Below are 144,179 nucleotides of genomic sequence, written 5' to 3' on the forward strand. Positions count from 1 at the left end.
GGTGGTATCTTCATAAGTGATGGGAAACACTAAAAGGAACATGATGGTTGAATGTGACAAGTTCCTTTGTAATTTATTATTTCTTAAATTCCCACTATGTGCCACGTACTTTCAAATCCATAATCCCACTGACTACTTACCCCTAGGGAAGGTTCAGGTCTTCTGGTCTTAATTGTACAGGTGGCCAAATAGGCCCAAAGAAAATGAAACTTGCTAGAGATCGAGTTAGTAAGTGTCTAAGCAAAACCTGAAAACCAGATTTTTCTTACTCCAAGGTCAGTTTTGTTTTGTTTTAATTTTGACACTAGGTCCTAAATTTGGAGGCTTTGAATTCTAGTCCTGGCTCTGCCACTGACTGGCTATCTAAATGAGAAGAAATTCTATACTTTCTAGAGGAGCCTCAGTCTCCCCCTCTGGATCATCAAGGGAATGAGGTTAGGTTGTCTTAAAGAATCCTTTTGAGATTCCATGACAATGTTTTCAGTTATTTGATGCCTTGAAGTTTTAGCCAGTTACCAAAGATGAGAAAAAAAAAAAAACATAATGAACTGAGGTGCCTGCCTCTTACTAAAGGAATTCAAGTAGATATGGATGGCATTTTTTTATTGGGCAACAGACATTTGGGAATAAGATGACTTTTGAATTTCCATCTAACTGTAAGATTGTACAATACTGAACACTGTTTTACAGGATGTGCATTTACATATGAGATCATGAACTTCTTGTTATAACAGTTGCACCTTTTCCCCACTATCCTGCCACCTATCTTTTCCTTATACAGCCTGAAAAATAAAAGTCAAGCAATATTTTGGCATCAATATCTCATCCTGTACAGACAGGCTTCACTCTATGGACTGATTCTCCCATTCATATTGTGAGGATAAGCAGCCCTGAGCTATGCTTGCAAATGCTTATCAGTTTGAATGTCTGTTTCCTTAGGATATTGCTGGCCTGTGAGGAAGAGATAATGCATATGATAGAATTTAGATTGCTTTGTGAGAAAAAGTACTGTTCTTATTGACATCTTCAGAGAGATACAGCTATTCCAGATAGTCTGGTAAATTGGACAGGGTGGAGAGAATATGGGGCAAGACCAAAGAACATTAATAAAAATCAGAAATGAGAGCACTTGAATGAGTTTTATCGAGTTCTTAACCCTGTAAAAGAAATCATACCACAAATCCAGTTTTCAGCTGGGAGAACTCAGTCAAGAGTATATCCTCCTTGGGAAGTCACCTAGTACTGCTGGTGATGTGTGTGTGTCCGTGCGCACCTGTGTGCATGCTCAATCAATTCAGTTGTGTCTGATTCTTTGTGACCCTATGGACTGTAGCCTGCTAGGCTTCTCTGTTCATGGTGATTCTCCAGGTAAGAATACTGGAGTGGGTTGCCACACCCTCCTCCAGGGGATCTTCCTGACCCAGGAAGCAAACCCACGTCTCTTAAGTCTCCTGCATTGGCAGATGGGTTTGTTTGTTTGTTTGTTTGTTTGTTTTATCACTAACACCACCTGAGAAGCCTACTGCTGGTGATGTAAGTAGCTTTTAATGATATCAGAATTTCATGGTATCTTGTGTTGGTCAGTACATGAATGTGACTCACTTTGGCTAGGGACACTGAGAAACAAAAGCAGTGGTTTGGAGTATTGGTTGGTTGTCTGGCCTGTGGCCTCTCTTCAATGCCCTTTGCTCCCAAACTCTGGGTGGAATAGAAACAACACTCATAGCAACCCCTCATATGTGTAGCACAGTTTGGAGTTTCCAGAGCACTTTCACATACATTATCTCATTTATCCCTTGAACATCATCCAGGGTAGTTTTTGTACCCTTGCTCATACTTGGGAAAACTGTTTCAGCAATCATTAATGTTTTCCTACTGGAGAAGGAAATGGCAACCCACTCCAGTACTCTTGCCTGGAAAATCCCATGGATGGAGAAGCCTGGTAAACTACAGTCCAATGTTTTCCTAATATGCTGGGAAAGATTGAGGGCAGGAGGAGAAGGGGATGACGGAGGATGAGATGGTTGGGTGGTATCACTGACTCAATGGACATGAGTTTGGGTAAACTCTGGGAGTTGGTGATGGACAGGGAGGCCTGGCATGCTGCGGTTCATGGGCTCACAAAGCGTCAGACATGACTGAGCAACTGAACTGAACTGAACTGGATATGTTTTCATAATCAGCCCAAAGATGGCTGGTTTTAATTATATCACCATATTCTTAGCTACACTGTTCTCTTCCCCACTCCCTTTAACAATTTTTTCAGCAGTTTCCAGACACTAACCATATATTTATATACTTTTTAGCATTCCCCCCTCCTCAATTTAGAGTCTTTTAAGTTATGTTTGTCTTTTTTATATTTGAGCTTTTTTTATTGTGTATGTGTGTGTTTTCACATGTTTTGAAGGAGAAAGATGTTAACCCACATGGTTAACATTTGCTTTTGGCTGAATTAAAATTGCCCCATGGGATATTAATTCTATCTGTACAGTGACAATTGTTTTTAATAAAATTTTCTTTTATTTTTCTACCCCAACACCTTTATTCTTGCTGAGTCATTATCTGTTGCTCTGTACACTGGAATAAAAAAACAAGGTAAATAAATGTGACATCTTTAACTTTGCTAGCTCTCTTTATTCTCCTCTGTTGATATACTGATCAACAGTACTGGACCAAACATTGCTATCACTAACAGTTGAAATACTTCAACCACTTTGGAAATGAAAAGAGAAGCTTGATAAAAACTGTAACAACCACCTGTGGTTTCTGAATTATTTCTATTCCATGCACATATTGTGATATATTTGAATATTAAAAAACAATATACTTTTGTCACATACCAACAAGATAATGCATTTCCAGTCCTGATGCTCCTTCACCTACCTGTACCAACAGCTGACACTATTGCTTATCTTTTACTTCTTAAAACTTTGTCCTGTACTATCCCATCCAGGTTCTAGTCTTTCTTCCCTGGATTCCCCTTCTTGGTTGCTGCTGACTATTCTTCTTCTTCCAGCTTCAAATATGGATGCCCATTAGTGTTTCATTCTTAACATTTTTCTTAACTCATCTAAGCCTCTGTCGTGCTTTACTTAGGCCAATGTTGCTTAGCCTTCCAAAAGTTTTTTTTTTAATTGATCTAAGGTTTAAGTATGTTTTAAAAGTGAAAGTGTTAGTTGCTCAGTTGTGTCCGACTCTTTGTGACTCATGGACTGTTGTCTGCCAGGTTCCTCTGTCTGTGGAATTCTCCAGGTAAGAACACTAAAGTGGATAGCCATTCCCTTCTCCAGGGAATCTTCCTGACCCAGGGCTCAAACCTAGGTCTCCTGCATGGCAGGCAGACTCTTTACGATCTGAGCCAACAGGGAAGCCCTATGTTTTAAAGTACCCCAGATAATTCTGATGTGCATTCATGGACTGAGCTGGTATTTTTATGCGTTCGACTGATTTCTAGCCCTCACCTATGTTCTACATATTTTAATTGCCTGTTGGGCACCACCACTGACATGCTCCTTTTTTCACTCCAACTTTCCAAACTTAAAACAATTTAAAACTGAGAATGTTGTCTTTTTTTTTTTTTTTTAAATAAAAGGAGCTCCACTTTCATACTATTTGCGGTCCTGAGGTTATCCGGTCTTCCTAGGCAGAAACCCTTAGAATCTTCTCTGACATGTCTTTCGGTTCTCACGCCCATGTAATTGTAGGGTCCTACGGACTTTCCTTGTAAGATCTGTATCTCTCATCATCACTTCCTTTCTGCTTCTATTGCTCCCATCATTATCCTGGCCGTTATCTCCTAGGACTTGAGCAGAAAACCTATCTAGCCATTCTTTAAAGCCCACACTGAGCAACTACTTTGATTTTTGCCAGTCCCCTGCATGTGGGTGACTGGGTAGGCTCACAAGGAGAGGAATGGGCAGGGCATGGACCACCTGCTGCCTTCCTCATCCTCTTTAATCTCACATCTCCTGCACTGCCCAGGCAAGGCAAATATCTTCCATGAAGTCCCGAGTTCTTAATTTAGACCTGTCATCCTGTTTTGCCCACCCGTCCTAGATAGAGAAAGCACGTTTCATCCCACAGGCATGTGCAAGTTGAGAAGAACAGCAGTCGCAAGCTGTGGCCAGAGGCAGCTGCACTGGCAGTAGTTTAAGTACCTAATATCAGCAGAAACTTGGCAACATCAATTTTTCAGGGCGCCATGAGCTCATGTGGGAATTACTATTAATGTCAGCTTCATTGCTTATCTTTTTCCCTGTCAACTTGTATTCTTATTTTTCTAGGTTATTTTTTTCAAAGGGGACAGGATCAGGACAAGAGGATAGACAGGGTGAACAGTCACATGACAGAGACAGACAAAATAAGGAGATACTCTAGTCATCTTGCCACTTGTCAGCACCTCTGGTTAAACCCAGTCAATAACCCAAACAGCACTTAATAGATAAATTTGAGTTAAAAAAAATCATTTGGAGGCATATATAAGAATATTCATAATACCTTTTTTTTCATTTATTTTTATTAGTTGGAGGCTAATTAGTTTACAATATTATAGTGGTTTTTGTCAGACAGTGACATGAATCAGCCATGTCATTTGAATCAGTTCTAACGAGATAGATGAAACTGGAGCCCATTATACAGAGTAAAGTAAGCCAGAAAGATAAAGACTATTCATAATACCTTTTTAAAAATTTTTTTTCTTCATTTATTTTTATTAGTTGGAGGCTAATTACTTTACAATATTGTAGTGGTTTTTGTCATGCATTGACATGAATCAGCCATGGATTTACATGTACTCCCCATCCCGATCCCCCCTCCCACCTCCCTCTCCACCCGATTCCTCTGGGTCTTCCCAGTGTACCAGGCCCAAGCACTTGTCTCATGCATCCAGCCTGGGCTGGTTATCTGTTTCACCCTAGATAATATACATGTTTCGATGCTGTTCTCTTGAAACACCCCACCCTCGCCTTCTCCCACAGTCCAAAATTCTGTTCTGTACATCTGTGTCTCTTTTTCTGTTTTGCATATAGGGTTATCGTTACCATCTTTCTAAATCCATATATATGCGTTAGTATACTGTATTGGTCTTTATCTTTCTGGCTTACTTCATACTGTATGATGGGCTCCACTTTCATCCATCTCGTTAGAACTGATTCAAATGAATTATTTTTAATGGCTGAATAATATTCCGTGGTGTATATGTACCACAGCTTTCTTATCCATTCGTCTGCGGATGGGCATCTAGGTTGCTTCCATGTCCTGGCTATTATAAACAGTGCTGTGGTGAACATTGGGGTGCATGTGTCTCTTTCAGATCTGGTTTCCTCAGTGTATATGCCCAGAAGTGGGATTGCTGGGTCATATGGCAGTTCTATTTCCAGCTTTTTAAGGAATCTCCACACTGTTCTCCATAGTGGCTGTACTAGTTTGCATTCCCACCAACAGTGTAAGAGGGTTCCCTTTTCTCCACACCCTCTCCAGCATTTATTGCTTGTAGACTTTTGGATAGCAGCCATCCTGACTGGCGTGTAATGGTACCTCATTGTGGTTTTGATTTGCATTTCTCTGATAATGAGTGATGTTGAGCATCTTTTCATGTGTTTGTTAGCCATCTGTATGTCTTCTTTGGAGAAATGTCTGTTTAGTTCTTTGGCCCATTTTTTGATTGGGTCATTTATTTTTCTGGAATTGAGCTGCAGGAGTTGCTTGTATATTTTTGAGATTAATCCTTTGTCTGTTGCTTCGTTTTGGAAATACAAAAAACCTCGAATAGCCAAAGTAATCTTGAGAAAGAAGAATGGAACTGGAGGAATCAACCTGCCTGACTTCAGACTATACTACAAAGCCACAGTCATCAAGACAGTATGGTACTGGCACAAAGACAGAAATATAGATCAATGGAACAGAATAGAAAGTCCAGAGATAAATCCACGAACCTATGGACACCTTATCTTCGACAAAGGAGGCAAGAATATACAATGGAAAAAAGACAACCTCTTTAACAAGTGGTGCTGGGAAAACTGGTCAACCACCTGTAAAAGAATGAAACTAGAACACTTTCTAACACCATACACAAAAATAAGCTCAAAATGGATTAAAGATCTAAATGTAAGACCAGAAACTATAAAACTCCTAGAGGAGAATATAGGCAAAACACTCGCTGACATAAATCACAGCAGGATCCTCTATGACCCACCTCCCAGAATATTGGAAATAAAATAAAAAATAAACAAATGGGACCTAATTAAACCTTTTTTTAAATTTTAATTTGAGGAATAACAAGCATTGTCTAATAGAATGATATAGGGTAGTTCAAGGTATTAAAGAAAATGCTGAAGAACTAGGTTTTTTATGAAATATAATTCTCATATCATAAATTTCACTTTTCTAAAGTGTACAGTTCACTGTTTTTTTTTAACATGTTCACCAAATCACACAACCATCACTACTATCTAGTTCCAGACAGTACCCATTAAGTAGTTATTTCACATTTTCTCCTTCCCTCAGTCCCTGGCAACTACTAGCCTACTTTCTGCCTCTATGAATTGTCTATTCTGGATATTTCATATAAATGGAATCGTGCATTTTTCCTTTTGTGTAGCTTCTTTCACTTAGCATTATGTTTTCAAGGTCCATCCATGTTGTAGTCCTTATTGAGTATTTCACTCCTTTTTCTGGCTAAATAATATTTAATTGTATTGATAGACTACACTTTGTTTATCCACTTATCAGTTGATTTATATTTGAGTTGTTTCTATGATTTTGGCTATTATGAATAGTGCTGCTAAGAACATTCATGTCCAGATTTTTGTGTGAATATATATTCTCATTTATTTTGGTTATATAACAAAGATAAGAACTGTTGGATCACATGGTAACTTTATGTTTAATATTTTCAGGAACTGCAAAACCATTTTTCAAAGAGAGTACACCACTTTACATATACCAGCAATATATGAAGTTGCAATTTATCCACATCCTTCCCAACATTTAATCATCCCCCCCCCCTTTTTTTTATTATGGCCACTTTAGTGGGCAACCCACTCCAGTGTTCTTGCCTGGAGAATGCCAGAGATGGAAGAGCCTGGTGGGCTGCCATCTATGGGGTCGCACAGAGTCGGGCGTGACTGAAGTGACTTAGCAGCAGCAGCAGCAGTGGGTGTGAAATAGTATTCATGGTGATTTTGATCGGCATTCCCCTAGTTGCTAATGATGTTAAAGCATCTTTGAGCAGTGTATATTCAAATATTTAATTAGATTATTTGCCCTTTTATTGTTGAGTCATAAGATTTCCATGTTGTATATGTATGCATGCATGTGTGCTAAGTCATTTCAGTCATGTCTGACTCTGTGCAACTCTGTGCAACTCTATGGTCCTCTGTCCATGTGATTCTCCAGATAAGAATACTGGAGTGTGTTGTCATGCCCTCCTCCAGGGGATCTTCCTGACCCAGAGATTGAGCCTGCATCTCCTATGTCTCCTGCATTGACAGGCAGGTTCTTTACCACTGCTTCCCTGGTGGCTCAGAGGGTAAAGCATCTGCCTGCAAAGCAGGAGACCTGGGTTTGATCCCTGGGTCAGGACGATCCCCTGGAGAAGGGAATGGCAACCCACTCCAGTATTCTTGCCTGGAGAATCCCATGGCTGGAGGAGCCTGGTAGGCTACAGTCCATGGGGTCACAAAGAGTTGGACACGACTGAGCAACTTCCCTTTCCCTTTCTTTACCATTGTTGCCACCTGGGAAGCCCATTATATATTTGTGGGTGTATATATGTGTGTGTGTGTATATTACAATATATACATTATATAATATATATTATATTACAATATATACATTATACATATGCATTATATATGTATATACACACATACATTGATATATAGTTTGTGTGTTCATGCTTAGTCACTCAGTCATGTCTGACTCTTTGCGACCCCGTGGATTGTAGCCTGCAACCTCTGTCCGTGGAATTCTCCAGGTAAGAATACTAAAGTGGGCTGCCATTCCCTTCTCCAACCTGGGTGTCCTGAATTGCAGGCGGATACTTTGCTACCTGAGCCACCAGGGAAGCCCTACACATGGCTTGTCAGTTCTCTATAACTTGCAGTTTTGTTTTGTTTTTTTCTCCTGTTATGTAGGTTGTCTTTTTATTTTCTTGATAGTGACCTTGAAACTCAAAAGTTTTAAATTTTGGTTAAAGTAAAATTTATGCATTTTTTTCTGTTTTGTTGTGTTCCTTCTGGTGCTCTGATCTAAGAAACCATTGCCTAATTAAAGGTCACAAAGATTTATACCTATATTTTCCTATAAGAAAAAAATTTAATTATAAATATTTGTGTTTTCTTAAAAAACTCCATTAAGAGTTATATAGGTTTATATCTTTCATTTAGAGGTTTGGTCCATTTTAAGTTAATTTTATATATAGTGTGAGATAATGGGCCAATTTGATTCTTTTTCATGTGACTATGCAGGTGTCACAATACGATTTTTTGAAAAGCTTATTCTGTTCCCATTGAATTGTCTTCGCACTCTCTTTGAAAATCATTTGACTGTAGTGTAGCAACTTTATGCTATTTTTTGGTATGTAAATCATATTTCAAAGTTAATTTTTATTTTTTATTTCTTTTTACTCTATTCTTTAAATTTTTATTTTTATTATTATTTTTTTTTTACTTTACAATATTGTATTGGTTTTGCCACACATTGACATGAATCCGCCATGGGTGTACATGGGTTCCCCATCCTGCACTCCCCCCACCTCCCTCCCCATCCCATCCCTCTGGGTCATCCCAATGCACCAGCCCCGAGCACCCTGTATCATGCATCGAACCTGGACTGGAGATTTGTTTCACATATGATAATTTACATGTTTCAATGCCATTCTCACATATCATCCTGCCCTCGCCCTCTCCCACAGAGTCCAAAAGACTGTTCTATACATCTGTGTCTCTTTTGCTGTCTCACATATAGGGTTACTGTTACTATCTTTCTAAATTCCATATACCTGCATTAGTATACTGTATTGGTGTTTTTCTTTCTGGCTTACTTCACTCTGTATAATAGATGCCAGTTTCATCCACCTCATTAGAACTGGTTAAAATATATTCTTTGTCATGGCTGAGTAATATTACTTTGTGTATATGTACCACAGCTTTCTTATCCATTCGTCTACTGATGGACATCTAGGTTGCTTCCATGTCCTGGCTATTATAAACAGTGCTGCGGTGAACATTGGGCTACACGTGTCTCTTTCAATTCTGGTTTCCTCAGTGTGTATGCCTAGCAGTGGGATTGCTGGGTCATATGGCAGTTCTATTTCCAGTTTTTTAAGGAATCCCACACTGTTCTCCATAGTGGCTGTACTAGTTTGCATTCCCACCAACAGTGTAAAAGGGTTCCCTTTTCTCCACACCCTCTCCAGCATTTATTGCTTGTAGACTTTTGGATAGCAGCCATTCTGACTGGCGTGAAATGGTACCTCATTGTGGTTTTGATTTGCATTTCTCTGATAATGAGTGACGTTGAGCATCTTTTCATGTATTTGTTAGCCATCTGTATGTCTTCTTTGGAGAACTGTCTGTTGAGTTCTTTGGCCCACTCTTTGATTGGGTCTTTTATTTTTCTGGAATTTAGCTGCAGGTGTTGCTTGCATGTTTTTTAGATAAATTCCTTGTCCGTTGCTCTGATTGTTATTATTTTCTCTCATTCTGAAGGCTGTCTTTTCACCTTACTTATAGTTTCCTTTGTTGTGCAGAAGCTTTTAACTTTAATTAGGTCCTATTTGTTTATTCTTGCTTTTATTTCCAATATTCTGGGAGGTGGGTCATAGAGGACCTGCTGTGATTTATGTCAGAGAGTGTTTTGCCTATGTTTGCCTCTAGGAGTTTTATAATTTCTGGTCTTACATTTAGATCTTTAATCCATTTTGAGTTTATTTTTGTGTATGGTGTTAGAAAGCGTTCTAGTTTCATTCTTTTACAAGTGGTTGACCAATTTTCCCAGCACCACTTGTTAAAGAGATTGTCTTTCTCCATTGTGTATCCTTGCCTCCTTTGTCAAAGATAAGGTGTCCATAGGTGTGTGGATTTATCTCTGAGCTTTCTATTTTGACCATTGATCTATATTTCTGTCTATGTTACAGTACCATACTGTCTTGATGACTGTGGCGTTGTAGTAGAGCCTGAATCAGGCAGGTTGATTCCTCCAATTCCATTCATCTTTCTCAAGATTGCTTTAGCTATTTGAGGTTTTTTTGTATTTCCATACAAATTGTGAAATTATTTGTTCTAGTTCTGTGAAAAATGCCGTTGGTATCTTGATAGGGATTGCCTTGAATCTATAGATTGCTTTGGGTAGTATACTCATTTTCACTGTATTGATTCTTCCGATCCATGAACAGGGTATTTGTGTCCTCTTTGATTTCTTTCACCAGTGTTTTATAGTTTTCTATACATAGGCCTTTTGTTTCTTTAGGTAGATATATTCCCAAATATTTTATTCTTTTTGTTGTAGTAATGAATGGAATTGTTTCCTTAATTTCTCTTTCTGTTTTCTCATTGTTAGTGTATAGGAATGCAAGGGATTTCTGTGTGCTAATTTTGTATCCTGCACTTTACTATATTTGTTGATTAGCTCTAGTAATTTTCTGGTGGAGTTTTTAGGGTTTTCTATGTAGAGGATCTTGTCATCTGCAATCAGTGAGTGTTTTACTTCTTCTTTTCCAATCTAGACTCCTTTTATTTCTTTTTCTGCTCTTATTGCTGTGGCTAAAACTTCCAAAATTATGTTGAATAGTAGTGGTGAGAATGGGCACCCTTGTCTTGTTCCTGTCTTTAGGGGAAATGCTTTCAATTTTTCACCATTGAGGATAATATTTGCTGTGGCTTTGTCATATATAGCTTTTATTATGTTGAGGTATGTTCCTTCTATGCCTGCTTTCTGGAGGGTTTTTGTCATAAATGGATGTTGAATTTTTCAAAGGCTTTCTCTGCATCTATTGAGATAATCATATGGTTTTTATTTTTCAATTTGTTAATGTGTATTATATTGATTAATTTGCAGATATTGAAGAATCCTTGCATACCTGGGATCAAGCCCATTTGCTCATGATGTATGATCTTTTTAATATGTTGTTGGATTCTGTTTGCTAGGATTTTGTTAAGGATTTTTGCATCTATGTCCATCAGTGACATTGGCCTGTAGTTTTCTTTTTTTGTGGCATCTTTGTCAGGTTTTGGTATTCGGGTGATGGTGGCCTCATAGAATGTGTCTGGAAGTTTACCTTCTTCTGCAATTTTCTGGAAGAGTTTGCATAGGATAGGTGTTAGCTCTTGTCTAAATTTTTGGTAGAATTCAGTTGTGAAGCCATCTGGTCCTGGGATTTTGTTTGCTAGAATATTTCTGATTACAGTTTCAATTTCCATACTTGTGATGGATCTTGTGTGTTAAGATTTTCCATTTCTTCCTGACTCAGTTTTGGCAAGTCGTACTTTTCTAAGAATTTGTAAAATGCCTCAACATTCAAATCATAGGAGTCCTAGAAGAAGAAAACAAGGAGAAAGACCATGAGAAAATACTTGAGGAGATAATAGTTGAAAACTTCCCTAAAATGGGGAAAGAAACAATCACCCAAGTCCAAGAAACCCAGAGAGTCCCAAACAGGATAAGCCCAAGGTGAAACACCCCAAGACACATATTAATCAAATTAACAAAGATCAAACACAAGGAACAAATATTAAAATCAGCAAGGGAAAAACAAGTAACACACAAGGGGATTCCCATAAGGATAACAGCTGATCTTTCAATAGAAACTCTTCAGGCCAGAAGGGAATGGCAGGATATACTTAAAGTGATGAAAGAAAATAACCTACAGCCCAGATTTCTGTACCCAGAAAGGGTCTCATTCAAATATGAAGGAGAAATAAAAAGCTTTACAGACAAGCAAAAGCTGAGAGAATTCAGCACCACCAAACCAACTCTCCAACAAATACTAAAGGATCTTCTCTAGACAGGAAACACAGAATGGATGTATAAACTCAAACCCAAAACAATAAAGTAAATGGCAATGAGATCATACTTATCAATAATTACCTTAAATGTGAATGGGTTGAATGCCCCAACCAAAAGACAAAGACTGGCTGAATGCATACAAAAACAAGACCCCTATATATGTTGTCTACCAGAGACCCACCTCAAAACAAGGGACACATACAGACTGAAAGTGAAGGGCTGGAAAAAGATATTCCATGCAAACAGAGACCAAAAGAAAGCAGGAGTAGCAATACTCATATCAGATAAAATAGACTTTGAAACAAAGGCTGTGAAAAGAGACAAAGATGGACACTACCTAATGATCAAAGGATCAATCCAAGAAGAAGATATAACAATTATAAATATATATGCACCCAACATAGGAGCACCACAATATGTAAGGCAAATGCTAACAAGTATGAGAGGGGAAATTAACAATAACACAATAATAGTGGGAGACTTTAATACCCCACTCACACCTATGGACAGAACAACTAAACAGAAAATTAACAGGGAAACACAAACTTTAAATGATACAATGGACCAGTTAGACCTAATTGATATCTATAGGACATTTCACCCCAAAACAATGAATTTCACCTTTTTCTCTAGTGCACAAGGAACCTTCTCCAGGATTGATCACATCGTGGGCCATAAATCTAGCCTTGGTAAATTCAAAAAAAATGAAATCATTCCAAGCATCTTCTCTGACCACAATGCAGTAAGATTAGATGTCAATTACAGGAGAAAAACTATTAAAAATTCCAACATATGGAGGCTGAACAACACACTGCTGAATAACCAACAAATCACAGAAGAAATCAAAACAGAAATCAAAATATGCATAGAAAGGAATGAAAATTAAAACACAACAACCCAAAACCTATGGGACACTGTAAAAGCAGTGCTAAGGAGAAGGTTCATAGCAATACAGGCTTACCTCAAGAAAGAAGAAAAAAGTCAAATAAATAACCTAACTCTACACCTAAAGCAACTAGCAAAGGAAGAAATGAAGAACCCCATGGTTGGTAGAAGGAAAGAAATCTTAAAAATTAGGATAACTTTATTCTAAATGGCCACAAATTAGAAACAGCCCAATGCCCATCAACCAAAAAAAAAAGAAAAAACAACAACAACAACAAAAAAAACACACACACATAAAATAAATTGTGGCATATCCAAACAATGGGATACTACACAGCAATAGTAAGGAATAAATGTTACTATACACAATGTCATGGGTAAATCTCACAGATGTTGTATTGAGCAAAGAAAGCCAGAAACAAAAGAGGGCTCTCATATGAATCAAATTTATATGACATTTAGGACAGGTTAAACTAATAATGGTGATAGAAGTCAGAATAGAAGTTACTTCAGAGAAGGGAATGGCATTGACTGGGAAGGGGGATGTGAGAGTCTGCTGAGGTAATGAAAAGGTTTTGTATCTTTATCTGGAAGCATTTATATGAGTATATTCTCTGGTGACTCAATGGTAAAGAATCTGCCTGCAATTTAGGAGAAACAGGAGCTGTGGTTTATACTCCTGGTTTGTGATGATCCCCTGAAGGAGGGCATGGCAACCCACTTCAGTATTCTTGTCTGGAGAATGCCAGAGACAGAGGAGCCTGGTGGGCTATAGTCCATGGGGTTGCAAAGAGTCAGTGACGACTGAAGTGACTTAGCATGCATCCATACATATGTTGAAATTTTATAGGTCCATCTATGTTGCTGACTTATACAGCAGTTTGGAGGATTCAGATATATCTTCTGGGATACCTTGGAAGAGTGTCTAGCTGCAGTTATAGGGCACCTCACAGTAGCTCTGATTTTCTCAAAACTTAATTATTCTCTCTCACCTTCTCTTAAAATAAAAAGGCAGTACGTCTACAACAGGACACTGCTGACCACAGGGAAGAATTTGACATAAGGCCTGAGTTTGTCCCTTGGTAATAATTTAACCATTATTAGACAATTTTACTCATGGCCATGGCTTCTTCAGAACAGATCAGAGCCATTGTGGCTTTCTTATCTTTAAAAAAAAAAAAAAAGGTAATTGATTAAACTTATTGTGAAAGACAGTTTAATTTGCTTGCTTGGGATAAACAGTTTGACAAAATGGGGGGAAAAAGGCCTATGTTTGTTCCCTGGAGCCTGATATGGGGATTTGGCCATACACCTAACTTGCCTACTCACAGGTCTCAAAGCCAAGGTTAGAGGGACATGTTAAGATTCATGCCACATGACATTTATTAGATGGAAGGGGCTCTGGATACCAAATAGAATAGAGTGTCTCAGATACCCAAAGGGCAGAAACAGCTGCTTTGGAGATTTCAGATGCCTATATTGGGAGCTTATCTTAAGGGCATGACTGCTTTTTGGCTCCTGCCAATGATTTTCTGTTTTTGTGGGCAAGAAGAGGATACAGGGGAGTTACCCAGATGAGTATTCTGGCCCTGTGCCCATGACACTTAATTCTCTTGTCATGAGAGCTGTGAGACCACTGATAGTTCTTGTTCTTAATGACACGATGTGGGGTAGGGAGGGGAGTGTGCCTACTGAGGCTGACAATATGGGTCAATAATCAAAACAACATAGACGGGGGCATCTTAAGCTTATGTAAAAAATGGGTTTCGTAGCCTACTTTCTTCTGAATGAAGAAATGGGAAAAAATGGCCCAGTTGATCGTGGGCAAAGGTACATTCAAGCAAGAATGCCAGACAGGAAAACTTACTCCATTGCTACTGGGGACTTTTGAAGGGAGGAATGGTGGTATCTAGCACAGGGTATACATACATACTCTCCTCTCTTCTGTCTGAAAGAACACATTGAAGATTTTATATACTTTGAGAAACCACCTGCAGTTCACCATGGTATGAGGTTAAGGAGTGAACAAAAGAATCTCACCCCACCTTTCTCTTTGAGTAATGCAAGCCGCATGTATCAGTTACTGACATTAAAATTCATCTTTGTAGAAAACTACCTCTCTATATACTCAACTCTGTCTTATTTTGTATAACTTCTCAAATCCTTCAGAATGCTTCAATGGACCTTTGTTCATTTAATCATTCCAAGGGCTATATAAGGTAGGTAAGGAAAATACCGACCCCTTTCTTCAGATTAAGTAACTGAAGCCAGAAAAAATAAGTGACTCATACAGAATCATAGATTAAAAGAAGAGCCAAGTAAGTTGACCGACCATCCCAGTTTATCTGAGACTGTCCTAGTTTCAACACTGGAAGTCCCATATCCTGAGAAAACTTATTAGTCCTAAGCAAACCTGTATCCAGGATAGAACCCATACCTCCCAACTCTTTGACTAATGCTAGTGCCAGTGCCCTATACCATTTGTATTTTGAGAACTGTTATCTGAGTAATGTTTCCTTTTCTCTGCACTTTAATGTACCAGGACATTTCTTCATGCTGGATCATTCTCCTCTCCCACACTTCCAAGGACAGAAGCAATGACAGCTAGTTGTCCTCAAAGGTACCTGAGACAGTTTTGGCAAAAGAAAACCATGTTTCAGCTTTCTCATCCACAAAAGGATAATAATCTCTACTGCTTACAACATGGATTTTGTATGGATCAAATATAATGAGTATGAAAGTGCTTTCAAAACTGTTAATAGCTGGTAACATGTGAGAGATTGTGGCTATACTCTAGTTCCTAGACAGATACGAGCTCCTTGTCTTATCATTTTCTTTCCAGTTCAGCAAGTGTTACAGCCACTAACTGTATGAACATTGGTGAATTCCTTGGCCTTTATGCCTCATTCTTCACACATTCAAAATTAGACTAATAATAGTTTATGATATGGTTGTTTCAAAGCTTGAATAATTACATGTAAACCACTTAAGACTTCTTGGCACATAGTTAGTGCTGTATAGGCATTAGCTGTTTTGAGTTGGCTTCCTCAAACCTTCTAACCCAGGTCCAGAGGCTAGACTAAGAGGTCCATAAACCAACTGAGATGGAAGCCACTACTTGCCTTGAGATCCTTTTCCATTTGTTCCCTAATTGTATTCTGTGCCCATAGCCTTCCCACAATGGATTGCCAAGAAAATGAGTACTGGGACCAATGGGGACGGTGTGTCACTTGCCAACTGTGTGGACCTGGACAAGAGCTCTCCAAGGTAAGTACCCCTGGTCAGGATACTTATTTCTGTTACATCCTAGAAAAGCAGACTGGCAACCAAGAAAGTCCAAGATTAGGAGAGTCCACCCCATCTGTGGCTAATAGGTTTAGTAAATAAAACATATGAAATCCAAAGATTATGACAATAGCAGTCACAGTTTCATTAGGAATTCAACCTGGCAGCATTAGAGGCAGGGGAGGATTCCATGAGATAATGGAGTATCTCAAGAGGAGATATATAATGCAAAGGCTTAGGAAGGCTGTTAAGTATTAGGGACATATGTCAACTAAAGCAAGAGCCACTCGTCTGGGGTCCAGGAGCCAGCTATCAAGTCTTAGGAATGGAAAAGAGAGAACTGAGTAGGCTGAAATGTGGCCTCTGTATAGAGGAACTGGACCACTGAGGAAACTGCAAGAGAGGATTCATTGATGGGGAACTAGGAAGGGTCTAGAATCCCAGTTGGTAACAAAACAACCCACAAGGCAGGAATTATATACTCAACCCTGATTTGTAGAGCTGCATAATTGTTTCTGCTTCAGGTCCCTGTTGGTCCCAGAAACTGAGGGTGGTATTAAATTGAGACTGCAGTTGGGGACACAAAGTTTGGGAGCAGACAGTCAGCAGATTTTTTTTCACACTCACATATTTTATGCAGTTGTCTATTAATTCAGCAATCACTTACTGGTTTTGTTCATTGTTATTCAGTCGCTAGGTCATGCCCTACTCTTTGTGACTCCATGGACTACAGCACACCAGGCTTCCCTATCCCTATCCTTCACTATCTCCTGAGTTTGCTCAAACTCATATCCATTGAGTCAATGATGCCATCCAAACATCTCATCCTCTGTCACCGCATTCTCCTCCTACCCTAAATCTTTCCCAGTATCAGGGTCTTTTGCAATGAGTTGGCTCTTCACATCAGTTGGCCAAAGTATTGGAGCTTCAGCATCAGTCCTTCCAGTGAATATTCAGGGTTGGTTCCCTTTAAGGATGACTGGTTTGATCTCCTTGCTGTCCAAGGGACTGTCACGAGTCTTTGCCAATACCACAGTATTGATGCACAGAAGCATCAAGTCTTCAGTGCTCAGGTTTCTTTATGGTCCAACTCTCACATCCATGCATGACTACTGGAAAAAAAAACATAGCTTTGACTGTATGAACCTAGTCAGCAAAGTGGTATCTCTGCCTTTTAATATGCTGGGTAGGTTTGTCATAGCTTTTCTTCCAAGGAGCAAACGTCTTTTAATTTCTGCAGCCACTGTCCACAGGGATTTTGGAACCCAAGAAAATAAAGTATGTCACTGTTTTCATTGTTTCCACATCTATTTGACATGAAGTAATAGGACTGGGTGGTATGATCTTAGTTTTTTGAATGTTGAGTTTTAAGCCAGCGTTTTCACTGTCCTCTTTCACCTTCATCAAGAGGCTGTTTAGTTCCTCTCTGCTTTCTGCCATTAGGGTTGTGTCATCTGCGTATCTGAGGTTATTTGTATTTCTCTTGGTAATCTTGATTCCAGCTTGAGCTTCATCCAGCCCAACATTTCACATGATGTACTCTGTATATCTGTACACGTGATGTACTTTGGCCACCTAATAGGAAGGACTGACTCATTGACAAAGACTGTGATGCTTGGAAAGATTGAAGGCAGGAGGAGAAGGGGACAACAGAGGATGAGATGGTTGGATGGCATCACTGATTCAATGGACATGAGTTTGAGCAGGCTCTGGGAGCTGGTGATGGACAGGGAACCCTGACATGCTGCAGTCCATGAGGTTGCAAAGAGTTGGACATGACTGAGTGACTGAACTGAACTGACTGTATATAAGTTAAATAACCTGGGTGACAATATACAGCCTTGACGTAGTCCTTTCCCTATTTGGAACCAGTTCATTGTTCCATGTCTGGTTCTAGCTGTTGCTTTTTGGTCTGCATACAGGTTTTCCAAAAGGCAGGTAAGGTAGGTGGTGGGGTCCTCTCATCTCTAAGAATTTCCCACGGTTTGTCGTGATCCACACAGTCAAAGGCTTTGGTATAGTCAGTGAAGCAGAAGTAGGTGTTTTTCTAGATTCCCTTGCTCATTCTATGATCCAACAGATGTTGGCAATTTGGTCTCTAGTTCCTCTGCCTTTTCTAAATCCATCTTGTACATTTGGAAGTTCTCAGTTGATGTACTGTTGGGGCCTAGCTTGAATTATTTTGAGTATTACCATGCTAACTTGTGAAAGCAATGTGCAATTGTGTGGTAGTTTGAACATTATTTCACATTGCCCTTCTTTGTGATTGGAATGAAAACTGACCTTTTCCAGTCCAGTGGCCAGTGCTGGGTTTTCCCAAGTTGCTGGCATATTGAGTACAGCACTTTAATGGCATAATCTTTCAGGATTTGAAATAGCTCCACTGGAATTCCATCACCTCCACTAGATTTGTTTCTACTAATGCTTCCTGAGGCCTACTTGTCTTCACACTCTAGGATGTCTGGCTGTAGGTGAGTGGTCACACCATTGTGGTTATCCAGGTCATTAAGACCTTTTTTGTATAGTTCTTCTGTGTTTTCTTGCCACCTCTTCTTAATCTCTTCTGCTGCTGGTCCATACCATTTCTGTCCTTTATTGTGTCCATCTTTGGAGAAGGGAATGGCAACCCACTCCAGTATTCTTGCCTGGAGAATCTCATGGACAGAAGAACCTGGTAGGCTACAGTCCATGGGGTCGCAAACAGTCAGACATGACTGAGTGACTAACACTTGCATTAAATATTCCCTTGGTATCTCTAATTTTCTTGAAGAGATCTCTAGTCTTTCCAATTCTATTGTTTTCTCTCGATTTCTTTGCATTGTTCACTTAAAAAGTCTTTTTTTATCTCTCCTTGCCATTCTCTGAAACTCTGCATTCAGTTGGGTATATCTTTCTCTTTCTTCTTTGCTTTGTGCTTCTCTTCCTTTCTCGGTGTTTGTAAGGTCTCCTCAAACAACCATTTTGCCTGTTTGCATTTCTTTTTCTTGGGAATGGTTTAAACACCTACAAACTGGCAGGCATGGTTTTAGGCACTGTGGATGTGGCAAAACAGACAAATATTTTTGCCTTCACCAACCTTACCTTTTTTTTCTAAATTGATTTATTTTTTATTGAAGGATAATTGCTTTACAGAATTTTGCTGTTTTCTGTCAAACCTCAACATGAATCAGTCATAGGTCAATTAGTGAAACAGTGAACAAGATACATACATAGATATGGAAGTATGACAAGAATTAAATTACAGTGATCTTATACAGAGTGACTGGTTAGCTCCTATCATGTAGTATGGGAATGCCTTTTTAAGGAGGTGCCTTCTGGGAAGAGGATAGAACCAGTGCAGAGTTCCAAGGTGAGAATGAACTAGGAATGTTCAAGGAAGAGGAAAAATGTAAGTACAGCTGATGATTTTTGGGTGAGAGACAGAGTAGTACATAATGAGGTCTCAGAGAGAGATATTGGCCAAATCATGGGGACTCTTCAAGTTTATGATGAGAAAAAAAATTTTTAAGTGCACCAGGAATCCTTTGGAGAGTTTTAGATTTGGGCTTCCCTGGTAGCTCAGACGGTATATAATCTGCCGGCAATGCAGGAGGCCCAGGTTTGATCCTTGGATCAGGAAGATCCCATGGAGAAAGGAATGGCAACCCACTCTAGTAATCTTGCCTGGAGAATTCCGTGGACAAGGAGCCTGGCAGACTACAGTCCAAGAGTCACAAAGAGTAGGACACAACTGAGCAACTATCACTTCACTTCACAGGTTAGAGAGTGACATGATCCCCTGACTGAAACAAAATGTAGTGATTATTTAGCCTGCCTCTTTTCTACCTATTTTGCAAATAGAGACTAAGGCCCAGGGATATCAAGAAACAAGCACTAATTCTAATTTTAACTCCTCTACACATAACATTCTATACCACAGTGGGGTACCCACATTGTTTATAAGGGATCCCAAGACCAAGGGATGATCACCAAGATTTCGGTCATGCTGGACATTATGATGGACCCAATGGAATAAGCTACTTGGCTTGACAAAATCTATTTTAAATATCACATTGATCTTCATGATCAGAAGTCTCAGCACTTTTATAAGAACAAGGTATTAGATGCATCCCTGTTATGTACATGGCCATTACCTTTAAAGTCACCCATATTTACAAACCTGAACTTTTCTAAGGGGAAAAAACAGGTCTTTCTGTCAAACTGTTGTTTGTTACCAAACTCTCAAAAAGTGGCCCATAATGAAATGTATATTTGTCTAAGCATCTCTTTGGTTGTAATTTATTTTAGTACTACTATAAACCTCAGAAAAAAATGAAGTAACTGCAATACTGTGTTTTTGCAACAACTTTACATATAAACAGCTTGTGCTTGTATAGCAGTCTGTGCTTTGTAAAGAGCTTTCATGTGCATTATCTAATTTGGCTGTCATTCTCACCAAGAAAGTATTATAAGCCCCATTTTAGATGATGAAACTAAGACTCAAAGAGGATATGTGTCTTGTTTAAAGTCACAATGGTTCAGTAAAAATAAACATGAGGCAGATGCACATGGATTTGAGTCCCAGCTTTGCTGTGGGCAAATTAATCTTTTATTCAGTTCGGATGTACTAAGTTAAAAATAACATAAAACTTAACAGACTTGAACCATAAACACATTTATTTATGTAATGAAATTTGGAAGCAAGAAACCTTGATGTTGGTTGGGCAGAATGTTGTCAACATCCTGGGCACCTTGCTATTTTTTCCTCATGCTTGTGGTCTTTTGGTTACCATAACTGAAAGCATTACATCCTTACATCATAGTCAAAGTTAGGAAGAAGGGGCAGGGGAAAAAAGCAGCTTAATATTGTTAGGGGAGAAGGTGGTGCTAGTGGTAAAGAACCTGCCTGCCTAATGCAGGAGACAGAAGAGACACGGGTTTGATACCTGGGTTGAGAAAATCCCCTGGAGAAGGGCATGGCAACCCAGTCCAGTATTCTTGCCTGGAGAACTCCATGTACAGAGAGGAGCCTGGTGGGCTATTGTCCATAGGATCACAAAGAGTTGGACACAACTGAAGCGACCTAGCACACACACACATTTTCCTAGAAGCTCCCCAACAGATTTCCTTTTGAATCTTTTGTATCATATTAACCAGAGCTGGGCATTATAAGTATCTCAAAATTGCACTGGATGCTAGGACATGAGTACTTGGCAAACAAAAATGGGATTGCCATAACAGAATAAGACCAATTAAGAATCAGTTCTTGAGACTGGTCACTTTACCACCCAGAATGAAATCAATGTTATATTAATAAGGAAGAAAATGAGCAATGAATTTTTGATAAGAAGCTAACAGCATCTGACACAATCTTATTTTTATTATTTATTTTATTTCGTTTTTAAGTTCACTCATATGAACTGTAAAGTGTTAGTCACTCAGTCGTATCCAGTTCTTTGTGATCCCATGGACTGTTACCCACCAAGCTCCTCTGTGTCCATGGAATTCTCCAGGTAAGAATACTAGAGTGAGTTATCATTTCCTTCTCCAGGATGAACTGTAAACATCACTGTAAATAAATCTTTAGAGAAGAGCAACACTCTTCCAGCAGGACATTTTTAGAAGTAAAATGATCAAGCTAAAGAATGCATTCAGTTTTAAGATTCCTGTAATATATTAGCAGATAACACTTGCTTTTATTTCTTTATTTTACTAATTTCCACTATAATTACAATTGTTTTCAATAGTGCATGGAGTTCTTATATCCCAGAAACCTAACCAAGCATAAATAATGTATGTGTCTATCATCTATTTTATGTCTTCCTTTGTCACATTAAATTACTAACATGTAAGGAGTTTGTTTGTTTTTTTTCTCTTTTTTTATTCTATAGGGGAAAATATCACCTTTTGGTGTTTGTTTATTTGCAGTGTTGTGAACTGTTTCTGAATTTTTGTTTTCCTGTTCTACTCACTGTTTCTCATTCATTCTTCACTCATGTAGGGCACCTGACTAGAAATACATATAACAGAATGTAGAGTAGCTTAAAAATCTTTTATATAATGTATAATTTTTTAAAAATTAGAAATGGTTTTTAATTTTATTTCATTTTGTCATTATCTCTTGACTATTTAATGAATGTATCATTGATATATTAATTTGATAACTTATGTTAATAAATTCCAAAATTAAAAAATCTTCCATACCCAGGACAAGGCATTTTTTATTGTGATTTTGGGTTAAATAACCTCTTATGTTTTATAAGTTAATATTTTATTTAGAATAAATAAGTACTCTTATTTATAAATACATATAATAAATAAGTACACTATTGGCGTCAAAATTTATATCAGAATTATGCTGAAAGTGAAGTAAAAGTGTTAGTCGCTCAGTCGTGTGTGACTCTTTGTGACCCCATGGATGGTAGCCTGCCAGGCTCCACTGTCCATGGAATTCTCCAGGTAAGAATACTGGAGTGGTTAGCTATTCTTTTCTCCAGGGGATCTTCCCGACCCAGGGATCGAACCCAGGACTCCTGCATTGCAGGCAGATTCTTTATAGTCTGAGGCACCAGGGAAGCCCTTGGTGCTATCAGCATCAAAATTTATATCAGAACTGTGCTAGCTTGGTAAAATTAATTAAGAAGATCAATGTTTTATTGTTGTAAAACTAATTAGCAGGAAAAGAATTTGGGGGGACATGATCATTTGAACATGTTTTCTTTGTTTCCCCATTAGGAAATAAAATTTTCAATATAAATTTTTCATGATACTTTCTTCCTTTTTAATTTCTTAAGAAATGAAACTTCTATTTAAGAAATTCCTTTTTAAATTAATTAATTTAATTGTAGGATAATTAATTTACAATGTTGTAATGGCCTCTGTCATACATCAACATGAATTGGCCATAGGCATACATGTATTGTTGCCCTCCTGAACCCCCCCCTCCAACTTCTTCCCTTCCCGCCCCCTTCAGGTTGTTACAGAGCACCAGCTTTAGATTCCCTGAATCATAGATGAAACTCCCCCTGGCTATCTATTTCACATTTGGTAATGTGTATATTTCAGTGCTATTTCCTCAAATCACCCCACCTTGCCTCTCATTGTGTCCAAAAGTCTCATCTTTATGTCTATGTCTCCTTTGTTGCCCTACACATAGGATTGTCAGTACCATCTTTCAAGATTTCATATATGTGCATTAATATATGATATTTGTCTTTCTGACTTACTTCACTCCGTATAGTAGTCTCTATGTTCATCCACCTCATTAGAACTGACTCAAATGTGTTCTTTTTTTATAGTTGATTAATATTCCATTGTGTGTATGCACCATAACTTCCTTATCCATTCGTCTGACAATGGACATCTAGGTTGCTTCCATATCCTAGCAATTGTAAATAATGCTGCAGTGAACATTGGAGTACATGTGTCTTTTTCAGTTATGGTTTCCTCAGGGTATATGCCAAGTATTGGGATTGCTGGGGCATATGGTAGTTTTATTCCTAGTTTTTCAAGGAATCTCCATACTATACTCCATAGTGGTTGTATCAATTTTCATTGCCACCTACAGTGTAAGAGGGTTCCCTTTTCTCCACACCCTCTCAGCATTTATTGTTTGTAGACTTTCTGATGGTGGCATTCTGCCTGGTATGAGATGATGTTGTTGTTTGTTGTTAAGTCGTGTCCGACTCTGTGATCCCATGAATTGCAGCACGCCAGGCTTCCCTGCTTTCAACTCCCAGACTATGCTCAAACTCAAGTCCATTGAGTCGGTGGTGCTATCCAACCATCTCATTCTCTGTCACCCCCTTTTCCTCCTGCCCTCAGGCTTTCCAGCATCAGGGTCTTTTCCAATGAGTTGGCTCTTAGCATCAGGTGGCCAAAATTTTGGCGCTTCAGCTTTAGCATCACTCCTTCCAATGAATATTCTGAGTTGATTTCCTTTAGGTTTGACTGGTTTGATCCCCTTGCTGTCCAAGTGACTTTCAAGAATCTTCTCAAGCCCCACAGTTTGAAAGCATCAATTTTTCAGAGCTCAACCTTCTTTATGGTCCAGTTCTCATATACATACATGATTACTGAAAAAAAAAAAAAAAACGAACATAGTTTAACTATAGGGACCTCTGTTGGCATTTGGGAAATGATAACTCATTGTAGTTTTGATTTGCATTTCTTTAATAATGAGTGCTGTTGAGCATCTTTTCATGTGTATGTCTTCTTTGGAGACATGTCCGTTTAGATCCTCTGCCCTCTTTTTTACTGGATTGTTTGTTTTTCTGGTATTGATGTACTTGAGCTGTTTGTACATTTTGGAGATTAACTCTTTGTCACTTGTTTCATTTGCTATTATTTTCTCCCATTCTGAGGGTTGTCTTCTCACTGTGCTTACAGTTTCATTCATTTTGTAAAAACTTTTAATTAGGTCCCATTTGTTTATTTTTGTTTTTATTTCCATTACTCTAAGAGGTAGGTCATATAGGATCTTCTGTTGATTTATGTCAGAGAGTGTTCTGCCTGTTTTCTTCTAAGAGTTTTCATTTTCTGATCTTACATTTAGATCTTCAATCCATTTTGAGTTTATTTTTGTGTATGATGTTAGGAAATGTTCTAATTTCATTCTTTTACACATAGTTGACCGGTTTTCCCAGCAACACTTGTTGAAGACACTATTTTCTCCAGTGTATTTTTTTGCCTTGTTTTTCAAAGATAAGGTTATATAGGTGTATAGATATAGGTGTATAGATACATCTTCGGGTTTTCTATCTTGTTCCATTGGTGCATATTTCTGGTTTTTTGCCAGTACTATACTATCTTGATGATTGTAGCCTTGTAGTATAGTCTGGAGTCAGGAAGGTTAATTCCTCCAGCTCGATTCTTCTTCCTCATATTGCTTTGGCTATTTAAGGTGTTTTGTGTTTCCATACAAATTGTGAAATTATTTGTTCTAGTTCTGTGAGAAATACAGTTCATAGTTTGATAGGGGTTGCATTGAATCTATAGATTGCTTTAGGTAGTATAGTCATTTTCATTATATTGATTCTTCCCGTCCAAGAATATGGTGTGTGTCTCTCTATTTGTGTCGTCTTTGATTTCTTTTATCAGTGTCTTATAGTTTTCTGCATACAGGTGTTCTCTTTAGGTAAATTTATTCCTAAGTATTTTATTCATTTTGTTGCAATGGTGAATGAGATTGTTTCTTTAATTTCTCTTTCTGATTTTTCATTGTTAGTGTATAGGAATGCAAGTGATTTCTGTGTATTAATTTTATATCATATGACTTTACTATGTTCATTGATTAGCTCTAGCAATTGTCTGGTGTTGTTGTTAAGGGTTTCTATGTAGAGAATCATGTCATCTGCAAACAGTGAAAGTTTTGCTTCTTTTCCAATCTGAATTCCTTTTATCTCCTTAATTCTCTGACTGCTGTGGCTAAGGCTTCCAAAACTATGTTGAATAGTCATGGTGAGAGTGGTTCCCCCATCTTTATTTTAGAGGAAATGCTTTCAGTCTTTCACCATTGAGGATAATGTTTGCTATGGGTTTGTTGTATATGGTCTCTATTATGTTGAGGTATGTTTCTTCTGTGCCCACTTTCTGGAGAGTTTTTATCATAATGGGTATTGAATTTTGTCAAAGACTTCCTCTGCATCTACTGAGATGATCATCTGGTTTTTATCATTCAATTTGTTAGCATGGCATATCACAGTGTTTGGTTTGCATATATAGAAGAATACATGCATCCCTACAGTAAAGCCCACCTGATCATGATGTATGATCTTTTTAATATGTTGTTGAATTATGTTTGCTAGAATTTAGTTGATGATTTTTTCATCTACGTTCAACAGTGATATTAGCCTGTAATTTTTTTTTTTTTTTTTTTTGCGTTTGTGTCATCTTTGTCTGGTTTTGGTATCAGGGTGATAGTGGCCTCATAGAATGAGTTTGGCAGTTTTCCTTACCCTGAAACTTTCTGGAAGAGTTTGAGTAGGATAAATCTTAGCTCTTCTCTAAATTTTTGGTAGAAATTAACTGTGAAGCCATCTAGTCCTGGGCTTTTGTTTGTTAGGAAGATTTTTGTTTACAGTGTTGAGTTCCATGCTTGTGATTGATCTGTTCATATTTTCTATTTCTTCCTAGTTCAGTTTTGGAGGGCTATATTTTTCTAAGAATTTTCCCATTTCTTCCAAGTTGTCCATTTTATTGGCATATAGTTGCTTGTAGCAGTCTTTTATGATCCTCTGTGTTTCTGGTTTGTTTGCTGTAACTTCTCTGTTTTCATTTCTAATTTTATTGATTTGAGTCTTCTCCCTGTTTTTTTCTTGATGAATTTGGCTAATGGTTTGTCCATTTTGTTTATCTTCTTAAAGAACCAGCTTTTAGTTTTATTGTTCTTTGCTACAGTCACCTTCATTTATTTTTCAGTTATTTCTGCTCTGATCTTTCTGATTTCTTTCATTCTAGTAACTTTGGGTTTTTTTTGTTTGTTTGTTTTTCTTTTTCTAGTTGCTTTAGGTGTAATGTTAGGTTGTTTATTTGATGTATCTCTTGTTTCTTGAGATAAGCTTGTATTCCTAAGAACTTCCTTGTTAGCACTGCTTTTACTGCATCTTGTAGGTTTTGAGTAGTCATGTTTTCATTTTCACTTTTTTCTATGAATATTTTGATTTACTTTCTCACATCTTCAGTAATCTGTTGGTTATTCAGAACTGTGTTGTTTATATTCCATATGTTTGTGGTTTTTATAGTTTTTTTTCCTGTAGTTGATATCTAATCTTACTGCATAATGATCAGAAAAGACGTTTGAAATTATTTGTGTTTTTTTTTAATTAACAGGGCTTAGTTTGTGGTCCAGGATGTGATCTATCCTGAAGAATGTTCCATGTGTACTTGAGAAAAGTGAAATCTATTGGTTTTGGATTAAATGCCCTGTAGATATGTTAGGTCCAGCTGCTCCAATGTGTCATTTAAAGCTTGTATTTCCTTATTAATTTTCTGTCTAGATGATCTGTCCATTGATGTGGGTGGAGTATTTATTAAAGGCTTCCATTATTACTGTGTTGCTGTCAGTTTCCCCTTTAATAGTTGTTATCATTTGCCTTATGGATTGAAGTGCCCCTACATCGGGTGCATATATATTTATAATTGTCTTCTTCTTGGATTGATATCTTGATCATTATGTAATGTCCCTCTTTATCTCTTAAAACAGTTTTTATTTTAAAGTCTATGTTATCTGATATGAGTATTGCTACTTCTGCTTCCTTTTGGTCTCCTTTTGTATAGAATATCTTTCTCCAGCCCCTCACTTTCAGCCTATATGTGTCCCTAGGTTTGAGGTTAATCTCCTGTAGACAGCATATGTGGGAGTCTTGTTTTTGTATCCATATAGCCAATCTATGTCTTTTGCTTGGAGCATTTAGCCCATTTACATTTAAGGTAGTTATTGATAAGTGTGACACCATTACCACTTACTTTATTGTTTTGAGTTTAATATTATGTTTATTTTTTGTTATTTTGTTTTGGATTTGTTTTTATAGGCCTTTTCTGTGTTTTCTATCTAGAGAAGTTCCTTTATCATTTGTTGAAGCACTGGTTTGGTGGTACTGAATTCTCTTAGCTTTTGTTTGTATGTAAAGCTTTTGATTTCTCCTTCCCATCTGAATGAGATCCTTGCTGAATAGAGTAATCCTGGCTGTAGATTTTTCCCTTTCATCACTTTAAGTATTCCTGCCATTCCTTCCTGGCCTGCAGAGTTGAAATTCAGTCATTCACCTTATGGTGATCCCCTTGTGTGTTATTTGTTGCTGTTCCCTGACTGCTTTTTTTTTTTTTAATTTTTAAAAAATTTTTCCCTCACTGCTTTTAATATTTGTGTTTAATTTTTGTTAGTTTGATTAATATGTGTCTTGATATGTTTCTCCTTGACCTTATCCTGCCTGGGACTCTCTGGGCTTTGGGATGGTCATTTCCTTCCCTATTTTAGGGAAGTTTTCAGCTATAATCTCATATATTTTCTCATGCCCTTTCCTTTTTTCTTCTTCTTCTGGGATGCCTATGATTCAAAAGTTGGGGTGCTTAATGGTGTTTCAGTGATCTCTTATGCTATCTTCATTTCTTTTTATTATTTTTTCTTTATTCCTCTCTGCTTCATTTATTTGCACCATTCTGTCTTCCAGTTCTCTTATCCATTCTTCTGCCTCAGTTACTCTACTGTTGGTTCCCTCCACTGTATTTTTAAACTTAGTTATTGCATTGTTGACTGTTTATTCATTAATTCTTCTAGGTCCTTGTTAAACATTTCTTGTATCTTCTCAATCCATGCCTCCAATCTATTTATCCATGCCTCTATTTTGTTGTCAAGATTTTGTATCATCTTTCCTATCATTATTCTGAATTATTTTTCAGATAGATTCCTTATCTCCTCCTCATTTGTTTGATCTTTTGAGTGTTTACCGTGTTCCTTCATCTGCTGTGTATTTCTCTGTCTTTTCATTTTGTTTAGTCTGCTGTGTTTAGGGTCTCCTTTCTGCAGGCTGGAGGGTGGTAGTTCCTCCTAATTGTGGAGTCTGCTGCCCATGGGTGGGGTTGGACCAGTGCCTTGTGAAAGTTTCATGGGTGTGGGGACTTGTGCCAGTGTTTTGTTGGATAGAACTGGATCTCTTCTCTCTGGAGGGCTTTGCTGTGTCCAGTAGTGAGTTTTGGGGTGTCTATGGGTTTGCTATGGCTTTGGGCACCCTGTCTGCTAATATTTAGGATTGTGTTCCTGTTTTGCTGGAGGATTGGCATGGGGCATGCTGCACTGGGAGCTTGCTGGCTCTTGGTGGAGTTTGGTCACAGTGTAGGTATGGAGGCCTTTGGGTGGGCTCTCATCTATTAATGTTCCATGGCTTTGGGAGTTCTCTGATGGTTCAAAGAACTGGAGTTGAGTCTACTGCCTCTGGGGTTCAGACCCAACCTCTTACAGTAGCATCAAGACTTCTCAGGCTACACAGCACAGAAGACATAACCCCTCATTCTGAGGAGATTGTTTTGCTGTTCTAGACATCTGGGGTCCTCTGCCAGTGTTCAGAAGTTGTTTGGTGGAATTGTTCCACATGGAGATTATCTTTTGATGTGGGAGAGGTGATCTTTTGTAGGGGAGAAGGTGCTCTCCACATTCTATTCCTCCACCATCTTGAAGCCATCCCTGAAATTCTTACTGAGGGCAATTTGATAGCGTTTATTTTATACACTGTGCCAATCTCAGCTCGTAATTGGTGTACTAATTTTTTTAATATTTACAGTAACTGTTGATATGTTAGACCCTAAGTCTGCCATTTTATCCTTTTTTTTTCTGTTTCTTGTTCTTCCATGTGTCATTCCTTGCCTCCCTGTGGATTACTTGAACAAATTTTTAGGATTCCATATTTATTTATTTGTAATAATTTTGTATAGCTTTCCTCAACATCATTCTGGGTATGCTAAGTCCCCTACATATGAACCTTCAAGTTGTGAATTTTCAAAGATGCAAGTATGTGTTCCATCAGTGTCAGATGTGAGTGACATGGCAGCTTTCCCTCCATCTCCTACTGCTGACAATCCTTTATCTCTACCATCTCCCACCTCCTCTCCCTCTCCAGTCATTAAGTCTTGCCCATTCAATAGATGTCAACCCCTGTGTGCCAGCTGTTGTACTGTACTGTTGTACTTTTCAAGGTGCTATTCAGTAAGATTTAAAATGTTTTCTTTATTTTTTGTTTTCATGTATTATTTGTGTGAAAAGTATTATAAACCTATGACAGTACAGTACTTTATAGCCAACTGGGTACCTATGCTAACTTTGTTGGGCTTACAAACAAATTGGACTTACAAACGAATTGGACTTAATAAATATGCTCTCAGAATGGAACTCATTTGTATATAGTGGACTTAGAGTGGATTTACTGTATTATACACATGTGAATTAACACTCTCCACTGGTATCAACATTTTATCATTTTTTAGTACAGTATGGAAGCATTAATTCTACTTAGGTTCCTTTACTTTCTCACTTACAAATATCATTGCTATGAGTATCAGATAATTTTAAGATTTTTCTTTTAATAAATAAACACAATTTATAAAACTCATGAGGACAGTTGATTGTATATACCCACATTTTTGCTCTTTCAATATTCTTTTTTTCTTCTTGATGCTCCAGAATTTCTTCTTCTATAATTTAATCATTTATTTTCTGTTTGAATTTTTACTTCTGTTTGAAGAACTCCATTTATCCATTCTTTAAGGATAGACCTACTAGCAACACATTCTTTTAATTTTCCTTTGCCTCAGAATATCTTTATTTCCTCTTAGTTCCTGAAGGGTACTTTCACTGAATATAGAATTTGCACTTATGACAGTTTTTTTTTTCTTTCAGCACTTGAAAAACATTGACCTCTTCATTCCAGCCTGCATAATTTCAAGTAGAAAACCCATGTCATTTCTATTAGTATTGTCTTTAGTTAGTGTCATTTATTTCTAGCTACTTCTAAGATTTTTTCTTTGTCTTTAGTTTTTAGAAATTTCATTACAATATGTTTTGGTTTGCATTTCTTTAAACTTGCTCTATTTAGGAATTTCTCATCCTCTTGAATCAGTAGCTGTTTTGCCAAATTTGTGAAGTATTAACATTTATTTCTTTGAAAATATTTTCAGACACATATTTTCCTTTTATTTTCATGAAACTCTGAGAATATAATTGTTTGATTTTTCATTGTTGTTCCACAGGTCCATGATTGCATACATTCTGTTTTTCTGTCCTCAAGTTCAGTGATTCTATTATCTGCCATCTCCTCACTACTATTGAGTTCATACAGTGAGATTTATTTCTGTTTTTATTTTTATAGTTTCTATGTAAAATTGCATATTTTTATAATTCATATTTCTTTGCTGTGATTTTCTAATTTTTCTTTTGTCTCAATATAATTTGTGATTTCTTGATGATGCCTGCCTTAAAATCCTTGTCAGGTTATTCCAACATCAGTTTCATCTAAGTATTGGTGTCAGTTGATTGCCATTTCTTATTCACGTTGCATTTCCCTGATTCTTGTTTTGACAGGAGATTTTTCCTTCACATTTTGGACATTTTGTCAATTATATTAGGAGATTCTGGGTTCTATTTAAATCTTTTATTTTAGCAGACAGTCACCTGTTTGTGTTTATCACACAGATCCTAGTCTACTTTTGTAAGTCTGGTTCTAATAATTTAAATTTCAGGGTCTTTGTGGTGTGATTTTGGTCTGTGTGATTTACCTAGTTCTTCTCTGGCTCTCAGTACTCTCAGCTGATCCTGCCTAGGGCATGTAAGAGATTGAGCCAGGTCTCTGATGCATCTAGATTAGAGGAAAGAAGTCTCCGAGTTGTGGAAGAAAGGAAAGGACACTTCCCAGGCCAGTGCACTTTTTGTGGTAGGATACCATCACAAAGCACCAATACACCATTGCCACCTGTCTCTAGAAGTTTCAGACTCACAGGACAGAGAGTCTTTTTGGATTGGACACATGTTGCTTTGGAATCCCCCTTGCATCCCAGGTGGCATTAGTGGTAAAGAATTCACCTGCCAATGCAGGAGAGGTGGGTTTTATCCTTGGATCGGGAAGATGCCCTGGAGAAGGAAATGGCAACCCACTCCAGTATTCTTGCCTGGGAAATCCCATGGATAGAGGATCCTGGCAGGCTACAGTCCATGGGGCCACAAAGAGTTGGACACGACTGAACAACTGACCGTGTTGCACCCACTGCAGCCTCGTATCTCTGATTATGGAAGAGTTTTCCCAGGATGGGTCACTTGTTGTGATACACCACTGTACCTCAAACCTGCTTATTTGTGAAACATAGATGAGAATGTACAACTTGGGATTGTTATACAGGAATTTGTCTGATTGATTCAGTTTAGTCACAACATCTAGAATAGTGTCATTATAGAGAGTAGTTGCTCATTAAATATTTTTTGAATTTATGAATAGAATAAAGAGGCATGACTGACACATGGTTGATTCCCAATAAATACTAGCTAGCTAGATCTCATCATTCCCTTGACTAGCAAGTGAACAAGGGAGGGGTGAAGTCCAGATTTTTTTATTCCAGTGCTCACAATTAAGAAATGCCTCCTATAAGAACAATATCTACTGTATATTAAAGACTTAGTATGTTCCAGGCATGATGACAGCATTATGCACACACACATCCTCCTTCCTCTCCCTTCCTCTTTTCTCCCCTTTCTCTTTCTTCTCCTCCTCCCCTCACCTTTCTTCTTCTCCTTCAGTTTCTTCTTCATCATCTTCTTCTTCCCCTCTCTCTTTCTCTTTCATTTTAGGTTGATTTGTTTCATTTAAATATTAAAGAATTGGTTTATTTTCAATTTAATCTTGTTGTATCATTATGTAAGTTATTTGCATTCTTTCATAGCCTAATCTATAAAACAAAGCTTATTCCCAAATTCTCAGTTCCATACTTGTCCCATCCAACTTATTCCTTCCTTCTTCTTTTAGGTATGTCCCCTCCTCCCCATTATTGTTTTAATTTTTGTTTTATGGTTTATCCTTCTATTGTTTCTTTTTGTAATATAAGCAGATATGTATGTGTATGTACTTGGACCAACCTTACTCTTTCATATTTAGATAAATGATAGCTTGCTTTTCTCGACCTTGATTTTCTTTTTCACTTGACAATATGTCTAGGAAATCATTCCATTGCACTCTATATAGATTATCCTCATTCCTTTCTATACCTGCAACGTACTCTATTGTTTATCTTCCATAGTTTATTCAACCCGTCTCCTCCTGATGAAATTTTTTTCTATTACAAATAGTATTATAATGAGTAGCCTCACACATGAACCATTTTTTCCATTTTTTACAAATGTCATTGTATCTGTGAAATAGGTTTCTAAATGCGTGACTGCTAGGATAAATTAAATGCTTATGTAATTTTGTTAGATATTGCCAAGTTCCCCTCCATAGAGACTGCACCATTTTGCATCATCACCAACAGTATACCTGTTTCCCTACAGCCTTACCAATGGACCATGTTGCCAAACTTTTGGAATTTTGTCAATCTAATTAGTTTAAAAATGGTACTTCAATATAGTTTTATATTTAATTTCCCTTATTATTATGAGTGGAGTGGAGCATCTTTCATTGAAATAAGAACCATTTATATTTCTTTTTCTGTGACATGTATGTTTACTTTTCTATAGGGTTGTTGCTGTTTTTTTTTAATCTTTCCTAGCTCTATATATTAAGGCTCTCTCTCCTTCTGTGTGTGTGTGTGTGTGTGTGTGTGTGTGTGTGTGTGTGTACATATGTTTACAATTATACCAAAGAAATTCATGCACTGTTAAGAAAGTTCTAGTACCCACAACAGATTTCTCAACCTGGGAATCTGAGAGAGGGACTGAGAACCCCCAGTCCCTCTGAAGGCTAGTAGGATTTGTTTATAGAACTTCCACAGGACTGGAGAAATAGACTTTTTAAAAGAAGGTGCCAATACCTTCAATAACCTTACCATAGTTTGACCTCAGGCCAAAAACATGGAGAGAACACAGCCCCGCCCACCAATAGAATATTTGATTAAAGATTTCCTGAGCATGGCCCCAACCATCAGAACAAGGCCCAGTTTCCCCCCACAGTCAGTCTCTCCCATCAGGAAACTCCTATAAGCCTCTTATCCTTATCCATCAGAGGGCAGACAGAATGAAAACCACAGTCAGGCAAAACTAACCAAAATGATCACATGGAGCACACCCTTGTCTAACTCAATGAAACTATGAGCCATGCTGTGTAGGGCCACCCAAGATGGATGGGTTATGGTGGAGAGTTCTGATAAAACATGATCCACTGGAGAAGGGACTGGCAAACCATTTCAGTATCCCTGCCTTGAGAACCCGATGAACACTATGAAAAGGCAAAAGATATGGCACTGAAAGATGAAGTCCCCAGATCACTAGATGCCCAATATGCTACTGGAGAAGAGTGGAGAAATAGCTCCAGAAAGAATGAAGAGACATAGCCAAAGTGAAAACAACACACAGTTGTGGATGTGACTGGTGATGGAAGTAAAGTTCAATGCTGTAAAGAACAACATTGCATAGGAACATGGAATAGTAGGTCCATGAATCAAGGTAAATTGGAAGTGGTCAAACAGGAGATGGCAAGAGTGAACATTGACATTTTAGGAATCAGTGAACTAAAATGGACTGGAACGGGAGAATTTAATTCAGATGACCATTTTATCTACTACTGTGGGCAAGAATGCCTTAGAAGAAATGGAGCAGCCCTCATAGTCAAGAAGAGTCCAAAATGCAGCACTTGTGTGCAGTCTCAAAAATGACAGAATGATCTCTGTTCGTTTCCAAGGCAAACCATTCAATATCACAGTTATCTGGGTCTATGCTCCAACCAGTAATGCTGAAGAAACTGAAGCTGAACAGTTCTATGAAAACCTACAAGACCTTCTAGAACTAACACCAAAAAAGCTGTCCTTTTCATCGTAAGGGACTAGAATGCAGAAATAGGAAGTCAACAGATACCTGGAGTAACAGGCAAGTTTGGCCTTGGAGTACAGAATGAAGCAGGGCAAGGGCTAACAGAGTTTTGCCAAGAGAAAGCACTGGTCATAGAAAACACCCTTTTGCAACACACAAGAGATGACTCTACACATGGATATCACCAGATGGTCAATACTGAAATCAGATTAATTATATCCTTTGCAACCAAAGATGGAGAAGCTCTATACTGTCAGCAAAGGCAAGACTGGGAGGGGAATGTGGCTCAGATCATGAACTCCTTATTGCCAAATTCAGACTTAAATTGAAGAAAGTAAGGAAAATCACTAGACCATTCAGTTCAGTTCAGTCACTCAGTTGTGTCCGACTCATTGCGATCCCAAGGACTGTGGCACACCAGGCTTCCCTGCCCACCATCAACTCCCAGAGCTTACCCAAATGCATGCCCACTGAGTCAGTGATACCATGCAACCATCTCATCCTCTGTCTTCCCCTTCTCGTCCCGCCTTCAATCTTTCCCAGCATCAGGGTCTTTCCTAGTAAGTCAGTTCTTCACATCAGGTGGTCAAAATATTGGAGCATCAGCTTCAGCATTAGTCCTTCCAATGAATATTCAGGGCTGATTTCCTTCAGGATAGACTGGTTGGATCTCCTTGCAGTCCAATGGATTGTCAAGCGTCTTCTGCAACACCACAGCTCAAAAGCATCAGTTCTTCGGTGCTCATCTTTCTCTATAGTCCAACTCTCACATCCATACATGGAAAAGCTATGGAAAACCCATAGCTTTGACTAGACGGACCTTTGTTGGCAAAGTAATGTCTCTGCTTTTTAATATGCTGTCTAGGTTGGCCATAACTTTTCTTCCAAGAGCAAGTATCTTTTAATTTCATGGCTTCACTCACCATTTGCAGTGATTTGGGAACCTGAAAAAATAAAGTCTCTCAGTTTCCATTGTTTCCCCATCTATTTGCCATGAAGTGATGGGACCAGATGCCATGATCTTAGTTTTCTGAATGTTGAGTTTTAAACCAACTTTTTCACTCTCCTTTTTCACTTTCATCAGGAGGCTCTTTATGTCTTCTTCACTTTCTGCCATAAGAGTGGTGTCATCTGCATATCTAAGGTTCTTGATATTTCTCCCAGAAATCTTGATTCCAGCTGTGCTTCATCGAGCCTGGCATTTTCACATGGTGTACTCTGCATATAAGTTAAATAAGCAGGGTGAAAATAAACAGCTTGATGTACTCCTTTCCCAATTTGGAAACAGTCTGTTGTTCCATGTCCAGTTCTAACTGTTGCTTCTTGACCTGCATACAGATTTCTCAGGAGGCAGGTAAGGCGGTCTGGTATTCCCATCTCTTGAAGAATTTTCCACAGTTTATTGTGATCCACACAGTCAAAGCCTTTGGCATAGTCAATAAAGCAGAAGTCGATTTTTTTCTGAAACTCTCTTGCTTTTTTGATGATCCAGTGGATGTTGGCAATTTGATCTCTGGTTCCTCTGCCTTTTTTTTTTTTTAATCCAGCTTGAATACATTCAGGTATGACCTAAATCAAATCCCTTACAATTATACAGTGGAAGTGACAAATAGATTCAAGGGAGTCGATTTGATAGACAGATTGCCTGAATAACTGTGGATGGAAGTTCATGACATTGTACAGGAGGCAGTGATCAATATCATCCCCAAGAAAAATAAACTCAAAAAGGCAAAATGGTTGTCTGAGGAGGCCTTACAAATAGCTGAGAAAAGAAGAGACGCTAAAGGCAGAGGAGTAAAGGAAAGATATACCCATCTGAATGCAGAGTTCCAAACAATAGCAAGGAGAGACAAGAATATGTTTCTCAGTGATCAGTGCAAAGAAATATAGGAAAAAAATAGAATTGGCAAGACTAGAGGTCTCTTTAAGAAAATCACAGATACAAAGGGACCATTCATGCAAAGATGGCCACAATAAATGACAGAAATGGTATGGACCTGACAGAAGCAGAAGATATTAAGAAGAGGTGGTAATAATACACAGAAGAACTATCCAAAAAAAGATTTTTAATGACCCGGATAACCACAATTGTGTGATCACTCATCTAGAGCCAGATATCCTGTAGTGTGAAGTCAAGTGAGCCTTGGGAAGCATTATTATGAACAAAGCTAGTGAGGGTGATGGAATTCCAGTGGCGCTATTTCAAATCCTAAAAGATGTTGTTAAAGTGTTGCAGTCACTATGCCAGCAAACTTGAAAACTCAGCAGTGGCCACAGGACTGGAAAAAATGTTGTTTTTAATTCCAATCCCAAAGAAAGACAATGCCAAGGAATGTTCAAACTACCACACAGTTGCATTAATCTCACATGCTAGTAAAGTAATGCTCAAAATTCCCCAAGTGAGGCCTCAACAGTATGTAAACCGAGAACTTCCAGATGTTCAAGCTGGATTTAGAAAAGGCAGAGGAACCAGAGATCACATTGCCAACATCGATTGGATCATTGAATAAGCACAAGAGTTCCAGAAAACCATCTACTTCTGCTTTATTGACTACACTAAAGCTTTGACTTTGTTGATCATGACAAACTGTGGAAAATTCTTCAAGAGATGGGAATACTATACCACCTAACCTGCTTCCTGCGAATTCTGTATGCAAGTCAAGAAGCAACAGTCAGAACCAGACATGGACCAACAAACTAGTTCCAAATTGGGAAAGGAGTACCTCAAGGCTGTATATTGTCACCCTGTGTATTTAACTTCTATGCACATTACATCGTGCCAAATGCCAGGCTCAATGAATCGCAAGCTGGAATCAAGATTGCTGGGAGAAATATCAATAACCTCAGATATGCAGATGACACCACCTTTATGGGAGAAAGTGAAGAGGAACTGAAGAGCCTCTTGATGAAAGTGAAAGAGGAGAGTGGAAAAGTTGGCTTAAAGCTCAACATTCAGAAAACTAAGATCATGGCATCTGGTTCCATCACTGCATGGCAAATAGATGAGAAAAAAATGGAAACTGTGAGAGACTTTATTATCTTGGGTTCCAAAATCACTGCAAATGGTGACTGCAACCATGAAATTAAAAGATGCTCCTTTGAAGAAAAGCTATGACCAATCTAGACAGCATATTAAAAAGTAGAGACATTACTTTGCCAACAAAGGTCCATCTAGTCAAAGCTATGGTTTTTCCAGTAGTCATGTATGGATGTGAGACTTGGACCATAAAGAAAGCTGAGCACCAAGGAATTGATGCTTTTGAACTGTGGTGTTAGAGAAGATGCTTGAGAGTCCCTTGGACTGCAAGTAGATCAAACCAGTCAATCCTAAAGGAAATCAGTCCTGAATCTTCATTGGAAGGAATGATGCTGAAACTGAAGCTCCAGTACTTTGGCCACCTGATTGAAGAACTGACTCTCTGAAAAAGACCCTGATGCTGGGAAAGATTGAAGGCAAGAGCAGAAATGTACAACAGAGCATTAGATGGTTGGATGGCATCACCGACTCATTGGACATAAGTTTGAGCAAGCTCTGGGATTTGGTGAGAGACAGGAAATATTGGCTTGCTACAGTCCATGGGGTCACAAAGAGTTGGACAAGACTGAGAAACTAAGCGCACATATTAAGGATATTAATATTCAGTGTGTTATGTAAGCTTTTTGTTATGTAATATAGTTATGTTAATGAAATATATTTAATTTAATTAAAATATAAAAGTAATTATGTAATATTTTTCCTAGTTTTTCACTTTTTAAAATTTTGGTTATGAATCTTTTGTCCTGAAAAACACTTTAAAATTTTATGTAGGTAAATTGAATTTTTCTCTCTTTCCATTATTGCTTCTGGACTTTGAACTATAGTTAAGAAATAGTACTCTATTCCTAGATTAAAGAGGGAAAGAGTGGGTGAGGTGTATGGAAAAAGTAACATGGAAACTTACATTACCATATGTAAAATAGATAGTCAATGAGAATTTGCTATATGGCTCAGGAAAGTAAAACAGGGGCTCTTTATCAACCTAGAGAAGTGGGATGGGGAGGGAGATGGGAGGGAGGTTCAAAAGGAAGGGGATATATTTATACCTATGGCTGATTCATGTTGAGGTTTGATAGAAAACAACAAAGTTCTGTAAAGCAGTTATCCTTCAATAAAAAATAAATTTAAAAAGCGAGGAATTCATTCATATTTTGTTTCAATACTTGCAAGTTTTCATCCTTATATTTAAAATCAATGATCCATTTTGAATTTATTCTGGTATATAGTGTGAGATATGGATCAAATTTTATCATATGGCTATCCAGTTATTCGACATGACAAATTAAAAAGACCAATTTTTACTCAGTGATTTGAGCTGCTTTCATTCTTTATTTGCTCAACTCATTTAATATTAATAAACTTATGAGGTGTAGGTAGCATTAGCTCTGACTTAGTTGACAAGACCATTCAGGCCCAGAGATTTTGTTGTTGTTACATGATTTGGTCATTGGTATAGACAGACATTAAAGCTCATCTTGACTCTGGAAACAGGGCATTATATCATTGCATGTATGTTGTACTGCTTTGACCCTTAGTTCACCCTGTCAAACAGATGTGACATCATCACTATTCCAATGCTTCATATAAAGTAACAGAATTTCTATTAATAAGAAGCCCCTTGCCTTCCCCTTAATTCCAGATTGTAAATAAAATGACGAGCAGTGATAACAGATGTTCCCTCCATGCAGCCTATCAGATTCCTGGTATCCAGCAGGGAGCTGGATTTGGTGAAATGGATTTTTCCAAGTTAGTCTATAAGGCATTAGCTAAAGTCTGTTAACCTAAAACAATAAAAAAAAAAAAAAAAACAGCCTGTTATTTTTACAAGAAAAGTTGGTTTATTTAGGAACAGCAAAAAACAATCAATTCAGATATGCATGCTATGGTGGGTCGACCACAGGCAAGCCTGGAGAATAAAAGAAAGTGATATTCTTTCATAGAGGAGAAAGGCCAGTTAGGAGGGGCTGATTTAAACAAAATGTCCATTGGAGAAAACTGGAAGTTCAAAATGTAGTGACTTTTCATTGCCTGAGTTGTGACAGTCTCTCATTAGCTAGGCTGATGTCAGGCAAAGTGAAATTATTCCTTCTTCCTTCTAGTTAACAAAGTAATAACCTTTTTCCTACTTAAGTTGCAAACATATATCTCTTCCTGTTGGGCCTGCAATTCACATTGAACAGTAGGGCATAAGAACTCTCCTTTCTGGCCTCCCAACTCTATTTTAAATGAGATTTCTGCTTACTAATTTTCATTTTCTCCTTTTGATTAAGAAATTTCAAAAGGTGCTTAACATTACTAATTATCATGGAAATTAAAATTACAATGAGGTATCACCTCACACTGGTCAGAATGATCATCATCAAAATGTCTACAAACAGTAAATGCTGGAGATTGTGTGGAGAAAAGGGAACCCTCCTACACTATTGGTGGGTATGTAAATTGGTACAGCCACTATGGAGAACAGTGTGAAGTTCTTTAAAATACTAAAGATAGACCTACCATATGATCCAGCAATCCCACTCCTGTGCATATAATCTGGAAAAAGCGATAATTTGAAAAGAAACATGTACCCCAATGTTCACTGCATAACTATTTGCAATAGCTGAAACAAAAGCAGCCTAAATGTTCATCAACAGAGTAATGGATAAAGCAGATGTGGTGCATAGATACAGTGGGATATTACTTAGCCATAAAAAGAATTAAATGTAAGTCAGAGAAAGACAAATATCATATTATCACTCATATGTGGAATCTAATTTTAGTATGATACAAATTAACTTATGTATAAAAGAGAAACAGACTCACAGATTTCAAAAACAAATTTATGGCTGCCAAAGGGGAAACATGGGTAGGAGGGATAAATTAGGAGCTTGGGATTTAACATACACACACTAATACATATAAAATAGGTAAGTAACAAAACCCACTATATAACACAGAGAACTCTACTCAGCAATCTGTAGTAACCTATATGGGTAAAGAATCTGAAAATTAATATATGTATAACTAAATCACCTTTCTATACACTTGAAACTAACCCAACACTGTAAATCAACTATACTCCAAAAACTATTTTAAAAAGAGAAATTTCTCTGAAAGCATCACTAACCAGGAGTCAGAGATTTTTTTATTTGTTTGTGTTGCTGGATTCAGTGACATTTTGTCCCTTGATATCAGGAAGGACCTTTCCTGGATGTCATGTCCCATATTAGAGGAAAAGTACACAGATTGGAAACCTATTGAGGTCACGCTCAATTAACAAGGAGGGGGAGGAGGGAGATTTGCAGATGTTTTCAATCTAAGGTCTGTATTTTAGAATATTCAATACAGCAAGAGCACATTCAACACTGAATTAAACAAGCACTTTGGGAAGACACAGTCCAGGAATAAATATGAAGCAATCGCTGATGAACTTTTGGCAACTTTAGACAATATTGTTATCTCAAAATGACTGTTTGTAACCAAATGTTTTGTCAATAATACAGCCTCTAGGTTGCAAATTTTGAGATCATGAATTTGGATAACAATCCAGAATCGGTTAGTAGTCCAGATGAAAGAAGGAGACTTATGGGAATTCTAAATCTTCTAATAGGCTTAGTCCAGGCATCTTGGGATAGCTGTCTCATCAGGTGTCATCTGCTTCAATTCTGGGAAATGCTTACCTTCAGGTTACCAGATGATGTGCAGGTTTGATGCTTTCTTTAGTTGTGGCATGTGAATTCCCTGGATTTTGGCAGCACAGGGGTTTGTTAGCAGTACCTGACAGGGGACCTCTAGTGGGATTGGAAAGGTTCTTTTGAAGGTGCTTTTTTCCAATAGATGACATCTCCAGGTTGCAAGGTATGATTCTTAAGAATAACATTGTAAAAAGATTGCTGTACCAGGGCATGGTTATTTTTAATAAGAGCAATTAAGCCTTTATAATATTGAAGTATGTCTCCTTTTATCAAGATCAAAAGAGATGGGGACCAGGTGCTTTGAGTGTCCTGTGACTATTTCAAAGGATGAGTTTATGAGTTCCAAGTTGGATAGATCTGAGATTTAGAAAGATCAATGTCAATTCTTTATGCTTGGAGAACCTCTACCAATTTTGCCGAATGAATCTTAAAAAAAAAAAAGTGTTGAAATGTAGTTGATTTTCAATGTTGTGTTAGTCTCAGATGCAAATCAAAGTGATTCAGTTTTAAATATAATATACATATATATTATTTTCACCATTCTTTTCCATTATAGGTCATTACAAGATATTGAGTATAGTTCCCTGTGCTATACAGTAGGTCCGTGTTGATTATTTTATATATAGTAGTGTGTATATTTTCATCCCAGATTCCCACTAATTTATCCCTCCCTTTCTCCTTTTGTAACCATAAGTTTGTTTTAATAGCACCATCAGTGCATTTGACTAACCCTGAGAACTGAACATGGTAAGCACCATGAAAATGTAAAACTGGCCAAGTAACACAGATTTGTTGAAGCATCTGACCAGTAAGATGGACTTTATGGTCACTGTAAAAAGTGAGAGGGGTTCTCCAAGTAGGGATAATCTTGACTAACAAAATTTTATCCACAGAAGAAGCAGTGGCCTATCTACAAGGGAAAGCTCCAGCCAGTGAGAAAACATATAGCCCATAGCTAAAACATTGATATACATGAGATGAGGGTGGCTGTGTTAAGTCCATTTACCAAATCTCAAATGGCCCATTAAGCAACTCAAAATGTCCAGGAACAGTGTGAACATATTTTCCTGGATTGCATGTTTTGAACAGGTGGGTCAAGCAAAGCAGGTACTTTTTGTGGCATTATTAATATTTCCCCAACAGTATCGGCTCAGGAATGCTGTTATTTTGTCAGTGGACCTATGATTTAATGCACATACAATGGTAAGGAGTGGGAATCTTAGAATTTCTGCTAGGGCTGATTTGTTATTTGGCTGAAACCAGAGTCCTGTCTTTATTGAGCCAACAGTTACTAGATGCCCATTTTTTCCCCCTTTTTGAAGGCCAGTGGTTGGGAAATTCTAGTCATTTTTTTTCTAGACTGTCATCCCGGGGAGCATGCCTTTGGACCATGACAGAGATTAGGCCATTAGTTCCTTAGATAGTAATGTTTTGGTGGAAATATCACTTAGATGGTTTCTTTAAGCCTCTAGGGAGTCAAGTTTGGAGTGCCCAGGGATGGTAATAATAGCCAAGGCAGCTGGCAAAAGTATGGCATCCAATAGGTTTTGCATGTAAGAGACATTTTTAATTGTTTATGCATTAGAGATAAGAAAATCCCAGTGTTTCCACACCACCCCAAAGGCATATCAGCTAGCAGTATAAATATTTGCAGTTTTGCCCTTGACTTGATTACAAGCCCAAGGAGAGTGTAAAATTCAGCCTAATGGGCTAAAGTAGCCACCAAAGGCAAAGGTGCTGCCTCAACAACTTCAAGAGGAGTTGTAATAGCATACTCAACATGATGTTGACTTTTTTCATCTTTTAAATTGGAACCATCAGTAAACCATGAAAAATGTACATTGAATAGAGGAGTCTCCTGTAAATCATTACAAGGAGTCAAAAGGTTATCTGTCAGTGATAAGCAGTCCTAAAGGGTTTTGTCAGTGAAGAATCAGAGACAAATAGTAGGTTTGGAGTTATGACAATGTGAAAGAGTTGTGTGAAGAGTTCACTTGCAGGATTTTGCGAATTCTTTTGCAGTTAATTTCATAAGAAGTGAGGTGACTGAAAAGTATTGAATGTGATGAGAATTCAGGAGGGTGTCTATGCATGGAGCACCACGATTATTTTTTCAGCAGATTTAACTAAAAGGGCAATGGCTGGAATGGCTGTGAGGCAAGGGGGGTATCCCATGCCACAGGGTCCAGCTGTTTTCTATGATACAGTAGGAGCCAATGAAAGTCTCTGTTTTTGGATGAATATGCCAATGGCATTGCATTCTTTCTTGCAAAGAAGTAAAGGGGAAGCTGACAGGGTGTCCAAGTGCAGGTAGTGTCATAAAGCTTTTCTTTAAGGTTCCAAAAGCTGTGTCATCTTCATTGCCCCAAGTAATGTGGTCAGGCTCACTGTTATTCATAAAGCAAATATGGGCTGGGAGATAAGAAACAAATTTGGAATCCAATTATGTCAGTAGCCAGCTAGCCCAGTAAAACCTCATAAAATGTGTAGTTGCTCAGTCGTGTCCAACTCCTTGCAACCCCATGGAACGTAGCCCACCAGACTCTTATGTCCATGGAATTCTCCAGGCAAGAATACTGGAGTCGGTTGCCATTTCCTTCCCCAGGGGAACTTCCAGACCCAGGGACTGAAGCCGGGCCTACAACATCATAAGCAGATTCTTTAACGTCCGAGCCACCATAAATTGACACTTAGTTTTAGGTTTGGAGAAGCTCAGAATTCCATGAAGCCTACATAGATCCAAATGTAGTCCCTTGTTCAGAGATCAAGTGCCCTAAATACCCAACGTAAGTTTGAGCAAACAGCAATTTTTCTTTGGAGACTTTGTGGTCCTTTAAGGCCAAAAGTTTTAACAGATGGATGTTGTCTTTGTGTGAAGAGGTTTGATCAAGAGAGCATAGAAACAAATTATGTGTATATTGTAACAACTTTGAACCAGTAGAAAACTTCAAATTGTTCAAATCAGCTTTCAAGATTTGTGAAAATTCCATATCATAGCTATTGTAAATACTGTTGCTGTGAACACTGGGGTAAATGTGTCTTTTTGAATTATGGTTTTCTCTTGTGGCTCAGATGGTAAAGCATCTACCAACAATGCAGGAGACCTGGGTTCGATCCCTGGGTTGGGAAGATCCCCTGGAGAAGGAAATGGCAGCCCACTCCAGTACTCTTGCCTGGAAAATCCCATGAATGGAGAATCCATGGGGTCGCAAAGAGTCGGACAAAACTAAGCAACTTCACTCACTCACTTTCTCAGGGTATATGCCCAGTAGTGGGATTGTTCAACAGATGAATGGATAAAAAGTGTGGTACATATATACAATAGAATATTACTCAGCCATAAAAAGAAACAAATTTGAGTCAGTTGAAGTGAGATGGATGAACCTAGATTCTGTTATACAGTGAAGTAAATCAGGAAGAGAAAAACAAATATCACTTATATATGGAATCTAGAAAATGGCACTGCTGAACCTATTTTCCTGGCAGGAATATAGATGGAGATGTAGAGAACAGAGTTGTGGACACAGCGGGAGTAGGAGAGGATTGGATGAATTAGCATTCATCCAATGAGATTAGCATTGACATATATACACTACCATGTGTAAAATAGAAAGCTAGTGGGAAGCTTCTATAAAGCACAGGAAGCTCATCTTGGTGCTCTGTGATGACCTAGAGAGGTGGGATGGGGGCAGGTGGGAGGGAGGCTCAAGTGGGAAGGGGTATGTGTATACTTATTGATGATTCTTATTGTTGTACAGCAGAAATCCAGCACAACATTGTAAAGAAATTATCCTCCAATTAAAAAAAAAAAAAAAGATTTGTGAAAGTTAAGAGGGGCTTTCTGGAAATTCCATGATGATCCAATGGTTAGAACTGCACTTTTACTGCAGAGGTTCTATCCCTGGTCAGAGGACTGAGATCTCACAAGCTGTGTGGCACAGCCCCCCCTCCAAAAAAAAGAGGGGTTTTCTGAGAAACACTGCAGCACTACTGTCTTGATGTATTGTCTCCCTTTCCAGGTGAAAGCATCAACTGGAATACTGAAGAATGTACTGCATAGATCAGTTATTGTGAAAAATTAGCTTTCTATAGGAATGGATGTTAGTAATGTATGGGGATACGAACAACAGGGTGTTGAGAGAAAACAATACTGTTTATTGCTCAGAGATCCTGGACACACCTCCTTGAGATTTTCTCAAAGGTAAAATGGGAATATTACAGATACTAGTGCAAGGGATAATGAGACCCTGAGCCTTGCAATCTTCTTTTATGGGGTTTATACCTTGAAGGGCTTCTTTACTTTTAGGGCATTGGTTAATTCTGGGGAGAGGATTTGAGGGATCTGTTTGAGTATTGATGGGAGGTGCACTGTGAATTTTGGCAATATCAGTTGGAGATTTTTCCCATAAGAAAGGTGGGAGTTGGCTCAATAGGGACAAATTGTCAGTGTCTCCAGAATCAGCTCAAGTACCATCAGAGATAAGGAAAGATGTTGAAGCATCATTTATTTAATCTGGTTAGCTATTTGCATTGATGCTGTCAAATTCTAAAATTATCCCCACCTTCTGGAAGAAAGAAATTCCAGCATGATACTTTTCCAAGAAGTCTTAGCCTAATAAGTGGATAGGGGTAGAGGAAATAAGAAGAAAAGAGTGGGTATTTCTCAGGCCTAATCAAGATGGAATAGGTTCAGAGACAGGAACATTTTATAGTTCGATAGAAATCTCCATTATTTGAACTATTTTAGGATCCTGAGACAGGAGTTGCTTTATAACAGTGGAGTTGAACACTGACAGTGTGATTCCAGTGTCAGTAAGGACAGTAAGATATTCATTACCAACATGGAGTTATTTATCTGAGCTGATTAAGAAGAAGAATTGGGAGGAGTCCCTATAGATCCTTGGAGCCCCAGTTTTTGAGAAATGGGAGGGAATTGGAAAGTCTGATTAGAGGGTTGAAGGCACCTAAAGTGCTTAAGTTTGTGTAGTTTTGTTTGTTTGTTTGTTTGTTTGTTTTTGCCAGTGTCTTGGCTCTTTGCAATAATAGCTGAAACTAAGAGGTTGTTTTGTTTAGGGACCTCCAGTTTTCAGAGTTGAAAATTAAGAATTTTAACATTTTTCTCTTTGGTGACTAATTGTAGGGTGCAGGCAAGCTGATTTGCCAAATTAACTAAATCCAGGGTGGACATAGTTTACCATTCCATCTGGGTCCTTTTAACTAAAAGAGAAATATCCTGTTTCAGCCCATTCATAAACACAGAGTTAAAGGCTACCCAGTTGTATTTAACATCTGAAGGAAACCCAGAATTCCCTTTGAAAATAGTTTTAAGTAAACCTTGGTGACACAGATGATAAAGAATCTGCCTGCAATACGGGAGACCCAGGTTTGATCCCTGAATTTGGAAGATCCCCTGGAAAAGGGAATCTTCTCCACTCCAGTATTCTTGCCTGGAGAATTTCATGGGCAGGGGAGCCTGGCGGGATACAGTCCATGAGGTCACAAAGAGTCAGACATAAATGAGCAACTAACAAACACACAACTTATAATAGTCATTAATAGGCTCATTAGATTTTGTGTGCAACCCTGAATTTTGTTTCAATCAATAGGCTTAGGGAAAGCTACTATATTGCTCACTGGAGTTCTCCAGCAAGTGTTTTAGCCTCTTGCCAAAAGTTAGCATTTGTTTTTCTAAATCTCTTTCAAGATTTTCCCACTGGGTAACTTTATCCTGTGTTTCACTTGACCCTCACCAACAAGCATGTGGACTAACTGATACAGATCTGAAAACCCAGGTTAATAAGTTTGAATAACTATGTTCAATTCATCAGCAAACCTGGGTGGCTGGTCCTTAGTTACTTTATAAAATTCTTCAACTATGGCTCACAACTTGTCCTTAGCCCAGGGAACAAAATGAACTTGGGAATTTGTTTGGATGCTCAGAAGACTTAACTTTAAAGAAGCAGGTTCTAAAAGGTTCAGAGGAAGGAGCAGGGAGAGATTTAACAAAAATGGGAAGTTCAATGCGAGAATTAGAAAGGAGAATCTGAGGCATAGAGGTAGTCCATAAGGAAAGGAGGAAGATAGCACTAGAGGCACAGCTTAACATTAACATGGCTGATGCACATCCAGGGATGGAAGATGGAGATGGGGAAAGGCCTCAGGAGCCATTTTGTCTTTTTTTCAATAGTTTGTTTCAGTTATTTTAAAAGTTGTATTTTACAGTGAGGCAATTTTAGACTTGTGTGATCACATTTGGAACTTGCAAAATACCAATTATAATAGGTGTGTTATTCAGTTTTGAAAATTTTAGAGTCATGGCTGTTCAATTCTGTTTTAAGAAAAGTATGTTTGGGGAGTTCAAAAATTCCCCATAATGGCCACTGGTATTCTAAATTAAGTTGGTCCATTTAGTTTAAAAGGAATGTGAGGAGGAACTGCAGTTTTGAAACATTAAGCTGGCCAGAATCCCTGAAGTAGGGGCATACTCAGAGCATTTATATAATTGGGATCCCATTTCCTAGAGATATTTTTCTCTGGAGTAAAGGGGGGAAAGTCCTAAACAACACAATTCTAATAGGAACAGTCCAGTTCCAAAAGGAATTAGAGCAAAGGCTAGCACATTTCCAGTAGGGACAGCCTGATTTCAGAGTCAGGCCGAAGTGCCCAACAAGTACTAACAGAAAGGTCAAAGTCCTTAACAGACAAATCAAAGCTTTCAAGAAATATTTTTGTATATTAATTTTGTATCCTGCCACTTACTGAATTTGTTGATAGCTCTAGTAGTCTTTTGGTGGCATATTTACAATTTTTGTTCTATGTATATTATCACGTCATTTGTATACAGTGACATTTTTACTTCTTCCTTCCTAGTTTGGATACTTTTTATTTATTTTTTTTTCTTTTCTAATTGCTGTGTATAGGACTTCCAAAACTATGTTGGATAAAAGGAGAGAGAGTGAACATCTTTGTGTTGTTCCTGCTCTTAGTAGAAAATTTTTCCATTTTCACCATTGAGTATGCTGTTAGCTGTGGGCTTATCATATATCACCTTAATTGTGTTGAGATATGATCCCTCTCTACCCATCTTACTGAGTTTTTTCTATTTAATTTGTCAAAAGTTTTTTTATGCATCTGTTGAGACATTCATATGATCTATATCCTTCAATTTATTACATTGCTGTACCACATTGATTGATTTATGGATACTGAACAACCTTTGCATCCTGGAACAAATCCCACTTTATCATGGTGTATGATCTCTTGAATGTATTATTGGATTCAGCTTGCTAATATTTTGTTGTTGATTTTTGTATCTATGTTCATTAGTGATGTTGACTTGTAACTTCCCTTTTTGTGTGTGATATCTTTGTCAGGTTTTTGTATCAGGGTGAGTTTGGCAGCATTCCTTTCTCTGCAGTTAATTCGCATTGTTGTAGAGCAGAAACTAACACAAAATTTTAAAGCAATTACCCTCCAATTAAAAAATGGAAAAAAAGAAAGATATGTGTTAACTCTAAATGTTTGGTAGAATTTACCTGTGAAGGCTTCTGGTTCTGTACTTTTGATTGTTGGGATTTTTCCCTTTTACTTTTGATTAAATTTCATTACTGGTAAGTGCTCTGCTCATATTTTCTATTTCTTTCTGATGCATTCTTGGGAAATTATAAATTTCCAAGAGTTTTTCCATTCTAAGCCATCCATTTTACTGAGATATAGTTCTTCATAGTAGTCTCTTATGAGTCTTTACATTTCTATAGTGTCTGTTGGAACTTCTTTTTCATTTCTGATTTTTTTATTTGGGTCCATTCTGTTTTATTCTTGATGAGTCTGGCTAAAGGCTTATCAGTTTTATTTATCTTTTCAAATAACTATATCTTAGTTTCATTGATCTTGTCTATTTTTTGGTCTCTACATTTTTTATTTCTGCTCTGATCTTTATGATTTTTTCTACTAACATTAGGTTTTGTTTGTTCTTTTTCTAGTTCCTTTAAGTATAAGATTAGATTGTTTACTTGAGATGTTTCTTGTTTGCTGAAACAAACTTTTATCACTATGAATTTTAGATTTTGGATCATGTTTTTGTTTATATTTGTCTCCAAGTATTTTTTATTTCCTCTGATTTCTTCAGTGACTCATTGGTTTTATAGTTGCATATTGTTTAGCCTCCATGTGTTTATGGTTTTTGCAGAATTTTTTCCTTGCAGTTGATTTCTAGTCTCATAGTTATAGTTGAAAAGGATGCTTGATATGATTTTAATTTTCTTAAATTTCCAAGGCTTGTTTACTGGCCTAGCATGTGATCAATCCTGGAGAATGTTCCATGTACACTTCAAACGAATGCATATTCTGCTGCTTTTGGATGGAATGTCCTATATGTATCTATTACATTCATTTGGTGCAATGTGTCATTTAGGGCCAGTGTATCCTATTGATTTTCTATCTGGATGATAAGTCTATATATATATATATATATCTGTTGGGTGTTAACATGCCCTACTCTTACTGTGTTACTGTCAATTTCCCTCTGTTATTGTGTATGTATCTATTGTAGTTTTTTGGTTTGCAACTACCATGAGATTTTGATATAGCAGACTATATATGGAAGATTGTTTTAAGTTGTTGGTCTTTTGATTTCAAATGCATTTCCAATATCCTGCATTTGTGCTCTCTTCACAATTGCTGGTTTTGATATCATATTTGTGTGCAGATGATTTGCTACATTTATTGTATGTTTTTTCTTAATTGGTGAGTTTTTCTATTTATAATTTTCTTGTTTTTAACATGTCCTTTCCTTTTTCCACCCATAGAAATTCCTTTGGCATGGGTTGCAAAGCTAGACTGGTGATGCTGAATTCTCTTAGCTTTAGCTTGTCTGTAAACCTTTTGAGTCTCTTGAGTCTCAAGATTCTTGAGAGTCCTTTAGACTGCAAGGAGATAAAAACCAGTCAATCCTAAAGGAAATCAATCCTGAATATTGATTGGAGGGAATGATGCTAAGGCTGAAGCTCCAATACTTTGGCCACCTGATGCGAAAAGTTGACTCATTGGAAAATATCCTCATGCTGTGAAAGACTGAAGGCAGGAGGAGAAGGGGATGAGAGGACAAATGGTTGAATGGCATCACCAACTCAATGGACATGAGTTTGAGCAAGCTCCAAGAGATGGTGAAGGACAGGGAAGCCTGGTGTGCTGCAGTCCATTGGGTTGCAAGAGTTGGACACAACTGAGTGACTGAATGGATTTTTCCATTGATTCTGAATGAGAGCCTTGCTGAGTATTCTTGGTTGTAGGTTCTTCCTTTCATCACTTTAATATATCATGCCACTCCCTTCTGGCCTGCAGAGTTTTTGCTGAGAAATCAACTGATAACCTTATGAGAGTTCCCAATTATGTTATCTGTCCTTTTTTACATTGTTGATTTTAATATTTTTTCTTTAATTTTTGTCAATTTGATAATTTGATAACTATGTGTCTCAGTATGTTCCTTGTTGGGTTTATCCTTCCTAGGACTGTCTGCCCTTCCTGGACTTGGGTGACTATTTCCTTTCCCATGTTAGGGAAGTTTTCTGCTATTAATACTATCTCTTCAAATATTTTCTTAGGTCCCTTCTCTTTTTCTCTTCTCCTTCTGAAACCTTTATAATGTGGATGTTGGTGTGTTTAATGTTGTCCCAGAGATCTCTTTAACTGACCTCACTTTTTTCATTCTTTTTTCTTTGTTCTGTTCCATGGCAGTGATTTCCACCTTCTGCCTCAGTTATTCTGCTATTGATTCCTTCTAGTATATTTTCTATTTCAGTTATTGCATTATTCTTCTCTGTTTGTTTGTTCTTTACTTCTTCTAGATCTTTCTTAAATAGTTTTTGCATCTTCTCAATCCTTGCCTACATTCTTTTTCCAAGGTCTTGGATCATCTTTACTAACATTTTTCTAAATTATTTTTTCTGGCAGGTTGTCTATTTCCACTTCACTTCATTGTTCTTCTGGGGTTTATCTAGTTACTTCATCTAGAACATATTGCTCTGCCATTTCATTTTGTCTAACTTTCTGTGATTGTAGTTTCTGTTCTGCAGGCTGCAAGATTGTAGTTCTTCTTGCTTTTGCTATCTGTCCTCTGATGGATGAGGATGTCTAAGAGGCTTGTGCATGCTTCATGATGGAAGGGCTCCACAGGTAGGTGGACCAGGATCTTGTCCCTCTGGTGGGCAGGGCCATGCTCAGAAAACCTTTAAGCATCTTATGCTGGTGGATGCAGCTGTCTTCCCCCTTTGTTGGTTGTTTGGCAAAAGACATCCCAGCTCTGGAGCCAACAGAATGTTGGATGTGGTTAATAGCAGCATCTGGGAGGGCTCATGTTAATGAGTACTCCCCAGAGCTGCTACCACCATTGTCTTTGTCTCTACAGTAAGCCACAGCCACCCTGGCTCTACAGAAGACTCTCCAGTACTAGCAGGTAGGTCTGTCTCAGTTTCTTATGGATTCACTGCCTTTTTCTCCTTAGATCTGGTGCATACTGGACTTTGTTGCACCCTCCAAGTGTAGAGTCTCTGTTTCCTCCAGTCCATGGATTTCCTGTGATCAAACACCATTGGCTTTAAAGCCAGATTCTTTGTGGGCTCCTCCTCCCATTGCCAGAACCCCAACTGGGAAGCCTGACATGGGCTCAGGGCTTTCATTCCTGTGGGAGGGCCTCTGTGGTACAATTGCTCTCTAGTCTGTTGGTCACACTCCCAGCAGGTATGGAATTTGATCTTATCAGTTTCACCCCTCCTACTATCTCATTGTGGCTTCTTCTTTGTCTTTGACTTTTAGGGTAATTTTTTTGGCAGGTTCCAGCATTTATCTGTCAATGACTGTTCAGCAGTTAGTTGTGATTTTGGTGTTTCTGTAGAAAGGGTTAAGCCCACGTCCTTCAAATCTGCCATCTTGAACTTATGTTTCTCTCCTCATTTTTTATGTATTTTTTTTTTCTTTTTTCTGTTCCACTTCAGTGATTTCCAACTTTGTTTTTCAAGTCACTGATCTGGTCCTCTGTATCATTGTCATATATTCTACTATTGACTCCTTTTATTGTATGTTTCATTTTGCTTATGTCATTTTCTATCTCTTTTATTGTTCTTTATAGTTTCTAATTCTTTATTTAAAACTTTAAACGTTTTGCTCTGTTTATATCATCTTCTCATGAGTTCTTTGAGCATCTTTATGAAAATAACTTCAAACTCTTTATCAGGTAGGTTGTCTATCTCCACTTCACTAGTTCTTCTGTAGTTTTATCTTATTCCTTCATTTGGAACATATTCATTTTGTCTAACTATCTTTTCATTTCTGTGCATTTGGTATATTGGTTACATTGTATAAGTGGCCTTTTGGGGGAAATGTCCTATCCACCTCAGCATTGCACTCCTTTTTGGTCATCAGAGATAGGGTTATCCCCCATGTGAGTTGTGTGGGTCCTTCTGTAGTGGCAGGCTGACTATTGTGTGTGGTCTGGAGGTTGTCTCTCACTCCCAGTCAAGTTGGTTGCTAGGCCCTTCCTTGTGAAGAGGCTACCTGCCACAGATTGGTAGGACCAGATGACAAGGTAGCTGGCTGCAGAACCCCATGTTTTCCCAGGGCTAGTCCTGGCCCTCTGGTGAGGGGAGCCAGGTTCTGCATTGGGTGGCTGAGGGTTGGTATTCCCAGATCTGTTTTTGTTCTGCTGCTGAGCTAGGTCATTTCCTGGGTCTAGGGCATCCCAAATAAATGCTGGCCTTTTGGTGAATGGATCTACATCATGGGTCACTTGGCTAGGGTCCAAGTTATCTCTGGGCAGTTGTCCACCCACTGGTGGGTGAAACCATGTCCTGGGGCTAGTGCTGGCATACTGGTAGACAGAACCATATCCTGAGGCCTCTGGCTGCAGGGCCTGGTCATCCCAGAGCTTGTATTGGCCCACTGGAGGGTAGGACTGAGGCCTAGGATTTCTCAAGGCTAGTACCAGATCATTGGTGGCAGAACCAGGTCATGGGACCATGGGGATCCTAGTGTTGGTGTTTAAGGTCCCTAGTGAGCAGAATTGAACTCACTGGGACCTGGGGACAGTTTCTTTCAACTGGTGGGTGAAGCTGATCTCAGAGCTAATGCTGGTCCAGTAGTGAACATAGTCAGATTTCAGCATCTGTGGCTTCAAGGCCCTTGTGTTCCCAGGTCTAGTGCTGGTGAACTGGTTTGTTGCAGGCCAAAGTTTCAGGCCCTCTGGTTGACTGAGTTGTGTTCCTGGTTGGCTGTAGGCTCAAGGGATCTTAAGGCAGCCTTCCTCCTCATCAGTGGGTCTTCATCCCTGCCTGGTGACTAGTTGTTTGGCTGTAGGTGTCCCAATACTGTTGCTGACAGGCTGGCAGGCAGGGCTGGGTCCCTGCACTAATAAACTAGAAGGGTGATTACAAAATGGCAGTTAACAGCACCAGCATCTTCATGGTAGAACAAGCTCACAAAAAAATTGCTGCAATAAGTACCTATGTCCCTAGGGTGAACTGTCTCCAGTTGCATTTTGTCTCTCCAGGAGGCGATCCAAGACCAACAGGTGGGTCTGACCCAGCATCCTATAAGATTACTGTTTCTGATCTGGGTCCTAGAGGGTGTGAGATTTTGTTTGGTACAATTGCTCTCTAGTCTCTCCATCCTCTAAGAATGGAGTCTCTATGGGACTTCCCTGGTGTTCCAGTGGCTAAGATTCCACACTCCCAATGCAGGGGTCCTGGGCTTTGATCCCTGGTCAGAGAACTAGACCCAGCATGCCACAACTAAGAGTTCACATGGTGTAACTAGAGGATTTTACATGACAAAACTAAGACTTGTGCAGCCAAATAAATTTATTAATTAAAAAAAATAAGAATGGAGTCTCTGTTTCCCACAACTCTCTGGCTGTCTGTAAGTAAACCCAAATGGCCTTCAGAGCCAAATGTCCTGGGGACTTGTGTTCCCAGTTCAGGACTCCTGGACTATAGACCCTAATGTGGGTCTCTGCCCCCTTACTCCTTAGGGGAGAACTTTTGCAGTTGTAGTTGTCCTCCTAATTATGAATCACCCACATTGGGATGTAGGTCTTGAATATATCATACTTTTGTCCTTCCTACGTTTTTGATGTAAATCTTTCTTTACCTTGAGCTGTGGAAGATCTTTTTTTTTTTTTTTTTCTAATCTTCCAAGCTTTGTCATCAATAGGTCCTCTGTAAATAATTGCAATTGTATCCTGATGGCAGAGGATTAGTTCAGAATATTCCTATCGTGCCATTTTGGGCACTCCTCTCTTCAGTTAAATTTACTTCCAAATATTTTATGTATTTAGATATCATGAAGTGTAACTGCTTTTTAATTTCCTCTTTGGATTGCTTCTTGTGGGGTATTGAAATACACCAGATATTTGTGTGTTTATCTTACATATTGCTACTTTTCTGAGTTCATATATGTATTACTTTGCTAGGGCTACTATAACTGTAGAACTATAACTATATATGTATCTGGAATCCATGTATATATAATTTCTTAAATGAACAATGCAAAGAAATAGAGGAAAACAATAGAATGGGAAAGACTAGAGACCTCTTCAAGAAAATTAGAGATACCAAGGAGAAATTTCATGCAAAGATAGGCACAATAAGGACAAAAATGGCAAGGACCTAACAGAAGCAAAAGAGATTAAGAAGACGTGGCAAGAATATACAGAACTGCACAAAAAAAAGGTCTTAGTGACCCAGATAACCATGATGGTATGTTCATTCGCCTAGAGACAGATCTTAGTGGGAAATCAAGTGGGCTTTCAGTTCAGTTCAGTTCAGTCGCTCAGTCGTGTCCGACTCTTTGCGACCCCATGAATTGCAGCATGCCAGGCCTCCCTGTCCATCACCAACTCCCGGAGTTTACTCAAACTCATGCCCACCGAGTCGGTGATGCCATCCAGCCATCTCATCCTCTGTCGTCCTCTTCTCCTCCTGCCCCAAATCCCTCCCAGCATCAGGGTCTTTTCCAATTAGTCAACTCTTCGCATGAGGTGGCCAAAGTATTGGAGTTTCAGCTTCAGCATCAGTCCTTCCAATGAACACCCAGGACTGATCTCCTTTAGCATTAGAAAGTATTACTAAAATCAAAGCTAGTGTGGACAATGGAATTCTAGCTGAGCCATTTAAAATCCTAAAAGATAATACTATTAAAGTTCTGCACTCAATCTGCCAACAAACATGGAAAACTCAGCAGTGACCACAGGACTGGAAAAGGTCGGTTTTCATTCCAATCCCAAGGAAGGGCAATGTCTAAGACTGTTCAAACTACTATACAATGGTCTGCATTTCACATAATAGCAAGGTAATGCTCAAAATTCTTCAAGCTAGGCTTCAACAGCACATGAACTGAGAACTTCAAGATGTACAAGCTGGACTTAGAAAAAGCAGAGGAACCAGAGATCAAATTGCCAACAATTGTGGATCATAGAAACTTCAAGAGAAGTCCAGAAAAGCATCTACTTCTGTTTCATTGACTATTCTAAAGCCTTTGTCTATGTGTATCACAACAAACTGGAAAACAATTAAAGAGATGGGAATACCAGAGGACCTTATCTGCCTCCTGAGAAACCTGTATGCAGGATAAGAAGCAACAGTTATAACCGTACATGGAACAATGGGCTGGTTGAAAATTGTGAAAGGAGTATGTGAAGGCTGAATAGTTTCACCCTGCTCATTTAAATTTTATGCAGAGTACATCATGGGAAATGCTGGGCTTCATGAATCACAAGCTGGAATCAAGATTGCCAGGAGAAATATCAATAACTTCAGATATGCAGACAACACCACCCTAATGACAGAAAGTGAGGAGAAACTAAAGAGTCTCTTGATGAAGATAAATGAGGAGAGTGAAAAATTTGGCTTAAAACTCAACATTCAAAAAACTAAGATGCCAACTAAAGATGGTATCTGGTCCCATTATTTCAAGGCTAATAGATGGGAAAAACATGGAAACAGTGACAGACATTATTTTCTTGAGCTCCAAAATCACTGCAGATGGTGACTGCAGCCATGAAACTGAAAGTTTCTTGATACTTGGAAGAAAAGCTATAACAAGCCTAGACAGCAAAAATGCAGAGACATCACTTTACTGACAAAGGTCCATTGGTAAAAAAAAAAAAAAAAAAAAAAAACATTTTTCCAGTTGTCATGTATCAATGTGAGAGTTGGGCCTTAAAGAAGGCTGAGCCCTTTTGAATTGTGCTGCTGGAGAAGACTCTTGAGAGTCTTGGACTGCCAGGAGATCAAACCAGTCAATCAGAAGGGAAATCAACCCTGAATATTCATTGAAAAGACTGACGTTGAATCTGAAGCTCTAATACTTTGGCCACCTAATGCAAAGAACTGATTCACTGGAAAAGACCCTGACACTAGGAAAGATTGAGGGCAGGAGAAGTGGGCAACAGAAGATGAGATGGATGGAGGGTGTCACCAACTCAATGAACATGAGTTTGAGCAGACTCCAGGAGATGGTGAAGGACAAGGAAGTCTGGTGTGCTGCAGTCCATGGGGTCGCAAAGAGTCAGACGAGCCTTAGTGACCAAACAACATCAACAGTTGTTATAAATATGTGTGTATGTATGTATATATGTATAACTCAGTGAAACTAAACCATGCCGTGTGGAGCCACCCGAGATGGCTGGGACATGGTGGAGAGATCTGACAGAATGTGATCCACTGGAGAAGGGAATGGCAAACCACTTCATTATTCTTGCCTTGAGAATCCTATGAACAGTATGAAAAGGCAAAAAGGTAAGACAGTGAAAGATGAACTCCCCAGTTCGGTAGATGCCCAATATGCTACTGGAGATCAGTGGAGAAATAACTCCAGAAAGAATGAAGGGATGGAGCCAAAGCAAAAACAACACCCGCTTGTGGAGATGGTTGGATGGCATCACTGACTCAATGGACATGAATTTGGGTAAACTCTGGGAGCTGGTGATGGACAGGGAAGCCTGGCCTGCTGCGGTTCATGGGGTCACAAAGAGTCAAACACGACTGAGTGACTGAACTGAACTGAACTGATTATGTGTGTGTGTGTGTGTGTGTGTGTGTGTGTGTGTATACAAACATATATGCAGTGAAGTTTTACTTCTCATAGTTCTTGAGGTTAGAATGCTGAAATCAAAGTGTAGACTAGCTTTTGTTCATTCTGAGGCCCTCCTTGCTTGCATCTCTCTTTTTGTTCTTTGTTTTCACGATTTTCTCTCTATGCATGTATATGTGTGAATCTGGTATCTCCCTTTCTCTATGCCCTAATCTCTTTCTTATTTTTAATTAATTTATCTATTTATTTGGAGGATAATTACTTTACAATATTGTAACAGCTTTTCCATACATCAGTATGAGTCAGCCATAAGCATACATGTGTCCCCTCTTTTTCCTGAATCCCCTCCCACATCCCACCCCACCGTATTTCTCCAGGTTGTCACAGAGCACCTGTTTTGGGTGCCCTGCTTCATAAATCAAACTCGCACTGGTTATCTCTTTTACATGTGGTAATGTATAAATTTCAATGCTAATATCTCAAATCATTCCACCCTTCCTCCTCCCACTGAGTCCAAAATATGTTCTTTATGTCTGTGTCTCCTTTGTTGCCCTGTACATAGGATCACTGATACCATCTTTCTAGATTTCATATATATGTGTTAATATATGGTATTTGTCTTTCTCTTTCTAACATACTTCATTCTGTATAATAGGCTCTAGATTCCTCCACCTCATTAGAACTGACTCAGATTCATTCCTTTTTATAGCTGAGTAATATTCCATTGTGTATATATACTATAACTTCCTTATCCATTTATCTATAAATGGAAATCTAGGTTGCTTCCAAGCCCTAGCAATTGTAAACAGTGCTATAATGAATACTGGGGTACATGTGTCTTTTTCAATGCCCAGTAGTGGTATTACTGGGTTGTATGATAGTTTTATTCCTAGTTGTTTTTGTTTAAGGAATCTCCATATTGTTTTCCATACTACTTGTATCAGTTTGCATTCACATGAACAGTATAAGAGGATTCCCTTTTCTCCACACCCTCTCCAGCATTTATTGTTTGTAGACTTTTTGTCGATGTCCATACTGATCTATGTGAGATGATACCTCATTGTAGTTTTGATTAGCATTTCTATAATATGAGTGATGCTGAGCATCTGTTTATTAGCCATCTGTATGTATTCTTTGGAGAAATGTCTGTTTAGGTTTTCAGCTCACTTTTTGATTGGGTTGTCTGTTTTTATGGCATTGAGCTGCATGAGTTGCTTGTATTTTTTGGAGATTAATTCTTTGTGAGTTGTTTCATTTGTTACAGTTTTCTCCCATTCTGAGGGTTGTCTTTTCACCTGCTTATACTTTCCTTCATTGTGCAAAAGATTTTAAGTTTAATTAAGCTCTATCTGTTTATTTTTGGTTTTATTTCTATAACTTTGGGAGGTGGGTGATAGAAAATCTTACTGTGATTTATGTCGAGAGCGTGCTCTTCCTGTGTGTTCCTCTAAGAGTTTTATGGTTTCTGGTCTTACACTTAGGCATTTACTCCATTTTGAGTTTATTTTTGTGTATGGTGTTAGAAAGTGTTGTAGTTTCATTCTTTTACATATAATTGACCAGTTTTCCCAACACCACTTGTTGAAGAGACTGTCTTTACTCTCTTGCATATTTTTGCCTCCTTGGTCAAAGATAGGGTTTCAATAGGTGTTTGGATTTATATCTGGGATTTCTATATTGTTCCATTGATCTATATTTCTGTTTCTGTGGCAGTACCATACTCTCTTGATGACTGTAGCTTTGTACTATAGTCTGAAGTCAGGAAGGTAGATATGTCCATTTCCATTCTCTCAAGGCTGCTTTGGGCATTCAAGATCTTTTATGTTCCCATACAAATTGTGAAATGATATGTTCTAGTTCTGTGAAGAGTACCAGTGGTAGTTTGATAGGAATTGCATTTAATTTATAGATTGCTTTGGGTAATATAGTCATTTTCACTATATTGATTCTTCCAATTCAAGAACATGATATATTTCTCCTATTTGTCTCATCTTTGACTTCATTCATCAGCATTTTGTAGTTTTCTGTATGCAGGTCTTTTCTCTCTTTATCTAAATTTATTTGTAAGTATTTTATTCTTTTTGTTGTAGTGGTGAATTAGATTCTTTCCTTAATTTCTCTTTCTGATTTTTAATTATTAGTGTATAGGAATGCAGAGGATTTCTGGGTATTAATTTTATATCCTGTGATTTAGTATACTCACTGATTACCTCTAGTGATTTTCTGGTGACATCTTTAGGGTTTTCTATGTAGAGAATCATGTCACCTGGTAACAGTGAGAATTTTATTTCTTCTTTTCCAACCTGAATTATTTTTATTTCTTTTTCTACTCTAATTGCTATGGCTAGGACTTTCAAAACTATGGTGAATTGCAGTGATGAGAGGAAGCACCCTTGTCTTGTTCTTGATTTTAGAGGAAATGCTTTCAATTTTTTACCATTAAGGATAATGTTTGCTGTGGGTTTGAGTATATGGCTTTTACTATATTGAGGTTTGTTCCTTCAGTGCCTACTTTCCTGAGAGTTTTTTTTTTTTTATCATGAATGGACTTTAAATTTTATCAAAGACTTTCTCTGCATCTATTGAAATAATTGTATGGTTTTTATCTTTCAATTTGTTAGTATGGTATATAACATTGATTGATTTGCATATATTGAAGAATCCTTTCATCCCTTGGATGAAGCCCACTTGATCATTATGTTTGAACTTTTTAATATGGTGTTGGTTTCTGTTTGCTGGGATTTGGTTGATGATTTTTGCACCTGTGTTCATCAGTAATATTGGCCTGTAATTTTCTCTTTCTTTGTTGGGTTTTGGTATCAGGGTGATGGTGGCTTTCTAAAAATGATTTTTTGAGTTTTCCTTCCTCTGTAATTTTCTGGAAAAGTTTGAGCAGGATAGGTGTTAGCTCTTCTCTAAATTTTTGGTAGAACTCTCCTGTAAGGCCATGTGGTCATGGGCTTTTGTTTAACTTATGATCATAGTTTTAACTTCCATGCTTGTGATTGACCTGTTCATATTTTCTATTTCTTCCTGGTTCAGTTTTGAAAGGTTATACTTTTCTAAGGATTTTTCCATTTCTTCCAAGTTGTCCATTTTTGGCATATCATTGCTCATAGTAGTCCCTTATGATTCTATTTCTGTGTTGTCTGTTGTCATTTCTTTTTCATTTGTAATTTTATTGATTTTAGTCTTCTCCCTTCTTTATTGATGAGTCAGCCTAATGTTTTTTTCTATTTTATCTTCTCAAAGAACCATTTTTTTTTCTTGTATTGATTTTCGCTATATTCTCCTTCATTTCCTTTTCATTTATTTCTGCTCTGATCTTTATTATTTCTTTCCTTCTACTAACTTTAGTGGGTTTTTTCCTTCTTTTTCTAGTCACTTTATGTATAATGTCAGGTTGTTTATTTGATGTTTTTCTTGTTTCTTGAGGTAGACTGTGTTGCTATAAACTTCCCTCTTGTCACTGCTTTTACTGATCCCATAGGTTTGACTTGTCTTTTTTTTTCATTTTCATTTGTTTCTATGCAGATATTTATTTCCTTTTTGATTTCTTCAGTGATCTGTTGGTTATTCAGAAGGGTGGTTTTTCTGAACAATGAACACAATTCCATGTGTTTGTTATTTTTTATTGTTGATATCTAATCTTATAGCATTGTGATCATAAAAGATGTTTGAAAATATTTCAGTTTTTTTTTTAATTTACTAAGACTTGATTTTTGGCCCAGGATTTGATTGATCCTGGAGAATATTCCATGTGCACTTTATAAACAGGTGAAATCCATCATTTTTGTGTGAAATGCCCTATAGATATCAATTATATCCAACTGTTCCAATGTATCATTTAAAGCTTGTGTTTTCTTATTAATTTTCTGTCTGGATGATATGTTCATTGTGTGACTAGAGTGTTAAAGTCCCCCCTATTATTGTGTTAGTGTCAATTTCCCCTTTATTTTTGTTGTTGTTCAGTCACTCGGTTGTGCCTGATTCTTTTTAACCCCATGGACTGCAGCACGCCAAGCTTGTCTGTCCTTCACCATCTCCCAGAGCTTGCTCAAACTCATGTCTATTGAGTCAATGATGCCATCCAACCATCTGGTCCTCTGTCGTCCTCTCCCCCTTCTGCCTTCTATCTTTCCCAGCATCAGGGTCTTTTCCAATGGGTCAACTCTTTGCATCATACTGGCATAAGTCCTTTGGAGGAGGTCACCATTACCCCTACCATAATTTGGCCTTAGGCCAAACTATAGGGAGTGAACACAGCCCCACCCATCAGCAGAAAATTGTATTAAATATTTACTAAGCATAGCCTTGCCCACTAGAGCAAGACCCAGTTCTCCCCACAGGCAGTCCCTCCCATCAGGAAGCTTTCACAAGCCTCTTAGCCTTATCAATCAGAGGGGAGACAGAATGAAAACCACAATCACAGGAAACTAACCAAACTGATCACATGGATCACAGCCTTGTCTAACTCAATGAAGCTCTGAGCCATGCCATGTAGGGCCACCCAGGACGGACTGGTCATGATGGAGAGTTCAGACAAAACGCGGCCCACTGGAGAAGGGAATGGCAAATCACTTCAGCATTCTTTCCTTGAGAACCCCATGAACAGTATGAAAAGGCAAAAAGATATGATACTGAAAGATGAACTCCCCTTTGATAGTTCTTAGCATTTACCTTATGTATTTTGGTTCTACAATGTTGGGTGCATATATAATAATAATTGTTGTGTCTTCTTCTTGGAATGGTCCCTGCATTATGTAGTGCCCTTCATTGTCTCTTATAACAGTCTTTATTTTAAAGTCTATTTTATTTGATATGAGCATTGCTACTCCCAATTTCCTTTGGTCTCCGTTTGCATGAAATAGTGTTTTCAAGCCCCTCACTTTCAGTCTGTATGTATCCCTACGTTTGAAGTGAGTCTCTTGTAGACAGCAAATATAGAGTCTTATTTTTTATATCAGCCAATTTGTGTCTTTTGGTTGGAGCACTTAATACATTTACATTTAATGTAATTAGTGAGAAGTATGATCCCATTACCTTATATTTCATTGTTTTGGATTCCTTTTTATTGACCTTGTCTATGGTTCCCTTTAGCATTTGTTGAAGAGCCAGCTTTGAGGTGCTGAATGATCTTTGTTTTTGCTTATCTGTAAAGTTTTTTATTTCTCCTTCACATCTGAATGAGATCCTTGCTGGATAGAATAATCTTGCTTGTAGGTTTTTCCCTTTCATCACTTTAAGTATACCCTGCCATTTCCTTCTGGCCTGCAGAGTTTCTGTTGAAAAGTTCAGCAGTTAGCCTTTGGGGGATCACCTTGTATGTTTTTTGTTGCTTTTTCCTTGCTGCGTTTAATATTTGCTCTTCGTGGTTAATTTTTGTTAGTTTGATTAATATGTATCTTGGTGTGTTTCTCCTTGGAATGATCCTGTATGGGACTCTCTGAGCTTCTTGGAGTTGGGTGGCTATGCCCTTCCCCATTTTAGGGAAGTTTTTGACTATTATCTCTAAAGTATTTTCTCATGCCCTTTCCTTTTGTCTTCTTCTGGGACAACTATGATTCAAAAGCTGGGGTGCTTAACATTGTCACAGAGATCTCTGAGGCTGTCCTCATTTCTTTTTCTTCTTTTTTCTTTATTCTACTCTGCTTCATTTATTTCCACCATCTGCTTTTAACTCACTTATCCATTCTTCCACCACAGTTACTCTACTTTTGGTTTCCTCTAGAGTGTTCTTAATCTCAGTTATTGTGTTGTTTATTGTTGATTGGCTGTCCTTTAATTCTTCTAGGTCCTTGTTAAACATTTCTTGCAACTTCTCAATCTGTGTCTCTAGTCTAGTTATCTGCATCTCCCTTTTGTTTTCAAAATTTTGAATTATCTTTGCTATCATTATTCTGAATTCTTTTTCAGGTAGACTCCCTATCTCCTCTTTTGTTTGCTTTGGTAGGTTTTTATCCTGTTCCTTCACCTGCTGGATATTTCTCTATCTTTTCATTTTGTTTAGTTTTCTGTGTTTGGGGTCTCCTTTCTGCAAACGGAAAGTTTGCTCCCTCTGGGTTGGGTTGGACCAGTGCCTTGTGATGGTTTCCTGGATGGGGAAATTTCTGTCAGTGTTCTGGTGGATGGAGCTGGATCTTGTCTCTCTGAAGGGCAGTACAGTGTCCAGTAGTGAGTTTTGGGGTGTCTCTGGGTTTGGCATGGCTTTGGGCAGCCTATCTGTTAATGTTCAGGATTATTTTCCTGTTTTGCTGGAGGATAAGCATGGGGAGTCTTGCACTGGAACTTTGGCTCTTGGGTGGTGCTTGGTTTCAGTAGAGGTGTAGAGGCTTTTGGGCGGACTCTCATCTATTAATGTTCCCTGGGGTCAGGATTTCTATGATGGCCCAAAGTTCTGGAGTTGAACCTCTTGCCTCAGGTTTTCACTTCTCAGTCCACACAGCACAGAAGACAAAACCCACAGATTAATGCTGAAACAACTCTCCACAGCCAGGAACATCCTAGGAGAATCGCGGAGTTATATAGAGAAGAGAAGAGGAAGGAGGGGGAAAGAGGTGACAAGGAGGAGAAAAAGGGAGGGTCAAAAGGGAAGAAAGCAATCAATCCAATAATAAAATCCCTAAGTGAAAATGAATACTAAAAAATTAGAATTTTAAGACACAAAATAACAAAAGATCAAAATGTGAAAATTAAAACCTAGAATAAAAATTAGACTCTCAAAAGTGCAATATAAAAGACAAAATCAAACACAACCTTTTAAAACTTATTGAATTTATTTTATTTTCCATTTATTTTTATTCATTGGAGGCTAATTACTTTACAATATTGTAGTGGTTTTTGCCATACATTGACATGAATCAGCCATGGATTTACATGTGTTCCCCATCCAGATCCCCCCTCCCGCCTCCCTCTCCATCCCATCCCTCTGGGTCTTCCCAGTGCACCAGCCCTGAGCACCCGTCTCATGCATCCAACCTGGGCTGGTGATCTGTTTCACCCTTGATAGTATACTTGTTTCAATGCTGTTCTCTCTGAACATCCTACCCTCGCCTTCTCCCACAGAGTCTAAAAGTCTGTTCTGTACATCTGTGTCTCTTTTTCTGTTTTGCATATAGGGTTATCATTATCATCTTTTTAAATTCCATATATATGTGTTAGTATACTGTATTGGTCTTGATCTTTCTGGCTTACTTCACTCTGTATAATGGGCTCCAGTTTCATCTATCTCATTAGAACTAATTCAAATGAATTCTTTTTTATGGCTGAGTAATATTCCATGGTGTATATGTACCACAGCTTCCTTATCCATTCGTCTGCTGATGGGCATCTAGGTTGCTTCCATGTCCTGGCTATTATAAACAATGCTGCGATGAACATTGGGGTATATGTGTCTCTTTCAGATCTGGTTTCCTTGGTGGAATTTATTTTAAAATAAGTTTTTTTATAAAGATAAAAGTAGAGTAAAAAACGGAAGTTAAAAGAGTAATAAAGAAGCATATAGGACAGTATGAGGGAAAAAAGAAAAAAGGGGGTCAAAGAAAGGGGGAAAATGGGGAAAAAAGAAAAAAGAAATGTTTAAAATAATAAAATTAAAAATTAAAATAATAATTATAATAAAAATTTATAGGAGGCAGAAAGTATGTATCCAGTGGTACTTAGGTGAACGTTCTCTTTCCCTGCTCCAGCTGAGTTGCTCACTCAGAAGGCCTTCTGATATATCTAGGAAGGCCTGCAGGATTTTAATCTGTTGCACCTGCCATTTCTGGGATGGTTCCCCCTTCTTTCTTTACTCTCGCTGGCTGCTCCTGCTTGCAAGTCTATCTTCAGTGTCTTATCTCCACCCTGACATGAGGGGGCAACAATGGCCACTTATTCGGGCTCACTTGCTCAGTTGTGCTGTGGAGAGGGAGGGATACTGCTGGCGTGTATGAGTGGATGGACCACATAGGGATTGCCACAGCTCATGGTGGGTGTGCACCTCCCAGGGCCAATCCATTTGGGCTCCCAGGTGCATTGTGAGGTCACAGTCCCAGGTGGACCATGGGTCTCCTCAGGGGAGCTGATCTCAAGCTGTGACGCTCCCAGCAGATCTGAGCTGTCCAGGATCCCAGGAAGACGTGGGTAGTGGCTGGCAGTCTGCTCACATCTTGGCAGCAGATGTGGTCTCTGGGGTTGAGATTGCAGCGGCCCTTTGCCTTCTGCCTCTGGCTGGTGCACACCTGCCTCTCTGCTTCCTGGGCTATAAATGGCAGCAAGCTCACCCCACTGTGATATTCACTAGGGCAAGCTCACCCCACTTTGGTATTCTGATTCTATGAGCACACCAGGAATCAAAATGAGGCGTTAGAGCTGCCCCTTGGGAACGGTCCTTTGTTTCTCTGGCAATCCCACGTTTTCCCCATTCTGTCTGTGCTTTGTCACATTAGCCCCCTCAGAGTATCCTCACAGCATTCAACCCAGGTCCTTTCCCTGAGAACCAATGACACAGCCCATGCCTCTGCACCCAGCTCCCACTCGCTGTAGGTGGATGCAAGCATGTGAGCCTCTTCTCAGCACTATTTCTGTGGTGAAGTTTTCTCGGTCTTCTCTCTGAGTTTCCTAAGCTCCCATTGACCCTGCCTTTGAGAAGGTTTCCTATTGTGTGTGAACTTCTTCTCCTTCATGACTCCCTCCCCAAGAAGAGTCCCTGTCCCAAAACCCTTTGTCTCTCTTTTCATCCCTATCATCGTTCTGAGATTTGTTTGCATTTCTGGGCATTTGGTGTCCTTCATCAGTGTTCAGAAGTTGTTCTGTGGGAGTTGCTCCACATGCAGATGATCTTTTGTTGTATTTTGGGGGGAGAAAGTGAACTTCCTATCCTATTCCTCCTTCATCTTGGGACTGCCCCCCAAAATCTCTTCTTGTAAGGATATTAGTCATATTGCATTAGGGTACACCCTACCATCCCATTTTAATTAAATTATCTTTGTAAATGTTCCAACTTGGAAATACAGTCACATTCTGAGGTACAAGAGTTATGGCTTCAACGTATGATTTGAGGGGTGGGACATAATTCTGTGGTCTTCTCTGGTAGCTCAGCTGGTAAAGAATCCACCTGCAATGCAGGAGACCCTGGTTCAATTCCTGAGTTGGGAAAATCCACTGGAGAAGGGATAGGCTACCCACTCCAGTATTCTTGGGCTCCCCTGGTGGCTCAACTGATAAGAGAATCCACCTGCAATGCGGGAGACCTGGGTTTGATTCCTGGATTGGGAAGATACCCCGGAGAAGAGGAAAGCTATCCACTCTAGTATTCTTGCCTGGAGAATTCCATGGACAGAGGAGACTGGCAGGCTACAGTACATAGGGTCACAAAGAGTTGGACATGACTGAGTGAATAAGCACAGCACATAATTTAGCCCATAAAATTTACTAGTAGGCATTTGTGTGGAATAATTGGGTTTTTCTACACATAGGATCTTGTGATCTACAAGTATAGTTTTACTTTTTTTCTTGGCCATGCTGCACAGGACGTGGGATCTTAACTCTCCAATCAGGGATCAAATCTTCACCCCCTACATTGGAAGTGCAGAGTCTTAACCACTGGACCACCAGGGGAGTCCCTAGCGGTCCAGGGACTTCTTTATTTCCAATTTGTATTCATTTTATATATTTTCCTTCTATAATAACTCTGGCTAGAACTTCTATTAAGATGCTGACTTGTAGTAGTAAAAGTGGCCATTCTTTTTGTTTCTTTCTAATCATAGGGAGAAGGTGTCAGTATTTTGCCATTGAGTTTGATATAAACGTTGGATTTTTCATGTATGTTTTTTACCATAATGGGGACGTTCCCTTTTATTTCTACTTTAATTTGGCAATTGAGATGATCATGTCTTTTTTTTCTCTTTATTCTATTAGTGAATGATGTTAACACTTATTTTATTACGTTAAATCATCCATGCATGCTTATGATAAACTTCTCTTGGTGTGTAATCCTTTTAATATGCTATAGGATTCATTACACTTATATTTTTGAAATTTTTAAGTGAATATACGTGAGCAATATTGGTGTATAATTTTCTTTTCTTGTGGTGTGTTTTTATCTGGTATTTTATCAGGTTATTGCTGGCCTCATAACATGAGTTAGGTATTAAACTTCATTTAATTTTTTGGTAAATTTTGAAAAAGATTAGGAGTAATTCTTTTAATGTTTGTTAGAGTCAGTAGAGAAGCTATCTCTTCCTGGATTTTTCTACATTGAGAGATTTATGATTACTGATTCACACTCTTTCCTTGTTATAACTCTGTTGATATTATCTATTTCTTATTGACTCAGCTTAGGTAATTTGTGGATTTCTAGGAGCTTACCCCCTTCATCTAGATTATCTAATTTGTTAGTATATAATTATTTAAATATTCTTTGCTAATTTTATTTAATTTCTGTAAGCTTGTAATTAATAATAATATATCCAGATTCATTTATTTTTATTAATATTTATTTTATATGTATACTTGATTTACAATGTTGTGTTTGTTTCAGATATACAGAAAAGTGATTTAGTTATACATGTGTACATAATATATTATTTTTCAGATCCTTTTTCCATATAGGTTATTAGAGAATACTGAGATGAGTTCTCTGTGCTGTACAGTAGGTCCTTGTTGATTATCTATTTTATATATAATAATGTGTATATGTTAAAACCAACCTCCTAATTTATCCCTCCGCTCAACGTTTCATTTGTTAACTATAAGTTTATTTTCTAAATCTGTGAGTCCCTTTCTGTTTTTTGAATAAGTTTATTTGTATCACTTTTTAGATTCCACATATGAATGATATCATATTTGTTTTTTTTCTGTCTGACTTACTTCACTTAGTATGATAATCTATAGTTCCATTTGTGTTGTGGCAAAGGGCATTATTTCAGTTTTTATGACTAAATAATATTCCATTATACAAATGTACCACATCTCTTTAACCTTTCACTGTAGATGTACATTTAGATTATTTCCATACCTTGACTATTGTAAATAGTGCTCAATGAATATTTGAGTTCAAGTATCTTTCTGAAGTATGGTTTTTGCCATATATATGCCCAGGGAGTGGGATTGCTGGATCTTCTGGTAACTCTATTTTTAGTTTTCTGAAGAACCTCCATACTGTTCTCTATAGTAGCTTTATCAATTTACATTCCCATCAACAATGCAAGAGGGTTCCCTTCTCGCCACATCCTCTCCAGCATTTATTGTCTATAGATTTTTTGAAGATGGTCATTCTGACCAGTGTGAGGTGATATTACATTGCAGTTTTGATTTGTATTTCTCTAATAATTAGTGATTATTAATTCCAAAAATGCTCAGAAACTCAGTCATGTCCAGCTGTTTGTGACCCCATGGACTGTAGCCCACCAGGCTGCTCTATCCACGGGATTTTCCAGACAAGAACACTGGAGTGGGTTGCCATTCCCTTCTCCAGGGGATCTACTCGACCCAGGGTTTGAACCTCCATCTCCTGCATTGGCAGGTGGATTCTTTATGGCTGGTGCCACCTGGAAAGCCCAATAATGAGTGATGTTGAGCATCTTTTCACGTGTTTTTTGGCCATCCATTATTCCTCTTTGAAGAAAGATCTATTTAGATCATTTCCCCATTTTTTTTATAAGGTTCTTTGCCTTTTTAAAAAAATATTAAGCTGTTTGTATATTTTGGAGATTAATCTTTTGTCAATTGCATTATTTGGAAATATTTTATCCAATTCTGTGGATTGCCTTTTTGATTTGTTTATTGTTTCTACTGCCATGAAAACCCTTTTAAGTTTAATTAGGTCCTATTTGTTTACATTTATCTTTATTATCATTACTCTGGAGGTGAATACAAAAAGATATGTCTGTACTTTATATCATAGACTGTTCTGCTTATGTTTTCCTCTATGAGTTTTATAGCATGCAGTCTTATTTTAAGTCCTTAATCCATTTTGAGTTTATTTTTTGTGTATGGTGTTTGAGAATGTTCTTTTTTTTTATTTATTTATTTTAATTGGAGGCTAACTACTTTACAATATTGTAGTGGTTTTTGCCACACATTGACATGAATCACTCATGGGTGTACATGTGTTCCCCCCATCCTGACCCCCTTCCCACCTCCCTCCCCATCCCATCCCTCAGGGTCATCCCGGGGCACCAGCCCTGAGCACCCAATCTAGGCATCGAACTTGGGCTGGCAATGTTTCACATATGAAAATATACATGTTTCAATGCAATTCTCTCAAATCATCCCACCCTTGCCTTCTCCCATAGAGTCCAAAAGAATGTTCTATACATCTGTGTCTCTTTTGCTGTCTCACATATAGGGCCATCATTATAATCTTTCTAAATTCCATATATATGCATTAGTATACTGTATTGGTGTTTTTCTTTCTGACTTACTTCACTCCATATAATAGGCTCCAGTTTCATCCACCTCATTAGAACTGATTCAAATGTATTCTTCTTAATGGCTGAGTAATATTATATTGTATATATGTACCACAGATTTCGTATCCATTCATCTGCCGATGGACATCTAGGTTGCTTCTATGTCCTGGCTATTATAAACAGTGCTACAATGAACATTGGGGTACACGTGTCTCTTTCAATTCTGGTTTCCTTGGTGTCTATGCTCAGCAGTGGATTACTGGGTCATATAGCAGTTCTACTTCCAGTTTTTGAAGGAATCTCCACACTGTTCTCCATAGTGGCTGTACTAGTTTGCATACCCACCAACAGTGTAGGAGGGCTCCCTTTTCTCCACACCCTCTCCAGCATTTATTGTTTGTAGACTTTTGAATAGCAGCCACTCTGACGGGTGTGAGATGGTACCTCATTATGGTTTTGAATTACATTTCTCTGAGAATGAGTGATGTTGAGCATCTCTTCATGTATCTGTTAGCCATCTGTATGTTTTCTTTGGAGAAATGTCTGTTTAGTTCTTGAGCCCATTTTTTGATTGGGTTTTTTATTTATTTATTTATTTATTTTTGGTATAGAACTGCATGGACTGCCTGTATATTTTTGAGATTAATTCATTGTCAGTTGCTTCATTTGCTATTATTTTCTCCCATTCTGAAGGCTGTCTCTTCACCTTGCTTATAGTTTTCTTCATTGTGCAAAAGATTTTAAGTTTAATTAGGTCCCATTTGTTTGTTTTTGCTTTTATTTCCATTACTCTGGGAAGTGGATTATAGAGGATCTTGCTGTGATTTATATCAGAAAGTGTTTTGCCTATGTTTTCCTCTAGGAGTGTTATCATTTCTGGTCTTACATTTAGATCTTTAATCCATTTTGAGTTTATTTTTGTGTATGGTGTTAGAAAGTGTTCTAGTTTCATTCTTTTACAAGTGGTTGACCAGTTTTCCCAGCACCACTTGTTAAAGAGATTGTCTTTTCTCCATTGCATATTTTTGCCTCTTTTGTCAAAGATAAGGTGTCCATAGGTGCGTGGATTTATCTCTGGGCTTTCTATTTTGTTCCATTGATCTATATTTCTGTCTTTGTGTCAGTAACATACTGTCTTGATATCTGTAACTTTGTAGAAGCTCTTAAAAAAATGCCATTGGTAAATTGATAGAGGTTGCATTGAATCTGTAGATTACCTTGTGTGGTATAGTCATTTTGACACAATTTTTCCAATCCAAAATCATGCTATATCTTTCCATTTGTTTGAGTCATATTTGATTTCTTTCATTATCATCTTAGTTTTCAGAGTAGAGGTCTTTTGTCTCTTTATATTTTTTTTTGTTTTATTTTTTATTTTTTTATTTTTTTTTCCAGTGGGTTTTGTCATACATTGATATGAATCAGCCATGGATTTACATGTATTCCCAATCCCGATCCCCCCTCCCACCTCCCTCTCCACCCGATTCCTCTGGGTCTTCCCAGTGCACCATGCTGGAGCACTTGTCTCATGCATCCCACCTGGGCTGGTGATCTGTTTCACCATAGATAGTATACATGCTGTTCTTTTGAAATATCCGACCCTCGCATTCTCCCACAGAGTTCAAAAGTCTGTTCTGTATTTCTGTGTCTCTTTTTCTGTTTTGCATATAGGGTTATCGTTATCACCTTTCTAAATTCCATATATATGTGTTAGTATGCTGTAATGTTCTTTATCTTTCTGGCTTACTTCACTCTGTATAAGGGGCTCCAGCTTCATCCATCTCATTAGGACTGGTTCAAATGAATTCTTTTTAATGGCTGAGTAATATTCCATGGTGTATATGTACCACAGCTTCCTTATCCATTCATCTGCTGATGGGCATCTAGGTTGCTTCCATGTCCTGGCTATTATAAACAGTGCTGCGATGAACATTGGGGTGCACCTGTCTCTTTCATATCTGGTTTCCTCAGTGTGTATGCCCAGAAGTGGGATTGCTGGGTCATATGGCAGTTCTATTTCCAGTTTTTTAAGAAATCTCCACACTGTTTTCCATAGCGGCTGTACTAGTTTGCATTCCCACCAACAGTGTAAGAGGGTTCCCTTTTCTCCACACCCTCTCCAGCATTTATTGCTTGTAGACTTTTGGATAGCAGCCATCCTGACTGGCGTGTAATGGTACCTCGTTGTGGTTTTGATTTGCATTTCTCTGAGAATGAGTGATGTTGAGCATCTTTTCATGTGTTTGTTAGCCATCTGTATGTCTTCTTTGGAGAAATGTCTGTTTAGTTCTTTGGCCCATTTTTTGATTGGGTCATTTATTTTTCTGGAATTTAGCTTCAAGAGTTGCTTGTATATTTTTGAGATTAATCCTTTGTCTGTTTCTTCATTTGCTATTATTTTCTCCCAATCTGAGGGCTGTCTTTTCACCTTACTTATAGTTTCCTTTGTAGTGCAAAAGCTTTTAAGTTTCATTAGGTCCCATTTGTTTAGTTTTGCTTTTATTTCCAATATTCTGGGAGGTGAGTCATAGAGGATCCTGCTGTGATTTATGTCAGAGAGTGTTTTGCCTATGTTCTCCTCTAGGAGTTTTATAGTTTCTGGTCTTACATTTAGATCTTTAATCCATTTTGAGTTTATTTTTGTGTATGGTGTTAGAAAGTGTTCTAGTTTCATTCTTTTACAAGTGGTTGACCAGCTTTCCCAGCACCACTTGTTAAAGAGGTTGTCTTTTTTCCATTGTATATCCTTGCCTCCTTTGTCAAAGATAAGGTGTCCATAGGTTCGTGGATTTATCTCTGGGCTTTCTATTCTGTTCCATTGATCTATATTTCTGTCTTTGTGCCAGTACCATACTGTCTTGATGACTGTGGCTTTGTAGTAGAGTCTGAAGTCAGGCAGGTTGATTCCTCCAGTTCCATTCTTCTTTCTCAAGATTACTTTGGCTATTCGAGGTTTTTTGTATTTCCATACAAATTGTGAAATTATTTGTTCTAGTTCTGTGAAAAATACCGTTGGTAGCTTGATAGGGATTGCATTGAATCTATAGACTGCTTTGGGTAGAATAGCCATTTTGACAATATTGATTCTTCCAATCCATGAACACGGTATGTTTCTCCATCTGTTTGTGTCCTCTTTGATTTCTTTCATCAGTGTTTTATAGTTTTCTGTGTATAGGTCTTTTGTTTCTTTAGGTAGATATACTCCTAAGTATTTTATTCTTTTTGTTGCAATGGTGAATGGTATTGTTTCCTTAATTTCTCTTTTTTTTTTTCATTGTTAGTATATAGGAATGCAAGGGATTTCTGTGTGTTAATTTTATATCCTTCAACTTTACTATATTCATTGATTAGCTCTAGTAATTTTCTGGTAGAGTCTTTAGGGTTTTCTATATAGAGGATCATGTCATCTGAAAACAGTGAGAGTTTTACTTCTTCTTTTCATATCTGGATTCCTTTTACTTCTTTTTCTGCTCTGATTGCTGTGGCCAGAACTTCCAACACTATGATGAATAGTAGTGGTGAGAGTGGGCACCCTTGTCTTGTTCCTGATTTCAGGGGAAATACCTTCAATTTTTCACCATTGAGGGTGATGCTTGCTGTGGGTTTGTCATATATAGCTTTTATTATGTTGAGGTATGTTCCTTCTATTCCTGCTTTCTGGAGAGTTTTAATCATAAATGAGTGTTGAATTTTGTCAAAGGCTTTCTCTGCATCTATTGAGATAATCATATGGTTTTTACCTTTCAATTTGTCAATGGACCAGCTAGACCTAATTGATATCTATAGGACATTTCACCCCAAAACAATCAACTTCACCTTTTTCTCAAGTGCACACGGAACATTCTCCAGAATAGATCACATCCTGGGCCATAAATCTGGTCTTGGAAAATTCAAAAAAATTGAAATCATTCCAGTCATCTTTTCTGACCACAGTGCAGTAAGACTAGATCTAATTTACAGGAAAAAAATTGTTAAAACTTCAAACATATGGAGGCTAAATAACACGCTTCTGAATAACCAACAAATCATAGAAGAAATCAAAAAAGAAATCAAAATATGTATAGAAATGAATGAAAATGAAAACACAACAACCCAAAACCTATGGGACACTGTAAAAGCAGTGCTAAGGGGGATGTTCATAGCATTACAGGCTTACATCAAGAAACAAGAAAAAAACCAAATAAATAACCTAACTCTACACCTAAAGCAATTAGAGAAGGAAGAAATGAAGAACCCCAGAGTTAGCAGAAGGAAAGAAATCTTAAAAATCAGGGCAGAAATAAATGCAAAAGAAACTAAAGAGACCATAGCAAAAATCAACAAAGCTAAAAGCTGGTTTTTTGAAAAAATAAACAAAATTGACAAACCATTAGCAAGACTCATTAAGAAGCAAAGAGAGAAAAACCAAATTAACAAAATTAGAAATGAAAATGGAGAGATCACAACAGACAACACTGAAATACAAAGGCTCATAAGAGACTACTACCAGCAGCTCTATGCCAATAAAATGGACAACTTGGATGAAATTGACAAATTCTTAGAAAAGTATAACTTTCCAAAACTGAACCAGGAAGAAATAGAAGATCTTAACAGACCCATCACAAGCAAGGAAATCGAAACTGTAATCAAAAATCTTCCAGCAAACAAAAGCCCAGGACCAGATGGCTTCACAGCTGAATGCTACCAAAAATTTAGAGAAGAGCTAACACCTATCTTACTCAAACTCTTCCAGAAAATTGCAGATGAAGGTAAGCTTCCAAACTCATTCTATGAGGCCACCATCACCCTAATTCCAAAACCAGACAAAGATGCCACAAAAAAAGAAAACTACAGGCCAATATCACTGAAGAACATAGATGCAAAAATCCTTAACAAAATCCTAGCAAACAGAATCCAACAACATATTAAAAAAATCATACACCATGACCAAGTGGGCTTTATCCCAGGAATGCAAGGATTCTTTAATATCCGCAAATCAATCAATGTAATACACCACTTTTGTCTCTTTAAATAGCCTTATTCTTAGGTATTTTATTCTTTTGATGTGATAGTATCAGGGTGATGATTACCTCACAAAATAAACTCCTAAATGTTCCTACCTCTGCACTTTTTTAGAAGAGTTTCAGGAGGGAAGGTACTTAGAAGGATGTTGACTCACCTATGAAGCTACTAGGTCCTTGACTTTTTTTTTTTTAATCACAGTTTCAATTACAGTACTTCTGATTAGTCTCTTCATGTTTTCTATTTTTTCCTGGTTTAGTCTTGGGAGATTGTAACTTTCTAAGAATTTGTCCATTCTAGGTTGTACATTTTGGGGGGATATAGTTGATTGTAGTTGTCTCATTATCCTTTGTAGTTCTATGCTGTCAATTGTGATTTCTCTTTTTTAATTTCTAATTTTATTGATTTGACCCTCTCTCTTTTTATTTTGATGGATCTAGGTAAAGATTTATCAATTTTGCTTATGTCTTCAAAGAACCAGCTTGTATCTTCATTGACCATTTCTATTTTTTTAAGTCCCTTTCATTTACCACTATTCTAAATTTTATGACATCTTTCCTCCTGAAACTTTGGATTTTGTTTGTTCTTTCTCTAGTTGCTTTATGTATACGGTTAGGTTGTATATTTGTGATTTTTCATGTTTCTTGAGGTAATAATGTATTGCTATAATAAACTTGCCTATTAGAACTGCATTTGCTGTGTCCCATCATTTTTGGATCATTATGTTTCCATTTTCTTTTGTCTCTAGGTTTTTCCTTTAATTTGCTCATTGATTTATCCAGTGATCTTGTTTGTTAGTTGCATATTATTTAGCCTCCATGTGTTCGTGGGTGTTTTCTACAATTTTCTTCTTAAAGTTGTTTTCCAATCTAATAGCACTGTGGTTGGAAAAGATGCTTGATATGATTTCAGTTTTCTGAAATTTATCAAGGTTTTCTTTATGGCTCAGAATGTAATATACCCTGTAGATTATTCTAACTGTGCTTGAGAAGAATGTGTATTCTGCTGCTTTTGGTTGGAATGATGTATAAATATTAAATCCATCTGGTCTATTGTGTCATTTAAGGCCTGCATTTCCTTATTAATTTTCTGTCTGAATATTTATTGATGTAATTGGGGTGTTACTGTCCCCACTATTATTATGTTACCTAGCTCTTCTTTTATAACTGTTAGTGTATGCCTTATATATGGGGGTACTTTTATGTTGGATGCATATATATTTGCAACTGTTATCTTCTTTGGATTGATAACTTGATTATTATGTAGTATCCTTGTTTGTCTCTTTATTTTAAATATATTTTGCAAAAGGTTTTAAGTTTAATTACACCCAATTGCTTACTTTTGCTTTTAGTCCAGTTAGTCTAAGAGGTAATGTTTTTTATTTTCCTGGGCTCCAAAATCACTGCAGATGATGACTGCAGCCATGAAATTGAAAGATGCTTGCTCCTTGGAAGAAAAGCTATAACAAACCTAGACAGTATATTAAAAAGCAAAGACACTACTTTGTTGAAAAATGTCCATATAGTCAAAGCTATGGTTTTTCCAGTAGTCATGTATAGACGTGAGAGTTGGACCATAAAGGCTGAGTACTGAAGAATCAATGTTTTTGAACTGTGATGTTGGAGAAGACTCTTGAGAGCCCCTTGGACTGAAGAAAAATCAAAACAATCAATCCTAAAGGAAACCAGTCCTGAATATTCATTGAAGGGACTGATGCTGAGACTGAAGCTCCAATATTTTGGCCACCTGATGTGCAGAGCCAGTTCATTGGAAAAGTCCCTGATGCTAGGAAAGATAAAAGGCAGGAGGAGAAGGGGACAACAGAGGATGAGATGGTTGGATGGCATCACCAACTCAATGGACATGAGTTATCCATTTTGAGTTTATATTTATGTATTGGGATAGGAAGTGTTCTATGTTCACTCTTCCATGTAGGTATCCAGTTTTCCCAGCCCCACTTATTGAAGAGGCTATCTTTTCTCCACTGTATATTCTTACCTCCTCTGTCAAAGATAAGGTTCCCATAGGTGCATGAGTTTATCTCTGGGCATTCAGTCTTGTTCTATTGATCTTTATTTCTGTTTTTGTCCCAGTACTGCACTGTCTTGATGACTGTAGCTTTGTAGTATAGTTTGAAGACAATAAAGTTGATTCCTCCTGCTCCATTTCTCTTCCTAAGGACTGCTTTGCATATTCAAGGTCTTTTGTGTTTCCAAAAAATTGTGAATTTTTTGTTCTAGTTCTGCAAAAAATACTATTGGTGATTTGCTGCAGATTGCATTGAATCTGTAGATTGCTTGGGGTATTATAGTCATTTTCACAGTATTGATTTTTTTGAAAAGCTTTTGTACAGAAAAGGAAACAATAAACAAATTAAAAGACAATCCTCAGAATGGGAGAACATTATTGCAAATCAAACAAAAAATTTGTTTTTGTTGTTTTTCAGTCTCTGAGTCATATCTGACTCTTTGTGACCCCATGTACCGCAGCACACAGTACTCCCCTATCCTTCACTATCTCCCAGAGTTTTTTCAAATTCATGTTCATTGAATTGGTGGTACAATCTAACCATCTCATCCTGTACTATCACCTTCTCATTTTGCCCTCAATCTTTCCCAGCATCAAGGACTTTTCCAATGAGTTGGCTATTCGCAGGATCAGTCCTTCCAATGAATGTTCAGGGTTGATTTCCTTTCTGATTGACTGGTTTGATCTCCTCATAGTCCAACGATCTCTTAAGAGTATTTTCCAGCACCACAATTCAAAAGCATCAATTCTTCCATGCTCAGCCTTCTTTATGGTCCAAATTTCACATCAGTACATGACTACTGGGAAAACAATAGCTTTGACCACATGGACCTTTTTGTGCAAAGTGATGTCTACTTTTTAATTCACTGTCCAGGTTTGTCATAGCTTTCCTTCCAAGGAGCAGGCATCTTTTAATTTCATGGCTGGAGTCACCATCTTCAGTCATTTTAGAGCTCAAGAAAATAAAATCTGTCACTGCTTCCACTTTTTCCCCTTCTATTTGCCATGATGTGATAGATCTAGATGCCATGATCTTAATTTTTGGAATGTTGAATTTTAAGCCAGATTTTTCACTCTCATCTTTCACCCTCATCAAGAGGTTCCTTTGTGCATCTTCACTTTCAACCATTAGAGTGGTATCATCTGCATATCCGAGATTGTTGATGTTTCTCCCAGCAATCCTGATTCCTGTTTGTGATTCATCCAACCAAGCATTTCATATGATGTACTCTGCATATAAAATAAATAAGCTATTGTCTTTCTCCTTTCCCAATTTTGAACCAGTCAGTTGCTCCATGTCTCGTTTTGTTACTTCTTGATGCACATACCAAATTCTCAGTAGAAGGTAAGGTGCTCTGGTATTCTCATCTCTTTAAGAATTTTCCACAGCTTGTTGTGATCCACAATCAAATATTTAACATAGTCAATGAATCATAATTAAAATGATTTTTTTCTGGAATTCTCTTGCCTTCTCTGTGATCCAGTGAATGTTGGCAATTTGGTTTCTGGTTCCAATGTCTTTTCTAAAGCCAGCTTGTACATGTGAAAGTCCTCAGTTCACATACTGCTGAAGCCTAGCCTGAAGTATTTTGAACATAAATTTCCTACCATGTGAAATGAGTACAATTGTACAATAGTTTGAACATTCTTTGGCATTTCCCTCCTTTGGGATTGGAATGAAAATTGACCTTTTCCAGTCCTGTGGTCAGTGTCAAGTTTTCCACATTTTATAACTTATTGAGTGGAGCACTTTAACAGCATCTTTTTTTCTTTTTTTTTAGAATTTTAAATAGCTCCACTGGAATTCCATCACCTCCACTAGCTTTGTTTGTAGTAATGCTTCCTAATGTCCCTTGACTTCACACTCCAGAATGTCTGGCTCTTAGTGAGTGATCAAATCATTGTGATTATGCGGGTCATTATTACCTTTTTGGTATAGTTCTTCTGTGTATTCTTGCCACCTTTTCTTAAACTCTTCTGCTTCTCTTAGGTCCTTACCATTACTGTCCTTTATCATGCCAATCCTTGCATGAAATATTCCCTTGACATCTCCAGTTTACTTGAAGAAATCTCTAGCTTTCCCTTTCTATTGTTTTCCTTTCTTATTTCTATTGTTCGTTTAGGAAGGCCTTCTTATCTCTCTGTGCTTTTCTGTGAAACTCTGCACTCAGTTGGGTGTATCTTTCTCTTTTTCCCTTGACTTTTGCTTCTCTTCTCCTCTCAGCTCTTTTTTCTCTTCTCTCCTCAGCTCTCCTCAGACAACCATTTTGCCTTTTTACATTTCTTTTTCTTTGAGATTCTTTTTTTCACTGACTTCTATTCAATGTCATCAGTCTCCATCCATAGTTCTTCAGGTACTCCCTCGAATCTATTCCCCACCTCTACTGTATAATCATAAGGGATTTGATTTAGGCTATAGCTGAATAGCCCCGTGATTTTCACTACTTTTTTTTTTTTCAATTTAAGCCTGAATTTTGCAATAAAAAGCTCATGATCTTAGCAACAGTCAGCTCCATGTCATGTTTTTCCTGACTGTATAGATCTCCATCTTCAGCTGCAACAAATAGAATTAATCTGATTTTATTGACCATCTGGTGATGTCCATGTGTAGAGTCACCTCTTGTGTTGTTGGACTATGATGTTTGCCATGACCAGTGTGTTCTCTTGACAAAACTGGGTTAGCTTTTGCCCTGCTTAATTTTGAAATCCAAGGGCAAACTTGCCTGTTACTTCAGGCATCTCTTAACTTCCTACTTTTGCTTTGCAACCCCCTATGATGAGAGAGACATCTTTTGGGCATTAGTTCTTGAAAGTGTTGTAGGTCTTCATAGAACTGGCAAACTTTAGCTTCTTTTGCATTACTGTTTGGGACATAGACTTGGATTACTGTAATGCTGAATGGTTTGCCTTGGAAATGAACCAAGGTCATTCTGTCATTTTTGAGACTGCACCCACTTACTGCATTTTGGACTCTTGCTGACTATGAGGGCCACTCCATTTCTTCTAAGGAATTTTTTCCCACAGTAGTAGATGTTATGGTCATCTGAATTAAATTCACTTGTTCCTGTCCATTTTAGTGCACTTATTCCTAAGATGTCAATGTTCACTCTTGCTATCTCCTGCTTGACCACATCCAATTTATCTTAATTCATGAACCTATCATTCTAGGTTCCTATGCAATATTGTTATTTGCAGCATCAGATTTTACTTTCACCACCAGACATCCACAACTGAGTATCATTTGTGTTCCGTCCCAGCCAATTCATGCTTTTCTGGAGCTATTAATAATAGTCCTCTGCTCTTACCCTGTAGCTTATTGGACACCTGGAAGGCTCACCTCCTGGTGTCATATCTTTTTGCCTTTTTACACTGTTCAAGGGGTTCTCCTGACAAGAATATTGGAATGTTTTATCATTCCCTCTTGCAGTGGACCACATTTTGTCAGAACTGCTCACTATGACCCAGTCGTCTTGGGTGGCCCTTCAATGCATTGCTCATAGCTTCATTGTGTTATGCAACCCCCTTTGCCATGATAAGGCTGTGATCCATGAAGGGATTAATCTCCAGAATATATAAGCAGCTCATACAGCTTTGTTAGGAAAACAAACAGAGCAATCAAAAATTTGGTAAAAGATCTAAACAGACATTTTTGCAAAGAAGACATACAGATGGACAGTAAACACATGAAAATGTGCTCAGCACTCTAATTATTAGAGAAATACAAATCAAAACTACAATGAGTTATCACCTCACCTCACAGCAGTCAGAAAGGCCCTCATCAAAAAATCTACAAACAATAAATGCTGGAGCGGATGTCGAGAAAGGGGGACTCTCCTACACTGCTGGTGTGAATGTAAATTGATACAGCCATTATGAAGAACTGTATGGAGATTCCATAAATAACTAGGAATAAATCTACCATATGACCCAGCAACCACACTACTGGGCATATACTCTGAGAATGCTATAATTGAAAAAGACACAGGTACCCTAAAGACTTGGACACGACTGAGCAACTTCACTTTCACTTTTCACCCAATGTTCATAGCAACATTATTTACAGTAGCCAGGACATAGAAACAACCTAGATGTCCAATGACAGATGAATGGATAAGGAAGATGTGATACATATATACAATAAAATATTACTCAGTCATCAAAAGGAATGAATTTGAGTCAGTTTTAGTGAGGTGGATGAATCCAGAGCATGTTGTACTGAATGAAGTAAGTCAGAAAGAGAAACACAACTATAGTATATTAACACATGTATATGAAATCTGGGAAAATGGCATTGATGAACATATTTGTAGGGAAGGAATGGAGAGGAAGATGTAGAAAATCGACTTGTGGATACAGTGGGGCAAGGCAAAAGTGGGAGGAATGGAGAAAGTAGCATCAATGTATGTACTCTATCAGGTTTAAAATGGATAGCTGATGAGAAGTTACTATGTACCACAGTGAACCCAATCTGGTGCTCTGTGATGACTTCAAGGGTTGGGGTGGGGGAAAGGAGGGAAGGGAGAGAGGGAGTGGATGTATGTACAATTACACCTGATTTGCATTGTTGTATGGCAGAAACCAAGATATTATAAAAATTAAAAAACAAATTAAAAAAATAAAGTCTGTTTTTTCTCATACAAGTGTTGCTACTGCAGCTTTCTTTTGATTTCTATTTGCATAGAATACCTTTTTTCATCCCCTCACATTCAGTCTGTGTGTGTCCTTAGATTTGAAGTGGGTCTCTTATAGACAGCATATATATATATCTTGTTTTTGTATCTATTCAGTCAGTCTGTATCTTTTGGTTGGAGCATTTAATCCATTTACACTTAAGGTAATCACTGATATTTATGTCTTAATGCTATTTTGTTAATTGTTTTAGATTTGTTTTTTAGGTTCCCCCCTCTTCCTTCTTATTCTCTTCTCTAGGGATTTGATGCAGAGAAGGCAATGGCACGCCACTCCAGTACTCTTGCCTGGAAAACCCCATGGATGGAGGAGCCTGGTAGGCTGCAGTCCCTGGGGTCGCTGGGAGTCGGACACGACTGAGCGACTTCACTTTCACTTCTCACTTTCATGTATTGGAGAAGGAAATGGCAACCCACTCCAGTGTTCTTGTCTGGAGAGTCCCAGAGACAGGGGAGCCTGGTGGGCTGCCATCTATGGGGCCGCACAGAGTTGGACATGACTGAAGCGACTTAGCAGCAGCAGCAGCAGCAGGGATTTGATGACTATCTTAAGAGTTCTGTTGTATTCTTTTTTTATTTTTTATGTGTGTATCTATTACAGATTTTTGGTTTGTGCTTCCCATGAGGTGTTGACATAAAGTATATACATATATATGGCTTTAAAGATTGCTTTAAAGTTGCTGGTCTATCCATTTCAAACACATTTACAATATCCTGTGTTTGTATTCTCTTCTCATGATTGTGGGTTTCAATAATATGTGTATGAATGATTCCATACATTTTCTGTATGTTTACATTTACTGTTGAGCTTTCCCATTATGTAATTTTCCTGTTTCTAACTGTGGCATTTTCAGCCTATTTCATCATTTGTTGTAAAGCTCCTTCATCATTTGCTGTAAAACTCATTTGGTGGTACTGAATTCTCTTAGCCTTTTCTTGTCGGTAAAGTTTTTGATTTCTCCCTAAAATCTGAATGAGAGCCTTGTTGAATAGAGTATTCTTGATTGTAGGTTTTTCCCTTTCATCACTTTGAATATACAGCATCGTGCTACTCATGTCTGGCCTGCAGAATTTCTGGTGAAGAAATCAACTTGATAGCCTTATGGGGATTCCCTTATATATTATCCATTCCTTTTCCCTTCTGCTTTTAATATTTTCTCTTTGTATTTTTGTCAGTTTTTTTTTAATGTATGTCTCAGTGTATTCCTCTTTGGGTTTATCACGTATGGGACTCTCTGTGCTTTCTGGATGTGGATGGGTATTTCTTTTCTCATGTTAGGAAAGTTTATGGTTATTGTGTCTTCAAATATTTTCTCACATCCTTTATCTATCTTGTATCCTTCTGGTACCCTTATAATGTGAATGTTGATGTGTCCCAGAAGTGTCTCAGACTGTCCTTACTTTTTTCATTTTTCTTTATGCTATTCTACAGCATTAATTTCTGCCATATTTTCTTCCTGCTCACTTAACTCTTCTTCTACCTCATTTATTCTCTTTTTGGTTCCTTGTAGTGTACTTTTCATTTGTGTCATTTTATTCTTCAATTCTGTTTAGTTATAGTTTATATTTTCTACCTCTTTGTTAAAAACTTGTATTTTCTCACTCTCTGCATCCATTCTATTCATGAATTCTTGGATCATCTTTACAATTATTACTCTGTACTCTTTCTTGGATAAATTGCCTCTCTCCACTTCACTTAGTTGTTCTGGGGTTTTATCTTGTTCCTCCATCTGGAAAATATTCCTCCGCCATCTCATTTTGCCTAACTTTTTGTGTTTTGGATCCCACAGGCTGTAGGATTTTAGTTCTTTTTTCTGGTGTTTGCCCCCTGGTGGTTGAGGCTGGTCTTGTGCAGACTTCCAGGTGAGAGGGACTGGTGTCTGCCCACTTGTGGGTAGAACTGTGTCTTGTCACTCTGGTTGGCAAGACTGTGTTAAGGTGTGTATTTAGAGATGGCTGTGTGCTCAGGAAGATTTTAAGTGGCCTGTCTTCTAATGGTTTAGGCTATGTTCCTGCCCTGTTTGTTGTTTAGTCTGAGATCTTCTAGCACTGAAGTCTAAGGGCTGTTGTGTAGAACCAGGTCATAGTGTCAGAGGTGGCCTCCTAGACAGCTCATGCCAATGAGTACTCCCCTCTACCTCTGCCACCAGTGTCCTTGTCCCCACAGTGAGCCACAGTTGCCCCCTATCTATCCAGGAGACCCTCCTGGGCCAGCTGGTAGGTCTGACCCAGACTACGATGAAGTCACTGCTTTTCTCCCTAGGTCGTGGTGCACATGAAACCTTATGTGTTCCCTCTAAGAGTGTTATTATTTTTTCAAGTCTTGCAGAGTTCTTGCCATCAAGCCACACTGGTCTTCAAAGCCAAATGCTCTGGGGGCTCCTCCTAATGACACCATAGCAGCAAACTTGGGAGCCTGATGTGGGGCTCAGAACTCTCAGTTCTGTGGGAGATCCTCTGAAATTTAGTTTCCAGTTTGTTGGTTGCCCACTTGGCAGGTACAGGATTTCACTCTATTGCAGATGTGCCCCTCCTATCATCTCACTGTGGCTTCCTTTGTCTTTGAATGTAAAATATCTTTTCCTAGATTCCAGTACTTTTTTGTTGATGGCTGTTCAGCAGGTAGTTGTGATTTTAGTATTTTCATTGAGAAGTTAAACTTAGGTCCCTCTACTCCATCATCTTGTCAGGAAACTCTCGCTTTCGTTTCTGATCTTAGTCATTCTTATCTTCTTTTTTTCTTTGTCAATATAGCTAAAAGCTTGGAAATTTTGTTCTTCATTTCAAAGAATCTACTTTTTATTTCATCTACCCTGTTGTTTTTTCTACTCTATCTCCACTCTAATCTATATTATTTCCTTCTTTCTGCTAGCTTTGGGTTTACTTTGCTCTTTTTTCCTCATTTCTCATGATATAAAGTTAGATTATTGATTTGAAATCTCTTTTCTTTTTTAATATAGGCATTTACAGGTATAAATTTCTTTCAGAGTGCTACTGCCCTGATGTATACTATACATTTTGGTATGTGATATTTTCATTTTCATTCAGTTTAAAAGTAATTTATAGTTTCACTTAAGCTATTTTCTTTGATCCATTAGTTCCTTTAAGAATGTGGTGTTTTAATTTCCACATGTTTGTAGATTTTTCAATTTTCTTTCTGTTTTTGTTTTACAGCATTGTTGTCTTGTGGTCAGAAAATGCAATTTGTATAATTTCAGTCTTTTAAAATTGACTGAAACTTGTGTTTTTACCTAACATGTGTGATCTAACTTATAAAGTGTTCCATGTGCAATTGAGAAAAACGTTATCTTCTTTTGTTAGGTGTAGTGTTCTATATAGGTCAGTTATATCTAGTTGTTTTATAGTGTTATTAAAGCCCTCTATGTTGTCATTGATCTTCTCTCTAGATATTCAATCCATTATTTAAATGTGGTATTAAAGTCTCCAACTATTTTTGTAGAGCTGCTATTACTCATTTAAATTTTGTCAATGGTTCATAGATTTTTTTGGGGGGGGGAGGATTAGTTCTTTGGTGAATGTATGCTGAGGGTTGTTATAACTTCTTGATGTATTGACCATTTATTAAATATATAATATTCTTCCTTTTCTCTTATAAAAGTATTAACGTTAAAGTCTATTTTGTCTGTTATCAGTATATATATCCCAATTCTCTTTTCAGTACTATTTGCATAGACTATGTTTTCCATTCTTTTACTTTCAACTTATCTGTGTCTTTGGATCTAAAGTGAATCTCACTGTATAGCATATAGGTAGGTTATGTTCTTTTTATCTATCTAGCAATCTGTACATTTGAAGAGTTTAATCCACATACATAAAGATTAATAATGATAAGAGAGTCCTCCTGGCATTCTATTGTTTGTTTTATGTATTTCTTACATCATTTTTTTGTTTATTGTCTTCCTTATTGCTGTTTTTGTGCTAGTTTTTTTGGTTTGTTTGTTTGTTTTTTGTTTTTTGCAATGAAAAGTTTTAATTCCCTTACCATTTCTTTCATGAGATTCTTTTGGATATTTTTCTCTGTGGTTACCATGTGGATTCCCTTTAACATACTCAATTTTATTTATTTTTTAAAAATTTGTTAAAGTATACTTGATTTACAATGTTGATAGTTTTAAGTATACAGCAAAGTAAATCAGTTATACATATACATATATCCCCTTTTTTTTTCTTTTTTTTATTATTTTATTTATTTTTTCAGTGGGTTTTGTCATACATTGACATGAATCAGCAATAGATTTACACATATTCCCCATCCCGATCCCCCCTCCCACCTCCCTCTCCCATATATCCCCTTTTGTTAGATTATTTCCCCATATAGGCCATTACAGAATATTGAATAGAGTTACCTGTGCTATACAGTTGGTCCTCATTAGTTATTTCATATATTACATAATAAATTTTAACAATGTAGTTTGAATTGATACCAGCTTATTGATAACTTCAATAGGATACAAAAACTGCTCTCGTACAGTTTGATATCACCTTCCTTTGTGCTATTTTTGCTTCTTTTGCTTTTTTCTGTTACAAACAAGTGTGCTTTCATTTTAATGTGAAGAATTCCCTTTAGCATTTATTAAAATGCTACTCTAATAGTATCAAACACCTTTAGCTTCTTTTCTTTATCTAGGGATGTTTTAATTTCTCACTCATGTTTTTAAAGTTAGTTCTGTTTTGTTTTTTTAAGTGTGGACCATTTTAAAAGTCTTTATTCAATGTGTTAAATACTGCTTCTGTTTTATGTTTTGATTTTTTGGCCATGTGGCATGTGGGGTCTTAGCTCCCTGACCATGGATCAAGCCCATACCTCCTACATTGGAAGGCGAAGTCTTAACCACTGGACTGGCAAGGAAGCCCTTCTCCCTCATTTTTGGATGATTTTTTTCAGGGTATAACATTCTTGGTTAACAGATTATTTCTTTTATTTATTCTTTAATTTATTTATTTTAATTGGAGGCTAACTACTTTAAAATATTGTAGTGGTTTTTGCCACACATTGACATGAATCAGCCATGGGTGTATATGTGTCCCCCATCATGAACCCCCCTGCCACCTCCCTCCCCATCCCATTCCTCAGGGTCATCCCAGTTCACCGGCCTTGAGTGCCTAGTCTCATGCATCGAACCTGGACTGGTGATCTATTTCACATATAGTAATATACATGCTTCAATGCTATTCTCTTAAATCATCCCACCCTCACCTTCTCCCACAGACCAAAAGTCTGTTTTTTATCTCTGTGTCTCTTTTGCTGTCTCGCATATAGAGTCATGGTTACCATTTTCTAAATTCCATATATATGCGTTAATATACTGTATTGGTGTTTTTCTTTCTGGCTTACTTCACTCTGCACAATAGACTCCAGTTTCACCCACCTCATTAGAACTGATTAAAATATATTCTTTTTAAAAGCTCAGTAATATTCCATTGTGTATATGTACCACAGATTTCTTATCCATTCATCTGCCAATGGACATCTACATTGCTTCCATGTCCTAGCTATTGTAAATAGTGCTGCAATGAACATTGGGATACACGTGTCTCTTTCAATTCTAGTTTCCTTGGTGTGTATGCCCAGCAGTGGGATTTCTGGGTCATATGGCAGTTCTATTTCCAGTTGCTAAAGGAATCTCCACACTGTTCTCCATAGTGGCTGTACTAGTTTGCATTCCCACCAACAGTGTAAGAGCATCCCCTTTTCTCCACACTCTATCCAGCATTTATTGTTTGTAGACTTTTTGATCACAACCACTCTGACCAGCATGAGATGGTACCTCATTGTGGTTTTGATTTGCATTTCTCTGAGAATGAGTGATGTTGAGCATCTTTTCATGTATCTGTTAGCCATCTGTATGTTTTCTTTGGAGAAATGTCTGTTTAGTTCTTGAGCCCATTTTTTGATTGGGTTGTTTTTGTGGGGTTTTTTTTTTTCTGGTATAGAGCTGCATGAGCTGCTTGTATATTTTTGAGATTAATTCTTTGTCAGTTGCTTCATTTGCTATTATTTTCTCCCATTCTGAAGGCTGTCTTTTCACCTTGCTTATAGTTTCCTTCATTGTGCAGAAGCTTTTAAGTTTCATTAGGTCCCATTTGTTTATTTTTGCTTTTATTTCCATTACTCTGGGAAGTGGATAACAGAGGATCTTGCTGTGATTTATATCAGAAAGTGTTTTGCCTATGTTTTCCTCTAGGAGTGTTATCGTTTCTAGTCTTACGTTTAGATCTTTAATCCAGTTTGAGTTTATTTTTATGTATGGTGTTAGAAAGTGTTTCTAACACTTTCTAGTGTTTCTAGTTTCATTCTTTTACAAGTAGTTGACCAGTTTTCCCAGCACCACTTGTTAAAGAGATTGTCTTTTCTCCATTGCATATTTTTGCCTCTTTTGTCAAAGATAAGGTGTTCATAGGTGCGTGGGTTTATCTCTGGGCTTTCTATTTTGTTCCATTGAACTATATTTCTGTCTTTGTGTCAGTAACATACTGCATTGATGACTGTAGCTTTGTAGAATAGTCTAAAGTCAGGCAGCTTGATTCCTCAAGTTCCATTCTCCTTTCTCAAGGTTGCTTTGGCTATTTGAGGTTTTTGTATTTCCATACAAATTGTGAAATTATTTGTTTTAGTTCTCTGAAAAATACTGTTGGTAGCTAGATAGGGATTGCATTGAATCTATAGATTGCTTTGGCTAATATACTCATTTTCACTATATTGATTCTTCTGATCCATGAACATGGTATATTCCTCCATCTATTTGTGTCATCTTTTATTTCTTTCATCAGTGTTTTATAGTTTTCTATACATAGGTCTTTTGTTTCTTTAGTTTGATTTATTCCTAAGTATTTTATTCTTTTTTTTGCAATGGTGAATGGAATTTTTTCCTTAATTTCTCTTTCTGTTTTCTCATTTTTAGTGTATAGGATTGCATTCCTATACACTAGCAGTTTTTTTCTGTTGAGACTTAAGTATGTCATCTTATTGCCTTCAAGCGCCCACAGATTCTGAAAAGATATCAACGTTGAATTTATTGAGGATCCCTTGTACTAGATAAATTGTTTCTCTCCTTCTGCTTCAGGATTTTCATTTTGTCTTTGACTATCTACATCTTGTTTATGTCTCAATATGGATCTTTTTGAGTTTTTCCAACTTGATATTTGTTGAGCATGGTGAATGTGTTATTCATGTCTTTTCTCAATCTTGAGAAATTTCAGCCATTATTTGTTCAAATTTTTTTTTCGGATTTTCTCTCTCTCTCTCTTACTTCCGGGCCTCCCATAATGTGTATATTGGCCCACTTGATGGTGTCTCTCAGGTTTTGTTTGCCTTTTTCCTTATTTTTAAATTTGTGCTCCTCCGACTTTATACTTTCAACTGTAACGTTTTAGGTTTGCTCATTTATTCTTAAACCTTCTCAGATCAGCTGTTGCACTCTTCTAATGAATTTTTTATTTCCGCTATTTTACTTTTCAATTATAGCATTTCTGTTTTGTTCCTTTTTACAATTTTTCTTTATTGATAGTCCCATTTTGTTCATACATTTATTTCCTTATATTCTTTAATTCTTTGTCTCTGTTTTTCCATGGTTTTCTTTGAACACATTTAAGAAAGTACTTTTCTGCCTTTGTCTAGTAAGTCTGATGTCTGGACTTCCTCAGGAACAGTTTATGTCAATTTTATTTGTTACTTTAACTGGGTCAGACATTCCTGTTTCTTTTTATGCCTTGTGTTTTTGTTGTCATTGTTAAAAACTGGTCACTGTTTTAATTATAATGTGGTAAATCTGGAAATCAGATTATCCCCCTTCCCCATTGTTAACTGTTTTCAGTTGTTACATTATTTGATGCTGGCTATAGTAGTCCATTTGTTTAGGAGTTTTAACCATACCATCAGGTAGCAAGATAGGCATGAGCAATGAGGGGTGGTCTAGCTGAAAAGGATGCCAGCTGATCCCTAAATCCTACCCCAGACATGCCACAGAACAGCCAAGGAGAGCTCACACATATACAAAATAACCACAGAGACCTTTCCAACTCCAGTGTATGCTCCCTAGGCACACAGTGTATACAAACTAACCATAGGGCTTCTCCAGGTCTGGCACATGCCCCGTTGATACACAGCTGTGACCTTAGGCAGCTGGGAACCTATTCAGTTCAGTTCAGTTCAGTTGCTCAGTCATGCCCGACTCTTTGCGACCCCATGAATCGCAGCACACCAGGCCTCCCTGTCCATCACCAACTCCCGGAGTTTACTCAAACTCATGTCCATTGAGTCAGTGATGCCATCCAGCCATCTCATCCTCTGTTGTCCCCTTCTCCTCCTGCCCCCAATCCCTCCCAGCATCAGGGTCTTTTTCAATGAGTCTTTTCCAAAGAGCAATATACAGCTCTTTGCATGAGGTGGCCAAAGTATTGGAATTTCAGCTTCAGCATCACTCCTTCCAATGAACACCCAGGACTGACCTCCTTTAGGATGGACTGGTTGGATCCCCTTGCAATCCAAGGGACTCTCAAGAGTCTTCTCCAACACCACAGTTCAAAATCATCCATTTTTCGGCACTCAGCTTTCTTCACAGTCCAACTCTCACATCCATACATGACCACTGGAAAGTAACCATAGCCTTGACTAGACGGACCTTTGTTGGCAAAGTAATGTCTCAGCTTTTTAATATGCTATCTAGGTTAGTCATAACTTTCCTTCCAAGGAGCAAGCATCTTTTAATTTCATGGCTGCAACCACCATCTGCAGTGTTGGAGCCCAAAAAATAAAGTCAGCCACTGTTTCCACTGCTTCTCCATCTGTTTGCCATGAAGTGATGGGACCAGATGCCATGATCTTAGTTTTCTGAATGTTGAGTTTTAAGCCAACTTTTCCACTTTCTTTCACTTTCTTCAAGAGGCTTTTTAGTTCCTCTTCACTTTCTGCCATAAGGGTGGTGTCATCTGCATATCTGAGGTTATTGATATTTCTCCTGGCTATCTTGGTTCCAGCTTGTGCTTCATCCAGCCCAGCGTTTCTCATGATGTACTCTGCATATAAGTTAAATAATCAGGTTGACAATATACAGCCTTGACGTACTCCTTTTCCTATTTGGAACCAATCTGTTGTTCCATGTCCAGTTCTAACAAATTAAGGGTTCATAAATACTCTATACATACATGTGCCATGTGTTTAGTTGCTTAGTCATGTCTGACTCTTTGTGACCCTATGGACTGTAGCCCACCAGACACCTCTGTCCATGGGGATTCGCCAGGCAAGAATACTGGAGTGGGTTGCCATGCCATCCTCCAGGGGATCTTCCCAACCCAGGGATCAAACCCAGGTCTCCTGCATTGCAGGCATACATGCGTCTTATTATAGCAGACTGAGTTATGGGAAAGATATGCACAATAGAACCTGTTGGTATGTAACTTACAATTATCAATCAAAATTCTCAGTTCATGCCCATCTAAATAAATATGTAAACACCCCGCCATTAAAATCTCTGATACTTCATCATTCCTGGTCCAGTGCCTCTCTTGGCTTGGCCTACCTCTCCCTTGAGGTGTTGTTTCTGATCTTTCCTTAATAAACTTGATTTTGCCACAGGTAAGAGCTCATATTCTTCTTTGTGTCCTCAACAAAGACTGAGGCCCATGGGGGAGGTTCCCCTTGGACCCTCTCCCTACCCAGTAACAAAACTATTTGCACAAAAGCTATATTTCTTGTTATATGTGATCACTGAAATCTGTATTCATTTAGATCATATTCAGCTAATATTTTAACAGGAATTTCCTTGAATGCCAGCAGTTAAAAGCAAGCAACAACAATAACAACCCAAAACCCCCACATATCTCACCCAGGCTTTGCAGATCGGCTCTGTGCTGAAGCACTCCTTCAACACTTAGCCAAACTGGCACTTAGCCTGTAGGTCAGTCTTACATGTAAGCTTTGGGTTTTTTCCACTTTTTTCTAATCATGTATCTTGCCATAGACATGCTGCTACATTTTTAAACTACCCCTCCAAATATAGTGGTGCTTTTGAATGTCCTAATTTCCCAAATAATCTTCTCCAGCTTTCTCTTAGGCAGTCTATTATATGTCTCCACTCATAATTTCTTTCCCCAGGCATCTCTGGCTTATTGCTTTGCTTTGAAAATATTTTAAACACAACACAGATAATCATGATAGTATGATCACTCACCTGGAGCCAGGCATCCTGGACTGCGAAGTCAAGTGGGTCTTATGAAGCATTACTGCAAACAAAACTAGTGGAGGTGATGGAATTCAGTTGAGCTATTTAAAATCCTAAAATATGATGCTGTGAAAGTGCTTCACTCAATATGCCAGCAAATATGGAAAACTCAGCAGTGGCCAAGGGACTGGAAAAGGTCAGTTTTCATTCCAATCCCAAAGAAAGACAATGCCAAAGAATGCTCAAACCACCACACAATTACACTCATCTCACATGTTAGTGAAGTAATGCTCAAAATTCTCCAAGCCAGGCTTCAACAGTATGTGAACTGTGAAATTCCAGATGTTCAAGCTGGTTTTAGAAAAGGCAGGGGAACCAGAGATCAAGTTGCCAATATCTGCTGGATCATCGAAAAAGCAAGCAAGTCCCAGAAATATATATATTTCTGCTTTATTGACTGTGCCAAAGCCTTTGACTGTGGGGAGCACAACAAAATGTGGAAAATTCTTAAAGAGACAGGAATATCAAACCTCCTGACCTGCCTCTTGAGAAATCTGCATGCAGGTCAGGAAGCAACAGTTAGAACTGGACATGGAGCAACGGACTGGTTCCAAATAAGGAAAGGAGTATGTCAAGGCTGAATATTGTCACCCTGCTTATTTAACTTATATGCAGAGTACATCATGAGAAAAGCAGGGCTGGATGAAGCACAAGCTGGAATCAAGATTGCCGGGAGAAATATCAATAACCTCTGGTATGCAAATGACACCACCCTTATGGGCAGAAAGTGAAGAGGAACTAAAAAGCCTCTTGAAAAAAAGTGAAAGAAAGTGGAAAAGTTGGCTTAAAACTCAACATTCAGAAAACTAAGATCATGGCATCTGGTCCCATCACTTCATGGCAAATAGATGGAGAAACAGTGGAAATAGTGACAGACTTTATCTTTTGGGGCTCCAAAATCACTGCAGATGGTGACTGTAGCCATGAAATTAAAAGACACTTGCTCCTTGGAAGAAAAGTTATGACCAACCTAGATAGCATGTTAAAAATCCGAGACATTACTTTGCCAACAAAGGTCCGTCTAGTCAAAGCTATGGTTTTTCCAGTAGTCATGTATAGAGGTGAGAGTTGGACTATAAAGAAAGCTGAGTGCTGAAGAATTGATGCTTTTGAACTATGGTGTTGGAGAGGACTCTTGAGAGTCCCTTGGACTGCAAGGAGATCCAACCCGTCCATCCTAAAGGAAATCAGTCCTGAATATTCATTGGAAGGACTGATGCTGAAGCTTAAACTCCAATACTCTGGCCACCTGATGGGAAGAACTGACTCATTGGAAAAGATCCTGTTGCTGGGAAAGACTGAAGGCAGGAGAAGAAGGGGATGACAGAGGATGAGATGGTTGGATGGCACCACCGACTCAATGGACATGAGTTTGAGTAAACTCCGGGAGTTGGTGATGGACGGGGAGGCCTGGCGTGCTGCAGTACATGGGGTCGCAAAGAGTCGGACATGACTGAGCAAGTGAACTGTGCTGAACTGACCTAGCCTATGATGATTGATATAAATACCTAGCTTTAGTACATGCTCTGCACTCTGATATTTGGTGTCATTATTTTATTTTATCTTATTTCAACTTTCAATACTGGTTGAAACCTTTTATTTTTATTTTTTTATTATTATTATTTTTTTTTATTAGTTGGAGGCCAATCACTTCACAACATTTCAGTGGGTTTTGTCATACATTGATATGAATCAGCCATGGATTTACACGTATTCCCCATCCCGATCCCCCCTCCCACCTCCCTCTCCACCCGATTCCCCCGGGTCCTCCCAGTGCACCAGGCTGGAGCACTTGTCTCATGCATCCCACCTGGGCTGGTGATCTGTTTCACCATAGATAGTATACATGCTGTTCTTTTGAAAGATCCCACCCTCACATTCTCCCACAGAGTTCAAAAGTCTGTTCTGTATTTCTGTGTCTCTTTTTCTGTTTTGCATATAGGGTTAAATGTCATGATTCAGTAATGGGTTGCAACTTGCAGTGTGCAAAATGTTGCTATATGCAGAGTCCACTAGTCCCATAGCTAATCCTCTCTCAAAATCTCTGTGATGTTAGTAACTCACATTTCTCTACAGGATTGTGGTTATGGAGAGGGTGGAGATGCATACTGCACAGCCTGCCCTCCTCGCAGATACAAAAGCAGCTGGGGACACCATAGATGTCAGACTTGCATCACCTGTGCTGTCATCAATCGTATCCAGAAGGCCAATTGTACAGCTACCTCTAATGCCATCTGTGGGAACTGTCTGCCCAGGTGAGCCTTCTGTATGAGGTCAAGCTCTTCTGGTCCTTCTCTAGACCTTGGAGGTCTCACTGACCCTTACCTCTCAGAGCCTAATTGAAGTTTTCTAACTGTCCATATAATGATGAGGTTAAGCTCCCATGTGGGCAAAACAGTACCTTCTCAAGATCCTCCTATAAAGTGCCTAGCACACAGTCAGTTATAGATGAGTTGTAAACAGCTTTTTTTTATCATGCCTGCATACTTTGCTCAGATCCAAGTTTCAAGGTAAATCTCACTGTAGATCTAAAAGAGACTGGGAAGCAGTTGGTATCAAAGCAGTGTTTCCTTCTCTTGTGAGACTAGTTCCTCTTTTGGCTATAGGGTTTGGTGAATGGGGGAAGAGGTGAGGAGTCTGGGATTCTAAGTCAGAAACAGACATAGAGGCAGAGAACTCAAAAGGAGTCAGAATGAGAGATGGCATCCTAGAGGGCAAGACTCTTAGAACCTGCCTATGGTTCAAGACAGACCAATCCAAGTACATTGCTTGTTTGACCACCTTGCCATTTCTTATTGTTCTGACCACAGATTCTACCAAAAGACACGTATTGGAGGCCTACAAGATCAAGAATGTATCCCGTGCACAAAGCAGACACCCTCCTCTGAAGTTCAGTGTGTGTATCCAGTTCTCTTCTCCCCTTTCTTCCCCAATCCATAGGATGACAGCAAAATGGGGTAGTAAAGTCTTCCCCTAACCTCTCCTCCTCCTTCCTATAGGGTTTATTGGCAAGGGAATCTGATACATTTGAATAATAGTTTCACAATATATTTTCTGTGTAACCTTCTAAAAATCATTGTAACTCATTGAACTTCATTTCCCTTATCTGAAAAAAAATGTAAGTCATGAAAATTGTTGTTCCTCATACCTTGTGGGATGCTGTCTATTTCTAATGAAATAATAGGTTAGAAGCACTTTATAAATTATAACATTTGTACAATTGTGGATTATTTATTTGAAGTTTATAGGAGTCCCTAATGGTTAGGACTGGTAACAGGCTGAAGTACTAGGTTCTAGTCTGTACCCATATCACTATCCATTTATATGTCTAGAATTTTTGTCTATCTACTGTCTATATGTCAACTCACATTTTTTGAGTGATATCTTCTTAAAACATGAAGTATTTCAAACATGTAAAAATATTTTAAATGCAGAAAAATATAAAAAATAAAAATGTTCAATTATACAGTATCAGTAATTAATAAATCTTAAAATCATACATATTTGCTTCAGATATTTTTTAAAATGAAGATTCCACAGGTTAAACAGAGCTCATTTTTCTGTCCTTTCTGAGTTTCATTCTCTCTTTACCTCCCCAGAGGCAACCAGTAACATGAAATTGTGTATATCTTGTTGGTAGGATATACTACAATAACAAGCTCCCAAATCTCAGTGGTTTAATATAATAAAAGTTTGCTTTTTGCTATGCAAAGGTCTTCTTCCATCTTGTGACTATACCATCAAATCATGTGGCTTCCAGGTTGGTGGGACAGTGTAAGAGATAGAGGAGACAGACATATTAGCTGTTAACTATTTCAGCCTGCAGGTAACATATATTACTTCCACTCACAGTTCATTGGCCAGAATTACTCTGATGGCCTTACTACAAGGGTATATGGGAAATGTAGAGAAGCATGTGGAATACTGGTGAGCATTATGACTCTGCCATACTCTCCAACCATATTTTGATACATATAAATACATACATATATATATATATTCATAGGCAATATATGCTATTTTTTTAATTTTTGTAATATTTTGCTTAAATGATATCAAACTATATATTCTCCAATTTACTTTTCCCCTCTGGATTATTTATATTGAACCATATAAGTCTTTTATTTTAAATGCTATATAATATCACATTATAGAATTATATCATGATTTATTTATCCTGTGCCCTGATGAACATTTTAGTTTGTTTCTATTTTTCTAGGTTATATAACTAGATGTGACATGGAAAGACCATAGGATATGTGAATCTTCAAGTAGCTATACGAATTTATACCATATCAGCAATATATTCGAGTCCCTCCACTTTGTTCTTTGCTCTACAAAGGAGTAGAACCAATTTATCAGCCCTAATTGAGGAACACCCTAGGGAGAAGGTGATGGCTTGAGGAAGTCCAGACCCAGTGTCAGGATGACTATTGACTGCTTATAGTGACTGACCTCCCCCACTTTCTTGTCTCACAGGTGCCTTCCAGCTGAGCTTAGTGAAGGCAGATGTACCCACAGTATCCCCTCAGGAGGCCACACTTGTTGCACTGGTGAGCAGTCTGCTCGTGGTGTTTACCCTGGCCTTCCTGGGGCTCTTCTTCCTCTACTGCAAGCAGTTCTTCAACAGACATTGCCAGCGTGGTAAGGGTAGCTGCTTCACATATTACATGAATCAGGAACAAGTTTCTGACTAGCTGAATAGAGGAAATTTTCTGAGATTGAGAGTTAATGGACTTTCCCTACAGTGATGAAAAGCCTCAAAGGTAGACTATCTGAGGGTAGCAATGGGCACAAGACTTCAGAGATAATTGAGGGTGACCCTGTGTGTTTATGGGACCTGGTTCATTAAGGTACAGGAGTTCATAAAGGACTACAACACTAGGAAAACACTTGAGAAAGTCATCTGGGGACCTAGGTTCTAAATCTACCTCTAAATCACTGTGTAATTTCAGATGTCATCTAGCTTCTTTCTCCTTAATATTTAAATCTTTCTCCTTAACCTTTAAAATGATAGAGTTAATTTCTAGGTTCTTTTCTAACTAGTCATTTCTACAAATAGGTGTAGATTCTGGAGCAGGAAAGGAGGGAGGCTGGCTGGAATGAGACATGACTGTAATAAAAGTGAGTGAGGTCTCAGGCAACGGTTATCAGTATAGTGATATATCAGATGTGAGTAACAGAGTCCAGTGTCCAGAAGAATTGACAAAATTAGACATTTTTTCTCAGACAGTAATGATACCCAAAGAGGTCTGGCCCAGCCCATAAGAGATTTAAAGTTAGGAATAACATCATGATCTGTGTTCAGCACAAGTCCAGCCATTAACCAAGAATGTGGGACACAAAGTCCAGGTCACTGAGGGAAAATATGGGGGAGGTGGGATGGTGACTGGCCAAAACCAAACAAGGGGTTAAATTTTTAATCAAGAGTACTGAGGTTTGGTGTACCCTCAGTGCCCTCAAGGGAGCTGAGAGCTAAACAGAAACACCAAAATAAGAACCCAGGCTAGTAAATGGAGTTGACTTAATAAGGGAAGATACATTCTAATAGATACACAGATGCTTAGAATTCCTCATCAGTCTACTGGATATTGGATCCAAAGCAACACAACTTTTTTCAACCTCTCTATGTAAAGATCCTGCTTATATAGACCTGCCTTTTACAGGTTCAGATCTAGGACCTGCTATATGATTTTCAAAAAGCCTAGCAGATACGTTTGACTCTACCACTTAAGTGGAGATAAATCTAAAATTTCAAGGGATGTAGGGCACAAGGGGAACACTATTATCCCTTTGTGGTTTAGTCATTAAGTCGTGTCCGACTCTTGCGATCCCATGGACTGTAGCCTGCCAGGTTCCTCTGTCCATGGGATTCTCCAAGAAAGAATACTGGAGTGGGTTGCCATTTCCTTCTTATCCCTTTATGACCCTTCCAAAACTCTGGTTCTCTCACCTCTACTCTCTGATGTCTCCCGGAACATTGTGGCTCAGGGTGAACCATCTTGTCTCTGACTTTGGAGGCCAGTTTCTCAGATAAGAGCAGTTGACCCATCTCTGGGCATGGGCAATGAAACATTTTGGCTCCAGGGCCCAGAAGGAAGAAGATGAAGCAACATTTGAGAGCCACTTGTTTCCCTCCCCCTGCCTTAGGAGAGGAGAAATGGGTAACCTTTCTCGGCACCTCCTGTCTTCAAAATAATAATGCAGTACCCTTCTCTGAGGATACGAGGGCAGATAGCTCCCTCATGGTCTCCATAGGGGAAAAAGGGTAAGACATTTTCTCATTTGGGGAAGGTGTTTATCAGAAGTCACTGACTTATATGCATACTGGGCTTGTATGGGTGAGATTAATATGTGAATTGGATCCAATATAAGGTACAATAGAGAGGAGTAGGAATTGTGACAAATTGAATAGTTCATCCCCTGTCTAAAGGGAATCTACTACCCAGCTTTAGCTCTTTACTACCATGTAGGAATATTCAATGTTTCAAAACCTTCTGAATTTTCAAGAGAAGCCAAGAATCTAAATCTTTGTATGAAATAGTGTTAAGTTCTAACAATGAGTTGTAATTAAAAGCAACCAATGCCACAGTGCAGGGGTCAAACAAATACACATCCCATAGGCTCTTAATTTGTAACCTGATGTTGAATCAGATTTATGCATGAAAGGCATACTAATTTTCTATCATTTCTATAATAAATTACTACAAAGTTAATAGCTTAAAATAACACTCATTTATTATCTTACCCTTTCCATAGATCAGAAGCTTTGTAAGCTTGGCTGGATCTTCACTTAGAGTCTAACGAGGCTGAAATCAAGGTGTTGCCAAGGCTTTATCCCTTTCTGGAGGCTTCAGAAGATAATCTACTTTCCCGAATCATTCAGAAAGATAGAAGAATTCAGTTCCTTGCAGTTATAGGACTGAGGTCCCATTTCCTTGCTGAGGGCCAGTCCCAGTTTCTATATACCACCTGCTCTTTGGCTTATGACCCCTTCCCATTTTCAAAACTAGCAATGGTGGTCAAAAGCTTTTCATCTCGCATATCTGATACTCTCTCTGACTCTTCTTACTCCGTATTCCCTTTATAGGGACACATGTGATTACATTGGGCCCACTTGGGTAATCCAGGATAATCTACCTGTTTAAGGTCCATAATCTTAATTCCACCTGCAAAGTGCTTTTTGCCATATAACACAAAATATACACGGGAATAGCACCAGGAAATAAAGCTCATTGCCAGATCTATAGTGGAGATTGTTAAACTCCTGCTTCCCACAAAGGATTCTCTTTCTCTGGAGAAATTGATTCTTTTTCCCTGATCCACCAGCAGGTAGCCTCAATCTGATACCCCAATGTAAACGTGTTTCTCAACTTTGTCATCTCAGCCTGGTGCTATGTGCTCTGATTCCCAGGGATGGGAAGGAGTGCACTAGTTCCCAGATATTTCCCAATTTTGTGCTCAGGGCCAGCTGCTCCACTGAGAAGAGCCCCTACTTTTGGCTTCCTCTGACCCAGTGGCTTTCTGTTTCAAATTTCAGGAAGTTCGCTTCAGTATGAGGCTGGCGAGACAGCAGAGGAGGAATCTCTCTTCCCCATACCACCTGGCCAGAAGACCAGCCCTGAGTCCCCACTGAGTGAAAGCATATTTGAGACCCAGCCACTTAATTCCATCCTAGATGACAACAGCAGCTCAACTCATGGCTTCCCCATACAAGAATCTTTTACCTTGGCCTCCTGTGCCTCAGAGAGCCACTCCCACTGGGTCCACACTCCCATTGAATGCACAGAGCTGGACCTGCGAAAGTTTTCCAGTTCTGCTTCCTATACTGGAGCTGAGACGTTAGCAGGAAATGCAGCTGAAAGCTCTGGAGACAGGCCGGAGCTCACTGTGCTCTTTGAAGTCCTCAGCCCTTAACTCTACTGAGGTGAGCTGGAAAGGTAAGACAGAAAGACCAGAAACTGGTGACCATCCCCAGAAGAATTATCCCCTGGAGTTCAGTAGGGCTAGGGGTAGAGGAACAGCAAACTAAGAACACTGGTAGATAGAGGGACAACAATGGTAATGCTAATTATTTTGAGCCAGTCAGTCATACATCAGATCTGGGCCTATAGTTGTCAAGTAACTAGCCAGGTTGACATAATAACAATTTCTATATCCTGGCCTTTTGAAAACTTTCTTGGGGCCCCACTGTCTAATAGTTATATTCAGTTATCTCCCATCATGTGTTCAATCAGCAAGGTACAATGGGAAAATACACAAATCTCAGTATCTGGCAGTCCTATATTTCAAATCTACCTCCATTCCTTAATAGCTGTGTGAACCTTGTATAAATTCCTTCACCTCTCTGAGCCTCAGGTTCTTAATCTGTGAAAAATAAGAAATACTATTCACCTTATAGTGTGAGAGGTTAGTGAGAAATGGCATGTGCGAGTGTCTTTTACAGTGTCTAATTCATTAGAGGTATTTAAACCATGTTAGTTTTTCTTTCCCTTCCTTGCTCCCAGTCACAATTTATATATCCCTACATATACACTACAGTCATCTGGTCTTCATAACATCCCTTTGTGGTAAGCAGTTCAAGGTTTGTTAGCTTCATTTTATAGAGGCAAGACCTGAGACACAGAGAGGAGAAATGATTTGCTCAAAGTTACAGAGCATTTCAGTGGCAGAACTGAACTAGAACCCAGGTTTTGAAGCTCCAATCCAGAGCTTGTCCAATTCAATCAATGTGACTGTTCCATGGCCAATGTTACTTTCTCAAAAGCTTAAGAAAGTAACAAGGGACAGTATGAAGCATGAGAGTGGACTCTTGTTTTTCAACTAACCAACTACTTTCACCACCCATTTCAATATTTCTCCTAAGCTATGATAGTGTCCAGGCTCCCCATTGACTACCCATCCCTATATCTTACCTAAGAAAATGTAAACAATATGTAGGTGAAAGCCAAGACTGCTACTAAGGTCAGTCTAGATACCTTCAAGGTCATATAGTCCAACCTCCCTTCCAAGTCCTTCAATCCATGCTTGAGTCTCTTTTATAATATCCCCACGAAGTGTTGGTGTCATCCTTGATCACATACTTACAATGTCAGAAAGTTCTACTCATCAATGGGTATTGTTGCTATGACTGATGGATTTGAGCTCATTGTAAAGAAAAACTTTCTTTCTCTCTATAGTAACCAACCCTGGGTCCTGCTCTGCTCCTTGGGCCACACAGACCTCATCTGCTTCCTGTGTCATGAGATAGCCCTGAAGAAGTCTAAAGAGAGCATCTCCTGTCTGGAAAGTACCACTTTGGTTCATTTAAAGTATGGGGTACTTAAAACTGAATCCAGTTTCATGTGAAATTGTCTTACCAATGTAGAGTAAGATAGAATTGTCAAGTCATCACCTCAAACAGGTGACGTTTTTCTGCTATTGTACCCTAACCACTGGCCTAAACCATTTTTTGAGGGATGGAGAGAAGAAGCAGATAATGAGATTGCCCCATTGGTTTCTAACTTGCTCTACTCCCTCCCTAGGTCTCTTGGGCTCATGGCAGCCCAGTCATTCTCTCTGGAGTCTCCTGTGTTGTTCTTAAACCACAACAGCAGCAGGGGCATGAGATATGATATCTACAACAGCCTGTACTATACAGACAGAGCACATCCTATCTCATCCTACCAAAGGATTGATTCTTCATCATTTTCCCAAGACTAACCAGCAGCATTTCTTGCTTTCCTATCCTAGCTAGCCTAGAAAGCCAGATTACTCAGTCGTGGGACTACCAGACATGTTCCTAGCTCAGCTTGATTATAGACAAGAGGGGAATAGATGGCAGTGAATGGGGTAGAGTTTTACTGCCTGCCTTTTTGGTCAGGTGAACCTAAAGGAGGAGCCTCTCAGTATCCTATTGATACATTTACCTTGTACTTTAGAGACAAAATCAAACTTTTCCTATTCAGCTACTCTGCACTGCTCCCCTCCCCAGTACACACACACACACACACACACATACACACACCCCTACACACATGTTAGGATAGGCGTGAAACCTCAATTCCCCATACATCTCTTAGACTGCTGTGGCTGTGACAATCACAGAGCTAATCCCTTTGCCCCCTTTCCCCTTACAGGTTTCTTACCTTCTTTAGTGGGGATCTAACTCAGTTTCCTTTAAAATGGTACTTCCTAAAGTTCCTTTTATCTTATTTATCTTCTTTTCTTGCCTCTTTTGTCCCTTCATGGTGCCTGATCTTCTTAAGCCCAAGGTTGAGTCTCTACATCCCCAGGGCCAAACTCAGAGCTCAGAGCATTTTTAGGGTGATTGTGAAGTCCCTGAGCTCTAGGGGGACACTTAAGACCTTAGGTTTTTGTTCAAGCCTGCCCCAGGGCCTCTCAGGAAACATTGGTGCTCTTAGTTTAGAGAAAAACCAATCAATTGCTAAGCCATCAAGACCAGTTTCACACGCTTCTTAAAATAAAGTAGAACTTCTCCCTCCATGGCTGATACTACATGGTAGATTGGAACATCGAGGCTCAGGTGTAGGCACCATGTACTGATTTTAAGTCTCCCTTATGTCCATAATAGGATAATTAGGCTGACATCTACTCCCTTACATAGATCACATTTTGAAATAAAAATTGCCCAGATGAATAGAGCAATTATTTTATTTGATTGGTATTAATAGCAGCCTATATAGTCCAGCATACCCAGAAAAGAGCTATAGAAAATAGATCTTAGTGACCTGGATAACCATGATGGTGTGGTCACTCACTCAGAGCCAGTATGAAGTATGGAGTATGGAGTATGAAGTTAAGTGGACCCTAGGAAGCACTGCTGTCAATAAAGCTAGTGGAGGTGATGGAATTCCAGCAGAGCTATTTAAATTCCTAAAAGATAATGCTATCAAAGTGATTCACTCAATATGTCAGCAAATTTGGAAAACCCAGCAGTGGCCACAGGACTGGAAAAGGTCAATCCTCATCCAAATTCCCAAGACGGGCAGTACAAAAAATGTTAAAACCACCAGACAGTTGCACTCATCTCCCATGCTAGTAAGGTTATGTTCAAAATCCTGCATGCTAGGCTTCAGCATTACATTAACTGAGAAATTCCAGATGTCCAAGCTGAGTTTAGAAAAGGCAGAGGAACCGGAGACCAAATTGCCAACATTCACTGGATCATAGAGAAAGCAAGGGAATTCCAGAAAAACATCTGCCTCTGTTTCATCTACTATACTAAAGCCTTTGACGACTGTGTGGATCATAACAAACTGTGGAAAGCTCTTAGAGAGATCTTACCTGTCTCTGAGAAACCTATATGCTAATTAAGAAGCAACAGTTAGAACCTTATATGGAACAACTGCCATAAGGGTGGTGTCATCTGCATATCTGAGGTTACTGATATTTTTCCCAGCAATCTTGATTCCAGTTAGTGCTTCATCCAGCCTGGTGTTTCTCATGACATACTCTACATATAAGTTAAATAAGCAGAGTGACAATATACAGCCTTGTAGTACTCCTTTCCCAATTTGGAACCAGTCCATTGTTCCATGTCCAGTTCTAACTGTTGCTTCTTGACCTGCCTACAAATTTCTCAGGAGGCAGGTAATGTGGTCTGGTATTCCCATCTCTTTAAGAATTTCCCACAGTTTCCTGTGATTCACAAAAAGTCTTTGGAGTAGTCAATGAAGCATGAGTAGATGTTTTTCTGGAATCCTCTTGTTTTTTCTATGATCTAACAGATGTTGGCAATGTGATCTATGGTTCTTCTGCCTTTTCTAAATCCACCTTGAACATCTGGGAGTTCTTGGTTCATATACTGTTGAAGCCCAACATAGAAATTTTGAGCATTACTTTGCTAGCATGTGAAATGAGTGCCATTGTGCAGTAGTTTGAACATTCTTTGGCACTGTCCTTTTTTGGGGATTGAAATGAAAAACTGACATTTTCCAGTCCTGTGTCCACTGCTGGGTTTTCCAAATTTACTGGCACTTTAACACTACCCTTATGGCAGAAAGCAAAGAGAAACTAAAGAGTCTCTTGATGAAGGCAAAAGGAGAGTGAAAAAGCTAGCTTAAAACTCAACATTCAAAAAACGAAGATCAAAAAAAATATTAAAAAACGAAGATCATGGCATCTGGCCCGATCACTTCATGGCAAATAGATGGGGAAACAATGAAAACAGTAACAAACTTTATTTTCTAGGGCTCCAAAAATCCCTGCAGATGATGACTGTAGTCATGATATTAAAAGATGCTTGCACCTTGGAAGAAAAGCTAAGACCAACCTAGACAGCATATTAAAAAGCAGAGACATTAGTTTGCCAGCAAATGTCCATCTAGTCAAAGCTATGGTTTTTCCCGTAGTCATGTATGGATGTGAGAGTTGGACCATAAAGAAAGCTGAGTGCCAAAGACAATGCTTCTGCACTGTGGTGTTGGGAAAGACTCTTGAGAATCCCTTGGACAGCAAGGAGATCAAACCAATCAATACTAAAGGAAATCAATACTGAATATTCATTGGAAGGACCGATGCTGAAGCTGACACTCCAATACTTTGACTTGTTGATGCAAAGAGCTGACTCATTAGAAAAGACCCTGAAGCTGGGAAAGATTGAAAGAGAAGAGGGTGACAGAGGATGGGATGGTTGGATGGTGTCACTGATGCAATGGACATGAACTTGAGCAAACTCCAGGAGATGATGAGGGACAGGGAAGCCTGGAGTGCTGCAGTCCGTGGAGTCGTGAAGAGCTGGACATGACTTGGTGACTGAACATCAACATAGTCCAGAATGTTGGAGGTGATTTAACTTGCAAAAACCAAGACTAGACATAATCATATTAGAATGTGAATGCTAGAATTTACTACATATATGCACTAAACTTTGCAGTTTGCATTCAGAGCAATCATCTCTTTGGATCTTTATGCAGACCCAAGGCCAGGAAACAGTAGCTGACTTTATTTTGGGGGGCTCCAAAATCACTGCAGATGGTGATTGCAGACATGAAATTAAAAGATGCTTACTCCTTGGATGGAAAGTTATGACCAACCTAGACAATATATTAAAAAGCAGAGACACTACTTTGTCAACAAAGGTTCATCAAGTCAAGGCTATGGTTTTTCCAGTAGTCATGTATGGATGTGAGAGTTGGACTATAAGGAAAGCTGAGTGCCACAGGATTGATGCTTTTGAACTGTGGTGTTAGAGAAGACTCTTGAGAGTCCCTTGGACTGCAAGGAGATCCAACCAGTCCAACCTAAAGGAGATCAGTCCTGGGTGTTCATTGGAAGGACTGATGTTGAAGCTGAGACTCCAATACTTTGGCCCCCTGATGTGAAGAGTTGACTCATTTGAAAAGACCCTGATGCTGGGAAAGATTGAGGGCAGGAGGAGAAGGGGACGATGGAGGATGAGATGGTTGGAAGGCATCACCAACTCAATGGACATGAGTTTGAGTAAACTCTGGGAGTTGGTGAAGGACAGAGAGGCCTGGCATGCTGTGGTTCACAGGGTCGCAAAGAGTCGGGCACGACTGAGCAACTGAACTGAACTGAAGGCCAGGATTACCATCCCCAGTTTGCCTATGATGAAGCTGAGGCTCAGAGATGAAAGGTGGCTGACCTTAAGTTACTCAGTGATGTATAGCATAATTATTAAAGCTAGGGGCCTCTCCAGTGTCTTGAAATTTTCATTTTCTAGAAGTGTTTGGAATAGCAGGTTTTCTGGCATATCTGTTCCAGAAAATAACTCTTTGGGGAAGGAAAATGGGTGGGGTGCCAAATAAGGCCCTTATGCCTGAATGTATTAATGTAATACCTTTGCCCACAATACCAGGCCTATTCTCTCTGCCTCCCATCAGCTCCCCTACTCCAACCCTATATCCAGCCTGGATGTATATTCTCTGCCAGTGGTAAAGTAAGAGACTTTCCATCAGCACTGTCTCTCAAGAGATTGAAAAGTGAGAATAGCTGTAATGTCAGGCAGGACTTCATCTGTCTATCTTACCTCATTTTCCCCTGGGGGGTAAGAGAGAAAGGTTGACACCAGTAGGAGTGTACACTCTACTTGTCCTTCCTACCCTCCTGTGTTCAATTTAAGAGTCTCTGATCTTAGTTTTGGCAGTGGCTTGAGTCTTCAACTTTATTTCGAGGTGGGAGAGGGCAAATATCCCATCTTTAAAAGCCTCTCCCAGATAGATTTCAGATATTTGAAAAAAATCTGTCAATTATAATGCTTTAGTGCTTTATATTGTAAAAAAGTTCTTTCATACATTATACCTGTTTTAAAGATGAAGAACCTGAGTTCAAGACAGGATTAGTAACTTACTCAAAGCAATTCATATCTGGGAAAGGCAGCCTGCTCCATATTCCCATCCCCAGACCAAAGTATGGATTTCATCACTGAGAATAGAGCCCAGGGAAGGTCAGGTAAAGCAGAAACTGCTCTTGACTCTGGCAGAAGGGCTTCCCTGGTGGCTCAGCTTCCCTGAGTTCACCTAAAATTCAGGAGACCCAGGGTTGATCCCTGGGTCAGGAAGATACCCTGGAGAAGGAAATGGCAATGCACTCCAGTATTCTTGTCTGGTAATCCCATGCAGTCCATGGGTTCGCAAAGAGTCAGACATGACTCAGCGACTAAACCACTACCACCATGGCAGGACAGACAGAGGTGCTGGAGGGCACTGGTTATTTCTATCCACTAGACATTGCCTAAATAACCTTTAAAAGATCATTAAGGACCATAGGGAAGAGACTTTGGATATTGAGTAAAGCAGTTCATTTCCACCACCAGAAAAAGCAGCTGGCTCCGTAATCTAAGTTATGGAGGCAGCGGCATAGTCTTCCATTGAAAAACAGCACACGGCTTTATCCGCATCCAAGATAGAGAGGGTTTCTTTTCTTTTTTGCTTTACTCTCCACATAGCTCTTAATTCCTATGGCCTACAAGTTTTCTCCTGCCTTCTTCCAAGTCACTTTAGACTCACCACACTCCCTGGGTCAGCTGGACCGTCTTATGCATGTTTTAAGAGTGATAGTTCTGTGTTGCAACATAGGGTGGGGCAAATATTTTCCCTGTGAATCTCCTGGGCCTCACCCTTTATTTGAAGTCCTATAACTCCCTGCCTCCAACAAGGAGCAGGGTGGGAATTTGGCTTCTTGGAACCTTATAGAAAGTTTAGGAGCCAAAGTGACCTTCCCTCTTGGGCCTGATTTCCCCAAAGTACCTCCTAGCAGACCTCCAAAGATATCCCCCAACATACTTAAGGGTAGCTGAGTGGGGAGAGGAAAGAAGACCTACTGTCTCTTCCTATTGACATGTCAGTTGGATCTCATATTTCTCATCATTCCTTCCAGTTTGATTCCTTCAGAATTATGCTTTTCCTTTAATTCCTAACTATATATCTCATGGGAGAAATATCAATAACCTCAGATACACAGGTGACACCACCCTTATGGCAGAAAGCAAAGAGGAACTGAAGAGCCTCTTGATGAAAGTGAAAGAGGAGAGTGAAAAAGCTGGTTTAAAACTCAACATTCAAAAAATGAAGATCATGGCATCTGGTTCCATCACTTTATGGAAAATAGATGGGGAAACAATGGAAACAATGACAGACTTTATTTTCTTGGGCTCCAAAATCACTGCAGATGGTGGCTGTGCCATGAAATTAAGAGATGCTTGCTCCTTGGAAGAACCTAGACAGCATATTAAAAAGCAGAGATACTACTTTGCCAACAAAGGTCCTTATAGTCAAAGCTATGGTTTTTCCAGTAGTTATGTATGGATGTGAGAGTTGGACCATAAAGTAAGCTGAGCACCAAAGAATTTATCCTTTTGAACTTCGGTATTGGAGAAGACTCTTGAGAGTCCCTTGGGCAGCAAGGACATCAAACCATTCAATTCCGAAGGAAATCAATCCTGAATATTCATTGGAAGGACTGATGCTGAAGCTGAAGCTCCAATACTTTGGCCACCTGATGCGAAGAACTGACTCATTAAAAAAGACCCTGATCCTGGGAAAGATTGAAGGTGGGAGGAGAAGGGGATGACAGCGACAGAGGATGAGATGGTTGGATGACATCACTGACTCAATGGACATGAATTTGAGCAAGCTCTGGGAGCTTGTAATAGACAGGGAAGCCTGGTGTGCTGCAGTCCATGGGGTCGCAAAGAGTAGGACATGACTGAGCAAATGAACTGAAATGATATATCTCATGACCATGATGTAATAAGTAACTTGGAGGCTGTATTCTTCTGTATTATCTGTTTTTGTTGTTGTTGTTGAGTCCTGTACAGCTAATTCTTGTCCCACAATTACTTGGTGGTTAATTAAGTACACTAAACAGCGTGTGCACTTCAATAGGTCCTAGCACTGGCAAATGAATGCTCTCTACAACAGACTTCTGCTTTCAAGGTTTTATTAAATGTATCATTGGGAACAGTTCATCTACAAACACTGATTGAGGGTTCCCAGGGCAACCCACTAGTCAAGGTGCTAAAAAGCACCTAAGAAAAAATTAGAAGTTCCCATTGTACTGCACTGGGGATTAGAAGCAATTGAATTGCAAGCTTGTATCAAGCAGCCTGACCTAACACAGGTATTGGTAAATATGTGTGAGCCAAGGGTTTAGGTCTTGACTTTTAAGTTCTCTGTTATTTTCTTTCTGGGACAGTTTATTCTTATCTCACTGACTCTAATTAGCCATGTCTGGAGCTTCTGGCAGGGCAAGAACCAGTATCCAAATTGAAGATGATTCAGCTTGAGGAGGCCTTAGGTATTCAAAAGTCACCATTTGCATTGCCATGGTTCAAGTCTAATATTGCTGCATCTATGGGAAAGGTAGTGATTGTGTCACAATTATATTAGCAATAATATAATGATAAAATATTACAGCCAGCCATCTTCACTGTGCCTGCTCTAGACTATAATTTACAAAGCTCTTTTATATATTTGTGGTCTCATTTCATCCTCACAATCCCCTGAATAGGGTGTTATAATATTCCTTTTGAAGAAGAGAAAAGCAGCTTATATTAGATATATCACTTGGTAGACTAGAGGTCAGTCTAACCTGTCTTTTGATCCCCGGACCAGGGCTTTCTCCACTGTTTACCCTTAACAATTTCACTTTAACAATTGCTTTAACATGGTACAGTTACCATAGTGACACTGAGGGCAACATTGCAGAAAAAAAAACCAGCAGCCATGTAGCAAAATTTCCCAATGGTATATCCTTAAACACAATCACTACAAAGCTCATTGTAAGCTCCACCCAAGACAAGAAACTTTCTGGCTAGAATACACAGCCCAGAATGACTTCTTAGCAATGACCTTTTCTGTAGCAATTAAGACACCAGCCTTTGTTGCCAAGCTTACCTCAGTACATGGGTATGCCAACCAGGAGCAAGGTCCTCATGGTATGAACATTGTGGGATCATCCCAAGTCATAACAAGAATCACCTTGGTTCTAGGACAGGAGTTCAGGATGAGGAGGGCACATGTATGCCTGTGGCTGATTCATGTTGATGTATGGCAAAAACCATCACAATATTGTAAAGTAATTATCCTCCAATTAAATAAGTTAATTTTAAAAATTTCAGTTAGCAATTGAACTAGGGAAATGTTTTACTTTGCTTTTTGAGACATCTTGGGTAGCGGTGAGGTGAAGGATGCTTTTCTTCTTTATAATTACTGCTTATAGTGAAGTCGCTCAGTCGTGTCTGACTCCTTGTGACCCCATGAACTGCAGCACACCAGGCTCCTCCGTCCAGTCCATGGGGTTTTCCAGGCAAAAATACTGGAGGGGGTTGCCATGTTCTTCTCCATAATTGCTGCTTGGTCATGGCAAATGTCACACTCAAGTTTTTGTTCCTGGGGAGTGCTTTTAAAGATTTCATTACTCTTAAAGTACAGGTATCTTTGAATGCCTTGCTTTCATGTGTCTATTCTATTTGGGTAATATTTGTTAGTGGAAGCACAAAAGACACGTGATGGAAACATTTTCAACATGCCCCTAAGACTAGATAATAATTGAGTTGTCTATATTTGAACTAGCAAAAGAAAAGTGTTCTTATTTGTAAGGGAGGGGAGGTATTTGCTGGGTATGAGTTTACTTTTTTGGTTCAGTATTTTCTTCTCTGTACACCTAGATTTGAATTTTGACAGAGAGGAGCCTAGGAGAACAACTTTCTCCTTCAAGGTTCTCAGACTCAGGCTCAGTAAAAGTGTCAATACTGTAGCACCCTCTCTGAAACACAAACCCCTACTGTACTGGGAAGATAATCTCTTATGCATGTAACACCCTGCTCACCTCACTACCAAGGTCTCTAGTGTTTTACACTGAATGTGGGTAAATTTCAATTACTTTTATTATCCTAAATTGGTTATTTGGAGACATTTTGTTGAATCTTGAGCCTTATGTATGTGGTAGCTACTGACAGAATGTTTTATTTCTGATGCTCTGGAGATATTTCATATTAGCCAATAAAGAAAAAATGCATCCAAAAACCTTGTTTATTATTCTACTTTCAAATAACTAAGGCGCCTCCTTTGGCTGGTGTGTCTTTGCTCAGTGAGTATAGCAATGAAACATGTTTCTTATCAGTGGATCCAGCACGAAGGGTAGTGGGATTCACTGAGTTGCCACCCAAGAGATCTGGGTTATAATCTAAGTTTTCCTTCAATATTTCTGAATTGCTTATGGCATCTGTCTTTTTCATAGGCTACAGATCTAATAAAATTTTTGTGTGCTAAACTAGCCCTTCTTAAAACAGGGTTCCATCCGAAGAGGACTATGCACATATCTTGTGAGGTCTGCAAAATATGAGTTTGTATGTTTTTTTTTTTTCATTTTGATCATAGTATTTTTTTAAAGCATAGAAGCATATTATCTTTAGACTGTCTAGATTATTATCTCTTAGAAGTACTACCTGGCCATTTTAGAATCTGTTTACAATCTCATTGAATTTAAAGAACCACCTAAAGAGATACTATTTAACTTTCAATTCTGTGTTTTACTATAATCTTATTTAAGACCTAGAGTAATCTAAGTTTCTCCCATATTTAATATGCTAACAACACATGTTGGCAAGGCTGTGGAGAATGGGGAAGCCCATACATTGTCAGTGGGATTGTAAAGTGGTGCACCTACTTTTGAAAACAGCCTAACAATTCCTCTAAAAGTTAAAGTTAGAATTAATACATGATCCAATAATTCCACTATTATGTACCTCAAGGTCATTAAAAATACATGTGCACAAAAAAATTTTACACAAATATTCATAGAAACATTATTTACAGTATCCAAATAGTAGAAACAACTTAAATGTCTATCAACTGATGAATGGATAAGCAAATTATCAAGTATACATATAATGTAATGCTCAGTAATAAAGAGGATTGAACTAACACATGACGCATCATAAATGAACCTCAAAGCAAGCTAAGTGAAAAAGCCAGACAAAAGAAACTGCATATTGTATGATTCCATTTGTATAAAATGTCCACATAGGCAAGCTAATAGAGACAGAAGTTAAATTAAAGTTGTCTGAGGCTGGCGTTGAGGAAAGGAATTATAGACAGTCCCCAATTTATGATAAGTAAGTTGTTTAACATACAACTTTTGACTTTATTGTGGTGTGAAGGTGATAAATATTCAATGGAAACCATACTTCAAATTTTGAGTTTTGATCTTTTCCTGAACTAGCAGTGTGCACACTAATTACATTTTTTTACTTCTTTTTTAATAAATTTATTCATTTTAATTGGAGGCTAATTACTTTACAATATTGTAGTGGTTTTGCCATACATTGCCATGAATCACCACGGGTATACATGGGTGCTCCCCATCCTGTAACCCCCTCCCACCTCCCTCCCCATCCCATCCCCCTGGGTCATCCCAGTGCACCAGCCCTGAGCACCCTGTCCCATGCATCAAACCTAGACTGGCGATCCATTTCACATATGATAATAAACATGTTTCAATGTCATTCTCCCAAATCATCCCACCCTCACCCTCTCCCACAGAGTCCAAAGACTGTTATATACATCTGTGTCTCTTTTGCTGTCTCACATATAGGGTCATTGTTACCATCTTTCTAAATTCCACATATATGCGTTAGTATACTATATTGATGTTTTACTTGCTGGCTTACTTCACTCTGCATAATAGACTCCAGTTTCATCCACCTCATTAGAACTGATTCAAATGTATTCTTTTTAAAGGCTGAGTAATATTCCATTGTATATATGTACCACAACTTTCTTATCCATTCGTCTACTGATGGACATCTGGGTTACTTCCATGTCCTGGCTATTATAAACAGTGCTGCAATGAGTATTGGGGTACATGTGTGTCTTTCAATTCTGATTTCCTCAGTGCATATGCCTAGCAGTGGGATTGCTGGGTCATATGGCAGTTCTATTTCCAGTTTTTTAAGGAATCTCCACATTATTCTCCATAGTGGCTGTACTAGTTTGCATTCCCACCAACAGTGTAAGAGGGCTCCCTTTCCTCCACACCCTCTCCAGCATTTATTGTTTGTAGATTTTTGGATAGCAGGCATTCAGACTGACATGAAATGGTACCTCATTGTGGTGTTAACTTGCATTTCTCTGATAATGAATGATATTGAGCATCTTTTCATGTGTTTGTTAGCCATCTGTATGTCTTCTTTGGAGAACTGTCTGTTGAGTTCTTTGGCCCACTCTTTGATTGGGTCTTTTATTTTTCTGGAATTTAGCTTCAGGTGTTCCTTGTATATTTTTGAGATTAATTCTCTGTCAGTTGCTTCGTTTGCTATTTTTTCTCCCATTCTGAAGGCTGTCTTTTCACCTTGCTTATAGTTTCCTTCGTTGTGCAAAAAATTTTAAGTTTAGTTAGGTCCCATTTGTTTATTTTTGCTTTTATTTCCATTACTCTGGGAGGTGGGTCATAGAGGATCCTGCTGTGATTTATGTCAGAAAGTGTTTTGCCTATGCTTTCCTCTAGGAGTTTTATAGTTTCTGGTCTTACACTTAGATATTTCATCCATTTTGAGTTTATTTTTGTGTATGGTGTTAGAAAGTGTTCTAGTTTCATTCTTTTACAAGTGGTTGACCAGTTTTCCCAGCACCACTTGTTAAAGAGGTTGCCTTTTTTCCATTGTATATTCTTGCCTCCTTTGTCAAAGATAAGGTGTCCATAAGTGCATGGATTTATCTCTGGGCTTTCCATTTTGCTCCATTGATCTATATTTCTGTCTTTGTTCCAGTACCATACTGTCTTGATGACTATAGCTTTGTAGTAGAGCCTGAAGTCAGGCAGCTTGATTCCTCCAGTTCCATTCTTCTTTCTCAAGATAGCTTTGGCTATTTGAGGTTTTTTGTATTTCCATACAAATTGTGAAATCATTTGTTTTAGTTCTCTGAAAACTACCATTGGTAGCTAGATATGGATTGCATTGAATCTATAGATTGCTTTGGGTAGTATAATTATTTTCCCTATATTGATTCTTCCAATCCATGAACATGGTATATTTATCCATCTATTTGTGTCATTTTTGATTTCTTTCATCAGTGTTTTACAGTTTTCTATATATAGGTCTTTTGTGTCTTTAGGTAGATATATTCCTAAGTATTTTATTCTTTTCGTTGCAATGGTGAATGGAATTGTTCCTTAATTTCTCTTTCTGTTTTCTCATTGTTAGTGTATAGGAATGCAAAGGATTACTGTGTGTTGATTTTATATCCCACAACTTTACTATATTCATTGATTAGCTCTAGTAATTTTCTGGTGGAGTCTTTAGTGTTTTCTATGTAGAGGATCATGTCATCTGCAAATAGTGAGAGTTTTACTTCTTCTTTTCCAATCTGGATTCCTTTTATTTCTTTTTCTGCTCTCATTGCTGTGGCCAAAACTTCCAAAATTATGTTGAATAGTAGTGGTGAGAGTGGGCACCCTTGTCTTGTTCCTGCCTTTAGGGGAAATGCTTTCAATTTTTCAACATTGAGGATAATGTTTGCTGTGGGTTTGTCATATATAGCTTTATATTATGTTGCAGTATGTTCCCTCTATTCCTGCCTTCTGGAGGGTTTTTTCATAAATGAATGTTGAATTTTGTCAAAGGCTTTCTCTGCATCCATTGAGATAATAATATGGTTTTTATCTTTCAATTTGTCAATGTGGTGTATTACATTGATTGATTTGTGGATATTGAAAAATCTTTGCATCCCTGGGATCAAGCCCCCACTTGGTCATGATGTATGGTCTTTTTAATGTGTTGTTGGATTCTGTTTGCTAGAATTTTGTTAAGGATTTTTGCATCTATGTTCATCAGTGATATTAGCCTGTAGTTTTCTTTTTGTGTGTGTGGCTTTGTTGTCTGGTTTTGGTATGAGGGTGATGGTGGCCTCATAGGAAGTTTACCTTCCTCTGCAATTTTCTGGAAGGGTTTGAGTAGGATAGGTGTTAGCTCTTCTCTAAATTTTTGGTAGAATTCGGCTGTGAAGCCGTCTGGTCCTGGGCTTTTGTGTGCTGGATGATTTCTGATTATAGTTTCAATTTCTGTTCCTGTGATGGGTCTGTTAAAATTTTCCAATTCTTCTTGGTTCAGTTGTGGAAAGTTGTACTTTTCTAAGAATTTGTCCATTTCTTCCAAGTTGTCCATTTTACTGGCATAAAGTTGCTAATAGTGCTCTCTTATGATCCTTTGTTTTTCTGTGTTGTCTATTGTGATTCCTCCATTTTCATTTCTAATTTTGTTGATTTGATTCTTCTCCCTTTGTTTCTTGATGAATCTGGCTAATGGTTTGTCAATTTGATTTATCTTCTCAAAGAACCAGCTTTTAACTTGTTGATTTTTGCTATGGTCTCTTGTTTCTTTTGCATTTATTGCTGCCCTAATTTTTAAGATTTATTTCCTTCTACTAACGCGGGGGTTCTTCATTTCTTCCTTTTCTAGTTGCTTTAGGTGCAGAGTTAACTTATTTACTTAACTTTTTTCTTGTTTCTTGAGGTAAGCCTGTATTGCTATGAACCTTCCCCTTAGCACTGCTTTTACAGTGTCCCATAGGTTTTGGGTTGGTGTGTTTTCATTTTCATTCTTTTATATGCATATTTTTATTTCTTTTTTTATTTCTTCTGTGATTTGTTGGTTATTCAGCAGTGTGTTGTTCAGCCTCCGTATGTTGGAATTTTTAATAGTTTTTCCCCTGTAATTGACATCGAATCTTACTGCATTGTGGTCAGAGAAGATGCTTGGAATGATTTCAATTTTTTTGAATTTACCAAGGCTAGATTTATGGTCCAGGATGTGATCTATCCTGGAGAGGGTTCCATGTGCACTTGAGAAAAAGGTGAAATTCATTGTTTTGGGGTGAAATGTCCTATAGATATCAATTAGGTCTAACTGGTCTAATGTATCATTTAAAGTTTGTGTTTCCTTGTTAATTTCTGTTTAGTTGATCTATCCATAGGTGTGAGAGGGGTATTAAAGTCTCCCACTATTACTGTGTTATTGTTAATTTCCCCTTTCATACTTGTTAGCATTTGTCTTATATATCACAGTGCTCCTATGTTGGGTGCATATATATTTATAACTGTTATATCTTCTTCTTGGTTTGATCCATTGATCATTATGTAGTGTCCACTTTTGTCTCTTTTCACAGCCTTTGTTTTAAAGTCTATTTTATCTGATATGAGTATTGCTACTCTTGCTTTTTCTTTTTTCTTTTTTTTTTTTTTTGGTCTCTATTTGTGTGGACTATCTTTTTCCAGCCCTTCACTTTCAGGCTGCATGTGTCCCTTGTTTTGAGTTGGGTTTCTTGTAGGCAAAACATATAGGGGTCTTGTTTTTTTATCCATTCAGCCAGTCTTTGTCTTTTGGTTGAGGCATTCAACCCATTTACATTTAAGGTAATTATTGATAAGTATGATCCTGTCGCCATTTACTTTGCTGCTTTAGGTTTGCGTTTACACACCCTTTCTGTGTTTCCTGTCTAGAGAACATCCTTTAGCTTTTGTTGGAGAGTTGGTCTTGTGGTGCTGAATTCTCTCAGCTTTTGCTTGTCTGTAAAGCTTTTTATTTCTCCTTCATATTTGAATGAGATCTTTGCTGGGTACAGTAATCTGGATTATAGGTTTTCCTCTTTCATCACTTTAAGTATGTCCTGCCATTCCCTTCTGGCCTGAAGAGTTTCTATTGAAAGATCAGATATTATCCTTATGGGAATCCCCTTGTGTGTTATTTGTTGTTTTTCCCTTGCTGCTTTTAGTATTTAGTATTTAGTGTTTGATCTTTGTTAATTTGATTAATATGTGTCCTGGGGTGTTTCGCCTTGGGTTTATCCTGTTTGGGACGCTCTGGATTTCTTGGACTTGGGTCACTATTTCCTTCCTCATTTTAGGGAATTTTTCAACCATTATCTCCTCAAGTATTTTCTCATGGTCTTTCTTTTTGTCTGCTTCTTCTGGGACTCCTATGATTTGAATGTTGGGGCGTATAACATTGTCCCAGAGGTCTCTGAGGTTGTCCTCATTTCTTTTAATTCTTTTTTTCTTTTTTCATCTGTGCTTCATTTATTTCTATCATTCTATCTTGACCTCACTTATCCTATCTTCTGCCTCTGTCATTCTACTGTTGGTTCCCTCCAGAGTGTTTTTTATCTCATTTATTGCATTGTTCATTATATATTGACTCTTTTTTGTTTCTTCTAGGTCCTTGTTAAACATTTCTTGCATCTTCCCAACCCTTGTCTCCAGGTTATTTGTCTGTAACTCCATTTTGTTTTCAAGATTTTGGATCATTTTCACTATCAGTATTCTGAATTTTTTTCAGGTAGATTCCCTATCTCTTCCTCTGTGGTTTGGTTTGGTGGGCATTTATCCTGTTCCTTTACCTTCTGAGTATTTCTCTGCCTTTTCATCTTGTTTAGATTGCTGTGCTTGGAGTGGCCTTTCCATATTCTGGCAGTTTGTGGTTCCTCTTTATTGTGGAGGTTCCTCACTTTGGGTGGGGTTGGATGGGTGGCTTGTCAAGGTTTCCTGGTTAGGGAAGCTTGTGTCGGTGTCTGGTGGGTGGAGCTGGATTTCATCTCTCTGGAGTGCAATGAAGTGTCCAGTAGTGAGTTTTGAGATGTCACTGGGTTTGGTGTGACTTTGGGCAGCCTGTATATTGAAGCTCAGAGCTATGTTCCTTTGTTTCTGGAGAATTTGCATCGTATGTTTTGCTCTGGAATTTGTTGGCCCTTGGGTGATGCTTGGTTTCATTGTAGGTATGGAGGCTTTTGGATGAGATCTTATTGAATAATGTTCCCTGGAGTCTGGAGTTCTCTGGTATTCTCAGGTTTCGAACTTAAGCCTCCTGCCTCTGAATTTCAGTCTTATTCTTACAGTAACCTCAAGACTTCTCCATCTGTACAGCACCAATGATAAAATATCTAGGTTAATGATGAAAAGTTTCTCTACAGTGAGGGACACCTGGAGAGGTGCACAGAGCTACATAGAGAAGAGAGGAGGGAAGAGGAAGATAGAGGTGACCAGGAGCTGAAGAGGGGGAATCAAAAGGGGAGAGAGCAAGCTAGCCAGTAATCACTTCCCTATGTGCTCTCCACAGTCTGGACCCCTCAGAGATGTTCACGGAGTTACACAGAGAAAAGAAGAGGGAGGGAGGAGACAGAGGTGACCAGGAGGAGAAAAGGGGGAATCAAAAGTAGAGAGACAGATCCAGCCAGTAATCAGTTCACTATGTGTTCTCCACAGCCCAGAACACACAAAGATATTCACAGAGTTGGGTAGAAAAGAGAAGGGGGAGGGAGAAGATAGAGGCAACCTGGTGGAGAAAAAGGAGAGCCAAAAGGGGGAGAGAGCAATCAAGCCAGTAATCACACTCCCAAGTAAAAATGGGTACTGAAGATTGTGTTCTTAAAGGTACAAAATTGATAACAAATATCAAAAAGCAAAGATTAAAAATCTAGAGTAGAGGTTAGATGCTCAACAATACAATATTCAAAAAACAAAATAGTCACAGACATTATAAAATATATATATGAAGTTTGCTTTAAAAATAGGGTCTTTATTTTTGCAAGGTAATAGTAGATTATAAAAATGAAAATTAAAGGAGTAATAGAGGACTTAAAAATAAACATTTTTTTAATTTAAAAAATGATAATAGTAAAAATATATCTAGGAATTTCTCTGAAGTTGTTGTGGACAGTGTGGGGTCAGTTAAGTTTCAGATAGTTCCTTGATCCAGCTTATACTTCTCAAGATCTATAGGCCCCTTCCAATGTAGTCGGTGCTAACTACAGGGTTTTAATCTGTTGCACCTGTCACTTCCAAAGCAGTTCCCTCTATTTTAGCTTCTTCTGTTTGATGGTCTCTTCAATGTTTAATTTCCGCCCTGACACAAGGGGGTGAAGGAGGTCACTTTTTTTTAATCTCACTTGTCCAGTCGTACTGTGGGGAGGGAGGAACACTGCAGACAAATATCCCTGACGTGTGTGGGGAGTGCTCACAGTGTTTCAGCTGCACTTGGTTTGCCCCTGCTCACAGCGTGTGTGCTTTCCCAGTCTACACTGCTCAGGCTCCAGGTTGCTCTGCTGGGAACTGTCTGAGGTGGGCGCTGGGTTGCGTGCACTTCCCAGGTCTAAGCTGCTCAGGTTCAGGTTCTCCAGTACACCCCAAAGATGCAGACTCAGTTGGGCCTGCGTTTTGTGCCCTTCCCAGGTCCAAGCAGCTCAGGTGACCAGGTGCTTGGTGAGCACACTCTCCACAGGTGGGCGGTGCGTCTTATTGTTTCCCCACCCCAGCTGCTCAGTTTCCTGTGTATACAAGGGGCTCGCCTTCTCATGTGTGACGTGTGTCTCTTCTGGGGAGCTGATCTCTGGCTGTGACCCTCCCAGCGGATGTCAACCATCCAGAATCCCAAGAACTCTTGGTCAGCAATGGAGCCTTTTTGCAGTTTGGTAGAGGATGCCTCTCTGGGGCCGCGATTGCCCCTTTCTGGCTTTGGCTGCCCCCCACCCACCCCCGCCTGCTTGTCTCTGATGGGAGATGGGCCGGTCCACAGCCTGCTAGCTCTCCTCAGTCCTTTGTTCTATGAGCAGGCCTGGCAGTGCCTCATTTTAGGGCTTTTCACGGGAAGTTTTCTCTCTCTCTCTCTCTCTCTCTCTCTCTCTCTCTCTCTCTCTCTCTCTCTCTCTCTCTCTCTCTCTCCCTCTCTCTCTCTCTCTCTCTTTTATTTTTTTTATTTTTCTCTCTCTCTGTCTATCCCACAGTTTGGGTTGCTATCTCACATTAGCTCCCTCAGATTGCCCTCAGGACACTCCAACCAGTCCTTACCTTAAGCAATGCAGCCCGTGCCTCCCTGTTCAGCCTCTGCTTGTTGGTGGCAGCTGCCAACACTGGGAGTTGCTGTTTGGCACGTAATCTGTGGGTTTTAATCATTTATTTATTTATTTTCCCTCCCAGTTATGTTGCCCTCTGAGGGCAAGATTCCAAGATTCCCCACAGACCTGCCAGTGAAAGTGTTTCCTGATGTTTGGAAACTTCTCTTTTAAGACTCCCTTCCTGGGACGGATCTCTGTCCCTACCTCTTTTGTCTCTCTTTTTATCTTTTATATTTTGTCCTACCTCCTTTCGAAGACAATGGACTGCCTTTCTGGGTGTCTGATGTCCTCTGCCAGCATTCAGAAGTTGTTTTGTGGAATTTGCTCAGCGTTCAAATGTTCCTTCGATGAATTTGTGGGGAAGAAAATGGTCTCCCCCGTCCTATTCCTCTGCCATTAGGACCACCCCTCTCTAATTACTTTTGTAATGCTGAGAGTCACAGCTCCTGGTCAGCTATAAAATCACAAAGGGAAACAACTGATACACTTATAACCATTCTCTATCCATATAGCCATTCTGTTTTTCACTTTCAGTGCACTATTCAATAAATCACATGAGATATTCAAGACGTTGTTTTTGTTTTGTTTTTTTTTTATTAAATCTTTTTTTTTTTTATTAGTTGGAGGCTAATCACTTCACAACATTTCAGTGGGTTTTGTCATACATTGATATGAATCAGCCGTGGATTTACATGTATTCCCCATCCCGATCCCCGCTCCCACCTCCCTCTCCACCCGATTCCCCCGAGTCCTCCCAGTGCACCAGGCTGGAGCACTTGTCTCATGCATCCCACCTGGGCTGGTGATCTGTTTCACCGTTTCACCATAGATAATATACATGCTGTTCTTTTGAAATATCCCACCCTCACATTCTCCCACAGAGTTCAAAAGTCTGTTCTGTATTTCTGTGTCTCTTTTTCTGTTTTGCATATAGGGTTATCGTTACCATCTTTCTAAATTCCATATATATGTGATAGTATGCTGTAATGTTCTTTATCTTTCTGGCTTACTTCACTCTGTATAAGGGGCTCCAGCTTCATCCATCTCATTAGGACTGGTTCAAATGAATTCTTTTTAATGGCTGAGTAATATTCCATGGTGTATATGTACCACAGCTTCCTTATCCATTCATCTGCTGATGGGCATCTAGGTTGCTTCCATGTCCTGGCTATTATAAACAGTGCTGTGATGAACATTGGGGTGCACGTGTCTCTTTCAGATCTGGTTTCCTCAGTGTGTATGCCCAGAAGTGGGATTGCTGGGTCATATGGCAGTTCTATTTCCAGTTTTTTAAGAAATCTCCACACTGTTCTCCATAGCGGCTGTACTAGTTTGCATTCCCACCAACAGTGTAAGAGGGTTCCCTTTTCTCCACACCCTCTCCAGCATTTATTGCTTGTAGACTTTTGGATAGCAGCCATCCTGACTGGCGTGTAATGGTACCTCATTGTGGTTTTGATTTGCATTTCTCTGAGAATGAGTGATGTTGAGCATCTTTTCATGTGTTTGTTAGCCATCTGTATGTCTTCTTTGGAGAAATGTCTGTTTAGATCTTTGGCCCATTTTTTGATTTGGTCATTTATTTTTCTGGAATTGAGCTTCAGGAGTTGCTTGTATATTTTTGAGATTAATCCTCTGTCTGTTTCTTCATTTGCTATTATTTTCTCCCAATCTGAAGGCTGTCTTTTCACCTTACTTATAGTTTCCTTTGTAGTGCAAAAGCTTTTAAGTTTCATTAGGTCCCATTTGTTTAGTTTTGCTTTTATTTCCAATATTCTGGGAGGTGGGTCATAGAGGATCTTGCTGTGATTTATGTCGGAGAGTGTTTTGCCTATGTTCTCCTCTAGGAGTTTTATAGTTTCTGGTCTTACATTTAGATCTTTAATCCATTTTGAGTTTATTTTTGTGTATGGTGTTAGAAAGTGTTCTAGTTTCATTCTTTTACAAATGGTTGACCAGTTTTCCCAGCACCACTTGTTAAAGAGGTTGCCTTTTTTCCATTGTATATCCTTGCCTCCTTTGTCAAAGATAAGGTGTCCATAGGTTCGTGGATTTATCTCTGGGCTTTCTATTCTGTTCCATTGATCTATATTTCTGTCTTTGTTCCAGTACCATACTGTCTTGATGACTGTGAATATAGTAAAGTTGCAGGATATAAAATTAACACACAGAAATCCCTTGCATTCCTATATACTAACAATGAAAAAACAGAAAGAGAAATTAAGGAAACAATACCATTCACCATTGCAACAAAAAGAATAAAATACTTAGGAGTATATCTACCTAAAGAAACAAAAGACCTATACATAGAAAACTATAAAACACTGATGAAAGAAATCAAAGAGGACACAAACAGATGGAGAAACATACCGTGTTCATGGATTGGAAGAATCAATATTGTCAAAATGGCTATTCTACCCAAAGCTGTCTGTAGATTCAATGCAATCCCTATCAAGCTACCAACGATATTTTTCACAGAACTAGACCAAAGAATTTCACAATTTGTATGGAAATACAAAAAACCTCGAATAGCCAAAGTAATCTTGAGAAAGAAGAATGGAACTGGAGGAATCAACCTGCCTGACTTCAGACTCTACTACAAGACGTTGTTATAAAAATAAACTTAATGTTTTATGATTTTTTTTTTCCCAACTGTAGACTAATATAAGTGTTCTGAACACATTTAAGTCAGGCTGGACTAAGCTGTGATGATTGGTAGGTTAAGAGCATTAAATGCATTTTACACAGGATAGTTTAAAATTATGATGAATTTATCAGGATGTAACCTGATTGTAAGTCAAGAAAAATCTATAAATGTAAATAGGCATGAGGGATCTTATTTGGGGATGAAAATGTTCTAAAATTGAGCTATGGTGATTGCTTCAACATTCAGTAAAGTTAATAAAAATTATTGAAAAGCACACTTGAAATGGATGAATTTTGTCATATGTAAAATATCCTTCAATAAAACTTTTTTTAAAATATTCTGTGACCATTGATCTGAGTAGACTTGAGTTTGACTTAACAATCTGATTACTTTCCAAATACTTGCACTGACAGAAATAATATCAATTTCTCTCTTTCCCTTTCTCTCCCTCTTTCCTTCTCTCCCTCTCTCAGGTAGACAGACAGACACACTCATACACACACAGACACACAGACACACACACACACACACACACACACACACATGACCCAATTACTCAAGACAAAAGAAAGAGACAAAACTAGAGTCCTATTTGCTTCTCTTCATTTTGAGCTCTCTACTTAACCTGAAGGAAAGAGAAAGGATGATCAAGAAGGAACTTACAGGATGTATCATTCAAAAGCAAAGGAGAAAGAACAAAGGAAACTGCTATAACTTCAAGGGTGGGTATGGGAAAAGAGATGTTGGAAGATACCGTCACAGGCTACAGTTTTTTGAGGGAACCACTATGGAATGAGGAACGGTAACTGGGAATTAATTGGCAGGTAAGAATCCAGGCCCTTTGGTAAGTCTGTCCTGCTATTGTGTCAGAAAAGACCTTTTTCCCCATTCAGACTTCCCATTCTTACTCAAAAAAATTGAATCCTGCTACAGTAGAAGAGATTTAATGCTCTACTTTATAGAAAGTGATTAAGGCACAGGAAGGGTTAGCATTTATCTGTTGTAGTCAATATCAGTGTGTGCTTGTACAAGTCATAGGGCAGTGAATTCCTACTCCTTACCCAAGAAGTACATAGGGAAATCAGATGGATTAAAGCAGCAAACAAGTCATCAAACTGTCAAATAAGGCATTCTTTGATTATTTTTATTAGGGACTAGGAACACTTGTATATTTCTACTAATATCATGATCTTTCACTTTATGTTCACAACATGATTGGCAAGTTTCTGTACACCCAGCAGGTAGTTTTTTAAGGCTTTCTAAAGTGTGTGTGTGTGTGTGTGTGTGTGTGTGTGTGTGTTGATTTCTCAGATGCTGCCTGCCTTGACAAAGTAGATCTCCAGTGAGAGCAGCTGCCTAGTTACATGATTATCATCCCCAAAGCTTTTGTTTGCCTTGTGGTCTCCAGTGCCAGTATATCCCCTTCCTTCACATCTCCTTTCTAATGAATAGTGCAAAAGTGAAATAGAAGAGGAAAGTATAATCAATATTTATTGGTTATCTCCCATGTACGCTCTCATTTTTGTATTTTGTCTCATTCAATCCTCATGATATCCCTAAGCAGTAGGTGCTGTTTATAACCTTTGTTTTACAAAAGAAACTCAAATTCACAGATTTAATGATTTTTTTATGGTGATGCAATAGTAAATGATGTGCTGGAAGTCCAGTCTAAGTCTGTCTGACTCTGAGGCACAAGCATTTCCCACTATGCCGCAGCTGCCTTTCTAAGACATACCTTAGGAAAGAGAATACGATTTATCCCGCTGGATTTCTCATAGTTCCCAGCTTGGTAAGCTACATCAGAGAGTCTCCCCAGACATCTCTAAGTATCACATAGCAGTGTCAATGTATTATGAGCTCATGATACATTAATCATTCCCATATAATCAGAAGGACCACATTGGTCATGTTGTCTCCTTGGCCACAATGTTGTCATTGAAAGAACATGCTGGAGATCTAAGTTGCTGGAGTAAGAAAAAGGTACTTTTTGTGGCCTCAGTTTCCCCCATGGTGCACAAAGAATATTGGACTCAGTGATCTATGAGAGTTTTCCAACACTGATGTTCAATGAACATACAAGAACTAGTTTTGCTATAGACTCACTCTTGGTAGCAGGATATTTCAGAGGAGAGGAAGGACAGAGAAGATAACCAGAAATAGTGACTAGAATGCAACTGAGTAAATGCAACTTTTTTAACCTATGAGTTTTATTGATGCTTTCCATTCTATTTTGGAATCATCTGTTATTAATACCCTGAAATTTTAACTAAATATTCATTAAATGTGCCTCTAGGGGTAATTTTCAGATCCTCCAGATGCATCTGAGAAAGTAAGCTTTCCATAGTAACAACAAAAGAGCCAGACCATGATGCATTTTTGCTTCTCATTTGTATGTTGTATATAACACTAGATCTCTTGTTAAAGTCATAAATCAGCAACAATATTGAAAAATATTATATTAAACAACACATTTGGATAAAAATTGAAAGACTGGGTTTTGGTCAGAGATTCTCTTCAAGAAGCCTTAGTTGTTGATAATCACTGATTAATCACTTCTTCATTTTACCTTCCAATTGTCTTGTATGGGATGTGTTTCTTATTAACGTGAATTGAGCCTTCCTACTCTAGTCCAACACCCCTGCAGCAGTGATTCTTAACCTTGGTTTTATACTGGAATCACTTGGGGAGGTTTAAAAAATACTGTTGCAAAGATCCCATCTCTAGAGATTTTAACTTGTTTTGGAGTACAGCCTGAACATAATTTTAAAAAAGCAAAAACACCTCCCCAAGTGATACTAATAAGTAGCCAGGGGTTGAAAACCTCTTCCCTATAGAAAAATTCTCTCTCCTACTCACAGCTTTCTTTATCATGGCCATGGCCACAGGCAGTCTACTTGCTCCTCTAAAATACCCTTTAAAAACTTCCATCAACTTTGTTTCCTGACTCCCCATCCTTCTCTTAAACTCAACTCTTTGCCCTTTGAGGCTGAAACTGGTATTATTCCTAATGTATATTAACTAATCCCCTACAAATCATCCCAATTACAAAATCAGGTGTAAACTTATGCTCAAATACAAATGGTTTCTAATATGTCAGCTTCCTGGGCAGAGTCTTCAGGCTGTGAAAGCAAGCAACATCCAAACTTAACTTTAAAAGGAGGGTTAAGGAGATTACAAGATGGCAGAGGAGTAGGTGGACTTGGAGTACTCTCTATGGATGCATCAGGAATACATCTTCAGATGCAGAGGATCTCACAGAGCACCAGCTGAGAGCTGGCTGGAGTCCCTGATCACTGAAAAGAAATATATAGATCCACATAAAACCCAGGCCTCCCTGGTGGCTCAGATGATAAAGAATTTGCCTGCAATGCAGGAGCCACAGGAGACCCGGGTTTGATCCCTGGGTTAGGAAGATCCCCTGGAGAAGGGAATGCCAACCCACTCCAGTATTCTTGCCTAGAGAATTCCATGGACAGAGGGGCCTGGAAGGCTATAGTCCATGGGATCGCAAAAAGTCTGACATGACTGAGCAACTTTCACTTCACTTCACTTCTTCACACAAAACTCGGTGGGAAGAAGGAAGGAAGAGACAAAGAGGAGGAAAGTGAGTGGAACTGAACAAGCACCAGAGGGGCGGAGGAACTGAAGCAGGGTCAAATTCCCACATCAGGACAATTGTTTGGGACAGAAAGTAAGGATTTGAGGCTGTTGGAGAGTGCAGCAGCTGATCTGTGACAGTCTGAATGGGGTGAGAAACACAGACAATTCTGTACCTCAGCCCTACATACTCTGGACAGGGACAATGGTCGTTGGTACAAGCAGTGGATGGGAGCTGAAATTTAGGGATTGGATGGCAACCCCAGGGTGAGGACAGTTACTGACTGTGTTGAGATAGCCCAAGGGGCGCTGAGGAAGGAGATCCCAGCAGGGAATGCCCTGGGAGGAGAGCCTGATGTGAGGAAGGTCAAAACTGCTCAGTCACATGCAGGGGGTGAAGCCATCACTGTAGCCTCTCCCTCTCCCCACATGCTGGTGCCCAGCAGCTGACCAATGGAGGAAAACCTCAGACATGGTGGCCCTTTGAGTACCTCATTCATGGAGCAATTGAGAAAGACCCCAGCCAGGTGGGAGAGAGGGGCAGTGGAGGGCTTTGAGCACCTGCTGCACCAAGCAACACAGAAGGACCAGCCAGGGAAGCCCGTTTTAATGCAAGATGCCAAAGGCTAGAAAAAGATTCTAATAGTGCCTTATTTCCTGCACCCATGGATGCAGGCTTCCTTGAACACCTGACACAACCAGGTTCCCCACAATCCGAGCAGCCATAACTAACTCCATGTCCTGTCTTCATTGAGGCAGAAGTGCCAGAGGCAAGGGGAAAAAAACCCTAACAGCACCATATCCCCCTGCACCTGTGGCCACTGGCTCCCCTGTGTACCTGGTGCTGCCAAGTTCCCCATGATCCAAGCAGCTGCACCACCTCCATGCTCAGCCCTCATTGGGGCAGAGCCAAGTCCTCCAGGGCAGCCTTAGGAGCAAACTCCTGTATGTGACTCATATGCAGAAGTAGAGATAAAACCACAACTGAATTCCAGGGACAGTGTGGCTAAGGAAGAGGACCAAATACCTTTCCACCAGCTGTACAAACTGCAGATTAAATCCACATGATCAACTAGGTAGACTTTGTGTCTATGGAGTATATAAAAGGACAATGAGTGCTTACACAAAAGGAAAAGCCCTAGCTGTGGCAACACTGTACACTGAAGACAAATACAAGCATGAGTAGGGTCAGATTAGAGTCTGAGCTTTTGCCAAAGCAGATCCATAGAACACTCTGGTATTGGAGGGTCTCCTAGGGAGGCAGAGGTGGAACTACCAACCTATATACATTATTCTACTTTCTTTTTAACTTCCTTCCTTTATTTTCATTTCCCCCCATATTGTTCTCATGTTCTTTCTTTATTCCTTTAATTTTTATTTTTTTTTTAATTTTTATTATTATTATTTTTTTTTCCAGTGGGTTTTGTCATACATTGATATGAATCAGCCATGGATTTACATGTATTCCCAATCCCGATCCCCGCTCCCACCTCCCTCTCCACCCGATTCCTCTGGGTCTTCCCAGTGCACCAGGCCGGAGCACTTATCTCGTGCATCCCACCTGGGCTGGTGATCTGTTTCACCATAGATAGCATACATGCTGTTCTTTTGAAATATCCCACCCTCACATTCTCCCACAAAGTTCAAAAGTCTGTTCTGTATTTCTGTGTCTCTTTTTCTGTTCTGCATATAGGGTTATCGTTATCACCTTTCTAAATTCCATATACATGTGTCAGTATGCTGTAATGTTCTTTATCTTTCTGGCTTACTTCACTCTGTATAATGGGCTCCAGCTTCATCCATCTCATTAGGACTGGTTCAAATGAATTCTTTTTCATGGCTGAGTAATATTCCATGGTGTATATGTACCACAGCTTCCTTATCCATTCATCTGCTGATGGGCATCTAGGTTGCTTCCATGTCCTGGCTATTATAAACAGTGCTGCGATGAACATTGGGGTGCACGTGTCTCTTTCAGATCTGGTTTCCTCAGTGTGTATGCCCAGAAGTGGGATTGCTGGGTCATATGGCAGCTTTTGCACTACAAAGGAAACTATAAGTAAGGTGAAAAGACAGCCCTCAGATTGGGAGAAAATAATAGCAAATGAAGAAACAGACAAAGGATTAATCTCAAAAATATACAAGCAACTCCTGAAGCTCAATTCCAGAAAAATAAATGACCCAATCAAAAAATGGGCCAAAGAACTAAACACACATTTCTCCAAAGAAGACATACAGATGGCTAACAAACACATGAAAAGATGCTCAACATCACTCATTATTAGAGAAATGCAAATCAAAACCACAATGAGGTACCATTACACGCCAGTCAGGATGGCTGCTATCCAAAAGTCTACAAGCAATAAATGCTGGAGAGGGTGTGGAGAAAAGGGAACCCTCTTACACTGTTGGTGGGAATGCAAACTAGTACAGCCGCTATGGAAAACAGTGTGGAGATTTCTTAAAAAACTGGAGGTAATTTTTATTTTTTACAACTGGTACTTTCCATGTGTAAAACATCTTATTTTTAAATAAATTTATTTTCTATTTCTTTTTATTTTTAAAGTATCGATTACCCTCTTCTTTTTGACTCTTGTTTTAATCCTTTTTTTACCTTTTTCTCTCTTCCTTTCTCTTTGTAAGTGTGCAAATTTTGTCTTCTACGTTGTGAGGCCTGTGAATTCTTGGTGCTGCAGTTAGATGGGCCTGAACCCCCAAGGTGGTAGATCCAAGTCCAGGACATTGAACTGCCAGAGACCTCAAGGCCCCATTGAGCATTAATTGAAGAAAACTCTTCCAAATCCCTTCATCTCAACACTAAGATCAAACACTACCCAAAGGCTGAAAAGCCCCAATGTCAGACATCTCATGCCAAACCATTAGCAAAAGAGAAAAACAAACCTGACCATTAGTACTAAGGATTCCCAAAACCATACCAAGCCCATGGACATCCCAAAGCATAATACTGGATATGGTACAATCCTTCAGAAAGACAAGATCCAGGTCCATCCACCAGAGCAGTCTCAAGTCCTCCCAACCAGGAAAACTTCTCAAGGCACTTCTTCAACTTCACCTGTGGGGAGCAGACTTCACAATTAAGAGGAATAGTAACCCCCAACCTGCAGAAAGGAGACCCCAAACACAGTAAATTAAATGAATTGAAAAGACAGAGAAACATGTAGCAAATGAAGGGACATGGTAAAAACCCATAAGACCAAACAAAGAAAGAGAAAATAAGCAACCTACCTGAAAAAAGAATTCAGAGCAATGATAGTAAAGATGATCCAAAATCTTGAAAATAAAATGAGATTGGCTAAATGGGTACAAAACCAAAACCCCTATAAATGCTGTCTACAAGAGACTCATCTCTGACCTAGGGACATGCACAGACTGAAAGTGAGGGGCTAGAAAAAGATATTCCATGAAAATTGAAATCAAAAGAAAATGGGAGTAGCAATACTCATATCAGATGAAATAGACTTTTAAATGAAGAACGTATAAGACACAAGGAAGAATACTACATAATGATCAAGGGATCAATCTAAGAATATGTAAGAATTATAAATATATGTGCACCCAACATAAGAGCACCTGAACACATAAAACAAATGTCAAAAACTATTAAAGCAGAAATAGACAGCTACACAAAAATAGTTCAGGACTTTAATACCACTTGCACACCAGTGGGCAGGTCATCCAGATAGATAATTAATAAGGACATGAAAGGTTGTGGTCATGAGCCATGAGCTACACCAGTATTCACGACCTCCAGAGGAGAAGATTTTGATCTGGGGCCAGAGATGAGGCTTGATCACTTGGAGCTTTTGTGTAGCAGAGTTTTATTAAAGTATAAAAAGAGACAGAGAAAGCTTCTGACATAGACATCAGAAGGGGACAGAAAGAATTCCCCCTTGCTAGTTTTTAGCAAGATGTTTTATGCCTGTTAACAAGTTTCTAATCAGATAAAAGAAACACCTTAAGACTGAGAGAGTTGCACCCTCTCCCACAGCATGCATTTTGAGATAGAATGGCACAAGGGGAGTCATCTCCAGCCATAAATCAATTGACATGAATCTTGAAGAAAGGCAGATTCCCAAGCAAATATTTAGTTTCATTAACATAGTTTAAGAAAACATTTCCTTGAGTAAGACATACTGGTTCGCTGAGCTATTATCAACTCAAATTTTGAGAAAAAGGTTAGCCTTAGGTGGAACCGATTTGAAGAAAGGCAGATTCCAAAACAAATAGTTTCATTAACATAGCTTAGGAAAAACATTTCCACAGCTAACATTGCATTGGTTAGCTCAAGGTTTGAGAAAAATATAAATTCAGGTAGAACCAGGTGTTGTCATGGCAACACAGAATTAAAAGAAGCCTCCTTTAATTTTGTGTAGGGAAGAAAAAAAGAAGTCTGTCACTTGTAGTTTATTTCCTCCTGCTGCTTGGGGACCTCTGACCTCCCTACCAAGGCTATTAACCCTTTCAGAAAAACAAACTTTAAAAGATACATTGGATCACTTAAACCTAATCAATATCTGCAGGATATTTCATCCAAAAACAGGAGATTTCACTTTTTTTCTCAAGTGCACATGGAACTTACTCCAGGATAGATCACATCTTGGGCCAAAAATCAAGCCTTGGTAAATTTAGGGAAAAAAAAATCATTTCAAGCCTCTCTTCTGACTACAACACTATAAGATTAGATATCAAATACAGGGAAAAAAATACAAAAACCACAACACATGGAGAGTAAACAATACACTTCTGAATAACCAATAGGTCACTGAAGAAATCAAAAAGCAAATGAAAATATACCTAGAAACAAATGACAATGAAAACATGACAACTCAGAACCTATGAGATGCACTAAAAGCAATGCTGAGAGGGACGTTTATAGTAATACAAGCCTATCCCAAAAAACAAGAAAAACATTGAATAAATAACTTAGCCTTACACCTAAAGCAACTAGAAAAACAAGAATTTTAAAAACCTCAAAGTTAGAAGAAGGAAAGAAATCATAAAAATCAGAGCAGAAATAAGTAAAAAAATAAAAGGAGACAATAGCAAAGATCAATAAAACTAAAAGCTGGCTCTTTGAGAAGATAAACAAAATTGACAAACCATTAGAAAGACTCATCAAGAAAAAAATGGGAGCAGACCCACATCAACAAAATTTATACACAGAAATCCTCTGCATTTTTATACACTAACAATAAAAAATCAGAAAGAGAAATTAAGGAAATATTCCCTATTCACCACTGCAACAAAAAGAATAAAACACCCATGAAAAAATCTACCTAGAGAGACAAAAGACAAGTATGCATAAATCTATAAGACATTGATGAAAGAAATCAAAGATGACACAAACAGATGGAGAGATATACCATGTTCCTTGATTGGAAGAATCAATATTCTGAAATAACTAAATATACAGGTTCAATGCAATTCCTATCAAACTACTGATGGTATTTTTCACAGAATTAGAAAAAAAAAATACACAATTTATGTGGAAACACAACATACCCCAAATAGGCAAAGCAATCTTGAGAATGAAGAATGGAGCTGGAGGAATCAAACTGCCTGACTTCTGACTATACTACAAAGCTACAGTCATTAAGACAGTATTATACTGGCACAAAAAAAAGAAATATAGACCAATGGAACAAGATAAAAGCCCAGAGATAAACCCATGCACCAATGGATACCTTATCTTTGACAAAGGAGGCAAGAATACACAATGAGAAAAGATAGTCTCTTCAATAAGTGGTGCTGGGAAAATTGGACATGTGCCTGTAAAAAAAAAAAAAAAGGAATTTGAACCCTTTCTAACACCATGTGCATGTGTGCATGCTCAGTTGCTTCAGTTGTATCTGACTCTTTGTGATCTTATGGACTGGAGCGTGCCAGGCTCCTCTATCCATGGGATTTTCCAGGCAAGAATACTGGAGTGGGTTGCCATGCCCTCCTCCAGGGGATCTTCCTGACCCAGAGATTGCATTGCAGGTGGATTCTTTACTCACTGAGCCACCTGAGAATCCTGTTACTAACACCATACACAAAGATAAACACAAAATGGATTAAAGACATAAATGTAAGGCCAGAAGCTTTAAAACTCTTAGAGGAAAACATAGGCAGAACACACTCTGTCATAAATCACAGCAAGATCCTCTAAAACACACTTGCTAGACTAAGGGAAATAAAAAGAAAAATAAACAAATGAGACCTAATTAATCTTTTTTTTAGTTTTACCAGATTTATTTTACTTATACACAAACAATACAAACAGTTATACACAGATGATACAAACGAGCAAGAAACAAAACATTTCTGAATGGAGTGTGTACTTGTATAAATTATTCAGTTCACAGACAAAGCAAAATAAATATAAAAATCACAACATTAGATTTACAGAAGAGCCAAAATATACACAGGTTTAGACCCTGAATTACTATTAGGAAAAAGACATCTCCCCAATGGACTGGAATCTAGATTGAACATTGTATATAAGGTATAGTTCACATTAATTTTAAAATACAAAAAAAAGTATAGGTCTACTACACAACATTAGAAATCCTACTAATCTATTTTCAGGGGGAATCAGAGCTCCTTATTAAATATAACAAGACTTAAAGGGGGGAATAAACAGTCTTACTTGCATTAATGCTAGTGTTTTCCCAAGGAAGTCAAATTTCAACTGTTTCTAGGTGGTGGGGAAATCATTTTCAAAACTAAAAGGCAGTAAAATATATAACTCACAAAATTCATCTTCACTATACTACTCTAGAGTCCAACAATTCAGTCATCTATATCATTAGTAGAATATTCACTACAAAGATTTAAAGCATATAAAGGTGGGGGGGGGGGGACTGAAAAGATATTCAGAAAGAGTTTGTCAACATATTTGGCACCTGCACAGACCAGTAATGGATTTGTCACTTTGGGGAAGAACAAACAAGGCAAAATAATATTGCTGATGTCGAGCTATTCTATTTAGAAGGAAGGAGGAAAAAAACTACAACTCCAGTTAATTTTGCGTTGCAGGCATCATGCCACTTAATCGGCTTGCCTATGAACAGACACCTATCCTTTACAGGTTTTTGGTCAGAATCTCCTTAGCTATTTGTGTGCAGTAAGGCACGGAGTAGTTATTTCATGCAACGGATTGAGGAGAAGCGAGAAACTCTTCATTAGTCTTTCAAGCTTCCAGAGCCTCTTAGAATACTGTTAATAATCTCACAAGAAAACATTTTCAGGGGTGGGGGGAGCTCAAGAAAAAGGAAATTAATGAGAAAGTTTAAGGTTGAACTGGTTTTGTGCTTTGACAATATGAATAAAAACTAGTCATTCATTACAGTAAATTAACACTATATACAGTCATTTCACAGGCTTTGTTCCACTTGAATTATTAACATCCCTACCATCCATCCATCCATCCACTCGGGGATAAGAAAGGACGCACTGGATGGGTCCAGGTTCTACAGTCAACATCCTATGGTTAATGGTGAGTCTGAGACTTGGCGTGTCGGAATCACTGCTGCATGACAGGACTGCCCAGGTCTCCTAAAGGTGAAGAGTTTCCTGACAAGAGAAAGACAAGAAAACCATTAGAAAAAGACGGGGCGGGGGGGGGGGGGGACTGTTAGGATAATTTCACAGAAGGAGAGTTAAGTAGGTGAACCAAAAAGGTTTATGGCCAGGTTGAAGGTTGATGTGGTAACTGCAGAAACTGCTGTGCAAAAAAAAAGTTAAAATCACACTCAGGAGACCTGTACTAATTCGCTGCAGGTGGTGTTTGAAGGTCAAATAAACTGAGGGGGTGCACCAGGTGGGGTGTGAGCAGAGGGAGAGGCATGAGGGGCCGGCCTAGCTGTGCGAGTAGAAGCCATAGTAGCCGCCTGTGTCCTTGGCACAGTTCTCACAGTCCCGCTGGGCCAGCACCTCGCTCTTGAGTAGGGATGAGGTCTCGGACACGGGCATGTTGGTGGGCAAGATCTGCCTTCTTTTGATCTGCCCGTAAATGCCAGAGTCACTCAAGTCGAAGGATTTCATGGAGGAGGGCGTCTGTATCCAGCTGGCGTCAGACAGGTCCTTGGGCTTAGAGTCCTTGGCGGGCCAGGTGGCAGCCGCGAGCACTCTGCAGACAGGCCCTTGACCTCCTCACCCAGGCAGAGGTTGGCGCCAGCTATGCGGCAGTGACTGCGGCATTATTGGACCAGCAAAGCAGCACCTAGCCCGACTTGGCACCTCATTATTGCAGGGAAGCTGTGCACACTCCAGCCCTATGGTCTGCACGTAGTAACTAAGCTAGTAGCCCGTGCAGCCAGTGGCCTGCTGCTGCAGCGCCTTCATGCCTGCCACCAAATAGGAGAACAGCAGGGTCGCATTGCCTGCGAAGTCCGTGGCTGTGTGGCTGTGTCACAGGTCGAGTTGGCAAAGTCCAGCCGGTTGTTGGCCAGCATCACAAACCATTGCTGAGGCCCGGGTCCTAGGCCTGTTGCAGCGACAGCAACCCATTGGTGTGCAACACGCACATGGGACCTAATTAATCTTAAAAAACTTTCACACAGTGAAGGAAACTATAAGCACACTGAATAAACAAACCTCAGAATGGTGGAAAATAATAGCAAATGGAACAACTGACAAAGGATTAATCTCCAAAATATACAACCAACCCATTCAGCTCAATACCAGAGAAGCAAACATCCCAATCAAAAAGTGAGCAGGAGATCTACAGACATTTCTCCAATGTAGACATACAGATGGCTAGCAAACACATGAAGAAATGCTCAACATTACTCATTATTAGAGAAATGCAAGTGAAGAATAAAATGAGATATCATCTCACACCAGTCAGAATGGATATCTTCAAACTATCAACAAACAATAAATGCTGGAGAGGGTGTGGAGAAAAGGGAGTGCTTTTGCACTGTTGGTGGGAATGCAAATTAATACAGCCTCTGTGAAAGATGGTATGGAGATTCCTTTAAAAATTAGGAATAAAACCACCATATGACCCAGCAATCCCACTCCTAGGCATATACCCTGAGGAAACCAAAATTGAAAAAGACACAGGTATCCCATTGTTCATTGCAGCACTATTTACAACAGCTAGAACATGGAAGCATCTTAGATGTCCATTGACAGATGAATGGATAAAGAAATTTTGGTACATATACACAATGGAATATTACTTAGCCATGAAAAGGAACACATTTGAGTCAGTTCTGATGAGGTGGATGAATCTAGAGCCTATTATATGGAGTAAAGTGAGTCAGAAAGAGAAAGATAAATATTGTATTCCAATGTATTTATATGGAATCTAGAAAAACAGCTACTAAAAGATTCACCTAAGCACTTCTTTGTTTCTGGGATGGACAAATATTTTCCCACCAGTTTCTAGTGGTCCCTGAGTGTCCTACTCCCTTATTGGGAAGAGATATACTCACTAAAGTGGGGACCACCCTTGTGATGGGAAGCTTTTCAGCCCCTAGAGCCCTACAGCTTCTGGTTACTACTGAAGAAGCCTTTACACCCTCTCCAATAGAGAGGGACCAAAAACTATGGGAGGACAAAATTAACCCCAAGGTGTGGAACCAGGGGACTCCTGGACGAGCCTACCAAGCTGAACCAGCCATCATTGTCCTCCGAGATGCCACTCGATTTCCTAACCGGAAACAAAATCCCCTCAGAAGAGAGGCTTGGGAGGGACTACAGCCTCTAATAAGTATACTCCTTGCTTGTGGGCTATTGGTCCCCACCAATTCACTATGTAACACCCCTATACTCTCTGTAAAGGAAAAGGATGGAACCTGGTGAATGGTTCAAGATCTCTGGATCAAAAATGAAGCTGTAGTCCCCTTCTATCCCACAGTACCCAATCTCTATGTAATCTTGGGAAAAATCCCACCCAGTGCCAAGTGGTTTACAGTCTTGGATCTCAAAGATGCATTTTTTTGCATACCACTGGCTAAAGAATCCCAGCATCTTTTTGCCTTTGAGTGTGAGGCTCCAGGAGAAAAGCATCAACAGATGACTTGGACAGTATTACCTCAAGGGTTCAGAGATAGCCCCCACCTGTTTGGACAGGCTCTTAGCTGGGATCTCCTAGATCTGGACCTGGGACCTAATGGGAAAATATTACAATACATAGATGACTTACCAATCTGCTCTCCAGATGAGAAAAATGCCCAACAACATGCAATTCAGGTTCTAAACTTTTTGGCAGAGAGGGGATATAACGTCTCCCATGCTAAGGCACAGATGGTCGAGAAAAAGGTCACTTACCTGGGAGTTTAGATTACACATGGATCCAAAAGTCTGTCCTCTGATCAGGTACAAGGAATCCTCCAGTTGCCCCCCCCCCCCCTACGACTTGAAAACAATTGCAAGTTTTCCTGGGGCTAATTGGGTATTGTAGAATCTGGATACCCAACTATGGTCTAGTTGCCAACCCTTATATGAAAGCTTGAAGGGACAGGATAATTCAATCCCATTAATGTGGGAAACTCCTCAAAAGAAGGCAGAGGCTACACTAAAACAAGCATTAACTCAAGCACCTGCCTTGAGTTTGCCAGACCCAGAAAAAACATTCCAACTTTATGTCCACGAAAGAGAAGGAATAACCTAGGGGGTTTTACTCGAAGGTTGGGATGTGAGCCCTAGCTGTAGCTTACTTATCCAAGAGGCTTGACCCAACCACCTGAGGCTGGCCTTCCTGCCTTTGGAATTCTGCAGCGATTGCAATCCTGATAGAAGATGTTTTAAAAACTCTCTTTTGGGGGCAAACTATTTTTACCAGCCAAAAAGTGAAACAACTCCTAAACAGGAGAGGCAATTTGTGGTCGTCTGATAAAGGAATCCTCAGATATCAAGTAGTGCTGATGGAAAATACAAGCCTCACTATACCCTGTTGTGAGGTTCTTAACCCAGCCACCCCCCTGCCTAGCCAGAAGGGCTCTGTCCCCTTTCACTCTTGCCTAGAAACCTTGGACCACTGGACAAAACCCCAAGAGGGATAGTCAGAAGATCTTCTGACCAATCCTGAGGAAATGTGGTACACTGATGGAAGCAGCTTTGTCTTGGATGGAGAAAGATGAGCCGGATAGGCCATAGTCTCCAATTTTGAGACCATAGAGGCTAAGGCTTTGGCACCAGGTACTCCAGGCCAATTAGCTGGGCTCATAGCCCCGACTCAAGCTTTAGAGCTGGGAAAAGGAAAAAGAGTAGCAATTAACACTGACTCCAAGTATGCCTTTCTGGTGCTACATGCACATACTGCTATTTGGAAAGAAAGGGGCCACTTGACCACTCAAGGGTCCCCAATCAACTATGGTGATCAAATCCTTAGACTCTTGGAGGCAGCCCAACTACCCACTGAGGTTTCAGTCTCTCACTGTAAAGGACACCAAAAAGGGAGCACAGAAGTGTCACGAGGGAACCAAGCAGCCAATCAGGCAGCTAAGAGAGCAGAATTACAGAACAATGACCTAACAGGGGTTGCCACCTTGTTCCACAGACTAATTTGCCAGAAACTCCTTCATATACTGAAGGTGAGACTCTTAAAGCTAAGAGTGAAGGCTTTCAAGAAGATCATATGGGATGGTTCCAAAAGGAGGGACTCCTTTTTCTGCTTGGAAACCTCCAATGGAAGTTGGTTAACTCCTTACATGCCACCACTCATTTAGGGGAAAAAGCCCTCCAAAGATTACTAGAAAGTTCCTTCAGAGGAACAGGCCTCCAAACGACTATAAAGCAAGTGGTCTCCTCTTGTCCCACTTGCCAATTAAACAACTACCAAGGAGATCTGTTGGGAGCCGGCAAGAGAAACTCTGCCCGTGACAAGGTCTGGGTCCAAGGAGCTGGCATGCAAAGGCATCCGGACCTCCTGGACCTCTCCACACACAAAGGCGTCCGGACCTCTGGGGGTTTCTCGGGACCTCCCCACCATCCACTCCCAGGCCTTCGTCCTTTCATCTTCTGATGCTTGGCGTTCTTCTATGTTCCCTAAAAACTAGTCTGACTCTTACCTAAAATCCCTCCTTGAAACCTTTGCATGGCAGCAACACAGTCCCTAGGGGCACATGGGCCCCAATAAACAGGCCAGAGGTAAGGAATATATTACACAAAATATCCTGCCTCTTCTGGCTCTGTTGGAATTATGATTGCCAATTTAGAATCTGGAATGCTCATGATTGCAAAAAACCCTTCTAGCACAAAACCAATTCTGCTAGCAACAGGCCTATCTATCCCATAAGCAAAAGTAGATAAGAGTCCATTACAAGATTGAAAAGATTCCTTAGGGTGTGATCAGGAGGGAATTCATGAGACCTCTGACCCTTAGAATTACATACCAGAGTTAAGTCTGCCCGGGGCTGAGCTTCCCAAGATAAGGCTTGTAGATGGCTTTTCACAGTTGACTAGCTGCTGCCATTGAATTATTTAAAAGTTATGTGTAGGTATTGATTTTCTGGAAAGTTATTTATGATGTAACCCGTGATTATGCACCTGGTACAATCTTATCATTTCCCCCTCCTTAAACCTTTTTGAAGGATTATTGGTTTTAGGGTATATAAGCACTGGTGTAAAAGAATAAAATAGTCTTGATCCTGCACTCGACCAAGACTCCACTCGCTTTCTTTTCTTCACTGATGCCGCTCATCCGAAGGGAACCCCTGGACTCTGCTGGAGCTGGACCCTGGCAGAGATGGAAGACCTCAGCTGACCCAGTCCATCCAACAATGTGGGACATACCCAGGAGAGGACTAGCAGATGGACTTCAACCAGATGCCAGTTTCTCAAGGGTATATATACCTATTAGTCATGATAGATACATTCACAGTATGGATTGAAGGCTTTCCCACCTGGACTGAGAAGGCTGAGGAGGTGGTAAAAAAAAAAAAAAATGCTCCTTGAAATCATTCCGAGATTTGGTCTGCCCAGGTCATTACAAAGTGACAATGGGACATCATTTACTTCTAAGGTCACCCAGGGGTCTCTAAAGCATTGGGCATTACTTATTATCTCCATTGTGCCTGCAGACCTCAGTCTTCAGGAAAAGTAGAAAGAGCCAACCAATTCTTAAAATCAGTGATAAAAAAGATAACCCAGGAGACCTCCCTGGGATGGAAGGAGGCTTTACCAATAGCTCTCCTCCACACCCCTATTGTCCCTAAGGCACAGGTTGGTCTTAGTCTTTATGAGATGCTATATGTGAGATCTTTTATTTATGTCAATGACCTCTTCCTAGGTTCCTAGGAATTCCTAGACCTCTTCCTAGATTCCAGTCTTATACCATGGCCATTGGGCAATTCTAACAGGATATACGCTTGTGGGATGTGAACCAGGATCCAAAAGATTCTAAGGAGTCACCACTATATGCTCCAGGGACTCAAATCATAATTAAAGTCTGGAAAGATGGGTCCCCAAAGGCTCAACTCCAGCCCACATGGAAGGGTCCCTACCCTGTAATACTTTCTACCCCCACAGCAGTCAAGGTACCCAGACATGACTCCCAGATTCACTACTCGTGAGTCAAGCCATGGAAGAAAACAGAAGAGGACACTCAATACACCTGTGAGCCACTGGGACATCTCAGATACCTATTCAGAACTACAAATGAGTGCCATTCTAATGAATATCCCCAAAATCTAGTTTCTGGGGATAAGATTTCTCAGGACAGCTCTCAAGAGCCAACACAGCTTGGCAGGGTTTGTACTCCAAAACAGACAAGAGAAAGATCTTCTGATCCCTGAACAAGGAGGGACTTGAGCCAACTTGGTGATGGAAATTTGGAGTTGGTTAATGCCCCTACTAGTCCTTGTTATGCCATATTGATGCTGCTTGTGATTGTTCCATGTATTATCAATTGTCTAACATGTTTTGTCTCTGCTCAGGTCAACAAGCTACAACATGCAGTGCCAGTTCAAAGGGATATATAAAACTACAGCCGACCACGGAAAATATCACTCACCCTTAGGTGGACACGACTATAAGGACTCTGAGGCCTGTGACTAGCAAGAGGGGAGTGGCCCAATGCCCCTCGCCGTCCCAGTTCAGCAGGAAGTAGCCAGAAAGACGTTGATGCCCCTATTCCCAAAGAATTTGGCCTCCCACCTCTTTAAGGGGGAATGTTAGGTAGTTAGAATATGAAAAATGAGTCCAGAATGGCAGTGGCTAAAAGAGAAGGAAGGCAAAAGCCCGTGAAAATAGAACAAAGGAAGGTCTTCAGGTAGAACAAACAGCATTCCTGGCTAGCCCAATTTACATAGGACAGGCCCAGGGGAAGGAAAAACATATAAAAAGAGGAGCCAAAGGGCCGAGGGTCTCTCTTTCTCTCTCTCCCGCATGCTCTCTCTCTCTCTTTCCTCTTCACGTCTTTTGGGTAAGCATGACCTCATGCCTCGAGGATGTATTTTCTTTTATTTTCTAAATAAAACTGATCTGAAGATGGTGGAGGAGTAGGACGGGGAGACCACTTTCTCTCCTACAAACTCATCAAAAGAATAACTGAATGCAGAGCAAACTTCACAAAACAACTTCTGATCGCTAGCTGAGGTCATCGGGCGCCCAGAAAATCAGCCCATTGTCTTCGAAAGGAGGTAGGACAAAATATAAAAGATAAAAAGTGAGACAAAAGAGCTAAGGACGGAGATCCGTCCCGGGAAGGGAGTCTTAGGCGGCATTGCTTGGGGTAGGGTCTGGGCCTGAGTGCCCTGAGGACAATCGGAGGGAGCTTCTGTGGGTTGCCAACTTGAACTGTGGGAGAGCAAAACAGAGAGAGAGAAAATTAACCGGCCCGAACACACTGCCGGCCGTTTGCAGAACAAAGGGACCGAGAAAGCCCAGAGAGCTCGCAGGCTGCGGACCGGCCCAGCCCTGCCGGAGGCAGGAGGCAGGGGGAAGGGGAGGGTCGCAGCGAGACACAGGGCGCAGGCACCCGACCGACGCGGGCAGGGACTGGGGCTGGGGACGCGGAGGGCAGAAGGCGCACGCACCCGACTGGCGCCAGCGGAAACTGAGACTGGGTCTGCGGAAGGGAGTGGGTGCGCCACACCTGGGGAGAGTGCGCCCATCAAGCCCCTGGCTGCCTGGACCGCTCTGATGGGGAAGGCACAGAGAGCAGGCGCAGCTTTTTGCTCCGCGCTTTTGTGGAACACCCAAGGGCTGGAACCGCACGCAGCACGGGGCGCGCTCCATATGGAGGGGCCGGGAGCCTGAGCAGCGCAGACAGAGAAAGTATCGCCAGCCCCTCCCGGCAGCGCCAGCCTGTCCCCGCAGTGCCAGCCACTCCCTGCAGCACCAGCCCCTCCCCAAAGAGCGACGGAACCAGCTACCTGAATAAGAGTCCACCTCCGCCCGCCTGTGTCAGGGAGGAAATGAGGCTCTGAAGAGACCAGCCAACAAAAGCCAAATAAACAAAGGGAACCGCTTCAGAAGGAACTGGTGCAACAGATTAAAATCCCTGTAGAAAACACCGACTACACTGGAAGGGGCCTGTAGATATCGAGAAGTGTAAGCTGGATCGAGAAGCTATCTGAAACTGAGCCGAACCCACACTGACCGCAACAGCTCCAGAGAAATTCCTAGATATATTTTTACTTTTTTTTTTTTTAAGTAAGGAAAAAAAATTTTTTTTTCTCTTTTATTTCCCTTTAAAATTCCCTATTACTCCCTGATTACTCCTTAACTTTGATTTTCATAGATTTTTACGATTTTTTTAATTAGGGAAAAAAATTTTTTTTCTTTTTTTTTCCCTTCTTTTTTTTCCTTTCCTTTTTCTCTTCTATTTTCTATTTTTCTTTTTCTCTTATTTCTTTTAAAGTCCTCTAGTACTCCTCTACTACTCCTTAATTTTCATTTTCAACACACTATAAACTTACAAAAAAAAAAAAGAAGAAGAGAAACCCTATTTTTAAACTGAAATTCAGTTCCCATTTTTATTCAGGAGTGTGTTGATTATTCTCTCCCAATCTTGACTCTCTGTTTTCTACCTCAGAACACCTCTATTTCCTCCTTTCCCATTCTCTTCCCAATCCAATTCTGTGAATTTCTGTAGGTGTCTGGGCTACAGAGAACACTCTGGGAACAGACAACTGCATAGATCTGTCTCTCTCTTCTTGAGTCCCCCTTTTTCTCCTCCTGCTCATCTCTATCTCCCTCCTCCCTCTCCTCTTCTTCATGTAACTCTGTGAACCTCTCTGGGTGTCCCTAACGGGGGAGAATCTTTTCACCATTAACCTAGAAGTTTTATTATCAGTGCTGTATAGTTGGAGAAGTCCTGAGACTACAGGAAGAATAAAACTGAAATCCAGAGGCAGGAGACTTAAGCCCAAAACCTGAGAACACCAGAAAACTCCTGACTACATGGAACTTTAAGTAATAAGTGACCGTCCAAAAGCCTCCATACCTACACTGAAACCAACCACCACCCAAGGGCCAATAAGTTTTAGAGCAAGACATACCACGCAAATTCTCCAGCAACACAGGAAAATAGCCCTGAACGTCAATGTACAGGCTGCCCAAGGTCACACCTAACACATAGACCCATCTTAAAACTCATTACTGGGCACTCCATTGCACTCCAGAGAGAAGAAATCAAGTTCCATGCACCAGAACACTGATGCAAGCTTCCCTAACCAGGAAACCTTGACAAACCAATCGTCTAACCCCACCCACTGGGTAAATCCTCCACAATAAAATCCTCCACAGACCTCCAGAATACAGAAAGCCCACGCCAGACACAGCAATCTAAACAAGATGAAAAGGCAAAGAAATACCCAACAGGTAAAGGAACATGAAAAATGCCCACCAAGTCAAACAAAAGAGGAGGAGATAGGGAATCTACCTGAAAAAGAATTTAGAATAATGATAATAAAAATGATCCAAATCTTGAAAACAAAATGGAGTTACAGATAAATAGCCTGGAGACAAAGATTGAAAAGATGCAATAAATGTTTAATAAAGACCTAGAAGAAATAAAAAAGAGTCAATTAAAAATGAATAACGCAATGAATGAGATCAAAAACACTTTGGAGGGAACCAAGAGTAGAATAACGGAGGCAGAAGATAGGATAAGTGAGGTAGAAGATAAAATGGTGGAAATAAATGAAGCAGAAAGGAAAAAAGAAAAAAGGATCAAAAGAAATGAGGACAACCTCAGGGACCTCTGGGACAATGTGAAATGCCCCAACATTCGAATCATAGGAGTCCCAGAAGAAGAAGACAAAAGGAAAGGCCATTAGAAAATACTCGAGGAGATAATAGCTGAAAACTTCTCTAAAACTGGGAAGGAAATAGCCACCCAAGTCCAAGAAACCCAGAGAGTCCCAAACAGGATAAACCCAAGGCGAAACACCCCAAGACACATATTAATCAAATTAACAAAGATCAAACACAAAGAACAAATATTAAAAGCAGCAAGGGAAAAACAACAAATAACACACAAAGGGATTCCCATAAGGATAACAGCTGATCTATCAATAGAAACCCTCCAGGCCAGAAGGGAATGGCAGGACGTACTGAAAGTAATGAAAGAGAATAACCTACAACCTAGATTACTGTATCCAGCAAGGATCTCATTCAGATATGAAGGAGAATTCAAAAGCTTTACAGATAAGCAAAAGCTGAGAGAATTCAGCACCACCAAACCAGCTCTTCAACAAATGCTAAAGGATCTTCTCTAGACAGGAAATGCAGAAAGGTTGTATAAACGTGAACCCAAAACAACAAAGTAAATGGCAACGGGACCACACCTATCAATAATTACCCTAAATGTAAATGGGTTGAATGCCCCAACCAAAAGACAAAGATTGGCTGAATGGATACAAAAACAAGACCCCTATATATGCTGTCTACAAGAGACCCACCTCAAAACAAGAGACACATACAGACTAAAAGTGAAGGGCTGGAAAAAAATATTTCATGCAAACGGAGACCAAAAGAAAGCAGGAGTTGCAATACTCATATCAGATAAAATAGACTTTCAAATAAAGGATGTGAAAAGAGACAAAGAAGGACACTACATAATGATCAAAGGATCAATCCAAGAAGAAGATATAACAATTATAAATATATATGCACCTAACATAGGAGCACCGCAATATGTACGGCAAACACTAATGAGTATGAAAGAGGAAATTAATAGTAACACAATAATAGTGAGAGACTTTAATACCCCACTCACAACTATGGATAGATCAACTAAACAGAAAATTAACAAGGAAACACAAACCTTAACTGACACAATGGACCACCTAGACCTAATTGATATCTATAGGACATTTCACCCCAAAACAATCAACTTCACCTTTTTCTCAAGTGCACATGGAACCTTCTCCAGAATAGATCACATCCTGGGCCATAAATCTGGTCTCGGAAAATTCAAAAAAATTGAAATCATTCCAGTCATCTTTTCTGACCACAGTGCAGTAAGACTAGATCTCAATTACAGGAAAAAAAAAAGTTAAAAATTCAAACATATGGAGGCTAAATAACACGCTTCTGAATAATCAACAAATCATAGAAGAAATCAAAAAAGAAATCAAAATATGTATAGAAATGAGTGAAAATGAAAACACAACAACCCAAAACCTATGGAACACTGTAAAATCAGTGCTAAGGGGAAGGTTCATAGCATTACAGGCTTACATCAAGAAACAAGAAAAAAGCCAAATAAATAACCTAACTCTACACCTAAAGCAATTAGAGAAGGAAGAAATGAAGAACCCCAGGGTTAGCAGAAGGAAAGAAATCTTAAAAATCAGGGCAGAAATAAATGCAAAAGAAA

At 39.0% G+C, this 144,179-nt stretch overlaps 1 protein-coding gene across 4 annotated transcripts; it reads left to right on the forward strand.

Annotated features, from left to right (window-relative positions):
* The first annotated feature begins 16,071 nt into the window (after positions 1-16,071).
* On the forward strand, positions 16,072-99,718 carry EDA2R (ectodysplasin A2 receptor). 4 transcript variants are annotated; one of them, XM_061137270.1, is made up of 7 exons: positions 16,072-16,158; positions 93,878-94,056; positions 94,612-94,697; positions 96,281-96,451; positions 96,607-96,630; positions 99,131-99,163; positions 99,342-99,718. In XM_061137270.1, the coding sequence occupies exons 1-7, from the start codon at positions 16,072-16,074 to the stop codon at positions 99,716-99,718; spliced, it is 957 nt and encodes a 318-aa protein (XP_060993253.1). The 4 variants fall into 4 exon arrangements, with proteins under 4 accessions (XP_060993253.1, XP_060993254.1, XP_060993255.1 ...); XM_061137271.1 differs by lacking the exons at positions 96,607-96,630; positions 99,131-99,163; XM_061137272.1 differs by lacking the exons at positions 96,607-96,630; positions 99,131-99,163 and having other exon boundaries at positions 96,281-96,445.
* Positions 99,719-144,179: the final 44,461 nt, after the last annotated feature.

The sequence above is a fragment of the Dama dama genome, chromosome X (genome assembly GCF_033118175.1).
Source record: "Dama dama isolate Ldn47 chromosome X, ASM3311817v1, whole genome shotgun sequence".
Taxonomy (NCBI): Eukaryota; Metazoa; Chordata; class Mammalia; order Artiodactyla; family Cervidae; genus Dama; species Dama dama.

Bases quoted from the DNA above. Each gene is read 5' to 3' on its own strand.
- EDA2R (XM_061137270.1), top strand. From the start codon at position 16,072: ATGGATTGCCAAGAAAATGAGTACTGGGACCAATGGGGACGGTGTGTC. The intron at 16,159-93,877 runs GTAAGTACCCCT...ATTTCTCTACAG, and splicing joins CTGGACAAGAGCTCTCCAAG to GATTGTGGTTATGGAGAGGG. The intron at 94,057-94,611 runs GTGAGCCTTCTG...TTCTGACCACAG, and splicing joins TGTGGGAACTGTCTGCCCAG to ATTCTACCAAAAGACACGTA.